At 39.7% G+C, this 141,354-nt stretch overlaps 2 protein-coding genes across 3 annotated transcripts; one reads left to right on the top strand and one right to left on the bottom strand.

Annotated features, from left to right (window-relative positions):
• The first annotated feature begins 30,265 nt into the window (after positions 1-30,265).
• crtac1b (cartilage acidic protein 1b) lies at positions 30,266-65,100 on the top strand. The gene is made up of 15 exons (XM_079635705.1): positions 30,266-30,373; positions 35,655-35,854; positions 36,747-36,943; positions 37,035-37,171; positions 46,583-46,739; positions 48,201-48,335; positions 48,445-48,590; positions 52,166-52,302; positions 54,286-54,368; positions 55,636-55,736; positions 56,979-57,147; positions 60,255-60,400; positions 60,748-60,790; positions 61,645-61,788; positions 63,672-65,100. Exons 1-15 carry the CDS (start codon positions 30,329-30,331, stop codon positions 63,782-63,784), a joined length of 1,953 nt encoding a protein of 650 aa, XP_079491831.1. The 5' UTR covers positions 30,266-30,328; the 3' UTR covers positions 63,785-65,100.
• Positions 57,524-131,818, bottom strand: golga7bb (golgin A7 family, member Bb). 2 transcript variants are annotated; one of them, XM_079635706.1, is made up of 6 exons: positions 131,695-131,818; positions 110,883-111,008; positions 103,378-103,530; positions 97,375-97,476; positions 83,116-83,219; positions 57,524-57,631 (listed from the first exon to the last, which is right to left on the bottom strand). In XM_079635706.1, the coding sequence occupies exons 1-5, from the start codon at positions 131,704-131,706 to the stop codon at positions 83,136-83,138; spliced, it is 477 nt and encodes a 158-aa protein (XP_079491832.1). In that variant the 5' UTR covers positions 131,707-131,818; the 3' UTR covers positions 57,524-57,631; positions 83,116-83,135. The 2 variants fall into 2 exon arrangements, with proteins under 2 accessions (XP_079491832.1, XP_079491833.1); XM_079635707.1 differs by lacking the exons at positions 57,524-57,631; positions 83,116-83,219 and adding an exon at positions 86,660-88,235.
• Between the last annotated feature and the right edge of the window lie 9,536 nt (positions 131,819-141,354).

Below are 141,354 nucleotides of genomic sequence, written 5' to 3'. Positions count from 1 at the left end.
GGCTAGTGTCGAGTAGCCTAATAATGCGCATTAAATATGCCCCTCTATCTGAGCTGCACCAATCACATCGGGTTATCTTATATAGGCGGGCCAGAGGCGAGATTCCGGTAGTCATTAGTAAACATTGCAAGATGGCTATGAATGAACATAAATTGTTTGAAACGGCTTTGGGCACTACAAAGAAAGATTTAGACTTGCCTTTTTCTCTAAAAGAGGAACAGAAGACGGTGCTCGAATCGTTCCTTTGCAAGAAGGAAGTTTTTGCTGTTTTGCCGACCGGATACGGCAAAGGTACCAGTTAGCTCCGCTCAAGTTCGAACCCGAAGACAGACACGAGAGGCGGGGAACAGAGTAGACGGGATAAATTTGAAGTTGCAAAATAAAGAACGCCGTGGATCAGGAGGTGAGGTGAATTAACAGACTGCAATAGCCTGACCTTAAGTTGGACCCAACTTTTCAAATGTAATCAACATTTTCCTAAGTAGCCTACTAGATGTGTTGGGCTATTTAACATGACATTTTAATTATATTATGCTGAAATGAACAAAATTACTTGATAAAAGATGCGTTCATTTTGCAGAACGAGATTCAAAGATCTGAGTCAGTAAAATCCGAACTTCCCACTACTCTGCATGGGGCTTAGTGATATGTCACCCTGTGTATTGTTGTGATTGGTCGTAGTGTTAGCCAATTGCGTGCAGTGAGATTTTCAAATGCATGCTTGGTGCCGCTGTGGTGAAGTGTTGAGTCCCCCCCTAAGGACCCAAGCAATCCGATTGGTTCAAAGCACGTTTAATGGGTAATCAGACAAAATCACATTAACAAATCAGACAAAATCACATTATTAAAGAAGTCTTTTGAGCTACGTTATAATGAGTCATTAATGTCTTTTAACTTATATGTTTCATATAATAGTATATAACCGAAGCTATATATTGTGAATTTAAACATTTCTCGGTCTTAGTGTCTTAGTGACGAATTATATCTCATGTTTAGCCACTAGACTAGAGTCAGAACCAGCGGCAAACGTCAGGAGGACTAGCCGAGGTAAGGCTGTTCCATGCGGGTTAGATGAGCGCGAGCGCCCGGTGATCGCCTGGATCTCACAACTCCGAAAACATCAGATCAAAATTTTAAATAGGTGCTATCTTTATAAATAAACCACAGATTTGAGCTTGGATTTTTACTTGGGGTCCTTAGGGGGGACCCAATAACTGGGGGGACTCAACACTTCACCACACCGCCCCTCCATAGATCTATGCCGCCCCTCGAGCTGGCTGATTTTCATTAATCGACACCAGACCATAAATCTTTCAGATTTAGGTCTGGATTTCCAGGCTAATATGGCACAAGTATAGGTGACACATTATATTTGATCAACAGATGTGTGACACTTTTATGAGAGCGCATGGCAGTTCTACAGTCATTTGTGTATGACTTTGTTATGTTCACTGGGAATGGGAAGAAACTGTTGTATTGAAGAGGAAAGCAATAAAACCAGCGCAGCTGAAGTCAAGAATATGTTACGAGCTGTTATACATTCAGTTTCAGACTAGTTTATGAAGCCTAAGTTATTTTGTTAAATCTGAACTCAATCATCATGAAAGTGTGTCAGGAAAAGCTAAGAAATGGCTACAAATTAAATACAACCTTTTATCTGCCACTATTTCTGAAAATAGCAACATTTCAACTTGAGAAATAATCAGAGATGGCAATAATTTTTCCCATTTCATTTGATCAAATTATGACATAACCACTCACTACCCTTGAAACCATGCATCAGTCTTCAGACCCCATCATATTCATGAAAACATATTTAAAAAAATCTGCTAATATTAATGCAGTATAAAGATGATGTTGTTGAAAAGTGTAATGTTCTGCCAAAAATTGTCTTATTTATTAATTTGTACTTAATAGGTTTGACATATAACACATAATTATATATATTTGTGAATTATATTTACTTCCTATTTATTACAAATAAATGTTGGCTTTTTATGATTTTCCTCTGCAAACATACTCAGCTGACATTATTTAGCCATATTATGTAGCTTTTGTGTTATGTGTGTGTGTGTGTGTTTGAGTAAATTTGTCTGGTTCCTCACAGTTTTGCTCTGAAATTTACTGCCGAACATATGCATTGCTATGGGAGTATTGCCTGACAATTACAGTTATATATACAGCAGAAAATGAGAGCTGTTAAAAGCACTGATTATAGGGTGGGATCGGGACAGAGCCGTTTTTCTGCCCATGCCACAGAGACGAGCCAGGAGGCTTCCTCTGAGAGCTCCACTGACCCACACGGCACAGAGGGATTATGGGATAGTACGTGCAAGGACTGAATCTTTCAGTGAACACTTCTATTCAGTGAACTATTTCTCCTAGTGTAAAGAACATTTTAATAATCCACAGAAACTTCTTCCACTATAAAGAACCTTTTGTGGAACGGAAAGGTTCTGTGGACGATTGTAACGGTCACCAGCTGGAGTGCCCTTGAGAGCCACCAGAGGGCACTCCACATCAGACTATTATCACTCCCATAACTCACTGCCCAGACTCATCATCACTGATTGCATTCACCTGTGTCTCATTACCCTTTTAGTCTCAGCCTATTTATACCATGTTCACTCATTGCAAAGTTTTGTATGTTGTTGCACTGTATTTATTTCCCCTGGTTTCGTGGCTCTTGGTTTTCTTGCCTGTTCAATGGATTACTCTTTTGCCTCTGAACCCTGTCTGTTTGTTTGTGTGTTATGAACTGCTCCGAGACACGAAGGTTGAGATCCAAATGCAGCTTTAATTAAGAAGCAATCCAGACATGTAATCCAATATACGGGCAATAGGTAGTGGTGGGCAGATCGAGGCTTCGTAAAGCAATGAAACAGTTGAACCAGAGCCCGTCTACGGAGAGCCTGTTCACTCCCTATTAAGTCCTATTGTACCGAATTTTGGTTGTAGTTCCACCAGAGTTCCACTGGGGGCGATCGCCCCCGAGTGCAAAATGAATGGGAGTCTATGGGGCTAGACGGCTAAATTTGTCTCTTTCAGCCGATTGCCGTTGAGAAATCTCAGATTTGATTGTAGGTTTGGCAAGTTCAACATGGGTTATCGAAAGTTGAATGAACGAGTACTTATGTCCTTTCGATTTCTTAAAGGTTGAGTTGTTGTTGCCCATAACACGCTAGCATTCTGCTAATGAACGCTGATTGGTCAGTGAAGGACTGGTTACGACCAGAGATACTGCTTGATGGCATCATGGCATCCGAAGCGGGAACAGAATGTATTCTAGCAGAAACTCTTCTAGCACGTGTATTTCCCTGTGTCAGCTGTGCTGGCGATGCCTCGAGAGAAAAGAAAGTGCAGAGCGCGAAAGCACCACAGTGACTGAAGGATTGCCGTAAAGCAGTATCTCTGGTCGTACGATGTGTATGACGTCATTGACATTTTGAAAGACTTTTTAAAGCAAATAAGTGACTCTAAAAAATCTAACACCCAGCAATGTGCAATTTCTTTGCATCTCCTTTCGAATACAACATTCAAATTACTAGACAAAAAATTATATCTTGAGAAAAGTGGATTTTGAGGGGTATAGCTCCATAGACCTCCATTCATTCTGCACTCGTCCTGTGAGCGCCCTCATATGGAACCAGAGTGGAACTGCAACCAGTCAGAAGCCGGAAGTGTAGCGAGGGTGAACCTTCTCCCCTTATTAGACATTCTCTGGTTGAACCAAATGTGCCATATTGTTTCGAGGCTTCAAATCTCAACGGTGACACCTAGTGGTCACTTGCAGGTGTTGATCTGAAACAACCTTGACGAGCCATTAAATTTTTATTTATTTTTGTATTTTTGTATTTTTCTAATATGTGAAGCTTGTAACCTATAGGCTCATCACTGTGCATAATGTTATTTTGGGCCTGCAAAATGAATATTAATAAAAGAAATCAAGCCACAATTTTGGCTTCACTTTTTTAGAGATTTTTATTCAAAAATATTAATTTCTCTGCTGTGGAAGGACTTAGCTTACTTCTTTTTTTTTTTACAGATAATTCCTTTGAAAAAATCCTCTCACAAGGGACACTTGTTGCTGGCATGCAAATACTTTTTTTAGCTAGGACATACAAATGAGGAAATATTAGGCTACTGCTCTCTCTTTCCAGTAAGTTAGTGGATCATGAGTTCTGGGCATCTATCTATCCAAATCTATCTATCTATGTATCTATATATATGAATCTATCTAGATATGTATCTATAATCTATCTATGTATTTATATATGTAGGATATCTATAATCTATCTATATATGTATCTATCTATTAATCTAGCTGTCTATATTTATATCTATCTATTAATGTGTCACTATATGTAGGCTATACTCTGTCTGTCTCTAGCCTATCAGTCAATGTGTTGAGTAAATTTAAATGTAAGCCTATAGCTTATAGCTAACTAATCAAATCGCACTCACTATATCACCAAAAATCCGCTATCTCAAAATCAAACTCCTCTCACAAAAAACAATATGCGTTGATTTCACTTTTATACAGATGTGCGATTGTGTGGTCTGTTCCCGACCGTGTCAATCAAACGCTGATTCGGCGGATCACACCTGATGAAAGACTTGTGAAACACTTCGAGGCTTCGTTTGGCCATAGTCACGTGACATGGGTGTTTTGAATCACGCTTCGGACCAGTGTTTCGAAACATCTGCGCTTCGGGATCTCGCAAAGCTTCGGAACGACTGTTTCGCGTCAGCCATCCCCAGCAATAGGTCAAAACACAGGTAGGCAGTCCAAACAAACAAATACATAAATTAACCAGGCAGGGGTCAGAGGCAAAAGAGTAATCCACGGAACAGGCAAGAAATCCAGAAACCAGGGAAAACGCACGGAAATGCAGTGCAACATCATACATGGTATAAATAGGCTGAGACGAACAGGGTAATGAGACACAGGTGAATGCAATCAGTGATGATGAGTTCGGGCAGTGAGTTATGGGAAATGTAGTTTGTGAGGGAGTGATAATCATAGATATGCATAATAAAGGATAGATGTCTTACGCCGGAGTCTCTAACGTCATCACCCGGTGACCATCTTGTCACAGGCAAGCTTTCTGGCAAGGTGAGTGATCTGCACGGACACAAATACTCTTATCTCACTGAAATCTTGACGGATTTACAAACGGTTTGGTTTCTTACAAACGCTATTAACGTGGCTATAATTCTGGATGCTTGAACATGTTGAAATGTATAATATAATAAGTATGCAGTGTCATGACTACATCTCTGACGTTTATAACAAACCAACCCGTTTGAAAATCTGTAGAAAATTGAGCAAGTTATGGTTATTTAAAAAGTACATGCACCATTAAAACGCATGTTACGAGTGAGTGAGCTGACTGACAAGATGGCCGCCAGGTGCGGACGTCGACCTCCATTGGCCAGCAGCGCGGACGAGACATCTAGCCTTTATTATGTATTTCTATGGTGATAATAGTCTGTGGAGTGTCCTCTGGTGGCTCTCAAGGGCACTCCAGCTGGTGACCGTTACAACAATAATGGTTCTTAATGGGACCAACAATGCCAATAAAGAACCTTTATTTTTAAGAGTAGGGAAATATGCATATGGATGTAGCCAATGATATCTTGCTGGTGTCTTTGAGCCAATCACATGAGCTGTATATTGCCATATGACTAATAATCACTGGAAGAAAATGGCGACCTGTGACAATGCATGATTGTAGTTGGCTAGTGGTTAAATGAAGCATTCCTCTCAATATCACAAAATGATTAATTGCTTGAAGCTTTTCAACACAAAATGAATAGCACCTAAAGTCCCATTACAGCCGCTGGTTCTGCAACCGATTCATTTTATAAATAATGGTCATTGTCGAAATGAGTAATTATTTTGAACCAGATAGTGAAGCAGTCATGTCGTTTTCAAGGCTTGGATCAACAAAGCTTCGAACGTCATAGATCACGTGCTTTTGGCAAAACGAATCAAGCTCCGATACAGTACTTTAATGGTTTTTTTTTGACAAGCTGCAGAGTTTGTCTTAATTTATCTTAAAGTATTATTTTTTTTCACAATACATTTTTCAAAAGACCTCTTCTTTAAAACCTTTTTATTTGGAAATAAAATAACAGATTAAGTGCACTAGCCACTGCTATGGTTCTATTAAGACCAGTGGTTCGGACCCAGGAGGTCGAGCCCCATAGGGTGCCTCAACACACTTCCGAGGGAGTCTCAAGATTACTTAAAGTAGTTTCAAAATAAGCAACTCAAGACATTGCTTAATATTTGGTTATTTTTAGATGCAGTTAAACCAACAATTATTCAGACACCTTCAACATCTCTCACATTAGCACAGTTTATTCGCCATAGCTTAGAAAATGATAATAAAATATGACAAAAACTTAGAGTTATCAAATCAGTTGATATATCACTGGTTTTGGCCACCCTTCTATTAGACTGTCTCATAAATGACTTAAATCTAGTAACAGCTGACAGCTATTCAACCTTAGTACACAATTGGATAATACCAATTTACAGTAGGTCAACCAATTACCGGTACCAAGCAATGCTTAATTTTGTTCAGTCTGTGGTGTAAAAAGGTCGCATTAGCAATTAAAGAAAAAATACTTAAGCAAAACGGTCAGGTCAGTGTCTGAATAATTTTTGGTCCCAGATTTGTTTTATCAATTTTGCTGGTAGCAAAATTGATAAAGAATTTGTGGGTCACAGTTTACTTTTTCTATTTTTCTATCCTCACTTACATAAATGAACTATAGTGTCCTGCACCACTAGTAAAAACATATCAAAAAATATATCATGGTGTCTGAATAATTTTTGGTTTTCTTTCTAGTTAATCCAAGCAAAATATGTGTGGTGTGGATTGGGATCCACTGATTTAGAACATTCTAGTGTAGATAATGATCATTATCCCTCTGAGCAAGACATTTAAGTTCTAGTTCCTTTCTTTAAGTGTGCTTTTACCATGGTTTAAGTCATTGCTACAGTACTTGGTTTGCATACTGAGAATCAATACTTCTTCAAATGTGATTGCTGGTGATCTGACAGTGAGGCATAAATTAAAACTACGATTATTATAAATATGTCTCCACCTAGTGGTCAATTATTCAAAATTCAAGCACCTAAGGTTAGCAGAGATGCGTTGTGCTGGATGCACATGCCATGCATAAACCCTTATTAAACTACTAGATTTTTATGTTATGAAGAAATGTGGCTCCACAATTCTAGGGTATTTTAGTGGTTGTCAAAACAAACCTATGCAGTTGATAATGTGTTCAGAGGGATTTTCAGTGCATTGCAGTTAGGATGTTCTGCTTTGTTGCTAAATGGGTGTTCTTCAATTTTCTGATGTGACTAAATGTTCACTAAAACGACAGATTTCACCACTATCACACATTTTGGGACATTATAAAAAATAAATAAAAAAAAACACTTGCGCAGAAATACCCAAATAGCCTAAGTGTAAAGAGAATAGTGGGTGGTATTTCCTTTAGTCATGGTCTGTCACCTCCAAAGCATCACTACAGCAATATGAAGTGACATATTCTCTCTCGCAGGCTTCCGAAAGTCCTGTCTCATAACCCTACTTCATCTCCGAAACCTCACTCAGTGAAAGCTAATGGAAGCGGCAGCAGTGGAGAGATTTCCCCTTTAACCATCTCTCAAGTGTGAAACTGTTCCCTCTAGGGTCCTGTAGGAACACGTTTTGTATAGGCTGGGCTTAAACTTTGGAAACGTCACACTCTGTCTCCCTCCACTGGCCTGCATAATTGAAAGTGCCTATGCATGAAGATATAGCCAAGATGGCATATCGATGGCAAATTATTTCAAGGGCAGATTTCTTAGAAAGGGGCTTTTCAACTTAACACTTGATGTTAAAGGTGAAGTATATATTTTTTGATGCTAGAATACTTTTTCCTATTTCAGTTTAATGTAAAAGACAACTTTAAAGAAGCAATTCATAAAGATCGTGACCAGCCCAGTGAAGATATGTGCCTAAGTTTGAGCAGAGAGCGTTTTGAGAATCCTGTTTGAAAAAAAAAAAAAAAAAAAATATGTATACACTCCCCGTGGGTTTATTAGGTACACTTATAAAACTGCTTGATAACGCAAATTTCTAATCAGCCAATCACATGGCAGCAACTCACAACCGTATCAAAAGGTATGTAGACATGGTCAAGACTATGCTGAAGTTCAAACTGATCACCAGAATGGGGTAGAAATATGATTTATGTGACTTTGAACATGGCATGGTGCCAGAGGAACTGTTCTGATTATTTCAGAAACTGCTGATCTACCTGGATATTTACGCACAACCATCTCTAGGTGGTATCTTTACAGAGAATGGTCCGTAAAAGAGAAAAAAAGTCCAGTGAGCTGCAGTTCTGCATGTGGGAAAATGCCCTGTTGAATCCAGAGATCAGAGGAGAATGGCTAGACTGGTTCGAGCTGATAGAAAGGCAACAGTAACTAATAACCCCTTGTTACAACCGGAGTCTGCAGAAAAGCAGACATGTGGAACCTTGAAGCAGATGGACCACAGCAGCAGAAGAACACACTAGGTGCTACTCCTGTCAGCTAAGAACAGGAAACTGAGGCAACAATTCTCACAGGCTCACTGTTGCCTGGTCAGATGAGTCTCGATTTCTTCTGTGACATTCACGCCGACTTTTTGAGACTTTAGCTTATTCACCGTATTCCCCAGAGTTAGATAAGTCCATACACACCCTTTTCATCTCCGTGCGTGCTGTAACTCTGTCTGACGCACCCATTGCTAGCATAGCTTAGCACAAAGACTGTAGGTAAACGGCTCCAGCTAGCATACTGCTCCCAATAAGTGACAAAATGACGCCAACATTTTGCCATTTACATGTGGTGATTTGTATAGTCACAGCGTGTACAAATAACAAGGTCACATAAGACAGCCATCTTCTAACCATATACATACTGGGAACTATATTCTCAGAAGGCGAAGCACTGCTACTTGGGCGGACTGATTAGCGAAACGCTCCTCACCACGGGGCTTCTCAGGTGCTGCGAGCAAATAACTCCGCAGAAGTAGCAGTGCTTCGCCTTCTGAGAATATAGTTCCCAGTATGTATTAGGTTAGAAGATGGCTGCGTCTCATGTGACCTTGTTATTTGTACACGCTGTGACTATACAAATCACAACATGTAAATAGCAAAATGTTGACGTTATTTTGTCACTTATTGGGAGCATTATGCTAGCTGGAGCCGTTTACCTCCAGTCTTTGTGCTAAGCTAGGCTAGCGGTGTGTGCGTCAGACAGAATTACGGCACGCACGGAGATGAAAAGAGTATGGACTTATTCACCGTATCCCCCAGAGATAGATAAGCTAAAGTCCCAAAAATTCGGCGTGTTCCTTTAAACAACATAAAAGCCTGGATCCATCCTACCTTGCATCAATGGTTCAGGCTGCTGGTGGTGTAATGTATATTATTTTGTTGGCACACTTTGGGCCTCTTAGTACCAATTGAGCATCGTTTAAACGCCACAGCCTACCTGAGTATTGTTGCTGACAATGTCCATCCCTTTAAGACCACAGTGAACTCATCTTCTGATGGCTACAACCAGCAGGATAACATGCCATTTCACAAAGCTCAAATCATCTCAAACTGGTTTCTTGAGCATGACAAAGAGTTCACTATACTCAAATTGCCTCAACAGTCACCAGATCTCAATCCAATAGAGGACCATTGTGATGTGCTGGATGTAAAGCCGACAAATCTGCAGCAACTGCATAATGCTATCATGTCAATATGGACCAACACCTCTGAAGAATGTTTCCAGCACCTTGTTAAATCTATGCCATGAAAATCAAACGTAATCATTTTAAAGTAAACAAACAGGGATGCCAACGGAAGCCAGGAAATGAATCCAGGAAGTTTCTACAGTTTACACATTCATCAGACATCTCAAGTTTATGATTTACTGTTATTGCCTAGTAATCTCCAGCTGTACATTTATGATTGAGAATTATGGAGCTGTCACTTAAACCATGAGAGGGCGGGGTCCTCTTTGCCCCTCCCCTGCTTTTTGTGAGATCCAGTTGTGTTCTGCCCTGCTGCCAAACTGACCTCTCCCACACTAAAATAAAACTCATCACCACACAGCTTTAAAACCCTCCATCCTTGCCAAATGACTTATATCAATATTTTATTGGCGGGATCCTGTCACTGCCCCCACCTGCCTCAGATTACTCCTGCTGTTTCCTCTTCCTTTCAATTAACTTTGCAATGTGCCCACCAGCCCAAACATATTACAATTACATTAACTACACTGGGTACAAACATTATTATAACTCACTATACCAAAGGTCATTCAGGCCTGATAAAGTTTAGGCCTTTATTATTATAGTTTCAGTCACAAAATGGCCTGTCCACAGACCATGCATAATCTTGTTCACTGATTGTATGGTGCATGTATGCATATTACAGAAATATCAAGAGGAACTAATCACTGGGTTTACCAAAGTTTTCCAGTGGTATTTAATTCTTTACAATATTTTGTGCATGAAAATTACCCATGCAAGAATATAATATATATATTTTTTTCTTATACAGCTCTACAAATATGAACATTTCCAATTAAAGGTGCAGTAAGCAATGTGTCTTAAAGGTTTCTTTAAGGCAGTAAGCAATGTGTCTTAAAGGTTTCTTTAAGGCAGTGGTTTTCAAAGTGTGGTAAACATTATAGCCTAATAATTAGTTTAAATGAATAAATGTAAAAAAGTTAAAATGTTATTATTCTGAAAAGAAGGCACACTGTAGGTCTTGATGCCCAATTTTGATTTGTTACCTTTATCCAATTTTTTGACCGTCCGTTTACACGTTCTTTTAACGAGGAACAGTGGGTCTGAAATTTTTAGGATGAGCAAGCCAACCTTTGATATTTTGTGTCAACGTTTGTCCAAATTCCTCTCCTACGACGACACAACGTTGCGTTGGGCCATCCATCCGGCCATGCAGATGCGCGTCGGGGTTTCTCTCATCATTAAACCGTGGAGACGTTGCCTAATGCATCAGAAAATCCGATCTGCCTGTTTACATGACAGTCGCATAGGCACATATCTGATTTATATCTGATTTATTTCCACAAATGAATGAGGCCTGAAACCGATCTCAAAATATCCGAATACATGCGTTTTTTTCCTGTTTACACGGTCAAAGAACACATCCGATCTGTGTCACATAGGCAAATTTATGGCTGATGGAGTGGAATCCATCAAGATCAGGGAAATGTGTAATTAAAGTGAGGTTATGAGAGATGGACTCAAGTTTATTTTCCAGTGATATTCCTCTGATCTTTTCTCTTTTGTAATGTCTCTCAGATCTCTCTTTCTACAGTCTTTCTTCAAATCTCCCTCTTGATCACACTCTCTCCTCCCTCATCATGAGTGGACACGCCCCCTACTGCTGATTGGCTACAAGTATGTTGTGGTGCTCGGCGTTCCACTTTCAACAGTGTTTCTGAGGGGCTCTTTACACAACATTGTTTTCAACAAAAAACTTAAACCTTTTTATGTGTTTCGGCCATTCGTTTACATGACAACAGCATTTTGGATGGTTGAAAACGCAAGCTTTTCAAAACAGGTTTCAAAGTGCAAAGTTTTTGAAAACGGTCTCCGTGTAAACAAAAGCGTGAATCTGTGAAGACGATGACGTCATGCACATGCATGTGATATGTTCAGTCTATGGTGTTTTATCGACATCTAATGGCCTGGCAGCAGAACTGTTTTTGATCGTCTTCGCAGATCCGTGTGAATGGGGATCGTTATGACAATAGTGTCGTCTGTACACGGAAAAATCAAAGGAATAACTATATCGTTGTCGTGTAAACGTGCCCTTAGAAATCGATTAAAGGGTAACTAAACGGTGGCTACTGCAGTTTAATTTTCCTATTGGATCATGTGGTACTGCGTGACGTAAGCAGGTACCAGCTCACCACGCCCTTGCCTACATAGAGACGGGTCTCAGGTGCACCCCCAACTTTTCCAGCATTTTTCAAATATTGCCAGTGGGTGGAGTCAAGGGTATATACAGTCTATATATAGTTCTAAAAATAGCTCAGGCAGTCATTGTTTTATGGACACTGTGTAAAAGGAACCTGTTCTTGAAACCTAAATGTTTTAAGATGGGGATGATGCCATGTCTTCTATCCTGCAAGGATAAGTGTGCCCTCCTGACCAAGATAAAGTACCGTAGCCCTGCGTCTCAATTCATCTTAAGCACTGATAAGCTTAACTGTATGCAAACACTGAGCACAGTGACACATGGCTTCCTTGCAGCCAGTATTTTCTGCATACCAACTAAACAGGGAGCAGAAACCCTCTGCAGGCTACTGTGAGCAGAGAGTGGAAAACAGATACAGCAGGTTACTCTTCGGAAGGCTGCCCTTCAGTTTATGAGCTAGAATTTTACAAGCAAGCCGAAGATGACCTCTGACACGTTTCGGGTACGAATTAGTCATCTCTGCATATTAACTTGGAATAGAAGAAATTCCGTTTGCGAAGAGATAGGCTACAGGTCAGCCAATTCCTTTTGTTAAACTTAAATTAATGTATTTTTATCATTGAAAAAAACAACAACATTACCTGTAATTACCTGACTAATTTATGAAATTATATCTGTAGTTTTAAATTGGAGATGCTTTGAGTGCATGGCACAATAGCTTGCACTGTGTCAGGATATACTCTGAGCAAGAGGGTAGTTATACCAAACAAACTTTATTGGATCACACAGTGGGTGCAGGAAACAAACAGGTGATGATATTGGTTGTGACAGTTGATGGATGGTTGAATGATGTAAAGGAAAGTCTTTGTCTCACAGATGTGATGGTTGGCAATCCAGTGGAGCACACACCTCAGCATAATGGTGGATTTGGTTGGTAACGCTGTGGAGAACAACAACCTAGGGAGAAAGTACAGTGGAGATCATACACAGACAATCTGGAGATCACAGAAATAGGTCCATATTCCTCGTTTAAGGCCAGATGCTGAGGGAACTGAGGTGGTGATTTGCAGAGAAGATGGGGATCAGGCGAGGGGAGGTCAGCAACATGACGGATGATGGGAAATGTAGTGTGCTAAGGTGACTGAAGTTCGTGACACACTGATTCCCTCATTTTAACTTCAGGAATAATCATATTAAAGATTTTAACAAGCAGTCAACTGATTAATTTAAACTGCGGCAAATCCCCACACTCTAATGTGTTCTTAAACAAACAGATATCACGCACGAAAAAAAAAAAGAAAAGGCAAATTTATGGCTGATGGAGTGGAATCCATCAAGATCAGGGAAATGTGTAATTAAAGTGAGGTTATGAGAGATGGACTCGAGTTCCCCTCCCTCGCTCCCCTTCCTTCCTCCTGTCTTATTAATCTCCACTGACGGTCTGTTGTTCTGATTATGGATGTCATACAGCAATAAAGCGAGTCGAGATCAATAATCCTGAAATTAAAAAATGAAAGTGAATTTCCCCAGCAGGCCACACTGCTGCTGTTACGGTGCATGAATATTCACGTAGAGCAAAGCGAAGCAAAAAACACACGCAAAGCTGATAATTCCCTGCTGGCAGGTGGCAGGAATCTAGAGGCATCATTAATGATAGCATGCATACTTGTAAACATAGTGGAACATAATTATCAGATCCATAACAATGTTCTGTCTGGTAATATTTACATGTATGCTTAGTTTTTTCGATGTTGCTGATGTTTTGCACCTTTATTCTATTCTATTCTACTTGCATTTATCAAATATTGTAATATGTATATTGTCACTATTCTATTTAAAACTCTTTTTTATTACCTTATTTATGTATTTATTGCTCATAATCTAAAAAAAGTACTAAAGAAGTTTAAAGGACAGATTAGCCAAAGTAAAATCAATGCAATGTTTGATTCTCGTCAATATTATTAGGATTAGGAATGGGAATAGAATTAGGAATAGAATATTATTAACAATTAGGAAACTAATGTATTAATTGCATGTCCTCTCACAAGAAACTTGTGCTGATATAAAAAGGTCAGCAAAGGTCTCTGTAGACACTCTTGCTTTTCTACTCATCTTCTGTGAAAGACAGAGATTACAATGATTCATCATTGTCATGGATTCCCTCCTCCAGAATACACATCTCGTGGTATCCGCACGGATATCTAACCTGCTACCGCACCGCACTCCCCTTTCCCCGGAGATGGACATCATCCCCCCGTTTCCTCTCCGAGACCTCTGCAAATCGATGGAAAATTAATTTGCAGGCATCAGTAGAGAGATGACATGCTAGAAAGTTCTTTACCTCACGCTGACAGCCCGCTTTGTCTAAACACAACAAGTTATGTTTGGTTTAGCAGAGGGCGGGTCCATCGGTACGAGTGCCCGTCAGTAATTGCACTGATTTATCGGTTCTGTCCCGCCCACCTGTTCATGTCCTGCACGTGAAGCGAGTCTTCCAACACGTGCTATGTAAACAGATTTTACGCTCATACTTCCATTTTTAATTCATTACATATTGTGCTAACTCGTGTTTCATTTCTACACCACCGAAGTGCAACAATAAAAATTTAAAGCTGGCATGAAACGAAAGTTAGAATAGCTTTTTTCCATAGCGTGACGTGGCCTATACAGTAAAGTAATCACACTTCATCACAGACTGGCGTTACTGTAAGATTTCACTGTAACAGTAGTCAAATAGCTGGAACATTAAGCATTTATATAAAAACTAATCACTTGAGATTAAATGTTATAATGCTCTATAATTATTGTTATTATTATTACAAGTAATTTGTTTAATTAATTTATTTTTATTTAAATGGGTGAACTATTTATTTTAGTTCACCAAGTGTACTCACCCTCCTAATTGTATATGATTTTCTTATTTCAGACGAACACAATCGGAGATATATAAAAAAATGTCCTGGCTCTTCCAATGTTTATAATGGCAGTGAATGGAGGACGAGATTTTGAATCCCAAAAACGTGCATCAAAATCAAAATATCATCCTCCATTCACTGCCATTATAAAGCTCGGAAGAGTCAGGACATTTTTTAATATAACTCTGATTGTATTTTTCTGAAAGAAAAAAGTCATATACACATAGGATGGCTTGAGGGTGAGTATATAATGGGGAAATTTTCATTTTTGGGTGAACTATCCCTTCAAGGCCAAAGTATACTTCGAGTTTTACTATGCGAGGGTCCGAGTACAGTGCATGTGACACAAATTACGTCACAAGAATAGTAGGCGCACCGCACGATTCTTGTAATCCTGCGTACTTTGTATGCGTAGGTCGCACATGCACATTGAATTTGTTTTGCACTAATTGACCGCTCGGAAAGACCCGCCCCCCTTAGTTACTGTCGCTATGTCCGACAAGCTACGCCGCTCTCACGCCACACCATGTTCTCACGCAGTGAAAATCACATCGCGAAGCAGAGAGGAGACTGAAAACACGCTGACAGACAGGACAGGTTACTTTTCGGTTACTTTTAATATTAAACATATTAAACAAAGTCTCACCTTTCAAATGTGGTAATTTTTTAAAAAGAAATTTAAACAATAAATACCATTTTGTGGCTCTTTATTGTGTCTGAAAGATCGCTGTAGAGCATCAGTTAAAGCTGCTTGTGAACCGATCATCTCTTCCTTCTAGTTTATTTATAGTATCAAATAAACATGAATGAACATCAGAAGGAATGTTGTTTTAACCGCGAAAAGGCGTCAGTACTCCGTTTCTCAAGTTCAAATCCTCCCATGTTAATCTACTAACTCTCTTGACTGCTTTGTCGGACAAAATGGCGGATGGCGAAGTATGATTGGTCAGATCACCTGTCAATCAAGCTCCCTGCGAAGGGTCAATTGCATTGCACTAAGGTGGCAACACTGTTCCGGGCTGTTGTTTTACAGTAGAAAACAAAACAATAAGACAACAAAAAATACCGGAGATGATCCCTGCATTGACAATCACTTGTGTTGAATGTTCATGAAATAGCTGCAACTTTAGTATCAAAGAATACAAAGGCATTTTTACCGATCATAACTTCTAGAGAGAACTTTGTCATGGATTCCCTTTGTCATGGAACTTTGCAGAGCATGTGTCGACCGCCTTACACTCTCAAATGGAGTATACTTTGAAAGGCTACGTGTTCGCTTTGAAAATTATTCATACCCTAGCCTACACGTAAAAAAAAGTATACTACGGCCTTTACTGAGCAATATTGCGAACCGTTCCTTTTTTCGCAAAGAAATGCCACATGACTGGGTTGTATTTAACGGCCTGGCTTTGCGGTGGCATTACACGTGGTGATAAAAACCATTTAGTTTGTCTACTGTACATATCCGAGTGAAACGCCTTCTCGAACGAGAAATAATGTAGGGCGGGCCTTGATTTTGTCCATCTGGAATTGATTAGATGGTTGTGGTTTGCTATTGGTCGATCTAATGTGAGTGACAGGTTGTCCCGCGCGCCCTCACGCCAGTAAACACGTCATCAGAGAAGACATGTCATTACAAAGTGAGGGAAAGTTATGAAAGTTAACGGCACACAAATTTAAAATAAATAAATAATGATGTGCACGGATAAAACATTTATGATAAATACTGGAAAAAAAAAAACAAGAATTGTGACAAAGAATTTTGATTTCATGGTGAATTTAACAACCCTTCTTCCACTGGTCAGCAGCAAACAGACAGTTTATTATTATTCTTACTATTCTTATTTTATTTATTAAACATATTTGGTATTATCACATATTAAAAATGTATTGTGTTGGGCTTTGCTCAGGATGCTCAAACCAACAGATCCACAGTGTTAATCTTTTTGGGACAATTAACCTATGAATAGCTTACTTATAGTCTCTGCATATTAAGCTGTGATTGTATTAATATAGAACAAAAATGACACATCACCTTTAGGGCATTTCACACGGGGTGTATCTGTGAGGCTGATGTGCTGAGACATCTGGAACATTTCTATTCGTCACCAGCTTGCCTGTGCCATGACTGTGGGAATCACTCTTTGATTTCTCTTATTGATTTGACAGATCCTCAGGCCACAAAGCACCGGCATGGAGAGCAGAGGCAGAGTGATGGCCTGGTGTGTTTTATTTGCTCAACAAGCAGGATTTCAGGCAATGCAACAAACACTGAGAAAAATAATTAGGAAAGTTAAGAAGCTTGTAGGCCAATGGCAGAAAACTTTCTTCATCCATTTATCAAGCGCATGATGGTATAACACTACAGTGATAGATACAGTGTTCAATGGAGCAGGTATCTCCCCTGAAATAAAGCATTTGTCAAATATATTTTTCAGATTTAGAGATAACTAACAGAACACACAAGAGGTTGCTGTTTTATAGCTTCAGAGGCTGTCATGCACTCGGTTTTGCATTGTTCAAATCCTGAACTTTTTTTCTTCAAATAATTCAAGAAAAATTCCAACTGAACTAGACATTGAGCAATCATAAAGCATTTCCATTGATCTATAAAAAAAAAACAAAAAAAAAAACATTGATGCGGTTTTATTTTGGGGGTTTTAAGCATTTTAAACTGATCTGTAGGAAAATGTGAAAAAAACACAAAAACTCAAAATTTCAAGTTTAATTCTGTTTAATTACTTGCCATTTATTTATAATTTATTTTGGAATTGACTAGCGATTTATGAGAGAAAATGATTTATTGGATATGTATCAAGATAAAAATAGACTTCAATTCAAATAAAACTGAAACATTTGTTGGGAAACATTAACCCTCCGTTTCACAGACAAGGCTTATAGTCTTTTTTTTTTTTTTTGCGTGCATATGCTACGCACTGAAAACCCTTGGGTAGGATTAGGGATGGGGAGTGCATGTGCGTATTGCAGGCCATAAAGTGCGTATCATGCACGCGGAAACGGTGTATCATATGCACGCAAAAACAATTTTTTGGCATATAAATGGCACGATAAATAATAACATTCGTTGTATAGATACGCACTTTCATGAGATCGGGCTGCCTAGACCAGGGGTTTTCAAAGTCTAAGACAGTGGGCCTACCTTTTGACACAACTTACCCAATGGCAGTCCTGAGATCTCTCTCGCACACAATCACTGAAGCATATGCGCAGGCCGCAATGATGGCACTTTTCGTCCTCCTCCACCTCAAAATCATGGGGATGTTTGGCAAACTTTGCATATCGCAAAGCTAGCATCAAGCATATTTTGCGTTCGTCCATCTGTGCAAGATAATTTAACCCTTTAAGCATGTGCAATGTTCCAGATATATGGCAAGTGGAATTGGATACAATTGAAAGAATGTGTAAACGGATAAAGGTAACAAATCAGAATTTGTTAAAAATACCTTCAGTGTAAACGAGGCCTTATTTTCAGAATAATAACAATGTAACTTTTTAAATGTATTAATTTAAACTAATTATTATAGGCTGTTTTGAGCTGTTTTAACAGAAAGCTTTAATAATCTTAAAATATCTCACTGCAGTTTTGTTGTTTCAAGATGCACATCAGTAATGTTTTTTTCTAAGGCACGTTTGTAAAAGCTTCTTAAATGTCTTAATTTGAACTAAGGACTAATCCTGGCTTAATCTAAGCCCTGTCTGTGGAACCAGGCCTAAGAGTAGAGAATATCCAAGACATGATTTGGTTTTGAAAGAATTTGTTAAAGGGGTCATCGGATGCAAAATTCACTTTTATATGGTGTTTGCATATAAAGGTGTCTTTGCAATGTGTGGACACAACCATACAATGAAAAAATCCATTCACTCCTTTCTTTTAATCCTCAAAAAGTCTAAACACTCTCAATAATCAGGCCATTTGGATTTTCTGAGCACTATGATGTCATAATGCTCATGCTCCACCCACCACCACTGACGGACTGTCCCGTATTAGCATATTTCTCCAGCCATTCGACACCCCCCATGGAAGAGAGGGGCGGGGTGAGCAGTTGCTCATTATCATTTAAAGAGACATGCACCGAAACAGGTCACTGTGAACAAAGCTGTTTTCGAGGAGGTAAGAAGGGTGTTGTTTTACATAACCATTGAGGAATTTTAACCAAAGTATATTACAAACTTTACATGAACACCCTAAAGAATCATACCAACTTGTTGAAAATGGGCACCCGATGACCCCTTTAAAGGTGGGGTATGTGATTTGCAAAACGGCAGGTAGATTTTGAAAATACACAACTCAAATGGTCCTACCTTCTTTCCTTTGACTCCACCCATTCAAAGAACATGGACCAATCAATGGTACGACCGATTGATTGACACACTTACTGTCCAATGATTCTAGGTGGTCTTGGAAATGATTGGCTGGTGTTTTTTGAGTCCTGCCTGCTCCACAGATGATTAAATTGCTTAATTTTTATTTCAGTGCTTCTAACTCAGTGGCTGTAAGTGGGTTAGGAATAGGATTTTAAGTGATTTTGAAAAAATGGCCAAAAAAGAGAATTACATACCCCACCTTTAAGAATTTTACATACTCATATTAAGACTGACTTTTGATCGCAGGCTTTAGCATTTTGGCAAATCTTAAATTTGAGACATACTGTAGTTGAGATTTTGAGTCTTTTCATTTTCTTCTTTTATTTATGAAAAATACTCCTCAGTGTTTGCTACTTTGAGCCAAAGTCACCTCTCTGAGGTTTCGATGCAGTGCTGTCATATATTAAAATAATGTGCAGGGGGTGTTGTTCCATTGTAGCTCCATCCCTCTGCTGGATACCACGAGAGAGCTCATTCAAAACTGTATATTCCCCTTATTTCCTGAGATCAGCTATAAAGAACAAACACTATTAAGCTCCCGATCAATATAGGGGACATCACCTCTGTTATCACACAGGAAAGTAGATTTATGCTCCATGCCATCGGAAAATAAATCACATATTCATACTTTAAATTAAAACAGTGAATGATGGTGTTTAGATAGAGAGAGTGGAAAGAAATGGCAGATTAAATATTAGTGCAAGAGACAGGAATGAGTATTAAAAACAAGTCTAATTTTGAGTTTTGTGTTCTTTGGCAATTAAAGGGCATTCCTCATTTCATAGGAGGGTCCACTTTAGAGAGCTTTACTTGCTGAAATACTATAAAACAAGAATCTAATCAGTGCTTTTACATTAAGTAGACTGAAGGGCAAACAAGGTGAGCAAAATATGTAAAGGGATTGTTCGCCATAAAATGAAAATTCTGACGTTATGTACACACCACAGTGTCGTTGTAAACCTGTATGACTTTCTGTCCTCCTTGTTGTCAGGGATCAATCAAGCTTGTTCCCATCCACCACTCAGCGTTCACTCTCACCTGAGTACTGATCACAAGCACCTGTTCCAAATCAGCACATTCATTATCCAACACTATAAAACCCATCTCACAACAGCACTCCAGCGTCAAGCCTCGAATAGGAAAGACCACTTACCTGCCTGTCTCCTTGTTGTTACAGACTGTTCCAAGTTCACGAAGAGAAGTATATCTGAAGATTGTTAACCTCTGTGTCTCTGTTAAAACTCTTCCAGATTCGCTAAAGGATTCTCTGTGTGATCTCCTGACTGCCGTGTATTCCAATGTGATCCGGTGCTCATCCGATCTGCCCATTTCTATGAAGGAGACTTTGAATTAATCACATTTGTCCACTGCGTGACAACTTATTGTGTCGCTGACATTCTCACCTGCTCACCTCCAACGCACCGAGTGATCGTCATCAACTTTGCCACTGTTTCACCTGAATACTCCACTTGCACCTTTTGTAAATAAACACTGTGTTTGGATTCACTTACCTGGTCTCCGAGTGTGTATCCTGACAGAAGGCTTGACCAATACCGTCATGGATCCAACACAACCAGAAACCGCTCCAACGCTGGACACAACGAGCCACTCCAGCGCTTCCGCATCATCCACTCCTTCGCTGATGTACGTTGCTAACCCAGCCTCTAGACCAGCGCCCTTCTCTGGCAGGGCGGAGGATTGCAATGGGTTTCTGCTGCAATGTTCGCTGGCTCTGGAACAACAAATACACCAATATCCCACAGAAAGATCCAAAATATCTTTTATCATTCAACAATTATCCGGGCCAGCTCTAAGATGGGCAGAAACCATCTGGTTCCAGGAAACTCCAGTTACGGCATCTTTACAGAATTTTATAACACATTTTAAAGAAGTGTTCGGCCGACCAGTAGGAGATTCCTCCGTCAGCGATCAGCTCCTGCAACTTCGACAGGGTAAAGATTCTATGTCTGAGTATTCATTGAAATTCAGAACCCTTGCTTCAGCTAGTGGGTGGAACGAGAAAGCACTTATCTCAGTGTATCGAAAGGGACTTAATCCCAAACTCCGCCTTCAGCTGGCCATTTATGATGACAACATGGGGTTAGAAAAATTCATGCAACACTCTCTACGGGTAGATCAACGATCCCAAAATTGTTACCATGACTTTCCGAACCAAGTTTTCACCCCCCATCTGAATTTCCCGGAACAAGTGGAAACACGCGGGGTGGAAAGAATGCAAGTAGAAACCAGCAGATTATCCCAAGCGGAGAGAAGACGTCGCTACGAACTCAAGCTATGTTTATATTGTGGAAATCCAGGCCATATTCTACGATCATGTCCGTCTCGTCCTCCGCGCTTAATGGTGAGTTCACTGTTAAAGAGCCACTCCGTGTCTTCCCCTCTCACGATCTCAGTGACATTAATGTCTCCCAGTTTTAACGTCTCAGTCTCTGCCATTATTGATTCTGGATCTGCAGGAGACTTCATCTCGGGTGAATTATCTTCCAGACTCAAGCTCAAGAGGATCAACACTCCGAAACCATACTCCATCCACGCCGTAACTGGAGAGATCATCAATAAGGGGTATGTTAATTACCAGATCAATCCTGTTACATTGTGTGTCGAGGAAAACCACAGAGAATGTTTTTATCCTTTTATTCTTGAGAATTGTCAGACAGACATTATTCTGGGTCGTCCGTGGCTGATTCGGCATCAACCTGAGATCGACTGGGAAACGGGTAAAATCATCCGCTGGGGCAATAAGTGCTTCTTCACATGCTTCCGTGACGATCCTCAAATCGTAGACGAATTCTCTAAACCAGTCCAGGTGAATTCTACCTCCATTGAAAGTCCCAATGAGAAACTCTCAGTGACCACACCTCCCTGTTATTCTTCCTTTGCCGACGTATTTAGCCCTGTGGAGGCCTCCAAACTACCTCCACATAGACCCTGGGACTGTGCCATTGAGTTAATGCCGGGTGAATCTGTTCCCAAAGGCCGAATATACTCTTTATCCATTCCAGAGCAAGAGGCCATGCAGAAATATGTCCAAGAGGCCCTACAACAGGGGTACATTCGACCTTCTACCTCTCCTGCAGCTGCCAGTTTCTTTTTTGTCCCTAAGAAAGATGGAGGGTTAAGGCCCTGTATAGATTACCGAGCCTTAAATAAGATCACGGTTAAGTTCAGCTATCCACTCCCGCTTGTACCCTCCGCTCTAGAACAGCTCAGAGAGGCTACCATGTTCACCAAACTGGACTTGAGAAGTGCCTACAACCTGATCAGAATTCGAGAAGGTGATGAGTGGAAAACAGCGTTCATAACACCAGCAGGGCACTACGAATATCTTGTTATGCCTTATGGGTTGGTAAATGCTCCCTCTGTCTTCCAGAGTTTCATGGATGAGGTACTTCGAGACTTCTTGAATCATTTCGTATTAGTCTATATCGACGACATACTCATCTTTTCCAAGAGCCCCTCCGAACATCAACACCACGTCTCCCTGGTTCTCCAACGACTTCGGGAATTCTCACTGTTCCTCAAGGCGGAGAAGTGCACTTTTCATCAAGAGTCTGTCGACTTCCTGGGATATCATCTGAGCAAGAGAGGTGTGGAAATGAATGATAGTAAGATCAATGCAATCACCACATGGCCCGTTCCCAAATCCGTGAAGGAGTTACAGAGGTTTCTTGGCTTTGCGAACTTCTATCGTCGATTCATTGATAAGTATAGTATGATGACAGCTCCATTGACCTCTCTCCTAAAAGGAAAACCTAAGGTCCTCAGTTGGACTCCAGAGGCCCAAGAATCATTCCAAGCCTTGAAGACAGCCTTTACAACTGCCCCGTTGCTTTGTCATCCAAGCCCCGATAGAAGATTCATTCTAGAAGTCGATGCGTCCACTACAGGAGTCGGAGCCATTCTCTCACAACATCAAGAAACCTCAACCAAACCCATGCCTTGTGCTTTCTTTTCGAAGAAATTGTCCTCTGCAGAGAGCAATTACGACATTGGAAATCGAGAACTTTTAGCAGTCAAACTTGCACTTGAAGAGTGGAGACATTGGTTGGAGGGGGCCAGACACCCATTCGTAGTGTTAACAGACCATAAGAACTTGCAGTATCTGAAGGAAGCAAAGAGACTAAATCCCCGTCAGGCCAGATGGGCCTTGTTTTTTACCCGCTTCCATTTTACGATTTCTTATCGTCCCGGGTCAAAGAACACTAGAGCGGATGCTCTGTCACGTCTCCATTCCCCAGAAGAAATCACTGACAAACCTGAAACCATTCTTCCTACCAAGATATTCGTCAATCCCATCCAATGGAACCTAGACGACCAGCTCCAGGAAGCATCACAACACCAACCTATTCCGCCTGAATGTCCTCCAGGGAAGACGTATGTTCCCGAAGCCTTCCGCACGGCTCTAATCTCCTCTGCTCATTCCTCAGTAGGGACTGGCCATCCAGGGACTACCAAGACATGCGCAGCGATTCAGCAGAAGTATTGGTGGCCAAATATGCACCAAAAGGTTAAAGAGTTCATCCAAGGTTGCCAACTCTGCGCCATGACCAAGGTTCCTCGACATTTACCCTCAGGAAAACTGCTACCACTACCCATTCCACAACGCCCCTGGTCACACCTTGGAGTAGACTTCGTCACCGATCTACCACCCTCTGAAGGGAATACGTGTATCCTCGTTACCATCGATAGATTCTCTAAAGCCTGCAAACTAATTCCCCTCAAAGGCCTCCCCACAGCCTTTCACACTGCAGAATTACTCTTCGAACACGTATTCCGAAACTTTGGGATCCCGGAGGACATCGTGTCTGACAGAGGACCACAGTTCATCTCTAGGGTCTGGAGAGCTTTCTTCGCACTCCTGAATGTAACCGTGAGTCTGACATCCGGTTACCATCCACAGACAAATGGACAGACGGAACGCAAGATCCAAGAAGTCAGTCGTTTCTTACGTACATTCTGCCACAGCAACCAAAGCACATGGAGCAAATATCTGGTCTGGGCAGAATATGCCCAAAATTCGCTCCGTCAGGTATCCACTAACCTCACACCATTCCAATGCATTCTAGGCTTCCAACCCCCATTATTTCCATGGTCAGGAGAACCTTCTGAAGTACCTGCAGTAAATCAATGGTTTCAGCAAAGTGAGGAGGTTTGGAACCAAGCCCACCAACACCTTCAACAAGCCAGGAATCGACAAAGACGGTTCGCAGACATCCACAGACAACAGAATCCAGACTACCAGCCTGGTCAACTGGTATGGCTCTCAACACGAGATATTCGCCTGCGTCAACCCTGTAGAAAACTGAGCCAAAGATATATCGGGCCGTTTCCGATACAAGAACAAATCAATCCAGTCACCTACAAGCTCCAACTCCCTGCCCAGTACCGGATACACCCCACATTTCATGTATCTCTCTTGAAATCATACCACGCACCTGTGCCTGTTCCCTCCACAGATTCGGTCTCTGACGACAACCCCTCACTACCGTCCATCGAAGCTGACCCCATCTATGCCGTCAAGGAGATATTGGACTCCCGACGTCGGGGTGGTCGCCTCGAATACCTAGTGGATTGGGAGGATTACGGACCAGAGGAAAGGTGTTGGGTACTTCGTAATGATATTCTGGATCCCAATCTACTGACTGAGTTTCACAGGCAACACCCTCAAAGACCGGCTCCTCGACCCCGAGGCAGACCCCCACGACATCGGGGTCCTAGGTCCGTTGGCACGGACCCTGGAGGGGAGGGTAATGTCAGGGATCAATCAAGCTTGTTCCCATCCACCACTCAGCGTTCACTCTCACCTGAGTACTGATCACAAGCACCTGTTCCAAATCAGCACATTCATTATCCAACACTATAAAACCCATCTCACAACAGCACTCCAGCGTCAAGCCTCGAATAGGAAAGACCACTTACCTGCCTGTCTCCTTGTTGTTACAGACTGTTCCAAGTTCACGAAGAGAAGTATATCTGAAGATTGTTAACCTCTGTGTCTCTGTTAAAACTCTTCCAGATTCGCTAAAGGATTCTCTGTGTGATCTCCTGACTGCCGTGTATTCCAATGTGATCCGGTGCTCATCCGATCTGCCCATTTCTATGAAGGAGACTTTGAATTAATCACATTTGTCCACTGCGTGACAACTTATTGTGTCGCTGACATTCTCACCTGCTCACCTCCAACGCACCGAGTGATCGTCATCAACTTTGCCACTGTTTCACCTGAATACTCCACTTGCACCTTTTGTAAATAAACACTGTGTTTGGATTCACTTACCTGGTCTCCGAGTGTGTATCCTGACACTTGTAACATTGAGTAAGGTAATTTTTTTTAAAGAATATCCTGGTAGGTATGGCCAGAATAGTGACAAAAATAACCATAAAAGTATTAATATTTCATGCCTTGAAATTCAGTCTGAAATTGAAGCTGCTATTCAGTAAAGATCATCATCTCCATTGAACTGTTAACCAACGCAACCTTTTCATTGAGTCACTGAGTTTAACTCAAACGAATCATTCAGACTATTTTATGATCTGGATCAACTGATTCATTGAAAAAAATTGTCTCAATAGAATGATTCGTCCACAAACCATGATGAACACACTATTGTCATGAGAGGTGTTTAGAAAATTATTTTGTGACAGAAGAAAGACAGACATATAGGTTTGCAACAACATATTAACAAAATTTTTATTTTAATTTAAGGTGAATTGTTCCTTTAAAGCTACACTGTGTAAGGTTTTCTCCCATCTAGTGGTGAAATTGTATATGACAACCAACTGAATATTACTTTCTAGCCCCTCGCATTCCGATGGCGTTTTAACTCCTACGGTGGCCATATTATTCCAAGATTAACATGGCTTCCAGTTCGACTTCGTCCATGAGTGTTCCTTCAAGTGATGAGGTTACTTTAGAAAACTATTTCAAATTGCATTTAGCTTCTTTGGCGACTCTCTTACATCTCCTCGAGAATAGGCGTGATCCTCCATCTTCAACAGGCTTTCAAATCTGCCGGCAGTCGTGCTGTAAAAGCGCGAAAGGCGAAACTTGAATTACCAGGTATGTCCCTCTTTGGCTAATGTATTTTCAAGATGGAGGCGCAACATGGCTGCCACCATTCGAGCGACTCACTCATATGACTTCTGAATGGCAGATTCTACGCTTACAAGAATACTTGATTAGTTGGTGGAAGTAATTACACATGAATGAGCACATATAATTTTGAAAGAACAAAGTGTTTTTTGCTAAGAATCAACTTAAAAAATGACAGTGTATCTTTAAATGAGTAGTTTGTTCAATTTGTATGCAATAGCTTGTGGTAAACGACATACACAAATCAAATACTTGAGTAAAATAGAGATACCCTATTAAAATAATACTCCAATAAAAGTATTAAGTCCTCCTTTTCAATGTTACTTGAGTAAATGTGTAAAAGTACTTTATTGTATGATAAAGTATACGATATTGTGCTTTGGAATGAAGTGAAGTAAAAGTAAAGGTAAAAGTTTCCCAAAATACAAATCCTCAGATAAAGTGCAGATACTTGAAAAATATTCTACTTCGTATACTGTCCACCACTGCTTGTGGACAACACAATGCACTTCAATCACTAAAATCAACTTCTGAAAATCAATCGCATCTCATTCAAACAAAACAAATGCATTCATTGCTTTTTAGCACATAGTTTAGTTGGAGCTTACAGTGCACTAACTAGCTTAAAAGGCTTTGTCACATTTCCTGGTTTGGACACAGCGGGACTCATTTTTCCAGTGATTCTTCTGTATAGATCCGGCCTGTAAGTGTCATGCATTATGAGAGCCAATGGCGATTGTGCGTTTGGGGAGAGCAGGAGACACACGATGGCATCCATCAGCTGTTTGGTACACTGAAAGCCCATGAGAATCTGCCAAGGACATTGTATTGTGCTGTCAGAAGAAGGTGATGCATGGATTTGGTAAAGGTTAAACCGAATACTAGATCCAAGCTGGTGCTTTTCTCGTTTCAAATCTCAAATTCATGCTAATCTACAGAGAACAAATCATGATGGAGCAGATAAACCCTGCCGCAGAAAATCAGAGCAGCAGTAAAGGACACTTTACACCACAAACTAACCCTGATCTTGCTTATCAAAAGCAAGGTCAAATGGGGCACATGGGGGAAAGGGTTGTGGCAATGCATGCTACATCCAATCGCTGTGATCTAACTTTGAATTTCATTGGCGATGGGATCACATCAGGTGTCTTCAGAAAGGTAATTGGCTTCGTTCAAGGATGGCTGAGCCATTGTGGATCGTTTCTAGTAGGGGTTGAGAAGTTCTTCTATGAGACAGAATGGGTCTCGACATGTATGCAGTGCCTGTAGTGACAGATGATGTTGTGCAGGTCAAAGTGTACACTGAAGTGTTGAGCCAACAAATGAACAATGAAATGCAAAGAAAGAAAGTACATCTGGGAGCCGTAATGGAAGTTTAATGAGTTGAAAAGCCTTGCTTTGTTCAGGGAACAAGATACTTAACCTGATAATGTTTTACTGTTCCCAGTCTTCTCTGTTGTAAGTGATGCTCTGTTTATGTACGAAAATATATTATCATCCACATATAATGTTAGCAGATTTGTGACAAAAACAAAATCTACATATTTAATTTAGTATTAAATCCAATCCATTCTCTCTCTGACCCTTAGTGTTAAACACCTGTTAAAACTTATATGTCCCCTTATGAAAAACTGGGATTTTTACTTAAACCATTTGTGTTGAGATTACGGAAATACTGTTATTGACATTCGCTGAAAGTGGTTCCTAATGTTTTGCATGGGGCTGTTTGGGGGTCTGTGTCTGAAAACACATTTTAAATAAGTAATTATTTCACGACCACAAAAAAGTTAGTTTAGTATGAATGTGTTTAGTATGTAGTATGCATGTAACATTCGCCATGTTGTCATTATCATGTGACCTGCCAGCGTCAGTTGCGTCGCATCACTGCCATTCACAAATCCTTTCCTGTGGTCTCATGGGATACAGTAGTAAAGTGTCCATTGTATGCACACTTCAGATTCTCACCGGAAGTAGTAGGTCATTTTAAGTAGTAGAGTACAGTTAATTTGTGTTTTTTCCCGCCTTCCATAAAGTAGGGATTAGGGAAGTATACAATTTCGGAATCAGCCTATAGGGGCTGTTTATACACGACACCGTTTTCAATTGAAAACGTAATTTTTTTTAATGTGTTTTGGCTGTTCGTTTACGACAACAGCATTTTGGGTTCCTTGAAAACGCAAACTTTTGAAAACGGGTTTCAAAGTGCAAGTTTTTTTTAATATTCTCCTGTGAACAACACAAACTTGAATCTCTGGAGATGATGACATCATGCACATGCGTATTACGTGTTAAGTCTATAGAGTTTCATCGCCATCTAATGGCCTGGCAGCAGAATACAAGGTTTTTAGTTGTTTTCGCGGATCCGTGTGAATGGGGAAAGTTTTGACAATGGTGTCGTCTGTACATGGACAACTCTGTAACCCGTTTTAAGCATAGTTGTCGCGTATACATACCCTAAATGTTGAAATTAGAGAATATTTAGTGTGATTTTGAGCTAAATTAAATATTATTTTGTTTTTGTGCAAGATGACATAGTGTTTAACTTGTTATTTTATATTATGATTGAAAACATTTTCTGCTACTTTGGAGTTTTGTAGGTTACCATTTTTGGTGAAGAGTGAAGTGTGTATACTGAAGGTAAGTCATTGCTTGGTTAATTATTTGGGTTTTTTTAATGCAAAAATGTATTAATTTACAAATGCCACTGGAATTATATTTCCTTTTTCTTGCACTTTCTACCAGTAGAACAGCTGCATTTTTATAGCATGCTAACAACACGTGCTTGCTAGCATAACATTTGGCACACAAACTGATAAAATTGGAGTGAAATGATTGTGGGCCTTGTATAAAACAAACTTCAAGTTTCAGATCAGATCAATATTTCATGTCTGTGTATTATTTATTTGTTAAATAGCTGTATAATAAGAGGGACAATGTACAGTCAGCTAGTGCTTATCGCAGAATAGCGCCCCTTCAGGGTATAACAAGTACTGTCCACTCTGCTTTACATTTAAGTTTATTTAGCGATAATGGCTGTACTATAATGACAGACTTTATCCAGTACATATCTGTTTGTCTGAATATGAGATGATTGGGAATCACTGACATGTGGGCAGTCATAACTTAATATTTCAGAGCGAGAGGTATTTCAGCTCTGTCAAGAATTAGCTTTTTTGGACTAAGGACTGAGATCTGTAAAGTGCAGTATGCTTTCATTGTAAAATTATTTTATTGCAACATTTGATTTTGATTTAACCCCACTTAAAGATGTATTTTAGCCATAATTGTGAGATTGAACGTTTGAATGTGAGCTTGAGTTTTGCTGTCTTGCTGTATAAGGTTATGATGGAGATTTTTTTTTGAAGCAGTAAAAAAAAAAAAAAAAAAAAAAAGATTTAGAAGGTGGACTTCTGCCAACATCCTAAAGACAGCAGATGAGCCGTTACTTTTCTATGAATGGCATGGATCCATAAAATGTTCTCATAAAATGGTTAAATGATCATAAGTCTGGCAATGAGCACTTTAATTAAAAAAAATGGCTTTTTCACAATTAAATAATATGCAAGAAAGCACACAATGTAAGATCGCTTATTTCTCAAAGTAACATATTATTTAAATGCAATTGTTATTCCAATTTAAATATATTAAACATATTCAAAATCGTGTCAAATTCCTCTTCTGTGTGTCAGACCCGTGCTTTTGAATTATTAAGTAGGAAGCCTCAGGTAAGCGTCATTCCGCACGCATAGCTCCACCCTCCAAAGCAATGATTGGCTGCCTCTTTTAAATATTCACCGCAGGGGCTTGTAATTGGATAGATTCTTACACAGCTGATTTCATAAAGCAAATTCTTGGGAAGTTGTGTAAAATCACTAAGACACATACTCAAGGTCCACAGGGAATCTCTTAATCTATGAGGAGGGAAGTAGTTTATGAGCGGCGCTGGACTTTCATTCATGTAAGTACCGGTGCTTTCATATCTGCCGCAGCGTCTTTGAAGTTAGAAGCGGCTCCTTTGATCTGATCTTTCACTGCGCATCTAATTAAATGTTCTCAGCCGATCAGATGAGATGTGATAACTGTATGGATAAAGGTTCGGGAGATCGCAAGAGAATGGTCAGTTTCTGGTCGATTTGCTTTTTCATTTTGCCTTATTTACTACTATTTTCACTTGTTCTGCACATCAGACTTTTTTAACAAAGATGAAACAACATCAAAATAATGTTTGTTTATATCACCACTATTTTTGCTTTGCTTTGCATGTGTACTTTGATAATAATAATTCTTAGTTTATTTTCAGATGTTTTTTTTTTTTTTTTTTTTTTTTTTTACAAAACCACATCATGAAACTTTATTCAATTCAGCAGTTAAGGGCATCTCCATCTCAATCATTTAGACCCAGATTTTTTTTCTTTCTTTTTATCATCAGGGATGAGAAGCTGTCTATTTTCTCTAAGTTTACTTTAAAGCAGTGTCTTGTCGTAAGATGAAAGATGCTTGAGGGGCTGACTGTGCTGGTGTTTGTCGCAGTCCGATCAGAGTCCAGAAATGCATGAATACACACTCAAGATGAGAGTAAAATAGGCTAGAATGTACGAGGTGAAGGTCACAGGCAAAAAATGCAAAGAAAGAGAGTTTATGGTTCCACATTGATAGGTCACAGGCAAAAAAAAAAGAGAAAAAAAATGCAAAGAGAGTTTATGGTTCCACATTTTGAATTTATATTATCATTTTAATAATACAGATACATTACAAACTTGGATTCAATAGTTGTATGAAACATATTGGGGGAGATTTTCATAAAGATCACAATGCATACCATCTAACGTCTCAGTTGTAACCGCTGTAACTGTATTGTGCGATAGCTGCAGTGAGATGGAGCTGATCGCATCATTTCTATAGTCAAACTGCCTCTTCGAGATGCAGAGCTGGTGCAAGGGCAGATTCACCTCTTCTTGTGTTTCCTCTGCCTGTCTTTCTCTGGATTTATGACCCCGTAGATATGAAGACTTTTTTTTTTAGTTTGGAACACATCCAGCTCTCACCTCATCCGAGAAGCTTTTACATCATCATATTACGATGAGAGATGACAGTACATAAGGTACTCTCAGAGCACTGGTGTTCCACTGCCCTTATCCAGCCATTCGCAATGTTAAACACTAAATAAATTACAATAAAATGACATGTTTATTCTGCCTTTACTGTTTCTGCCCTGACTGTTTTGCACTGAGTTATTAATATGAAAGGGGTAAATAATGCTATAATATAGGACAGGAAAGAAGAACAAAGTGACAACCTCTGCTGAGTCCTTTAATCAGTCTGACTATGTACATTCTGTCATCAACACTCAAATTATCACTGTGCTCAAACCTTTGGTCCAGTAATATGACTAATATACAATACTTATTTGGGTGCTTTGATTACACTTTCATCTCAAACAGAGGAGCGTATATTAAGACAATCTTAATCGAAATTAATTACATGGCTTTGATGTTAGAGTTCAATGGGTTGATTAGAGGAGTTGGGGCATGCATGTTTTTTGAAATCGTTACTGCAAACACACACTCATCTCTCCTCTTTGTGTATCTCACCAGCTTGAGCATGTCATCTCTCTTTTCTTGCCATATACTGCACAAATGCCGATGTCTGAATCCAGATTTTGACTTCATATCTGAGAAGTACATACAAATATAGGGCCAAATGTAGTGTTTCCATATTGATTTTTCTCAGGTGTTTTACCAGTATTTCGAAATATTATTAGTGTTGTGTTTTAGGGTAAAAGGAAAAATCTGTAAATTGCAGCACATTACCGGTACCTTTATGTTGTTCTATTGATATTTTTCTTACAGCGTATAATTAACATTATTGTCATTGTTTACTCGCCTTTATTTCAACCTGTATGACTGACTTGCAATACGTGCGTGGAGCACCGAAGGAGATCTTTGGTAGAGTGTTCGATCTGTTCTCTTATTGGATGAAGACCCGGAGTGTCAAGCTCCAAAAAAGACTAAAAGCCCCATTTTCCATTTTTCAAATCTTCTGAAACCGGAAGTGTTTTAGTGCTTCTGTGTGATAGCTTTGTGTGAAGTTGCTATTCACTGAAAATCTCACCTTGAAAATGTTGCTTGTTCACCACTTTCATCGTTTCGATAAAACCAGCTTGGATATTCTGTAAAAAAACTACTTCTGTGTTCCACTGGGGCAAAAAAAAAAAAAAAAAAGGAATATTATTACAAGTTATTACAGAATTTTCACTTTTGGACAGACTTGTCCTAAGCAGGGGTGCCGTGCACATACTGTAACTTTTTTGGTCTGGTTCTCAAGGGAGCACCTGGAGATGCTGTTTGGTACTCACACTTTACGCGGCACACTTATCGTACGACACTGTCGTCGTTTTCTTTTCTCTCGAACATGAGATGATGAGGATGTTTTTTTTATTATTATTAATATTAAAGGGATAGTTCACCCCAAATTTTAATTACTCCATGATGATTTACTCACCCTCAAGCCATCCTATGGTGTATATGACATTCTTCTTTCAGACAAATACAGTCGGAGTTATATAAAAAAAAAAAGTCCTGGCTCTTCCCAGCTTTATAATGGCAGTGAATGGCCGTTTATGTTTCGAAGTCCATCAAAGTGCTAGCCTGGCTCCGCCCTCCTACGTACTTCAGCTCAATTTTCCTTCAGTACTAGGTCTGGGATTGTGGTATATTCTTGGGTTTTCTATGATCAATTTTTTGCAGGTCCAATCAGCGAACAGAGGGAGTGGCTGAGAACGATGACGTTGAGTTTGTGCGCTTTTTGAGTCGTCATACGTCACGACCAAACATTAGCGATTGGTTATGGCAGATCCAGAGTGACTCTGGGCAGATCCAATAGTTTTAAACTTCAACAGAGTACCCGCCTTCAAGGAAGTTAACGCTTGTCAATGGAGAGAGGCCAGACTCTGTGTACAAATGAAATGTACGAGAGTCCAACCAGGCTTTCAAAGTACATCCATACATGCTAAAAGTGCTCCACGCGGCCCTGGGGGGTTAATAAAGGCCTTATGAAGCGAAGCGATGTGTTCATGTAAGAAAAATATCCATATTTAAAACTTTATTGACTAAAATAACTAGCCTCCGGCAGACGGCCGTACGCATCGATTAACGGCGAAAGAGTAACCTTTGACATGGCGCAATGACGAACGCAGAAGCGCAGAGGATAGAGCAAAACAAAACGCCAGTCACGAATTAGAAGTCTAAAACGAGAATGTTTAAAGAGAAATGTGGGAGGAGCTTGAGTTTGTTGCCCAGCCCTGTTTGTTTGAACCGCGAGAGGCGTCAAAGCTTACGCTACTCCTACATCCTACGTCATAAGTCATACATCGTCAAATGTTACTCTTTTGGCGTAAGTCGACTTGCATAGGCCGTCTGCTGAAGGCTAGTTATTTTAGTCTATAAAGTTTTAAATATGGATATTTTTCTTACACGGACGCATCGCTTTTATTAACCCCCCAGGGTCGCGTGGACCACTTTTATCATAAATGGATGCACTTTTATGGACTTAAAAGCAGAAATGGCCATTCACTGCCATTATAAAGATTGGAAGAGCCAGGACATTTTTAAATATAACTCTGATTGTATTCGTCTGAAAGAATAATGTCATATACAGTTAGGATGGCTTGAGGGTGAGTAAATCATGGGGTAATTTGAATTTTTGGGTGAACTATCCCTTTAATGACACAGACAACAGCAGGCATATTAGGCTACTGTCACTTTAAGATCAAATGCACGGATCGAATATACTGACACACATCCGGTTTCTTTCTCAACTGTTCACTTATGTTCACTTATGACATAAACAAGCAAATACTTTCCGAGACAGGTATTTTGACATAATTTTACCTTTTTCTGCTGCTCATCATTTATTTTTACCAGGCATGCGCACCAGTTATGTGCACCCCTGGCTGTAAGACCTTGATGTCGATGGCTTTGTTTGCATTCACTTATGTTCACACCTGGAATTTGCTATGTATTCAATGGTGAACAATTGAGCAGTTTTGGGAACAACATAAATGTTCAAGCCAGTTTTACATTGTCTTAAAAGATTAAAATACATAAATATATAATAATTTCTATTTTGTATTTTTACATTAACTACAGTATGTAATTAATGTTCTATTTATTAAAACCAAGTAAAACATCTCATTGAGTTAGTGTTTTTAAGCACTTTTTTTTTACTTAAGGCAGTACAATATAAACAATATATTTTTATTTGTGAGCTGATGTTCAGTTGTTCTTTTTAATAATCAACTTATTTTTGTATCATCAAAGCTCGGGAAACACTGGTCACAGACACGGAGATTAACCCCTTAATTTCTCTCTAAAAAAAAACTAGTCCTGATGTTTTCAGGCCATTTCACATTTGATTTTTACGTGGCATAAAGCGCAAATGGTGAGTTGTTTACTTACTTTTTAATTAGTCTTCCCAATGGCATGATTTTATTTATTCAGACTGAAAACAAGAGGCTGTTTTCAGCCAATCATAACCTCTCACTTGACTTTCCCCCATTCATTCTCAACTACCCCCCTCCAAACCCCCTCCAAAAAGTTAATGGGCTCATGGGAGGCAAGAGAGCCTCTGACTCCCACTATAACTTTATCTGCTGGCATTGCTGTTGGACAGTGTTACTTTAGAAAAACAAATTATTTTACAACTTTTAATGTCACATTTTGTATTGTTTGCGTTGTTTTCTTTTTTTTATATTTATAATTGTCTCATCCCATTTTTTGAGGAGGCACTGCCTCCCTTGCTTCTTTGAAAGGAAACGCCTCTGAACATAGATGGACAGAAAGATCACGTCCTTCTCTGTCACATATGGATTTTGCCGTCCTAAATGTCTGTCTCATGTGCAGTGAAATTGCTTCTACTCTCAGATCTTAATTTGGTCCATTCTGACCTGTCACATGTCTGCAGTTTCTGTATTTATGTCTCTGTCCGGTGAGTGTAATGCCGGGAAGGTAATTGCCTCTTAACACTGTAGAAAGCAATTCAGTCTCCCAAAACTCAATGAAAGTGGAATATCTCGACTGTGTGGCTCAGTTCAGGATGTTTTACAGTTCCTCTCTCTTGAGTGAGTCATAACCTCAATGAAAGAGTTTTTCACAGATCAACAGGTAAGTATGATGGTGATCTTGTCATAGTTTCATTCTAGAGAGTGATTTGTTCTTTATAAAACTTGATGATTTTCACAGATGACAATGTCGGTGTGGATATTACTACTCACTGTGGGTGTGTCGGGACTGTCCTGGGGTCAGCGGACTGAACCCATGTTTGCCTCAGTAACTCAGAGTGTTTTCCCCCCGGATTATGAGAATAACCCCACGCAGCTCAACTACGGCGTGGCTGTCACTGACGTGGATGGCGACGGAGATCTGGAGATGTTTGTCTCAGGGTGAGTGTTCCGGTTCCTGTCGTAATTGGATTCCCGATCACATGGGAACGTGAAGCGTTTATGACATTACGTTTCTTTAGAGAAAATACTTAATCGGTGTCTAGAAGTTATATGGTCCTTTTGTGCCGAGTGAACTTACATTTTTGGAATATTGACACAGAACAGATACTGGCCAAGAACATTACCTCAGTTTGGGGCTTGAAAGTAATATTTTCTAGGAGAAAAACAGAAATGTCAAAGCAATTCATTGGGATTATTTGTAAACCATTTGTGAAATGGTTTGGATCTCAGCGGATTTGTGTTGATGAAAATAGAAGTAATTGGAGAGTTCAATGTTTTGTTTGAATTGTGCTCAAGACTAAAACGAAGTGCAACTGACAGAATTTTATCTCTAGGGAAACTAGAATTTGTTTTTCCTTCTAATAAATGACAGCCAAGGTTGAATTGTGGGATTGCAGGTCAGTGAAATGCACCAACAAGGATGTGCCTTGTTGGAAACAGGAGACTAAATAAATGGAATATGGTTTTATAGTAATCCTTCAAGGCATGTTTTTCTTTGAGTTGAGTTTTCAGAGAATATATCTCGAATTAAGTTTACTTTTCCTATGCCAATGTCATTTGTCCTTGTTTTAAACATAAATCTAACAACAATCAGGCTTGAAGCAAAGAAGAAATAAAGCCAATGGGATATGTAACATGTTTTTTTTTAGTAAATCTTACTATATGCAATATTCCATTTTAATTTTAAATATTTACATAATACACTATTTATATAGGATTGAATATGTAAACACACACATATAAGACATAACTGATTGAGAATTGTTGGGTTCTTTGTTAGTCGGTTTGAAATATTTAACTTGTATGTATGCTCTACTTTTTTTCCCTTTAGCTACAATGGCCCGAATCTGGTGTTAAAGTACGACAAGTTTAAGAAGAGGCTTTTAAACATTGCAGTTGACAACCGCAGTTCTCCATATTATGCTCTCAGAGATCGACACGGCAATGCCATCGGAGTGACAGCATGTGACATAGATGGTGATGGCAGGGAGGAGATTTACGTCCTCAACACTAATAATGCCTTCTCAGGTATGAAACGGTTTCATGAACGACACACTGGAGATAATGGTAAAGTAAATGGATGTTAGCTTCATGTAATTGTTCTTGTCATTTCATGCAGGTAGAGCAACGTACACTGACAAGCTCTTTAAGTTTCGCAACGGGCGGTTTGAGGATCTCCTCAACGATGACATAAATGAACACAGAGATGTTGCCAATCGCGTGGCTGGCCGGTCAGTCGCATGTGTGGACAGAAAGGTAACACCTATACTAAAGTTTGCGTTAAATTAAAGCTTTTGCCACTTCACCCTGAGTGAAAATATTTTCCTCAAGTAAAACCAGCCAGGTGGAAAAAGGAATAATTTGAACGTTTTCCAACAAAATCTCGTAGTAGATCATCTAAGATCAAGATTTCCATCGTTTTCAGGGATTTTTAAATTGATTTCTAATGGAAGAGTAATGGGACATTTGATAGTGTCATTGTAATCTGGTTTATGTGGGACATCAAGTGGTGGCAAAAAAAACACATTGTGGTCTGCACAGACCATGTGTATCTGTGTTACATATGAACCAGAATCTGCAGTCAAAAAATAGTATTATTTTTTTAATGAGGGATGTCAAGGAACCTTCCCATCTTTTCAATTTGGCTATGATTTCAAGTGACAGATGAATTAATAATACAAAGGTGGATTTCTCCTCTCTTTTAAAAGTTGATAAGCGGATTTATTTTTCTTTTCTATTAATTTCTATTGCTTGTCTATTAATACATGGTCAGACATTTTTGTTTGAGAACTATTGCTGCAGTGAATTTAAACATTTCTGCTTATGCTCAGCTCTAAAACATGTCATATACTAGAAATTGCTCGTCCTGAGTGCAGTATATATAAAATGCTTTTTAGAAATGCTCATCCAGTAATCACGAATGACTGAAAATCATGGAAATTCCATGTATGGGAAGAAAATGTGAATTGCAGCCAGAGGTACTGTATGTATTGATCATCAACACAAATGCAGAAGAGCATGTTGAATCTGAGGGAAAGTGAGTTCTTGAGTGTCTGTTTACATCTCATTACTGATCGTTTCACCCTCACAGACTCAAAATCTTCTACGGCCATCATTTACTGTCCGCCATCAGCGCTGAGTCCTGCCCCCCTCAGCCAACCGATGCTCATTTCCAGCGATCTGCGATATTTGTCTCTGACATTAAATCATGTGCTGTGATAATTAGAAAACTCAAGGCCTCATTTGTTTCTTTTTGTAAGGAGACGTATTAGGTGGGAAGTGCAGCCTTAATTTGTCTCTCTGCACGCATGTTATCAGAGCTCCCACCGTCTGACCGCGCTTCACTGGTACCTAATCCCAGACGGCATGATGAATGGACAAACATGTCAATGATTTGTATTTAGTCCAAAACACAATAAGCTGAACAGCATATTTTCGCAATTACTTCTGGACGCCATGCTGTTGTGTGGAGCAGTCAGCAGTGAACGATGCTCAGTAATCCTGGGGAAGAGCTGCGAGGGATTGAAATGGATTTTTTTCATCCGCAGTCATTTGACTGGGCTGATAATAGTGAGACGATGCTGCTTAAAAGTATTTCGCCAATGATTTTATGATTTACATGATTTAGGATCAGGCTTATAATAGGTTTGGAAAGAAAAAATAAAAACAAAATGTGTTTGCTCTTCATGGAACTGATTTGGTCGGGGACAAAATCGCCCTGTCATTGGATGCTATTCAGTCGATCCCCATAGTGACTTTGCAAAGTTGAAATTAACTGCTGATGCAGATGGTTGAGTTTGCCTAATTTATTCCCAACTACATTCATACAAGGTCACAGAGGTGTCAAATGTACTCTAAAAAATTATTCAGGAGACCTGTTACCACAACTTAACTTAAATAAATGCATGGTTGCAAGTAAAAAATAAATAAAAATCTAATTTATTGTTTTAAGTTGCAAATATTTTTTTGTTGAGTTCTGTTGACATGTTGATAATTGCATTAACTTAATATCATCTGTAATTTAAACTCAAATTTCTCCATACATTAATTGGCTATTTAAAAACATTTAGTTATAGTAACTTAATTAAATTATCTGATAACTTTGGAAATTAGGCAGTGGATTTCTATTTGCAGCATGCCTTGCATAGGACTGGATTAGGAGAATAAATTTTGAAATGAACTGTTCCATTATTTGTTTTTAGTGACAGGAAAGACCTGTTAGTGTTTAATACTGTTATGTCTGACATTTAAAAAAAGTTTCTGTAATCTTGAGGTTTTTGTGGTTACCATTAAAGAGAGAAGGTAACACTACATTGACTCTATAAGTAATGACTGCGCTAATATGTGACAAGTAATATCTTTCTTGATCATTAAATATACGCGTTAAATAAGTTATGAAAGCTGTTGATTGGAACTGGAATAGATGAGATTAATTGGTTCCACGGTTACAAGTATTAGGAGCGACTTAATTTTTTGAGTAATCAACTAAAATGTGTGTTTATGCTACAAATGATTAAGTTCCTCTAACTCATTATTTGAGTGTGACAGGCATTAAGATGCAGAAATGCTGTTTATTTTATTTTTTTGAAAACATTTTTTAAAATGTTTTTGAAAGAAGTCTCCTATACAACAAGGCTGCCTTTATTTAATTAAGAGTACAGTAAAATACAATAAAATTAATATTGTGAAATATCAGTACAATTAAATATTTGTTTTATTTCAATACAATTTAAAAATGTAACTTATTCATGTGATGGCAAAACTGAATTTTCAGCATCATTACTCCAGTCTTCAGTGTCACATGATCCTTCAGAAATCATTCTAATATGCAAATTTGGTCCTACCAGACTATATAGCTGTAACATAACTGCTCCGAGACTCAAGGGTTGAGGATCCAAACACAGTTTAATGGGTTAATCCACAGACATACACAAAGGCCAGGCAAAGGCCGAAACACAGATGAGCAGTCCAAACAAAGACAATGTCCAGGGCTAAAGCAAAACAAAGTATATCCAGGGAAAAGAAATAACAAAGATCCGGGGAACAAGGCTTAGAAATGCAGTACTTACAGACTAACAAGACCTAGTAAAAAGCGACTGAATTAACCTTATAGGCAGAAACTAACAAGCAACAGCTGAATACAATCAGGCTAATGGGTTATCTATAGGCTACGTTTACACGTGGATGGCTATTTTCATAAACGGTATTTCACCCCTCTCCGTTTTCAAAAATAACATCGTGCACACCTGTCAGTTTTTAGAAAAGTGTTCGTTTACACAAACCCATGTATATGCCGTCTAGAGCATGCCAAACCTGTAGGTGGCAGTGTCACGAGAAGCTCAAGCCCACGTTAGCCAATCAGAATCCCGAAAAAAGTCACATACTGTGACGTCGGCTGCCTAAAACTCAGTTTTTCTCAGTTCACATGCAAACGTGCAAACGAAGTTTTCCAAAATCTCCACTCTGGCCGGAGTTTTTAGAAAGAATCGTTTTCACAGGCGAATTTTCCGTTTGCGTGTAAACGGAGGGAACAAACGAAGGGAAATGTCTCCGTTTTTCAAAATAACCATGTACGTGTAAACATGACCCTAGTCTTTGCTCAGTGATAATAGTCTGAGGTGGAGTACCCTCTGATGGTAATAAAGGGGCACTCTCACTGGTGATCGTGACAATACCCTACTTTTCCAAATGACAGTTAAGCAGTGTCTCAAAGCATACTGTTTACCCCTCTGAATACATCATTGAAGTACATTGAAGTTTGACTTTTTCTATAAATGCAAATAACAGCATATGTCACTACAGTTGTAGAATAACCCCTGTGTTTATTCCCTTCGGCTTCAGAGACATTAATATTCAAATGCAATGTGTAGTTTTTCTCTGCTTGAAACTGAAGCAGTCATTTGTCACTTCAAAGTGGACTGGAAGACACATGGGCCTGTTTCTGTGGAGATGGATTGTTCCTCTCATTCGCCTATCTGCATTGGTTAGTGATTACCTGCATTATCTGCTTATTGAGGTTGTCTCCCTCAATAGCACATAAAAAAGGCAAACATTTACAGTTGAGACTGCAACAAAACAGTTTCAAATTGGTTTAATATGGCTCAGATGTGTTAAAACAGAGGTGCCCCATAAATACACACATGCATAAATGCAGGTATATATTTATGCACAAACTAGGCTATTAAATATTGACTAAAACTCAATATTGGTAAACACAATGTGGTGTGGTAACTTTTCCTAAATAATAATTTTCAGTTCATGGAGTGGAAAATCAATAGTACAAAAATGAGTTGGAACTCAAATATTAATTAAAAATATTAATATTAATTTCAAATTCTCTGCTGGCCCTTGTTACTGGCATAGTTTCTCAATTTTTAATTGATAAACAGAGCAAGAACACCAAACCAAAGCAAAAACAAGGAAATCATGACATTACAACCTAAAACTGCTTATACATACTGGGCAGCATGCGTTTTAACTCCATTATGCTTTAATCTGTATTTTCTGACCTGAAGTGGCGGTTATGTAAAAACCAGAGAGCGTTTGACATTTTCATTGTTGTGCCTCATTAGGATTCTGGTCACGAGCTGCTGATATTCATACACTTATGTATATATTTCTTTATTTCACCATTTCCATGCTGTTGGATCGTAGGTGTCTTTATTGAAACTGTGTGCGTAAGTTCATTTGCTTGGCTACTTCACTGACTTCATGTCCACAGGGAATCTTTCTGATAATGGGGTGTGAAATTAATATCCAAGGGGAGGCAGTTGAAATATGTGTGTGGTGTGTGAGTATGTGTGCGTGTGTATGCTATATGAATGAGTGCTCCAACTTGTTTCTTATATGTTCTGTGAAGATCATTGTCTTGTAAACTCTTTTGCTTATCAACCTTGTCCCAGACCCAGACAGACGGACTTTCGTGATATAAATGTATTTACATTTACGGACTACATTTACATTTAGACTTACATTGCATTTCAAGGTACACATTTTACATTCTTATCAGTTCTTGCTTTACCTTGGAATCGAACCCATGGCCTAACACTCTACTGTTTGAGCCACACACACACACGCACACACGCACGCACGCACGCACGCACGCACGCACGCACGCACGCACACACACACACACACACACACACACACAATATTAATCAATACATGAACATACGTCATTTCAGTATTTACAGTAAAAAATGTTATACAGTATATCATCATTGAATTAATTATATTTAATTTATATTTATTTAATTAAAAGTCACTTTCACCACAGTGCAGAAGGAATCACTATTGAATACAACATTTTAAAAGTGGTGGAAATGGTACTGTTGTCGAAATGTTTATGACATTCAGAGAAAAAAAAATTATACTGTGATGCTTGTATATTCACTGTTGGACATGGCATTAATAAATTATATATTGAGTGTGAAAAGGGTTGGTTAAAGTTAATATCGAGTTTATTAAAGGGTTAGTTCACCTGAAAATGAAAAACGCGTAAGACTTTAGTTCATCCTCGAAACACAAATGAAGAAATTTTAATTAAATCTGAGAGATTTCTGTCCCTTCATTGACATTCTACGCAACTACCACTTTTTGGCTTCAAAAAGTTCATAAAGAGATTGTAAAACTAATCCGTATGAATCGAGTGGTTGACAATTAATGAAATAATTTTTTTCATTTTTGGGTGAACTAATCCATTAACTATTTCCCCGCCATCGTTTATTTTAAAAAGATGCCAGCCACCGACATTTTCACAAAAATGTCATGGCCCCCAGAATATTTTGTTGTAAGAATATCTGAACATGCAATATGGCAATAGAAAGAACAGACACACTTTTAAACAGCAAAAAAAAAAGTTATTCTAGCTTTATGCATTCTTTTTTATCAACACTTGAATGTGAAGTTTCATAAAAAATTAAAAAATTAAAACGAAAAACAAGAATTCAGCTTGATTTTTCGTTTTTCGTTCTGAGGTAGAAAAATTAATAAACAGCTTAAATATTCGATTTCTACACATGGGTGGGAATGAAACGCACCTTTCCTCTGATTTGTCAGCCGAAGATCAAAGAGTTCCGCCATCAGTTCTTCCTCAGTTCAGCTCACTAGAATAAGAGTCCTCCGCTGCTGCAGTTTCCTAATGCATTTATTGCCACTACATTTAATCTTTTTCTCATCAAACAACCAGACTAACAAATGGCTCGACACAACCCGTACCGAGGAAGAGCTTAGACAAGGCTTTCTTCTGTATAAATATACTGTAAATTCACCTACGCTTTGCATCAGCTGGGTATGGCAGGGTAAATGTCCCTGGGTATGGCAGGGTAAATTCGTTTTTTTGTAAAAAAAAAAAAAAAAAAGGAACTGTTTTAAATAAAAAAAACACTGAACGAATGATACACGTATTCAACGTGTCACAGTAGTTTCCTCTTTATGGGTTTGACATTTCATTCAGTAACATTAGGCAGTTTTGATTTATAAGCTGTTTAATGTTGATGATCACGTTATTTTATGCATATGATTCCACATTATATCTCTCGTTTCTGCTTCTTCGCATGTGTTTTAATCAGGAGATTCAGTACTCTTTCAGAAGATACATAATAGCAACCCCTACCATAAAACAATGAAAACACGGAAATGTCCATCAATGGTGGGGAAAGAGTCCACAGAGCCAGAAGTCACCCCAGAAACATTTATATATTGTGTCAGCATCAAGTAGAATTGTGAGAAATTTCCAAAAAGTTTTATGTATTGTATTTCTCATGAAATCGTCTCGGGTTACAACTGTAACTGCCGTTTCACACCGCAAGCGTGAGCAACTACATCGTCACTGCAGCTGCGGACGCGCGCGCGCGAGTATTCACACTGGAAGCGTTTGTACAGCGTCACAACAGCGGCTCCCAGGCTACATATAAGCAAGCATTTCTTTACAAAGACTTTTGTTAAATTGGTTTTTAGAAGTTGGTCATAAACTTGATAGACTTAAAGTTTGTTTAAGCCCAAACTGAATAATTAAAAACGAGTTTAATGGGTACATTTTCTATAAATATTTTTGAGTCTTCATTTTCTTTTCTGACATACTGCAGTTCTTGTTAAAACACACTAGACATGCAAATTCTGTGCGTTTTGGGCACTTTTTGTGTGAAATCATATTTATTTTGTCCATCAAAAGTGTGCTTTCACGTTAATTGAACGTGAGCAGCGCAGCAAAAATAGACTCGGCGCCAAAACCCCCGCTTCACTGCTGCTCACTGGGTATGGCAGGGCAGCTTGACGCTTATGTGCTGCTCCTGCTCGCGGTGTGAACGCACATTGATTAACATGCACGCCGAAAACAATATGCGCTGCTCACGTGCCGCTCACGCTTGCGGTGTGAAACGGCCGTAACCCTTGTTCCCTGAGAAGGGAATGAGACACTGCGTCGATACGACACTTTGGGGAAGCAAGTCACTCCTAGACAGGGGAAGGCGTGGCGAAGGGACGCAGTGTCTCGTTCCCTTCTCAGGGAACAAGGGTTACAGTCTTAACCCGAGACGTTCCCTTTCGAGGGAACTCGAACTGCGTCGGTATGACACTTTGAGGAACGAGTACCCGCTATGCCTATAGAATCTGATAAAAGTATGAGGGGTGGCCCATCCTGATGGTTCGCAAACTTCTTGGATCGGGCCCCTGAAAGGAGGCCTCTAGAGGACACAATGCCTCTGGTTGAATGAGCCCTCATGGCCAAAGGTGAATGCAAGCTGCGCAACTGATACGGATACGGGAAGCCCTTTCTTGGGTGACCCGAAGTACACCAGCGACTTCCGCCATGAAGAAGACATTGGCCACGTCTGTACCATGGCATCCAAACCCCAGTGGGTTTGGATGGTTGAGAGAAAACCACAGTGGACAGTGGGATGTCCCTAAAGATTCGAACAAATCCACTTCCACTGGGTCGAACCTCTTGCATATTGACTTCACCACCTCGGTGTGAAGTCTCCATTCCCTGGGTCTCAGCCCCTGCCTCGCCAGGATGTCTGCTCTCTGATTCTGGTCCCCTGGGACTTGCATTACTCTGAGAGATAACAGTTTCCCCTGGGACCACAGTAGGATCTGATGTGCCAATCTGGATAGAGGGCGCAATCTCAGACCCCCCTGATGAATCAAGTAGTAGACCACCGACACATTGTCTGACCGTATCAATACGTGTTTAGATTCAAGATGAATCTCAATCCTTTTTAAGTTTGATTTGGGTGCTCTTCGGTCCAAAGTAGAACATCTTAAGAGGCAGTGTAGAGAAAAGAAATCTCTGATAGCCGAGGCACTCCTTAATTAAAATGTCTTTATTGTACAAATGACATGTCCTAAATGGACAAATTTAAAATGCCCACGTATAGCGGCATGGGGCCTTCTTCAGGGCACACGTATCAATACGTGGTTACCCCTAAGGTCTGGGAGGAAGCTCCTTAGAGCCCTGAAAACAGCCAGCATTTCCAGGCAATTTATATGCCAAGAATGGTGCCGGTCCTGCCACATACCTCTCAAAAAGCTGCCGTCCATGACTGCGCCCCAGCCAGTGAAAGATGCATCTGTCAAAACGGTTTTCCGGCGACATGTCGCCACCCACACTGAGCCTTGGGACAGGAACCAAGGTTTCTACCATATGGACAGGGAACGAAGGCATCTCCACGTAACCCTGATCATACGAAACGGATTTAGAAAGTAGGACCTCTTTCCTGAAGCCTTAATGATGGTCCTTCAGATCTGTCTTCTCAGGAGGCTGTGGCAGCGCCTACAGCTCTCTGAGGGGGACCTCTAGAAGCAATAGTCTCCTTCTGTTCTGGATGGTAGGCTGAATTAAAATATCTATTGTAACTTCTCAAAGTCAGATAATATTCCATCAGTTTAATTGCTCAGAATTAAATGCAGCCATAAACACTGGATAAGTGAAACACAGTCTGAATGGTAGGCTGAATTAAAATATCTAACTTCTCAAAGTCAGAAAATATCTCAAAGTCAGATAATATTCCATCATTTTAATTCCTTAAAATTAAGTGAAGCCATAATCATCAGACAATACTGTTTTAATATTTATTTATACAGTCTCGTAATCTACACGCTGCCTAGGCAAACGTGAGATTTAAGCCGCTACAATATATTTGGCTTTCATCCCTTGAGAAAAAAGTCAACAGGCTCGAGGCTGAAACACCCGAAAAACGCACGGCTGTGCGCGTCAAGACATTTCTCAATGAACAGAGCCAGCCTCGGCAAATGCAAGATCTGAGCCACTAGATTCTGTATTGCAATGCAGACCTTAAATCTACACACTGCCTCAGCAAATGTGAGATCCCAGCCACAGAATCTTTATTTGAAGTTCTTACGGGACAAACAACACCAAATAGGACAGACAGTTTGACACAGAGCGCTTGCTAAAGAGCAAAAAGCTAACTCTGTTGTGTGCCGGTGTCCCTTTGTAGCTTCCGTGTATGCCTTGCCTTCACATGTTATGTCATGACGTAACGGCAATCAGGATTGGAATAGATTCATTAATGCTTCCGACGCGCAATGCTGGGTGCATTCACCAAAGTGTTGTATCAACGAAGTTCGAGTTCCCTCGAAAGGGAACTATTATTAGTTATCACTGTACACTTAATGCTTTTGTCTTCCTCTTCTTTTTTTTTTTTTTAGGGAACAGGTCGTTATTCCATCTACATTGCCAATTATGCCAGTGGGACTGTAGGTCCTCATGCTCTGATTGAAATGGATGAAAGTTCAAGTGACCTGTCCAAGGGAATCATTGCTCTGTCAAACGTGGCCGAGCAGGCCGGAGTCAACAAGTTCACAGGTGCATGTCCGCTTATTTATGAATGCGTGAGCGGAGTGTGTAAGTGTATGATGATGTCAGATAGTGAATATATTACCCAGGACTCTTTAAAGGCCATGAGCTGTAGGATCCAGGTTTTTTGCCTTGTGGCTGATTTACAGTAGACCTCAGTTCTCATATCAGCTTTGAATCACTGAGTTATAGACAGTGTTTATCAGCTAAAGCAGCCAGTAATAGAGAGAACAGGGCCCTGGAAGGCAGCGCTGAATAAAGAGATGGAAGTTTTGGCCCACTCAGCTGTTTACTGCACTGAAAGTCATGTGAAGCCACAAGGACAAGTGAGCCGTATTTCAGCTCTGACTTACTCAATGAAGCAACCATTCCATTAATCTCTATGGGGAGAGCAGGGCTTCGGACGACTGTTCAGAGCTGTTTCGGGGGAGGCACTCTTGTATGAGCAAGAGTAAAATGTCACTGTAGCAACACAATGAAGATATTCTCACCTCAGCATGGAGGATTCCGTCAAAACTTCGGCAAGCTTCAGATATTATCACATGTTTGAATGACAAAACATGGAATGGCTTAAACTAAAATATGTTAATTGTTTGACAAAACATTAAATGTTTTATTTAATTTATATTATAAATGCATTTTATTTACATATTTAACATATTTAATATGTTAATACATTTCCTTTTTTACACATTTTATTCCAAGGCCTATTCACATATTGTCACATGTTTAACAGGTTAAGACAAAAAAAAAAAAGACAAAAGTAAGGGTTTTAACTGTAGTATGTTTTTAAATTATGCATAATATTTTATTTTTTTACATATTTTACACTATTCACATATCACCTTTAAATTACACAAAACATGGTATGGTTTCAACCGCAATATGTTTTATTTAATTTCTATTATAAAAGTAGTTTTTATTTCATTTTATTTCTAACCATCTACAACAATGTCACAAGTACTTAATCAGTACCTACTGTTACATTAATTTAATCAGAGATCTTGCACACAAAAAAACAAAAACAAATTAATAAAATAACTCCCAAATTTCTGCTCCAATGTTATTCAAAAGATTTGAGAGTAAGCCATTAAACCTGTTAATATTATGCTCATATTTAGTATAAAGAAAAGCTTGGTAGAGCTGGGCTTATAGACATCTCGGCATGATTTTTTTTAAAGCTGTTTTGAAACATTGTGCAAGGTGAAATGTGCTATACAAATAAAATTGACATTCTGCTGTAATTCAACTAGAGGTCATAGCTGTAGAATAGTGATCGCAGGGCAAGATGTGTTGAAGGAAAGCTTTTTAAATGCACATGTTCACACTCCTTGTAATGTGATTATGGGCAGCCAGAGTCTGTGTCAGCAAAAGCAGCAGTGAGCAGGGGCTGGGGAAATGAGCTGGAAAGCCACTAACGATTTCTGCTGTGCTTTTGGTGATGATGGCCGTCTCTGCTTTGTGTTATAGGGGGACGGGGGGTCGTGGTCGGTCCGATCCTCAGTCAGACCCTACCTGATATATTCTGTGACAATGAGTACAGTCCTAACTTCCTGTTTCGCAACAACGGAGACGGTACCTTTACAGAAGTTGCGGCACAAGCGGGTAAGCAAGAGCTGTCACTTTTCTTTTTCTTGATTTTGTTTTGAATGGTGAATTTGTTAACCTTTTACAGCAAATGTGAAATGAAATATTCGCTTTTTTGTTGTCGCAGGAGTGGATGACCCAATGCAGCATGGCCGTGGAGTGGCGTTAGCCGATTTTAATCGAGATGGGAAGACAGACATCGTCTATGGAAACTGGAATGGGCCTCATCGTCTGTTTCTACAGCTCAGCAACAATCGCAAGCAAAGATTTAAGGTGCAGATTTGAAAATCTCTATTTTCTTATGCTTTTAGCTGTAATGGGGGACACTAAAAGTTTATTACAGTGCTTGTGAGGCCTGAGACGTTAATGTTGTTCTTTAGCTGCTCTGCAAGCACTGGTATTTCCTTCAGGAAATGCAAATCTAGTTTTGTTTTTATTAGATGTGAATATATACTGAATGGTAGGCTTCATCTTTGTAATTCAGAAAAAAACATGATCCCTGCATTTTAAGCTGCATAATTAAATCCTTGTGACAGAACACAGAGGATAAAATAATAACATCTGCGGTCTGAATAGAGTATTCAATTATTCTCTAATCATTGTTCTATTGTTTGCGCAGCAACCTGGCCTTCATTTCAGCTGGTAAAGCACAGTGATTGTAATTAGTCACAGTAAGATCGAAGACCCTCTTTTTTTCCTGAGACTCACACAGGAAGTTTTATAATCTGCTGAGAGCTTGACTGAATCAAGTCTGAATGTTGTGATAAATGTCTTTTAATTTATTCATTTTTTGAATACAATACTGTTCAAAAGTTTGGAGTCAATATTATTTTTGAAAGAAATGAATACACAGAAAGGATGCATTAAATTGATTAAAATGGCGGTGTACGCTCACGTCGCATGTCCCAACTCACCCGCCATCTCCTCCTCTGGAGTCAGCAGCACCTCAGGTCACTCCACAACATTTACATTCCGGGCGACGAATTTACATCCACATGTGGCTTCTGGACTGGACACGAGCCAGCAGTGGTAGACAATAACACTCAAGCCAGAGCTCTCTCTATAAGACAAGCTTATGCTTTGAAGTGGAGTCTGTTCTCTGAGTGGTGCTATTCCCGTCAGGAAGACCCCGGAGATGCCCGATCGGTTCTGTGCTTTCCTTCCTGGAAGAAGGGTTGGCACGGAGGTTGTCCCCTCCAACTTGATGGTGTATGTTGCCGCCATTGCAGCACATCACGTTGCAGTTGATGGTAAGTCTCTAGGGAAGTACTACCTGGTCGTCAGGTTCCTGAGAGGCATCAGGAGGTTAAATCATTCCAGGCCGTGCCTTATCCCCTCCTTGGTTCTCTCTGTGGTCCTTTCTGGTCTGCAGAGAGTTCCCTGTGAGCCAGTTGAGTCAGTGGAGCTTAAGATATTGTCTCTAAAGACAGTTCTCCTGACCGCGCTCACTTCCATGAAGAGGGTGGGGGACCTGCAGGCATTTTCAGTCAGCGAATTCTGCCTTGAGTTCGGGTCAGCTTCTTCTCACACCTTCCTGAGACCGTGGCCCAGATACGTGCCCAAATTTCCCCTTCCGGGACCAGGTGGTGAACTTGCAAACGCTGCCCCCTGGAAGAGGCAGACCGAGCCCTGGAATTGCTGTGTCCCGTTTACGTGGAACACATGCAGAGCTTCAGAAGCTCTTAGCAGCTCTTTGTCTGGTCAGCTGTGGAGGTCAGCAGAAGGGAAAGGCTGTGGCCAAGCATAGGTTGGCCCACTGGAAAGTGGATACCATCGCCTTGGCGTACCAATCCCAAGGCAAGCCGTGGCCTCTCATAGTCAGGGCTCACTCCACTCGGAGTGTTGCCTTCTCCTGGGCGTTAGAGCTGCGGGCTTGGCGACACCTAATAACTTTGCGAGATTCTACAATCTCAATATGGAGCCGTTTTCTTCCCGTCTGTTGGGTACACACAGCTAATGTGTGGGAACACTGGCTTAGTGTTTCGCTTGCAGCCACATTCCCCTCTATGGGTCGGGATAGGAGCGCATTCTTGGTAAGTTCCTCACTTGCTGAATCCTGAATTGAGTTCCTCCGAGCATCCTTCGGCAGTCAGATGCGGAGGAGTCGTCCGACGCCAGGCCCAGTACTCGAGTACCTGTACTGGGCTAGATGCCCCATGTGTTGTGATCCCCCCTGGGTAATCCCATATGTGTATTCTTCCACGGCACGGTTTCCCTGACGGTAAATCTGTCTTTCTCTGTGCAGATTTTGCTCTGCCCTGCTTCTGTGTCTGACTGTAGTAGGGCTGACATTTTTTTATTGTGAACCGAAGCTATCTTCCTGTGAAATAACAATGTAAAGGAACAGCAGCTACGACCGTCTCCATGTTAAGCCCTGTCCCTTCCATCCCGTTGGCATGGAGGACTATCATTCTGGGCTTACGTGGGGCGCTGGGTAGGTTACGATTCAACGGGAGCTTGGCATGTCAATTCCACTCTCCAATTACTTTGGCCTTTTTTTCTAAAACTCAGAGGTAATTGGGGCTTCCCATTTGTCAGTCGACATAACGTCTCTGTTCCCTCCCTCAGGGAATGAGGGGTATATCAGTAACCAAGACGTTTTTTATAACTTTTATTCGTTTTAGACCTTTTATTAATCAAAGTCTGCTAATCGTGAACTAATGGTTTAATTAGGCTATGTAAGCAAGCTTTTCCTTAAAAAAATAACACAAAAAGGAATGAACATAAAATTGTATCTATTTTATCTAATTGTATCTAAGTCATTGAGCTGTGTTTTACCAGAGTGTGTCAGACAATTGTGTTTGACTGGACTGTTGTGTGTGTAAGTCTTTCTTGGCTTTAGTTTGATCCCAGTGTTAGCGCCAGTGATTGGCTTCTTTAGCACAGAGATAAATGTCAGCAGGAAGCTGTTTTATGGGGGTCAATTGTTGGGTTAATGTCTCATGGGAGAGCTTACAGAAGGATTTGTGCATCAGCGTAGGGTATTGTGACCTTTGCCATGTATAATTGCATTGTGATTAAGATGCTTTGTTATTCCATGTTGTAATTAAACCTTGGCTGAACAAGGCCACCAGCTAGTGTAAGTGCATGTTTTAGTTATAATAAGGGTGAACAAATCTATCTATCTATCTATCTATCTATCTATCTATCTATCTATCTATCTATCTATCTATCTATCTATCTATCTATCTATCTATCTATCTATCTATCTATCTATCTATCTATCTATCTATCTATCTATCTATCTATCTATCTATCTATCTATCTATCTATCTATCTTCATCCTATCTCTCTATGAAAAAAAAACCTGTCTGTCCATCCACCCGCCCATCTATCCATCCATGGGATGATCAGTATTGTCTCATGCTCAACTGTACCTCCTCTTCTGGGTCATGTCCAGAGATGGCCATCACCTCTCCTTCAACCAGACAGCAGAAGGTCACTTCATGGGCTTTCACCTGCAGGTTTTATGAGCCCTATAATTAAAATTGGGGTTAATACTTGAGAGAGTGCCGGCATGCTCAATAACTCTTCCATGACTCGTTGCTGCACTATTGAAGCGCGACGATAGCAGTTACTTTTTTTCTGCTCCCACTCCCTGAAGTTTTTAGACTTTGATTTACCTGCAGCTTAGATCTTTATGTCATCATAGATATCATACATCTGACTCTCCAAATATTAAAGCTGACATTCTCCTGTCAGAGAAGGGAGAAAAAACACATTCTTGTCCCAGTTTAATCTGCAGAGACAGATACTGTACATTACTGTATAAGTGAGCCATTATTTGGTGGATTGATCCCAGTAAAGAAAATAAACAGTGTGCTTTCAACTTTTGATCTCTCTAATAGGACATTGCCACACAGAAGTTTTCCATGCCATCTCCTGTTCGCACTGTCATCGTAGCTGACTTTGATAATGACAATGAACTGGAGGTTTTTTTCAACAACATTGCCTACAGAGGACCATCAGCCAACAGACTGTTTAGGTATGTACAAAAATACTATACTGGCATGCATAGGCTAGATCTTAGAGGACATAAAACATAAGAAAATGTTTAGCAAGATATACGTAAAGATTGTTTCTATGCAGTGTAAGTGAATGGTGATTAAAGCTGCAGTCCGTCGTTTTTCCTCTTTGTCGCCATCTCTGTTCGAAATCTGCAATTGCAGTTATTCGCGGAATTATTAACTGTGCGTGGGTAGTAAATCGGCATGAAACAGCGCGGATGAACACAATGTATTGAGGAGAACCTCTCGCTGCCGCGTCGCTGTGGATACTGTACTGTCATCAGCAATCTCAGAGTATACTTTTTGAAAGTGTCAACATTAGAATTTTCATCGAAAAATGTCATCTGAACAAGTAAGTAACATTCACTTTTGTTCTGACCAAATTCGGGGGGTGGGGGGAAGCATTGCAGTAGCTATATCATGCTGATTAAATCTAACGATTGCTTATATCACGTCAAAACGTGAAAAATATATTTTTTCTGAAGTCCGAAGTCTTTGGGTTTTACAACTGGTGAATCTCCAGTTGTCACTGGTGATTGTCGCTTTAAACTTTCGGGATCCGCCATACCAAGTGCTAAGCTAAATCTCCACCATCATCCACACACGCTATAATAGCCGACTAGCCGAGACTCCTTCTCTATGTGTACAGAAGTGACGTAATGACGCAAAGACATGCTCGAAATTCCCGCGGAAATCCACCAGTACCACTAGAATTAAAATCATTATTACAAGCTTACCGTTTTGAATTGAGGTAAGGCAAGCAGATCGTTTTGAACACTGTCTGGTTACGTTTTTTTTCAAAAATGTATTTTTTGATATTTTTAAACCCAAAAAAGTGCCGGACTGCAGCTTTAAGTACAAGCTCCAAAATTTTTAATAAAGTGCCTTAAAAATACATAGTCCATATGACTCTTGTGCTATATTTAAAGTCTTCATAAGTCTTTCAATAGCTTTGTCTGAGGGACAGATGGAAAGTTTTGGTCGTTATTCACTAAAAACATCCCTCCTTTATAGTTCTGAAATCGAATAAGGAATTTAAAAATATATTTTTTGTTGTTTTTGGAACGTTATATCTCATGTTATTTTAATTATAAATGATTATAGTATTTATTAATATTTTGAATTGGCATTTAATGTTATATTTTCATTTGTTGAACTTTTTGAGATTGTTTTGTACTTAAAAAAAATAGTTCTTGTATATATCTAATATTTTATTTAGCTTTAATTTATTATTTGTATTTCAGTTCTAGTTTTATTAATTTTACTACTTATTACATTTTAACTTATTTATTTCATTTTAATTAGTTGTCAGGGCAAATTTGGTAATTTCTCTTAATTTATATTCCATTTTATTTCACCTTTAAAAGACATTTATCACATTTTGTTTTAGTTAACAGTAACAATACTGTTGGTCAAAAAAAGATAAAATCTTCTTATTCTTCTTTTATTTCTTTTTTTTTGTTCATAAAAAAATATCAGTAAGATTTAATTTAGAAAAAAAAAAAAAAGTTTTACAATTTTTCATGTAGCCTATCTATACAATACATACATGACCTCACAAAACAGTTTTTTCATTATGTAACAGAATTATTTCTTTAACATTTACATTGTAAGGTAGGAAATAATTATGGAAACATTGTTTCAAATTTGTTCCTAATCCCAAACTCAAACAATCTGAACCTTAGTTCTCAGAAAGCAAAGACTTAAGCTTTTTGTATAAAGAACCCTCTCCGTTAGCATTATTAGTCATCAAAATACAAAGTAGGAACTACCAGCCCCAGAAATGTTTTAACTGAATCAATATTGCCGGGGTTTCATGAGCCTGTAAATGAATATCTCCTTTGAGACATGTTGTATAACATGCAGCTGACAAGGTACATTTGTCTTTGACTGTTCCATTGTGTGGAGCTCTCTCAAGCCAAAAGGCAAAGTGAGTAAGTAATTAATCTCTACCATGGCAGAGTTTCTCGGAGAGAACACGGAGATCCACAGATCGAGGAGCTGAACATCGGGGAGGCCGCCGAACCAGAGGGACGGGGAACCGGTATGAAGGGTTTGGCTCTTTCATTCCATCAAAATTTAAGATTGTTTCTTTTGTAAATCCATTCCATGAGTTTTACAAATCGTAAATTGTAGATTTTCCCCTTAAAATAACTTAGTAATTTACCCAAAGCTTGTTTAAAAATACTCGCTTCTTAATAAAAAATTGAGGAGCATGTTCTGTCAAAAAAATATTAAAAAGACAATGTTAATGTATTCATATTCATATTTCTTGTGTAAACTCTAATCCATCCTGATGCATTTTGGACAGTATCAAAGGACCACCTACTCGCTTGTCAATCATCCACTGTGCCCCCTCCCCCCAGTTCAATTCTCTGAAAGTCACCAGTGTGCAGCTTCTTATTTTTATCATCCATTTGGACATTGTGAGTAAAGAAACAGTTTATCATGCTGAGGTTTATTAATATTCAGTTGAGGTAGTTTGAGCTTAATTGGTTAGTCCATCGACAAGAAAAAAAAAAAGAAAAAAAAGAAGAGGTTTGAATACCCATTTGTTAAGAGTGGTGAAAAGTTTCACTACCATTCACAATTTATTCAGCAATGCTTTAAATTTAATAAAAGTGACAATCAAGACATTTATAATGTCACAAACGTTTTCTATCTCAAATAAATGCTGTTCTATTCATAAATGAATTCTAAAAACAAATGTATCACAGTTTCCACACAAATATTAAGCAGTACAACTGTTTTCAATATTGCAAATAAGAAGAAATATTCCTTGAGCAAAAAATCAGCATATTTGAATGATTTCTGAAGAATCGTGTGACACTGAAGACGGGAGTAATGATGCTGAAAATTCAGCTTTGTCATCACAGGAATCTTTTTAACAGTTAACAGTTAATATTTCGCTATATTAGTGTTTTACTGCATTATAATCAAATGAATGCCGAGCCCAAGCTTTTGAACGGGAGTGTATATTAATTAGGCACACTCAGTTGAGGTAATGAAGAGATGATGAGTTTTACGTGTGTTAGATGAACAAAATACCTAAATTGTGCAGTTATGGAATGGTTCAGTGTCTCTTCAAACCTTAATCTGGTTTCTCCTCTCTCTACCACTAGATGGCATTATACATCCAGGCTTCTATGTGACTGTTACATGAGTTGCACCCTGGTCATTTACTGACAATTGCAGTCACCACTCACAGCTGAATCATCATTATTAGAAATCCACAGTACTAATAGTGAGAAGTTGGAACAACATGTGTTCCAGCTGTGTCTGTGTCTGAGCAGAATGATCTGTAATTTCAGGAGCAGCTGTGACTGATTTTGATGGAGATGGACAGCTGGATCTTCTGGTGACACACGGGGAAAGTGCGGCTCAACCCATTTCATTGTATCGAGTCACTCAGGTGAGAACATGGCTGAATCCGAAATTGCCCCCATACCCTCATTCACTCATTCACTATACCCTACGTTAGTCTACTAATACAGTTCACTTGAAGGAGCGAATGAAAACGAGTAAGTGAATTCGGACAGCTGTTGAGCATATATCGGTTGTACACTCATTATTGGGGTGCAATGTGGGATAGAATGAGTGCACTCGATCACATTCACTATGGTTTCGGACACCACTACAAATGGCTGCCCCCTCAAATATTGAGGTGGCAGCCATTTGTAGTGGTGTCCGAAACCATACGGGGGGCTATACTTCTTATTCAGAAAATCAGTGAAATCATTTACACTTGGTTTTATCAACTTTGTCGCCAACTACTTGTCTGGCCTTAAAACATTTTACACAGAATTGTATCACTTCGGGGTAGATACACGACATCGAAATTATCCAGACAACACTTTATCTGTAGAGTGGTAAAGATATCCTTCACAGGGGAGAGACTAGTTGGCACTTCAGCACTGCGTTGTCATCGGGTCCTGGCGAAGGTCCTTCGTCAGATCTGGATACGGGATAAAAGTACATCAGGATTTATGGAAGGTGTTCCCAGTTCCGACGGACCTAATCTATGCAGCCTAACATTGAATTATAGAAGTCTATAATGTGTTATGTGAATGCTAGGTCAAAGAGATGTGTCTTTAATCTAGCTTTGAACTGACTGAGTGTGTCTGCTTCCCAGACAATGGTTGGAAGACTGTTTCAAAGTTAACTCCAAGTCCTCCAGAGTCGCGGCCAAAGCCGATTCGAAAGACCGAAAGACCGCTGTTCGCCAGCAGCAGCAGCCATTCTTTTTTTCAAGTAGCAGAGAATTCACGCGGAATCGTCACAACTCTGCCGTCATTATGTTAAGCCCGCCCGCCAACTCTATACGCGATGTGATTGGCCTGACTAGAGTTTGTTTTTTCCAGCTCGCAAGCCAACGGAGAGTTGCTAGACTACACTGGCTGCAAAATAAATTTTGTTGCCGCTAGGGTGCGTCTAGATTTCTAGGCCAGCAATACTCCATAAAACGAGAATTGTCAATTTTGATTTCATAGTGACTTTAAGAGATCTAATGTGTACTTTTTTCCCCAGGTCTATTTGGTCCAAATAGGCATGCATTTTTGAAAGTGTTTTGCATTTTTGGTTCATTTTAACATCTGAAAGTTTTAACATTGTTGTTCTGACACTGAGTTTATAACTTGTTGATTTCTCATGGCAGGGCTCAACTAATAAATGGCTCCGTGTGATTCCACGCACACAGTTTGGGGCTTTTGCTCGTGGGGCAAAGGTGATCGTCTACACCAAGAGAAACGGCCCTCACACACGCATTATAGACGGAGGATCAGGGTACTTGTGCGAGATGGAGCCAGTGGCTCACTTTGGACTAGGTATGTATTTCTTTTCCACTCTCTTTCCCTAAAAAGTCTGCCTAAACAATCTTTGCGGGAAAATTAAATCAAGAAAGAAACAGCTATGAAAATGACCAGACCTGTAATATATCTATTTCATAAGTACATCCACCGTCTCGGAAATGTTCAGGGTCGCCGAGCAGCGGGAAAACAAAAATTCGCTCTGCTGACTCATTACAGAGAAACAATTATGATGTAACTCCAGGTCATGTTCAGTGGGGGGCTTCGGGTCTCAGTAACATTATCCTCCGCGTGGAGGCCGGCTCCTTAAATATCCTCATAGACTGGAGGCCCGGAGAGAAGCCTGCAGGTGCAGCAGCCAGTGGCAGCGGACCGGGACCTTTTCCCAACGGCTCGGCCGTGTTACAGATGCTTCGAGGCACATGGCTTCATCTGGGAGCTCTCGGATGGATTTGTGGCAGGAATAGGCTGCCAGCTGGAAGCTCGAATTGTTCTGAATGTGCTGTGAAAAACAAAACGATAGCCATCAGTGGTCACAGGATCACCCTGAGGGCTCGCAAATATGTGTGTACGTGTTCAGGCCTCTCATCAATGTTTCTATCGGTAAGAGTGTTTGTAAATTGATGTAAAATATCTACACTATAAAGTAAATCCATAATACAGTTTATGGTATCAGATTAATCCGTTTTCTGCCTTAGAGTATTTTTCTTTATTTCTTGCAATGGTGACTTTGTCTCAAATTAGGACTTTATATCTTACAATTGCATCTTAATTTATCACGATTGTGACTGTATGTCACATTTGAGACTTTATATCTCACAATGGGATTCTGGTTCATAATGAAGTTCCCATTTATGTTTTGGATTAGTCAAACTTTACAGTGTGGTGTCACAAATACCGTACAGGTCTAAGAAATCCTAAAATTTTAAATGTAGGCTATATTCATTCATTAAATACCATGGTACTTTTTGTTAGCGAACCTTTACAATAAGCTTTCATTAGTTACCTACATTAGTTAACATGAAATACCAAGTTCTGTCATGAAACTATAGATGGCGCAGGCAGATGGGTATTTAATGCAACCTGATGATATTTACATTGTTTACTACATGACACAAGCTAGTTATTGTCACATCTGCAGCCAATGAGCTTTTTGCTCAACATTTAAATAGCTAGTTAGAGTTTGCTAAAGCAGTTTACAGCATGCTTCAGAATCCCTCTGAAACCCTCCACCTTCCCCAGCTCCACATCTGCTACAAGTAACTGTATATATGCTATTTGTGCGGCAGCAGCATGTCTTACATGCCACACCAGCGTATCAGTGTTTGTATTGGCAATATTAACAATATTTCTACAGCATTTATTTTAGTTAATGTTAATCCCAGCATTTACTAATAAGTTTTTAAGATCAAAAGTTGCATCTGTTAACTTTAGTTAATACAATGTGAACTAACATGAACATGAGCCTTTTTATTAAAAGGTGCAGTAAGTGATTTTTGAAAAACACTGTTGAAAGTGGGTCGGACCGAGCACCACAACAAACTTGTAGCCAATCAACAGTAGGGGGCATGTCCACTCATGATGGGGGAGGAGAGAGAGTGAGCTAGAGGGAAATTTGAAGAAAGACTTTAGAAAGAGAGATGGCTGAGAGACATTACAAAAGAGAAAAGGTCTGAGGAAGTTCATAGCCAAAAGGAGGGATATGATAAGGCAAGAGATTTAGGACCCATGTTTATTAGAAAAGTTTTCCAGTGCTGGAGAGACCTAAGTGGGAAGGCCTAAAAACGGCCTAGGTTTGTGCTGTTTCTACTCCATACGTAACATTTGTTTTGAGTGTCATGTCTGAAGCTTGCGTGGTGCGGGCGAGTATCAACGATCTCTTGCTTGTATACTCCTTGTCATTCATTCGTCATCTTTGCTTTATTTTTTACAAAGCATCTTGCTTCACATCTGTTATAATAATAAAAAAAGACACTCTTGCATTGAGTGTCCGTGCATTTTGGGGGCGGAGCAATGAAGGGAGAAGTGTGTTTGTTTGGGTTGTTCAATAACAATCTTGAGAAATTTGCTTACTGCAACTTTAACATTAACAAAGATGATACATGCTGTAAGAATGTCGCTCATTGTTAGTTCATGTTAGTTAATGCATTAAATAATGTTAATAAATGAGATCTTATTGCAGTGTTACCCCTTTATTAAATAAAAACCCAACAGATGCCCAATGTGTCTTCCCAACTTAACTGTTTCTTTCAGTAAGCGCTGGTGAAATGTCATGCTTTTTGTCTTGAAGAGACACCTGTGCCAGTCCGGGCCATGCCAGGAGCCCAGTGGATCTGTTTACCTAAGAAATGTCACTTTAATTAAGAACTGGGAAGGCGGTCAGCTTCTCTCCTGCTTGACTAAAGGCTATAATGGAAGGAAAGTCTAGAGCCCACCCTGTCCCTCCTCATCTCTACTCCTTTGAACTTCTGCCTTCCTCCTCCACCCCATTCATTTCTAATGGATGATCTCTCCATTCATGATCACTATGACAGTCTCCTCTAACTGCCATGTTAATTGCTGTCCTGCTGTCTGTGAGAAAGTGTCTTCGACAATCAGATTGAAGTCAGTTAATGGATGCTGCTGTAAACCTTCTTAAATGAAGTGCTTTCCAACCACCGTGCCATTTATATGGCTCCTTATTTCATCCACTGAACAACAGACAGATTTCATCGGTCTGGCATATGAGAGCCTCATTGCTGCAATGCCTCAGTGTCTGCTATGCCAGAAACTCTCTGGCCTGTGAACCCCACACACCGGCAGTCATGAGAAACCGGTTTTGCCGACATCAAATGAGACGTATTCAGGCCTCGCTGCTCACGATGCTGCCCGCAGCTGAGACTGAACACATTCTTGTGCATTTGTTTAAGAGTCTACATGGTATGTGCCAAACCAGAGCCTATTCCAACCTGGCTTTTGCCGAGAAACTTCTTGGGAGGGCCCTTTCTCCAGAATGGTATTTTTCCATGGAGAGCTGTACATTAAGAAAAGAAATCATTCATTATGTCTCCTAAGCCTGAGGGGAAGTTATAAAGGCAGACTGTTCATAAAGTATTAAAAGGATTGCTTCTTTGCCGCCCTGACAGGGAAAGATGTGGCCACCAGTGTGGAAGTCTTCTGGCCAGATGGACGTTCTGTGGCTAGGCCTCTGGAGCCCAGTGATATGAACAAAGTGATGGAGATCTATTACCCCGAGAATGAGGAGGAGCCGACCCCAGCGCTGGAGATCGAGGTACATACCTGCCATCCTCAAGTCAAGTCACCTCTATTTATATAGTGCTTTATACAATACAGATCATTTCAAAGCAGCGTTACAGTGATAAACAAGAAAATAATTCAATGATGTAAACATAATTCAATTTGCTGTAAAGCAGCTCTAAAAGACAATACAAAACGATCATTATTCAGTTGAAATCAGTTCAGTGTTGATTCGGTTCGGTTCTATAACTGTGTAAAGTTCATCAATATGGAATGAGTTCGATTCAGCTTTAAAGCAGCTCTGGAGAAAACAATGATGTGTTATTTCTTTCTTTGAGAAGTGTAATTTTTGTATTCAATAAATGCTCTTTATTTTCACAGTGTGGACCAGGATTTGAGGTCAACGAAAACGGCCGTTGCACTGGTAAGTATTTGAGCTCTGTGACTTTTAACTGGATTCCAACAGGGTGACAAAATTAAAGATTTTAAAGACAAAACAAGAGTAGTGTCAATTACAAAATATATAAAACAGCATGTTAGAATGGTTTATAAAGCATCATGTGACACTGGATAAATGGCTGCTGATGAATATTCAGATTTGCCAACAAAGGAATACATGACATTTTAAAATATATTCAAACAGATAAAAGTTATTTTAAATTGTAATGATATTTCACAATATTACTGTATTTCTGTGTTTTTAATCAAATAAATGCAGCCTTGGTGAGCATAAGATACTTATTTCAAGAATATTCGAAGCAAAATTGTAGAATGATTTGATTAAACTTTTGACTTTTGATTGAAGTTAGGAATGATTTAGGTTTTTTTATGTTTTTGAAAATGTTTTTCTTTTTCAAAAATAAAGGCAAAAAAGCGCTAAAATAAAGTAAACTTAGCAAAGTTGTTGTGAAATTGTGAGTCAGTTCTCCTATGTAATTCACAATTGAATCCCTGTTTGTATAATGTGGTGCAGAGTTGTCCAACTCAGTCACTTGACTTATGAAGTTCAATTTCAGTTAGGATGTTGTCTTAATGGGAAGCTACAGCTATGTAGACAACAGACTGCAAGACAGCTCAGCAGGTTCTGGCACAGAAGCTATGTCAGCCATCATGAGTTTGATAGTAGAAGCTAAACTTGTAGAAGTGACTCCAATACTTATAACTCTACTGACAGATATAATGATAACTTAAAGCAACCACTTTCACAAGTAAATGTGGCTGTCACCATAGCATAATGTATCAGACCTCATATTTATTCCACTCCTCTTCACTCCCTAGACCGAGACGAGTGCACACAGTTTCCGTCTGTCTGTCCTTCTGAGCGCCCTGTCTGCACGAACACATACGGGAGCTTCAAGTGCCGTGCAAACAAGAGGTGTAACCAGGGATACGAGCCTAATGATGAAGGGACAGCATGTGTAGGTGAGTTGAGACTAAAGTCAGGTGATCAGGGTGGGTTGATGCAATAAGAAGTTCTGGAGAAAATCTGTTTTCTCACTTCACATAGGTAGACTTTCACTTCGGGATTGGGGGTGTAGTGGAGAAAATACTAATTTACTAACAGCTTGGGCCAGCGGAAACCCTCTTTTGGCGTCAAAAAAAAACTACTGTCAGGATTTACGTAAAACACGCAGAGAAAAATTTGCGCTGAAAAGACGTGGACACAGTTATTTTTGAGGCTGACCGTATTGCATTTATGGGAGGAGAGTATTTAAATGAATCACGCAAGGCGATTTACTAAGGTTTGCACTAGTCAATTTACTGGTATTTGCGCCATTATTTACTACCCGAAATAAGCATGTCTTTAACTAGATGCTAATTTGTGCTGCTCTTGGTAGATTGCGTTGGTCATTCTGGAAATGATCCGGCTGCGTCTGTGTTCTTTACTGTCAGTAGATCACGTGCAGAACTCTCCACTCCCAACTGCACTTTTTTGGCATTGCGCTCACCCTAATTTGCGGTGTTTAGTAAATCTGGCCCTAAAACTAATAATTTAAAGTGTGTTATCTACAGTGTCAGAACATATCTCAAAATTCTCAGATTTGTAAAGATACCAGAGTCTGCAAGTCAGTGATTTCAATATAAACTTGACAAGACCAAATGATGCAAATTAATTATCTATTTCTATATTCTTGCTTTACATCAACTATATCATTCTAGTCCTCCCAATTCATTTTACATTTAAAGGTTGGTGTTGTTTTAGTTTATTTTAAACAATTTTCACTCAGAAATTGCAAGTAAATTTCACAAATATTTACAAAGAAACGGCAAGTAACAATGCATTACAATGAAGTATAGACTTTCCTAAGTACAAGTACTTGAAATATGTCATGGTTTAATTTCAGTTTTGAAATGTTTAATTTAAAGTTTTGATTGTTGCTCTGGTTGGTTGTGTTTATTTTGTTTGTTACTTAGTTTGCTTGCCATGACCATTAGATCTCAATAATGTCTCAAAACTGTGCTCAGATTTGCAAAGATATCAAAATCTGCATTATTAAAGACCAAATGAGGCAAATTAATTGTATAACTATATATTCTTACTTTACATCAACTATTGTCTAATATTTTCCTATTGTCATTGCAATTAATTTTAAGTTGAAAATAGTAAATACACCTAAAAAAGGTACATGATGTATTTGAAACAGTTTTCACTTAGAAAGTGCTAGTACATTCTATAAACAATTGATCCTTCGCAGGGAGCTTGATTGACAGGTGATCTGACCAATCATACTTCGCCATCCGCCATTTTGTCCGACAAAGCAGTCAGGAGAGTTAGTAGATTAACATAGGAGGATTTGAACTTGAAAAACGGAGTGTACTGACGCCTTTCCGCGGTTAAAACAACATTCCTTCTTATGTTCATTCATGTTTATTTGATGCTATAAATTAACTACAGTAGAGGAAGAGATGACCGGTTCACGAGCAGCTTTAACTGATGCTCTACAGCGATCTGTCAGGCACATTAAAGAGCCACAAAACGATATTTATTGTTTCAATTTCTTAACAAAAATGACCAAATTTGAAAGGTGAGACTTTGTTTATGTTTAATATCAAAAGTAACCGAAAAGACACCTGGTCTGTCCTGTCTGTCAGCGTGTTGTCAGTCTTCTCTCTGCTCCACGATGTGTTTTTCACTGCGTGAGAACATGGTGTGACGTGAGAGCGGCGTAGCTTGTCGGACATAGCGACAGTAACTAAGGGGGGCCAAGTAGTATTTTCTTGTAAAATGTACTTCAAATTTTTTTATTTGTGTGTCATTTATACAATTATTTGTGTAATTCTATACTCTCCCCTCTTCTCTGCAGCTCAGGTGGCTTATTTCGGAGGAAACAGGTCCTCAGCCTCCAAACTCTTCGAGTCTCGTCTTTGGCCTCTACTAACTCTCTTCGCTATCTTTACTGCTTGCTTTGGGGCATAAAGGGCAGTGCCTCCCCTCTCCTGACATCTCTGCCACCCTGCTTGGTCTCTGATTCTCTGCTTTCCTTTCGTTTTCGCACTGAGGTGTTTGGACGTCAGCTGTAAACTGAACTCTTCATGGATCTGTCGCTCCTGCAATGTTGTCACTAACAGACCTGTATAAATAATGCTTCGCTTTCCAGTCGGGAACCACAAAATATCCCTGTTTTTAGGACAGAACAAACATTCTGACTCCATCTAGATTGAGGGAAACTCAATGACCTTCATGTCCGTCAACTATGATGTGGGATAAGATTGTAATTGTAGTGATCTTTATAAAAGGCCATGTCCCAGCGTGTTACAGGCACATAAACAGGCGATGATGATTTCTAGCGCGTAAAGTCTCATATGGGCAGCAGCGTGTTTGCAGGTTTTTCAGGAGAGCATATGCCCGGCCATCTGTTTCACGCAAGGTTACATTCCTTGTTCTCTGAATAATACATTCACATGAGATTTGTACCTTACACTTTTGACCCTCACCAGAACTCACGACTGCCCTCGGGATTGGTGCATGTTTTTGGCATGGATGAGTGTCGCAAAACTCTGTTTCATAAAGCAAAATGTTGTTCAGATTTACACACATGGGATTTCACAGCAATCTAGCTGCAGAAACATAGACCCAGATCTTGTCATGAACTTTTATTATTTTTAATTTAAGCATACTGTTATAGAAGTTGTCAGGTTCAAGTTCATTCTTAAAAATAAAGGTTCCAAAAGTTTTTTTTTTTTTTTTTTGCAATGCCACAAAATATTTTTTTTTAGTGAACCTTTCAGTGAACTGTTCTTAAAAGAATAATTTTATTTTCTAAGAATGAAGAACATTTTAAAGGGCACCTATTATGACATTTAAAATGTTCCTAATGTTGTTTTGGGAGTCCCCAACAACAGTTTTACATGCATGCAATGACAAAAAACACTTTTGTTGTCGTATAATATGCATTTATTTTTACCTGATTTGCTCACCGACTCCCAAATGATTAGTTTAACGACTCACTTTTCCAAACCCCTCCTCTGCGCGACGCTAATCTGCGTTGATTGGTCAGATGACCCAGCAGTGTTTACAGAGATAATACTTATTTTTAACACGGAGTACAATGATGCTTTTATTAATTAAATCGTGTTATAATAATGATTATAGTCCACTGCTTTGTAGTTTGTAGTAAAAAACTAAAAATAAGATAAAGAATTTAATGTTACGTTAGCGAGCATAGCCCAGAGTTCATATTGTAAAAGCACAATCAGTCTTTGTTTGCATTAGCCCGATGCATAAACGTTTACAAAAAAAAAAAAATAATACAGTTACGTTACTACGAGGTATTCTATTCTTTAAGACAACTCCGAAAACAACGACAAACACTTCACATATCTCAATACAATTGCCATTGAAGACCTAGAAGCTAAACGGTGCTTACACAACAAACAAAATAATAATTAACATGCTACATAAAACATAAAAGCAACAATTATTAATAACACTTACAGGTTGTGATACGGAGGAGGAAGCTGATGCAAATACACTTGGAACTGAACCTTCCTACAATATCAGCCGGCTCGCGAATCCAAGTTTGATTGCATTTAAAAAAAACAATCGTCTTCAAAATGGCGCGAACAAAGCACAAGGCTCGGACTATACTTCTGTGGTATAGTTATATATGAATTGTAGCCACTTAGTCTTCAAATGCTCCTCCTTGGGCAGATGAAAAAAGTTTGCTTTTGAGTCGCACTTCAGAACACAGCGTCTCATCTGTTTTCAAGTTTTCCCTGCTGGCCTTGGAGCGCAATAAGTGGGCGTATCGTATTCAAATAACTTGACAAGTTGACGTCATCTAGTCAGAGAAAAAGCTTCGGTCTTCTAACGATTCATAAAAATGACTCCGAGTCGACTCTTACTTTTGAAAGACAATAACTTTATATACGGTGCACTTTCATATTTCAAACTTTGCAGGATATTTTTGTTCACTTAGATCTATGTTACACACTACATGAAAGGTAAATTTCAAAATTCCATAATAGGTGCCCTTTAATAATATAAATAACCTTTTTCTACTTTAAAGAACGTTTTGTGGAATGGAAAGATTCCATGGATTTGAAAGGTTCTTCATTGAAACTTCGATGCCAATAAAGAACCTTTATTTTTAAGACTAGAGTATGTCAAGGTTTCATTTGAGTCTTCGTTGTGGTTTTATTTGATTATATATATATTTTTTTTTCATTGTTTTATTTATTTATTTATGGCCATTACGTTATAATATTTGAAAGCTCTGTAAAGAGATCTTTTCTACTAAAGTAAAACATATATCCATAGCCAATGTCCAAAATATATAAAATGTAAAAACACCTGGAACTTACAAGTCAAATAGTAGTTTTCTGTGGGAAATAGGTGGACATTTAATAGTTCACTCAAGCATGAAAATTGTCAAGGTGCGTTCACACCTGACGCGAATAGCGCGTCAGGCGTGTGTGATTTCAATGTTAAAGGCTGATTTATACTTCTGCGTCGGACCTACGCCTCCCGGAGCCACTACGCTGTAGGCAACGCGTTGGTTTTCGTTTATACTTCTGCGTCGTTGTCCGCGTTGACGCGCAATTACACATGCAGAGAGAGAGAGTGTGAAACCCGAGGGAGGGGTTGTAGCAGACCAATCACAACGCTGCCGCGTTACGCGCGAATGATTTTATAGTGCTTTTTGTGCATTCACGCGTTTGACACGAATTTGCGTCTGCCACCCGAGTGAAAAAATCTGCGTCAATTCGCGCCGCGTTAACCAATCAGGAGCCTGCTTGCTTCACGTGGCATAAAGTGACATAGGATTATGATCGCTCCGATGCAGGACAGCAGGTCATCAAACTGGGCGCGGGACAGGCGGAAGTACCACTGAAAGCGGCCGTCATCCAGGTGCAGCTCCTGGAGCAAATGGTGAAAAACTCGACAAACTGGGTTCGCCTCCGAAGGGTCTGGTGGACCCAAATACGGCGACGATGATCCCTACGCCACCGTTCTGCTTTCCAGAGCAAATACAGAGCGGTGACTCTCTCGATACATTATCTATCAACATCACACATCTTGTAAAAAGATGGCCGCCAAAGGGTTTTGAAACTTTCGCGCGCGTCAATTCCGCTTCAAATTTATGTTTTTACGCGCGTAAATTTCGCTCTTGACGCGCGAATGGACACAAACTTGTCAAGCATATAACTAGACGCGGCAGGCGCGAAATTTGACGCGCTATTCGCGTCCGGTGTGAACGCACAGTAGTTATCTTCATTTTGTTTCAAACCTTTATGCTGTTATTTTTTTCTACATGATAATGAATCTTCACACCTCATTTGCTAGAAAAAAGGATCCCAAAACCCATAAAATTGTCTGCTTATAGTCCATACAATCTTCCTAGGCCATGTGATTTTATTTTATTTGTTTTATTTAAAGAACAGATCAAAGTTTAGGTCATTATTCAATGAAAATGTGCCTGTCTCACACAGAGCTTGTAAGTGGCTTAAGAAGTCTGCAAAGATAGCACACAAGTCATATGGACCACCTTTACAGTGTTTTGTTTTGAGTAAATGTGACATAATTTTATTTTTAGATTAACTAATGCTTTAGATCATTATTTACTTGTAATGGTTTTATTACCATTTCTTACCCCCCCTATTCTAAACCAGTAGGCTCAGTAGTAAATTCACCACTATGTACTACATTTATTATAAATTGATTTAATTTTGCCTTTCAGCCCTAGTTATTGGGAATATTACCGTTTGCTATGCAGAAGATTCACCAAAGGTTAATGAACCGTGTGTGGTTCAATGAAAAGGCATTTTAAAATGAGGAGCGAGCCCCATTTGCATAGTCGTTAGCTTTGGATGTGAATGTTGTTATTTTCCTACAGAATGTCCTTTCCTGAAATGAGTCTGCTTAGACAGGATTTCAGTTCATCCCTGTTGTTACAGAGTTTAGAATCCACATTCGTTGCATTTTTTTAAACATTGTGTGCTGTCATAAAAAGCCGCCTCAGAAACATTTGATGTGAATCCACTGTGTTCTGGAGCTGTTAAATAACTTCTGAACTGACTCATAATGTGTGCATTGGCTAAAGACCCTTCAGTCTCTGGGGAAGAATAGATTCTATTTATTTTATTACACTGTTCTAATGTTCCGTGTCGAGTCTCACGCGGAACGTCAGATCTCACATGAGCTGACAGATGCCACCTATGATTATTGTTGAAATGATAATGATAGTTACAGAGCAGATTAAATCAAGCTCACCTCAGTGTCATGGCTACAAGGAAAGGCACAGTGTAGAATAAGTCTAGAAATGCATGTTAAAGGGATATGTGAAACTGATCAGTTTTCATATTTTCTGCCATAGCAATTTCTGTTGAAAATACCAGCATGAATTTCTATGCTAGTCCAGACTGGTAAAAAAAAAGACTGGTTAAGCCCGGTGGGCAGAACAGCATGCAAAACACACATGTTTTCAACAGGGTTGGCAAAGTACTGAATGATCGATCAGATTATATGAAGAGCTCGATCTGATGGTGATGTCATCTCTACTTTTATGTGAAAATGGTTTATTTGGAAATAGCTACACAAGTCTATTACGTTCAAAGAAAAGATGGCAATGTTGACTTAAAAACAGGTTCGATCCAGTGAATCCAATGAATAGTTGCTCCTTTCTTTTGCAGAATTCACTATCATTTGGGATCCATGTGTAAAATAAAGTCAAGATCTTTTTCTGTCTTGGTGTTTGTCTTGTTTTTTTCTCACAGCAATGAGCAATGTTCAACATTCTAGTCTGTTTCCACCTTAAAGTGAAAATAAAATACAAAGCTAGATTTCTCGGTAACAATTCATCTCAGTAACTTGCATTAAGAATGAGAAATAATGTTATTACATTAAAAAACTTTTCTAACTTTTTAGTTAGAAAGTTTAAAATGACTTACTAGTTAAAAATTAAAAATTTGATATAGTCAAATTGATTAATCGTGATGAATCGCATCTAACATAAGTGTGTTTATTTAATATATGTGTGAAGATATATGTGTGTGTTTTTATGTGTAATATAGGCTACACATTATATAAACCACATACTTTTATAGTGTTATATAAACTATACACTTTTATGTTGAATGAGATAAATCGATTTGACATCACTAATAGTAAGGTTTTTTCTTTCAAACAAACAATCATCTTTTGAACTTTCTATTTGTAAAAGAATCCTGATTTGTTTTTTTGTTTTTTTACCACATTTCCAACTGCTGCAACTGCTTTCAACATTGATGATAATAAGAAATGTTTCTTGAGAACCAACTTATTAGAATGATTTCTGAAGGATCATATGACTGATGAATTATTTCTGAAAATTCAGCTTTATATCACAGGGATAAAATACATTTATAATTTTTTTTTATATTATTTTAACTGGGACATTTTTTTACTGTATTTTTACTGAAATAAATGCAGCCATGGTGAGCATAAAATACTTCTTAAAAATACTTATTTTAATAAGGCAGCGGCTATTTATCATTTAGCATATTTTCTTAGCAATAGATCCTAATTATACTAAGTGAAAATAGCAGTATTTTCTTAGTGATATGCTGTGTACTCTAAGTGCAAATAGCAATATATGCTATTCACACTATTTAAAAATAGAAATATTGTTTCTTTGCAATAAGGAATCGTAGTTAGATACTATCTGCACCTCAGTGTATTAGTACATTATAAAACAGTATACATAACATATTGAGTGTTAAATTATCATATTTATTAAATATATGTCGCCTTTTTTGGACAATAAAGACCTACCTACACCTATCCTAGGCTATTATTAAATAACCTTAGGGTGCTTTCACATCTGTATTCGGTTCATTTGGTCCGGACCAGGGGCCTCATGTATCAACACAGCGTACGCACAAAAACGTTGCGTACGCCAGCTTTCACGCTCACGGTCGGATGTACTAACAGTGAAATTAACGCGAGAATGTGCGTTCCTCCACGGCAATTTCATGTCTGGCGTACGTACATTTCTCATTGTTTTTGTCCGTTGGCGACTCTTACAGGCAATGAAGTGAAGTGGCAAACATTACACAACGAATTGTTCTACAAGTCAGTGATGCGCGGGGTTGATCCAAAATGAGCGGGTGCCTGCGGTCACCCGCGGTTACGAGTCATCCAAAAATATTTTTAATGATATTCGGGTCGCGGTCGGTCGGGTCGTTTGAAATAAAGATGCCAATTAAACCTTTGTAATTTATACAGTACTAGACACAGTTGTCTATGAAATACAGGTCTACACTTTATTGGCTGAATAACTGGTGCGAAGATGACGCACGAGCTCAGTCTGCAGGCAGAGATGAAAGTGGGAAATCCTTATTTACCTTTTGAATGTTGAGCGTTATTAACTTTTGAATAAAAGCTGACGCGGGACAAAATGCCCGATTTCCCAACACGTTGAACTGAGCAATGCCATTGTTCCATTTGAATAGGCTACTTTTAAACGCATATAGCTCATGTCAGTTTTATGTATTTTCTGAGAGGGGGCGGGGGGGATTTTTGTTGGGAAATTCGGGGGAGAGACGCACACTTCGGTTAGACTGGATGAACACATGCAGCATCCTAATTGTTAAGGAAATGAAACAAATGAATAAATGAATAAATCAAGCCTTTATTAAATAACACTAGGCTATATCATACAGCATTCAGAAAAATTTGCACCCCTAGTTCCTCCGTCTATGGCACAATGACGCTACGATGAGCATTTACTAGCTACTTTAAAAAAGGAAGCGGGTCGGGTACAATATTTTCTTTCTTTTTTTTGCGGTCCGAGTTGCGGGCGGGTTTTCTGGCCATTTACAGTGCGACTTTCAGATCCCACCGCATTGACGGCATCAGCCAAACTCTCCCACTCATATTTTTTCCTTTTGTTATTAATTCCGGAGGACAAAGTTCCAAATAAAATATTTTTTCTCGTTTCTACCTCCGATAGCACCTCCAATTCACTTTCTGTAAAGTTTCGTTTCTTGCCGCTTGCTTTTAGCCATTTTCTTGCTGCTTTCTTTTGCCAAAGTGGACTCATTACCATATTTAAATTTATTGAATTAAGGGAGGAGACTGGATGGGGCGTTGTGCTCGTGCATGTGCACTCAATTTTACGTTAATTGGGATGTACAAAGAGAATATGCGTGGGATCCTTCGTACGCAGAGATTCATACATCTGTTTTTTTTTGTGCGTATGCAGATTTACAGCTTTGTCCGTACGCAATGTTTTAGTATGAATTCAACGCAAGTCTTTGTACATGAGGCCCCAGGGGCGAAAAATAATACTTTGTAGCAGTTTTGGTTCCTTTTCACACCACACTGATCTGGTCCGAATCAGTTGATGAGTTGATGAAACCAACCAAAAGGCAGCCACGTGACAACATCCACATCACTCGTCGGCCAGATGTGTCTTGAACGTATTTCCATAACTGCACTTCGATTGGTCAGAATTAACGTGCTGGGAAAATCCAACAGAACTCTTGGAAGTAAACAAAGAGGAGGAAAATCTGTCATACAACGCATAGCTTTTTACTATTGTTAAAAGTCCGTGCCCTGACATAGACTACGTTACCCATAATGCATGTGTTCGTTTGTAGTTTGATCGATCGCGGTTGCGCTAGGCGCTTTCACTTTGGGGTGATCCAGTGACATGAGAACATCATTAACAGTGCAGAAAATTGCCATCCTTTATTAATCCTGCGCTAATATTGTGTGTATGAGTGCTGTGTGCGTCCTTAAGATGTAAGTATGTTTCTTTTGTATAATTGATGCGTTTATTGCAGAGTTATTAGCTCTGTGGCGAAGTTGTCATACTCGTGTTATTCCCTAGTACTGTTATACTGCTGCGGCCCACTACAGCGCTCTACATGCACTTCTAAAGTAGCCATCTACTGTATATCCTTTAGTTATTGCCTTGGAAATAACTGTAAATATTATATTTCATTTATAGTTCGCCTGTTTCTGGCACTTTTTCACTATTTGGAGATGTATGGCATTTATGCAAGTTCATTTATAGCATTAGAGCTCCACCTAGTGGATTTTGGTTGTACTGCGGGTGATTTCTTTATGCATCTGTATGTAACTATAGCATACATGTTTATTAATATACATTTTATTGTATTTTATGTTTCAGATAACCACACACACACACACACCCACAAACACACCTATTTGTTACCTTTAAACCATCATCATCTCCATGTACCTGACTCTTCATTAATAAATTCTCAAAACTGCAACATGGGATTCGCCTATTCCTTCTGACCGAGGAAGACTCAGTTGATGAGCAATTCATAATCAGCCGCAGACGCACACGGTCTCTTACAACTATGGAGAGACGACTGCGTGGGCTGATTGTATCCCAGGTCATAGTTTATTATATAGTTCTACACCACTTTAGGCAAACAACATTTGAGAATGAAGCGAGAATGCGGCTTGAAAATAATGTTTTAATGCACAAACGCAAGTCAATACAGGAGGAGACATATATTAATGTTGCTAAACAGTGACATAATGCAGCTGCTTAGTCCGAAACTACGGCAGCTGGCTTAGTCCGAAAATGTGGAGTTCTTTGGCAGTTGGGTCTGGTCGAGGTCAGATCACGTTCTCACCAGAAATGAACCGCTCCAGAGTTCGTTTGAAAGCGGACCGAGACCACCTCTCCGAGGAGGTCTCGGTACTCTTGTTTGGTCCGCTTTTGGTGCGCACCCGAGTGCGATTGCTGCATTCACACCTGCTGCCTAAACGAACCGCACCAAGGGGGACAACGAACTCTAGTGCGATTCAACCAAACTAAATGAGGCAGTTGTGAAAGCACCCTTAGTGTAAATGACACTCCGAACTTTTAAATGTTGGTATGAATCCTAATGATGAAGTGCCTTCAGGGATGCCTGGTTGAAGCTTTATTTGAAATGATTCTCACAAAACCATCCATTTTAAACAAAACAAATACATTCATGAACCGAGTGGTTTGTATGTTATTTTAGTGGCTCATCATCTCCAAAGCAAACACTAACTTTAGCAGGTGTATGGAGGGGTCACATTGAAGAGAGCAGGTCTGTGTCTCAGACAGCGCTGGGTACGTTGGGTTACCCGATGCTCTTACAGCTTTCTTTCTTTCTTGTAGGGGCTCGCTGAAAACTGGAGCGAGATCAGATCTCGGAAGAGGAAAGCAAACAGTCGTAGTCTGTCGAGATCGCTGTGTGTTTGTTGTCTCTGAATGCAACATTAGATCCCAAAGGCTGGGTCTGGGTTTAAAAGGGTCAAGGGTATGATGGGCAGCACAAAGGTAGTAGACACATCAACATGTTTTTTTGAGGAATGACCTTTACCATGAATACATCTATCTTTTTTCACACTGGGAGACCTGGTTTTGAGCCAGTAGTGAAAATTATGATTTAGTGAAAGTGAGTTATCTTAAACAGAATGGGTATATGGCTCTTTAATTCCAGTGAAAACAAGCTGTTAGGGAGTACTGATTCTATATATTCATATGTTTAAAATCACATATGTGTGCTGTTTGGGTGTCCACTTTTGGCCATACTATATTTGATGGGTTTAGTGAAAGCAAGGATAGAGTCATATTCAAATTCAAATCTATTATTAATCTCCTGCCCAGCTCTTCAGTTCTCTCTTGCTTCAATACTGTGCTGCTCTGATAAACTATTGATGGGGTTGAAAAAGAGTGGAGAACTTATATGTTGAGGGAATGGGATTCAAATTGGTACTGGTAGTTGGTATTCTAGATGTAGGAATTCTGTTGCTCAGTTTGGGAGGTCTGGACATCACTGACTGCCATTGTTTGCTGCCATTGGCATTCCTCACAGAGCAAATAGGCCAAACCAAAATGTCTCCTTCTCATAAATGAAGCACTTGAGGACACTTGGCTATGATGGATTAAAGAATTAAAACGTCTGGACTTTTTCTTCTACTCTTTGATCTAGGTTTATTTGTTTGGGCATTTATGAAACACATCGGCTTGAATAAGTTCTGAACACGGATAGTTTTGGTCAGCTTTCAAGTAATTATCTTGCTTGATGGTTTTGGATATTAACAATTCATTTTTTATTTATTTTTAAATTTTTTGGCCGATATTTATATTATTATACCATTTTACACTTGTTAAGATTTTGTGCAATAACCCTGAAAGGTTATTTTAGTCACTGAACAAAGCAACATCTTCCTTAGGTCACCTAACAACATGCTGTACTTTAAATTAGACTCTAATTAGATTCTAATACGGAGCTCCTAAAGGGACATGGTGATGGAAAAAAATGGGAGATGGGAGGAAAATATATATTTCAATGCTTGTTATTTGTCATGCAAAAGTTTTGCGTTCCCGCGAGAAACTTTGCGTTCATTCACAAAACGTTTGCGTTCCCTCGAGAAACTTTGCATTTGGTCGCTTTAAAGTTGCCAGCCTCCACCAGCGTTATTGATCATTTTCACAAAAAAATTCATGGCCGCCAGAATATTTTGTTGTATGAATATCTGAACATGCAATATATCAAAATAAAGAACAGAGCCTCTGATAAAAAAAATAACCTTTTATTCTAGCTTCATGCACTCTTTATTTATACATTTTTTTTTAATGTGGGTAAGTTTCATAAAAAAGCTAAAATTTTATATAAAAGCTGAGAAAATTGTGTTTTCTACAACATGCATTGGCAATGCTTTCATCGCTTGTTTTGATCGGGAGATTCTCTGCTCTTTCAGAAGATACGTAATAGCGCCCCCTACCATATAACAGTTTAAACGCGGAAAGCTGGAAAATTCCATCAATGGCGGGAAGCGTTATGTCATCAATGACAGAAAAATTCGGTCAATGGCGGGGAAATGATTAACAGTTTTGTGAGCGAATGCGAGTTTCCTGGGGGGAACGCAAACATTACCAGCAAAGTTTCTCAGGGAAGGCAAAATATATGCTAGAGAATGCAAAAGCAATAAAACATTGACATATTTTTCCTCCCATTTCATTTTTTTTTTTTTCTTCACCATTCACCATGTCCCTTTAGGAGCTCTATAGACCATCACTAAATATATCTGACAACAAAGCTTATTCCAACAGCACATATTTAGATTCAGTGGACGCTAGATATTACATCCTACAACACACAGAACATTCAGTGCTAGTCTTTGAGGTTGAACACCATTAGCCAAAGCTAACAAGGTCGGCTCTTGAAAAGAGCTCAAAATGCAGTCAAACAATAATATTTGCAGACACTATATCCAGCCAGAAATGAGAGAGAAATGTCATGAAGAGTGTATTGTGTTCATCCTGTCTTATGAAAGCTCTGCAGCCTGAGTGTTTAAATAATACATTAAATGTGCCATGAAGATTGAAAGGATCATGTTCTCAATTAAACTGCCATGTAACAATCAGAAGCGTGAAGAATTGGAGTTTTCCCTCTGTTAGGATCTCATTCACACTGTGTACTGAGTGCAATCGGATCGCAATTGGCCAATTAAAAGCCATGTGAAAATGACATATTGAGGTGAGTTCACTGGATTTGAAGATGGCGTAAATGCAAATGTGTGTGGGGTTGTTCAGCAAATAATCATTGTCATTTGTTTTTAAATGTAATGTATACATATACAATTAATATTTATATAAAAATAGAAATATATAAAACATAAAAGCTATTTTAAAATTTATAATAATATTTATAAATAATATATTATTTTTAATACAAATATTTCAGAAGATTTGAAGAACCAAAATCATGGAAATGTCAATTGTTCAGTATTGTAACACTATGTATTTTTAAAGAGATATTTCACCCAAAAATGAAAATATTGTCATTTATTCATCCTCAATGAGTTTGATCTTAATGTATTCCGTCATAAAGGTTTTGTTTATTCAAGCAAACATTTGATTTCAGATCATTTATACTGAAAAACAATGAAAAAGAAAAATCGCTGTGTACTCCATTGGCTCATCTATCTGTGTTCTTGTCAGAAACTGGAATATTTTTAAAAGAACATTTCCCGGTAGTTTCAAAATGATTGTCACTTTATTTAAAGCAATCTTACAAGACTGTATAACAACATCTGATCTACGATGACGTCTGCCTCTCAGACAACAATAACTCTTTCAGCCTCTGCCTGCTTTAGTCCTTCTATTTCATTCCTCTTTTTGTTTTCGGAGTCCGGAACGCAAAGCTGGCCTGTGTTCTAACGCTGGAGTGATTTAAATTTTCCCCTTGGTTGACAAAGAGGATGACGTTTGCTCTTTAAATGTGAAATCAACTGTATTTCAATAACACTCTCTCATCTGCTGACCCTGACCTGCGTGTTTACTGCTGTGAGGAATATAAGTAAATACAAGGAAAACCTCACACTGGCCTTGAATTCATTATACTGTAACTGCTTAGTTTGTTGTCTTTTATCATTGTCCAAAACAATATAACTCTATAGGGTTTTGAGTAACCTTTCTTTAAATGACCATGCTTGTATGAACGTCTGTGAACGTAAAGGTGAAGTGTGTAATTTGTGCACTACTTGTATCAAAAATTATTATTTTTATTAGTTGCCCGAACACTTCCTCATCACACACTCCTCATCAAAACAAAACGTTCCCCCCACTCCATAGAATTTGCAGTGAACTAACTTTACTGTTTTTTTTTTTTTAAAGGTGCAGGAAGCAATTTCTGAGAAACACTGTTGAAAGTGGATTAGGCCGAGCACCACAACACACTTGTAGCCAATCAGCAGTAGGGGGCGTGTCCACTCATGATGGTGGAGAAGAGAGTTAGCAAGAGGGAAATTGGAAGAAAGACTGTAGAAAGAGAGATGGCTGAGAGACATTACAAAAGAGAAAAGATCAGAGGAATATCACGGGAAAAAGAAGAGCTATGATCAGGGAAGTGCTTTATTGCCGTGTTAATGTTTTACAGAACCAATATATGCTATTGTTGTAATGTTTCGCATAGTTTAATGTGAATATGGTTACTATGAGCTTAATTGCACTAGTTTGATCAAAGTATTGCATTTACATGAGGTAAAGTTTAAGCGCAATATTGCCAAATTCCCATTATAATCCCACTCATTGTTTGTTTTGGAGCTGGTGTGCTGCTGGCGACTAACAACAAACTCTTGCTTGATACTCTTGTGTACCGTCTGTTCATCTTTTGTTCTTTCTTGTCATTTGTTCGCCATCTTTGCTTTATTTTTCACAAATCAATATTTTGCTTGGCTTTAGCAATGATAAAGACAAGAGACATCCACATCCGTTGCTTGTTCGTGCATTTTGGGGGTAGAGCAACAAAAAGGGAGGGGGTGTGTTTGTTTGGGTTACTTCCAAATGACCATGTTTCTCAGAAATCGCTTACTGCACCTTTAAATGTTTAAATTGTGTTCTGGATCTGTAACTGTTTCACCATGAAAGCTGTTAGAATTAATCTTACAATTATTCTCAGAGAAACCAACCCAGACAGCAACAGTGTCGGCCCAGATCCGGCTCACATCTGGTACGTGTGGGTTCCATGTGTACCAGATGTGGCCCGGTTAGCATACCACTTATTAATAATTTATTATCATATAGTCATGTTTTTTAAATGACTAGTTCATCATTAACTAATCATATACAGTAAATTACTTAAAACTGAATCCACAAAACTTTCATAAAATGTTAACATATCACTTATTAATAATTGATGGTCATACAGTCATGTTTTGTAAATGATTAACTCATTAACTAATAACTTATAAGTGACTTATTACTGAATGTTAATATAAAGTGTTACCCCATTTGCAAATCACAAGGCTTTCGTATCAGCAGGTGAATCTGTTCTTCTGCACTAATATCCTGGAGGAAGACCAGACCCAATGCAAATGCCCTATAAAACTGAAGAACCAAAAGCAGCCTTGGGTTGCCAAAGTCATAACTCTAATCCTCCATCTCTGGCGTAGACCACTCGTCTGTCACATCAAGGGCAATACCATTTCCTCTCAAATAAGAATATATGACTTCTTCTCAAGCCAGTAATGCTGCTTAATGTCTTATGGGAGAGAATGGCTTCTGGAGAGTGTGTGAGCTGGACCTTGAATTAGCCTGTTGAGATTTACCAAAATGATGAACCCATGTTTGTTAACCTAGCTCACATGCCCAGAAAACAGTCTGTTTTTATTTTAGCACTGTCTGTGTATGTGCAGGGGAAAAAACTCATCTGATCTCCGTTTCCAGAGAAACAACAAAACATTTTATTTCTGTTGGCATTCTGTATAGAAGCAGACAACAATACCTCTTTGCAGAAACTTGCTCACATCCAGACATTTTGGGGATAAATATATATTTTATATATAAATGGTATAAAACTCTCTCTTGATACATTGAGTTCAACATAACAGTAATAAACAAACAGCAGAAGAAATACCTGCTACATTGTTATATATATGTGTATATATATATATATATATATATATATATATATATATTCTCCATTTCAAGGTATATTAGTACAGATAATAAAACACATTTGTCTCCGTTAGCAATGAACCAGAGATTTTATAATATTCCCAACAGAGGTATTAAAGGTAATGGAAAGTTATGCTTCAACGTTAGGAAGACATGAACATGTTAGCTTTTTGTTGTTGTTGTTAAATAATTCTCCAGTGTTTTCTCTATACAATTGGTTCAAAACAATATAATATACAATACAAAACTAGTATTTACATTTTGCCATATCAAAGTACTTTTTAATACAGATGTGATGTTTCTTTTCCCCCCCCTATAACAGATGTGTAGACGATTTTCCATCTTACCTATGCTGACATACCCAACATTTGTTGATATAAATGAGAAGTGAGTATTGTGGAAAACTCATGGCATGACGCTAGACACTTTATATGAATTATATACGACCTGTCCAAAATAGCAGGCTTGTCCATATAAACACAAGTTAATATATGTCTTTTTAATGTAACTTAAATTTTTATGTCATGTTTTACTGATTTGTATGGATCAGCCCAGGGCCCTTTCAGACTAAATATTGTAAATATTGAAGGGCCCCTCACACTCCATCATTAGAGTCAAAATCAGTCGGTCAAACCATGCCAAGAAATATTTCAGATTTTCAGTCAGCTTTGTCAAAACGTAAAGGCCGTGGGGGAGAGAGGTTTGGCAGATTTACTTGTAAAATCTTTCCTGAGCAACTTGTCAAAAACATGCCTTTCCAGCCCAATCACAATGAAAATACATTTTCTTAACTAATGTACCAGGATGTTATTGTGCACGATTCATTGCTTCTTGCAATTTCAAATAAAATCGTAAAACAAAAATGCCTATTTTTCACAATCTAATCAATTCTCAAAGGTCCCACTGTAAACTGGTCTCAAAAATATGTCATATGGCAGAAAAACAAAAGGGCTGTGAACAGGTTCACGATGACTTCATAAACATCAAGAACAGATTCATCAAAAGAAAACTACAGACATTCACTCACTAATGACTTGAAGTCCACATGTAGACAAAGACTCTCATGCATTAATAGTGCAAGTCATGTACAATTTACAGAAGTGCTCGGTCCTGATGGGTCAGCGCCAGGGTTGGTATCTCCACAGCAGTGAAACATGAATGCAGCAAGCACAGGAGATCTATGAACGCCACGATACTGATCAGATGAGTGGCTGTCAGAAATGAACTGAGGAGAAACCCTAGAGAAACTCAAAGGTGGGTTACAGTAACTGTGGCCAGGTGGGGAGATGTTTATTAAAAAGGGGAAACAAATGTCATAAAATAATGAACAGGCCAAATGTGGAATCAAATTTACCTTGACATTTTGAGATAAAATAACTCAAAACTTCCTGCAGTCCAAAAAGAGCATTACTGAATGCTGCAAGATAAGTAAAATCAAATTCAACAGCTCTAACATGTTTTATGTACATTACAAATACATTAAACAGTTATGCCACTTTGCATGTGGTATTTCAGTGCAAAAAACACCTTTTGATTCCCTATCAATAATAACTTAAATTATTATGTAAATTGGTCTTATTATTTACAGGTCATGTGCCTTACAGATACAACTCTATTTTCCTGGCACAATTAATACTGGATCATTGCTGACCACTTTTTTTACTTCAACAAACTCATAAACTGAAGGGAAGTCAATCAGATTAGGTTATTTCTTACAAGAGAATAATGAGCATGCATTCTTGCATGAATTATGTCTGAGAGTCTAGCAAAATATGCTTAACATGAAACCAACAAGAGCAATGAAAAATCTCACAGCTCATTCTGAACAGCTGGTGAGTCAATCTCCTCTGAACCAGATCAGTCCAAATAAACTTTATCTAAGTCGCATTTACATGTTGGACCTCATCCTGTCTACACTGGCTCCCTCGGCTCCCTGCACAAGCACAAACCAGAGGTAGATTTTATCATACAAAAAAAATAATTACGAAAAAAATAATAAAGAAACATGCTGCCAGAAGGGCTGACATTTGTTATTATCCTCCATGAGCAGAGGGGAGCATTGCCCGGTTTGGGCATATTGTCCACGACACCAAACACTGAACCTCTGAGGTGCAGGTATGTGGTGGAACTAACAGAAGGAACATGAGCCTGGAGCGCTGCAAAGGGTCAAGACTGCCAGTGAACTGAGCCACTGCTGAATTTGGCCCCTGCGGAACATCAGGGGGATGAATAGAGAGAGCTCAGTCACTGTCCAAACTAAATAAGCACCAAAGCCCTGCTGGAAAATCCAGCTTAAGCTGGTTGCTATGTTTTGGAACCATCTTAGGCTATGTCTACAATAATCCGGATACATTTTCATTTCAAAACGCTCACAGTCCGCACTAGCATTTTCAAAATGTTGTCGTCCACACTGAAATGCCTGAAAAAAAGCTAAAATCATCCTGTGTAAAATGTAATAAAATCTCACTGAGATGATACCCCAGACAGCAACATAGTGTCGGCCCAGATCCGGCCCACATCTGGGGCCTCATTTATAAAACGGTGCGTAGGATCCTTACTAAAAGTGTACGTGCGCCCGAAAGCCAAAAATGGCGTAGCCAGAACCTGCGCAGAATTCACTTTGTAAATCCCAGTCAGCGAAAGATTGTGCGCACATGCGACTCCTCCCCGAAATAACCATATATGGAGCTTACAACGCCTAGTTTTACTATGCATATCCTCATCTGCATATCATTTGCATTCATCCACGTGATAACATGTTTAACGGTACACGACACTAGAAAAATATTAAATACGGATGTGCCATCAAATTACATTAATACAAATCATTTAGTATCATCATATCATTGCCTTGTTTTTGAATAAATAAATAAAATAGTGTAAAATACATTTCAGAGAAAGTTTTTCTCAATCTTTTCCACTGGCCAAATAGTATTTGTAATTGATTTATATTTTTAATGGAGACAGATAGACCTTGTTGTGCATTATTTGCACAAAACTATTTTCTCTGACAATCTGCTATCTGCAACTATCTTAAAACATTAACATTAGTTTACCGTATTTTCCGGACTATAAGTCACATCAGTCAAAAAATGCGTCATGAAGAAGAAAAAAACATATATAAGTCGCACTGGACTATAAGTCGCATTTATTTAGAAATTTATTTCACAAAATCCAAGACCAAGAACAGTTTCATCTAGAAAGGCAAGTTATTCAACTACACAATAGCACACAAAACAACAGGCTGAATAGGTGTCCGGTATGTTAAAGGGGTGGTTCAGGTGCGCAAATTTTCCCGTCAAGTTTGTTTTTATAAATCACAACTTATGCGTCGGAAGTAGCATACGCCTCTTTCAGGTCCTGTTTTGTGCGTACGCAGCGGTTATAAATGAGGCCCCTGGTAAGTGTGGATTTCACGTGTACCAGATGTGTGCCGGATCTGGGCCGACACTATGTTGCTATCCGGGACTGAGAGACCAGACATCATAAAGTTCTTACGCTAATCTTCTTGCATGATTATTTTATTTGCAAAACACACTTACTGCACCCACACACCGGACGCGAATAGCGCGTCAGGCGCGAGTGATTTCAATGTTAAGTCAATGCAAAGACGCGTTACACGCGTAACGCGTCTTTGCATTGACTTAACATTGAAATGACTCGCGCCTGACACGCTATTCGCGTCCGGTGTGAACGCACCATTACTGGTGCGTTCAGGTCGCATTTAATCGCCATTCCACATATTGACTAAAACGCAACTGCCCTCATGGTTTGCCATAGGACTGCAATTGTGAGTAATTTTTTGTTGTTTTTGCAGGAATGTAATATGAAGATTGTACAAAGTAGCATTTATCTTTAGCAACACTGTGAAAGTGAATAGCACAAAGCAGGCACATACCGGTATAAACATAGATATCTATAAGTACAGTATAATATGCGTCACATAACTAAACATGCGCTATCCTTTTCAAATACCTAAGATTTTACAGTTTACACGATAAAGTGAAAACTGCATTTTTACATTTCGTCCCCTTGGAATTATAATGTTCTATCTGACATTTTTGTCAAAATTGAGTTATTCACATATTCTTATTCTGTGACAACTTATTTACATTATGTGATGTTGTTTTTTAAGTTGTGTACATTTTGGAACTTTTTATTTAGAAACTAAAAAAAGGTTCTTTCTACACGGTCGAATGGAATGCAAAAACTTTAAAGCTTAATATCTCAAAACCAGTCAGAATGCAGATAGAACCTTATAATTCCAAGGGGACGATTTATCCACTTGGCAGATTGTCTTCAGAAAGCTCTGTTTAAGCAGGACAAAAACGCTGTCTCAGTGTGGACGAAAAGACCACACAAAGAAGAAAAAAAAATGCATTTTTAAATGTACCCAGATTAGTGTAGACGTAGCCTACAGCTATCAGTTGGTCATGCCAGTATAGGTTTTTGGAACATGGTAAACCATCTAATTGCCATCTTAGACTACCTATAAATCAGCTATCATGTTGTTTCAAAAACCATCTTAACCTGATTTTCCAGAGCTAAGGCACAGTGAGAAATCTGTAGAAAGCACTCCAACCATTGCTAGCCCTCTTTATTTAATTATCGTCTGATCAACTTAAATCTGTCACTTAATGGAAATGCAAAGGAGGTTGAATTAAATGAGACGGGGAAGGGGAGTTGTGTTTGTGAGTTAAAGCTCCTGGCTTTGCGCTTGTTGTTTGGAAGAAGCGAGTGAGTGAGCAGTACCTGTACTTCCTCTCTCTCACTCAGTATTTAAAATCTGGTGCTCTCATGTTTCAACATGCGGATCTTGGGGAGCGTACAGACCCCCCTGTACCCATACCCCTGGTGCTGCTCCTCCAGTCATTGAGCCATGCTATTGGTCGGAGAACTTCCACTAGAGCTGGAGCTGGTGGAGCCACTGTCCTCGAAGATGGAGATTTCGATCTGAACGGCCACAGTCAAGGGTTGAAATTTGCAATGTTGAAACATAACAGTGCTGGTATGAGAAGTCTAAATACAGTATTAAAAATATGGGAGTGGAGCGAGGCCGGTGGAGCGAATGTTAAGGATAAAAGGAGGAATGAAGACAATGGAAGACGAGATAGTAGCAGGCCTAGGACCTAATGTTGTTTTATCATGTTTACATGCGACAGTCGACCGTGAGTGGCTGCCGCTTACTTTCGTCTACTTTATGTTTATTTTGCCATTAAAGTTACACTTATCTTTTGCCAGTTCCTGCCTCCTTCTTCCCATATCTATGAAATTTATTGCAATCAGTATTCTTGTTTTTGTGGTCATATTTTAATTTGTGGACATTTGAGTGAATATATCAAAGCTTTCTAACCTTTAAAAAAATAGCCAATAGCAGGTGGTGTCATGTTTACATTTATGGATTTGTCAGATGATTTAATCCAAAGAGACTTACATTGCATTCAAATACATTTCATTACTTCATGTGATTGAACCCATTAAATAGTGTTCCTTAAACCCTACTGTTTCATACAAGATAACAAAAAGCAAACAAACAGTACATTAGAGTTGCATCAGCAATGCAGACACATCCACACATAAGGTCCAGAACAACACACCAGATCTACAGTAAGTAACATAGTCCTTTAAGCAACTATATAGGCTACTAAACATCACGTTTAGGTCTAGTGGTATGAGTGTGTGTGTGTGTGTGTGTGTTGAGCAGTGTTATTAGGAGATCTTGGTGTCCATGGAAATGCAGTGAGAGGGGAAGCATTCCATGTCATCATTCATTCCATGTCATCACTAAGAATGTATGTACCCACCCCAAATCTTTTGGCAACTGAACTCAGTAAACTTTTATTGTCCCTTAGGAAAATGCAAAGGGTTCCATATCCTCACTTTACCCTCCTCCTGAAAAACAAGGACAGCAAGTTAGCATCAGTGTACTTTTTCATTTTGTATTGCAGCCATGTAAGCCTTCAACGAACAGTCATATCCATTAGACTACACATAGACAGTTTTGTGCGCATTTGCCTGCTATAGAGTAGCGGAACAGGATAAGCACCAGTTGCAGCAAGTGGAGTGGCACGGTACACCTGTGAGAAGTCGGTTACCACAGATTTCATATTTTGCTAGATGGCCATTTGGACAGTGTGTTTGAACACATGGTTGAACCTCTCTACAACACCATATATACCATAGCTGTCGGGTAGTATAGAGAGATGAACGATGGTGACGAATATTCCTTCGTTCCAGACAAGCAACGAAAGCAGCAGATTTAAACTGAACACCATTACCAGTGACTGACTATACTCAATGGATTTCCATGGCGACTGAAGACTGATGACAGAAACTAAACCACAGAATCAGTAGCAACAGTGCGAGCAAAGGAGACCTCAGGCCATTTGCTGTAATAGTCCATTAAGGTTATAGAAAACCTGCAGTCAGATGGAGCAGTGTCAAATGGTCATTGAGCTGAAACACGTAGCATGAACAGACAGCATCATGAACCTGAGCATCCATCCCTGGCCACCAACAGAGAACACAAAGGTATTGTTTGGCTCTCACCTCTCCCCAATGTCCCTTGTGTGCTATGGAGACAACCACAGACCAAAGAGAAGCAGGTGCAATCAGCCGTGAGCCCCGAAAGATGAAGCTGTCCTTAACAGACCAGTTCCAGACGCAGTTTATAACACAACGACAACTCAACGGCCAATCCCTTTGGTGATGGAGGCCAACCACTAGTAATCTGTGTACAAAGTTTGGTTAGAGCAGGACAAGAAGCACATGCTGCATCAACATCAGCAGCAGACAGAGAACCACAGGCGGCAGATAGAAAAGCAACAAATTCCTCATCATCAGCAGGAGCTGGAGCAACAGCACCATCCGCAGGAAAAGCAGGAAAGGGCAAACGTGATAGATAATCAGCAGGGGGATTTTGAATCGCCTGGACATGTGATTCATCAAAAAGAAGACCCTCTGCTGATACAGTATGACCAAAGAACAGCAGGTTGGTTTGCCGGAAGCGACACACAGCTTCTAGTCGTGGTGAGACCGCTTAAAGTGATTTGTCATGCATGTCATGCCCTTGGAATGATAATGTTGTCCAGTATGACAGTCAGGAGATGGTCATCATCTTCTGAAATGCCGCAGGCGCTGAAGCCAATCCATAAGGAGCACAACAAAAAAAAGAACAGTCCGTTGTGAGTAATAAAGGCTGTGAGGTTACGACTGTCCTCATGCAGCAGCACTTGGTAGTAATCATTAGCCAGGTCGATGGTAGAGAAAACAGTAGAAACCTTTAAAGCAGAGAGTAGTTCATCCATGTACAGTATGACAATGGAAAATAGTCCATAATCAATGCTTTATTTGGCTCTCTGAGATCAACAAGAATTGTTCTGTGACGCACATGCAGAGGTGTGAATACCTTCTATCACCCCAGCTGTTTGCAAGCGATTTAATTCCCCTGACACAGCACTACGAACAGAGAGTGGCAGACGGCAAAGTTTTTGGGGCACAGGTGTGACGGTTTCATCCAGCTTTACGCATTGTATAATGTTTTTAGTACATTCAAACTCAGTTGACTCAGCAACAGTGCACTGAAAGAAGGGCATTAGGAGGGAGGACTTGATTGTTTTCAATCCTCTCATGCAGTTCAGACATTAGATAATTCCCCACTTTGTACACAATGCAGAACAAAGCAATAACTGAGTGGTCATGTAGGGAAACCTTTGCTGATAAACATCCAAATGTGTGCTCTTGAATACGTCACAATCATTTAACTGATCAACAACACAAATCATTTCTGGTACTGGTGCCGAACTCAAATTGAAACAACTGTAAAACTTTTTGTGAGGCACCTGACAGCATTTATGGAAGGTGTGGCGTTTAACTACTATGTTGACTTTTGGCACAAAGTAGGCTTTCTGTACGTCGTTACCTGTATTACGCAATGAGTAGAAAATCCATTGTCCCTCTGTACTGAGGCAGTGAAGCAGTACTGCTCTCCGTCTTTTGTCTGGCCAGTACTGGATCAGTAACACACAGATAATTTTTAAAAATCCACAACCATGATCTGAATAGCATCGCGGGCTCACAGGGTCTCAGCCTCAGACGTTACACGCACGGAGCGTTGGCTGAACGTCTGATGCATATGGCACACAAAATGGAAAACTCTTCAGAAGTTTCGAAGTTGTCATTTGATTGTTTGAATTCTACAGGATTTCCGGGAGACATGTGCTCCATGTGTCTTTAACGGTCTGCCTGGAAACAAAGCCGTCGTGACGGCGAATTGCAGAGCACATGGATTTACAACTGTGACAATGAGCGATTATCAGGGTCAACTAAACACTGGATTTTCAAAAATATGTGACGTTTGCAGCTCCATTGCAGTAAACATTCACAACATTCTTGAATGAATCATTTATTAGATGCACGCAATCAGTCAAAGGGACATTGTCACGCCCCTAAACATAACGCGGAACAAAACAAATTGAGTATTCTGTACAGAGGTCAAGGGAAGGGAAGGAGGCCTTCACAGGGGAAAGTCTAGTTGACACTTCAGGACTGCGTTGTCGTCGTGTCCAGGCGCAGATCCTTCATCAGATCCGGATACGGCCTGGATCCGGCGGACTGCGGTAAACCTCGGGATAAACAGAGAGACTAATATTAGCGTAGACGCCATCCTTCTTATGATGTACCAAGTACATCAGGGTTTATGGGAAGTGTTCCCGGTTCCGGCTGATCTAAACTATCCAGCCTAACATTGAGTTATAGAAGTCTATAATGTGTTATGTTTATGCTAGGCCAAAGAGATGTTTTTTTTTATCTAGATTTGAACTGACAGAGTGTGTCTGCTTCCCGGACAATGTTAGGAAGATTGTTCCAAAGTTTTGGTACTAAATAGGAAAAGGATCTACCACTAGCAGTCGATTTTGATATTCTAGGTATTATCAACTGGCCGGAATTTTGAGATCGCAATAGACGTGAAGGACTATAATGTGATAAGAGCTTGCTCAAGTACTGGGGAGCTAAACCATTTAGTGCTTTGTAAGTAATCACCAATATTTTACCATTTATACGACATTTAATAGGGAGCCAATGCAGAGTTGACAGAACCGGGCTAATATGCTCTAGCTGCTGCATTTTGGACCAGGTGTAGTTTGTTTATTAAGCATGCAGGGCAACCACCCATAATAGCATTACAATAATCTAGCCTTGATGTCATGCACGCATGAACTAATTGTTCTGCATTTTTCATTGAGAGCATATGACGTAATTTAGATATATTTTTAAGATGAAAAAAATGCAGTTTTACAGGTACTAGACACGTGACTTTCAAATGAAAGTTTGGTATCAAAGAGCACATACAGGTTCCTAATCGACAACAAGGACTTGACAGAGCAGCCATCAAGTGTTAGACAGTAATCTAGGTTATTACGGGAAGAAGTTTTTTGTCCAATAATTAGAATCTCTGTTTTTTTTTCAGAATTATGTAGTAGGAAATTGCTAGTCATCCAGTTTTGTTATAGCAGCTATGCATTCCGTTAATTTTGTGAATTGGTAAGTTTCGTCAGGGTGTGAAGAAATATAGAGCTGAGTATCATCAGCATAACAGTGAAAACTAATGCCATGCTTTCTAATGATATCTCCTAAGGGTAGCATGTACAGAGTGAACAGCAACGGCCCTAGTACTGAGCCTTTTGGTACACCTTACTGAACTTTTGATCGATAAGACATCTCTTAATTTACTGCTACAAACTGATAACGTTCAGGGCCCGGTTCCCTGATAACGCGCACTCTTAGCGCGCTAAGAAGACTCGAAAGATATATCTTACCAAAGTAGTTTATGTTCCTAAGTGTGTTCCCCGAAGTTTCCCTTAGGAAGCTTCTTAACACGCTGCCTCTTACGTTCGAAGTTACAAAGGCGCTGTCCCAAGTGAAGGTGCTGAATTAGTTGGCATCGATTGCTCAGGAATCGATTTTCCACTTCACGCGAAGGTGCATTACGGCGTTAAGAAAGACAACACGTTCTATGCAAATGAAACATTCCTCAAATTATTCCAGTAACATTTATTTTAACATAGTTTAAGTTATCAGTAAAATATAGACTATTAATTAAATTATCAAATTGTCAGTAATATGTTCACACGATATGTTGTGACGAACCGGGTATCCCTCGCTAATCATCCACCCTCCTTATCCCGTTGTGCCACTTGTGCGGCTTCTTGACATGGGTTTAACAACTTCTAAAAATTATGTAATACACTTTTATATTAATGGTTAGGTACTTTACAATCAGAATTGTTTGGCAAGCAGCTGCAGATACTTCTGTTTAATGCAGTATTGATTGCCATTGGTTAATGTTTTCAATAAAAAGCAATCTATCTACAATGAACAGAGAGAGAGAGTTAGATACGGAATATGGTGGGGAAGCAACATAAAAAAAGGGCACCAAGCTTCACCACCAAGGGCGCCGTCTTTGATTCAATAAAAGGACACGTTGGATCGCTGCCATGGTCGCTTACTGGACACCACCATGCTTACCCATTTATAGATCTTAGCCATTTAGAGCCAAATTGTTTTCCAAATTTGAATTATAAAAAGTGATTGCCAATTTAAACGCTTTAATGACATTACGAAATAGCCTAGGCTAATTACCACCATATTAGTTCTGATACCAAATAAAGTCAACTTCATAAATAGGCCTGTATCCATTGCGAAAATATTTTATTATTAGTCTTAAAATGTCCATAACATAAAATCATTGTTTAGCCACAACATTGTCAACATACCATAGTTTGACTTGTACTGCGCTGCGCTGATTTCTAAAGACTGCTGCACAGTGGCGGCGACTAGCGTCTTGAGCTCAAACAACGCTAAGAGAGATCTTACGAATGGTCCAGACCAACCTTACGAAAGTGTGACTTACAGAAGATATACTTAGCGTACGAATGTATTGAGAATCGTGCCATAACGTTAAGAGAGAGGTTAAGGAATAGGTTAAGATCTACATAAGCGATAAGAACGTTTTGGGGAACCGGGCCCAGATAAGTATGATTTACACCATGCTAGTGCAATTCCACTAATGCCAACATCATTTTCGAGTCTATTCAAAAGAATGTTGTGGTCGACGGTATCAAATGCAGCACTAAGATCCAGTAACACTAATAGAGAGATACAACCACAATCGGATGATAAGAGCAAATCATTTGTGACTCTAATGAGAGCTGTCACAGTACTATGGTTCGGTCTAAATCCTGATTGAAAATCCTCGCAGATATTTCTTGCTAAAAAGAAACAGTTGTGAAGATACTGCCTTTTCTAGTATCTTTGACAGTAAAGGTAGAAAGAAAACTCGATGAAGTGCTATTGGAAGTGCTACTGTCATAGCTTCTTGGTACATAACGGCTACTGTAGTTGCAACACCTGTAGCTCAAACAGTAGAGCGTTGACATTTGCAACGCCAAGGTCATGGGTTCGATTCCCAGGGAAAGCAAGTTTTGAAAAGAATGTAAAATGTGTACCTTGAAAATGCAATGTAAGTCGCTTTGGATAAAAGAGTCTGCCAAATGCATAAATGTAAATGTGCAACACACATTCAAAAAAAGCTATGCGCTAGAGAGCACTATTCGTTTGAATGCAAAATACAATTTCACCGCTAGATTGGATAAATTCTTACACAGTGTACCTTTAAGGAATAGCTACACAAGACTAGGACAAAGCAGGAAAAAACTTGTGAAAGGCACGTTAGCAACAGCCATCTTCATGACCAAAGATACCAAAAAACTAAAAAAGAGCCTAATCCTTTTCACCAATTTGGGGTGTATGGCAGGAGTTAGTAAGCAGCAATAAAGCAAATGAAATAGGAGTAGCAAACTCACACACACTTATGTCATTACACAACGCTTTTCAAAATAGTAGTCAACAGAATTCATGACAATTTTATTATTATATTAAATAAAACATATGCCCATGAATTCAAGATCGATACTCATTAATTTCCCAGAAGAGAATTAAAATAAGTGCACAACTGTTCAAAGGTGTAAGGTCAATTTTATTTTTAAAGAAATTAATAACTTAAAATAAAAGAAGATAGATTCAGGGTTTCCACAAAAATATTATGCAGCACAACTGTTTCCAATATTGATAATACAAATAAATAGTTCTTGAGCAGCAAATCAGCATATTAGAATGATTTCTGAAGGATCATGTGACACTGAAAACTTGAGTAATGGTGCTGAAAATTCAGCTTTGCCATCACAAGAATAAATTACATTTTAAAATAATATAGAAAACACTTATTTTTTACAGTGCAATGATATTTCAGAATATTACTGTTTTTACAGGTATTTTTTTTCTGATTAGAAAATAAAAGCATCCTTGGTGAGCATAAGACACTTCTTCTATAAACATTTAAACAATCTTACCGACTCTTTACAAACTTTTTAACGGTAGTGTAATTCTGATTAACGTTTATTTTACAAAGTACATATAACCTCAAAGCTGACAGACATGCACTAAATTCCACAAGACTCCAATCTGGATCCTAAAATGGATTCAGATGAGAGTTGCACAGCTGTTAAATGCATTCCCTCTCCACAAGAAAGTTAGACCTAATCAGATGTTGAGAATATGCAATATTTTGCAAACTCGGTAGCATAGCAATAATGGAATTTAACCCATCAACTGTTTCATTTCATTTAACTTGAAAATGTCTTTCCTGTGAGCTAAACCAAAGCCCTGCGATGAGTTACTGGTGGTCAGTGTGGTAGGAACTGAATGGCAGCTATTGTTTGCCCATTGCTCCTAAGGTGACAGCTGGTTGGAATCTGCAGGGCTGTGAGCTGACAAAGGCCTGCCAAAGCCAGACGGGCCTGCAGTCAGCGGGAAGGAGAAGAACCAGTATTGCCAAACTAGCTTGATGGTCCACTGGATAGATTTCCCAAAAGGAATCACCCAAAATTATGGGATCCAAGAATAATATGTTCCTGGATGATCTTTTGAGGGTGCATTTACTGTCATACCTCAACAATACTGACATATATTAGACCTAGAGAGAGAGGAAACACACCCAGATCTCTCTACAGCAGGGTTCCCTAAAGTGTGGGCGCTGGTTGCTTGAAAGACACTGAAATTTCATTACATGATAATTCTTTTTAAACATATTCTGGAAAAAAGAAAAAAAGTTTAAGCCAAAATAATAATCAAAAAAGGGAATGGGTTGCCAAGGCAACTAGTAGGCTATTGGGGAACATGCTGTGTGTTAAGCCTGATATCTGCAAACTGACAAGTATTCAGCCATGCATCAAAAGACTTGACAGGAGCAATGCAGAAACATCACATTAGGTTAGTTGCTTAGAAACAATTAGTCTAGTTCCCACTGACCCAACAAACAGCAACATTTCAAACACTCCCATGATACCAGTTGGATGTATAATGTTGAGAAACATTTTCAAGCTGCTTCAACAAACACAGGCTTTACACACTGATCTAGTGTAATTTGGCGTTTGTCGAAGAACTATGTTTTCATCCAAAGTTGCAAATTTTACTTATGTGCAAAATTGGAATATCACATAAAACATTCGCTAATAAAGCATTTTCCATCCCATGTGTTCAAGGGAAAAAACGTGTCTGTAATAAAAATGGACTGAAAAGCTACTGTGGCTCTTTTTGTCCTACATCACAAATACAGACGAAACGCAATAAACGCTGTCATGTTATCTTGTGTTCGGATGCTTGGTGTTTGTGAACGCAATCATGTCAGACACTTTTGGGACATTTTTTATGGCTCCGGCATTTCAGAATGATCCAACCAACATTTGAGATGCTGTGCAATGCGATTGGTTCGCTGATTAGTCCAGTAATCCAATCACATCCACTGTTGAGGCAAAGTCACATGAGTTTTTTTTGTTGCGCATTGAGGGATTTATTTGGTAAATGTGTTTCCAATGTGGTTTATGCGCATGTTTTCTTATCAGATTAAAAAATATTCCGCCTCAATGGAGCGCATACGTTTTTAATGCGCATTTTTAGAATTTATGCATATCTTTACATTTCCACAATCCATACAGTTTTTTTTTTCATGTGATATAACAAAATGCACATAATATACTGTAACTAGTGCAGAGGTGGGTAGTAACGAAGTACATTTACTTCGTTACATTTACTTGAGTATTTTTTGGGAAAAATTGTACTTTTAAGAGTAGATTTAAATGTGGGTACTTTTTACTTTTACTCGAGTACATTTCTAATAAAAAAACGGTACTTTTACTTCGTTACGTTGAGCGATGTTCCTCTCGTTACTTTATTTTAATGCAATACGTGTTGTTAAATGCGTAGTTTATTCCAAGCGCGCTGTATCTTTTTTCTGGGCATGAGCGATGCTCAATTCACAAATGAGTCACTCTTTTGAGTCGATTCTGTTCAAAGACTTCATCAAACAAGTGGGCAGATCTGTCTAAATCGGTTCGCGAATCAGTTTGTATGATCTGTTCAGTTTCCTGCACGCACTGAAACACGTTTGTGTTCAGATGTTCAGTAGCCTACCGGTCAGCGCGAGCACATGTGAAGAGTTTTAACTCTTTCTTCTCTGTGTCAATGTTTCCCTTTACATGCCTTTAAATGCAAAACTCTGCAGATACACTATATTTCGACATTGTCTAATAATCCAACTGTAGTTGTATAAGTTACTATTATACAAACCAAAGGACAGGCAATGATTTTCGGGCTACAGATGGCAGAAATAATGCTTGTCTCTTCTGTTTTTGTGGCAAAGATAGCCTATCTAATTATGATAATAGTCATTTAAATAAAAAATATCTAAATAATATCATGTTTTATATATATATATATCATAGTATATATAGGCCTATGATCCGAAGTAACTAACTATAGCTACTTGAGTAGTTTTCTCATTGGATACTTTTCTCATTGGATACTAATTATGATAATAATAGTCATTTAAATAAAAAATATCTAAATAATATCATGTTTTATATATATATCATATATATCGGCCTATGATCCGAAGTAACTAGTAACTAACTACTTGAGTAGTTTTCTCATTGGATACTTTTTTACTCTTACTCAAGTAACTATTAAGATTGTTACTTTTACTTTTACTTTGAGTAAATATTTCTAGAAGTACTTGTACTTTTACTTGAGTACAGTTTTTGGATACTCTACCCACCTCTGAACTAGTGTCACACAAATAATTATAATATGTTGATTTGCTGCTCAAGAAACATTTAATATTATTATCAATGTTGAAACGTCTCGGGTTACGACTGTAATCTATGTTCCCTGAGAACAGGGAACAAGACACTGCATCGAATGACGCTAGGGGAACGCCTCAGGCGTGACAGGTGTCTGAAATCACTATCAAATCACGGCAATCATATTGACCGGCGACAGCCCGTCAATCATTAACGTGAATGATTAAAGTGCGACCTGCAAGTATATAAGGGCGACTTGCAAACATGACAAATCACCTTATCGTCTGAAGGGACTGTTTGGTAGGTAGGCCCCGAGGCATGGCAAAGAGACGCAGTGTAACCTGAGACGTTACCTTTCGAAAGGGAACTTGCACTGCGTCGAATGACGCTAGGGGAACGATATACCCACGCCGCCATGCTAAGGGGAGTGCATACCAGGTGGCAGTGACAACTGTCAGAACTAGCAAATTCAAATGAAACGCTAGAACCACTCACCCTCAGGTCACACTGGGCTGTCAGTGACAGCATTCCCTACGGTCATTGCCCAAGCTATAAGCCTCGCAGGAAAACCTCCATAAACATGGTTAAATGAAAGGCCTACCTGGGCCTGCTCAGGGCCTGGAACCACAGCTTCCAATTAGAAGGGGTCCCTTCTAGGGAAAGAGGCTAGGGAACCCAAAGGAATCCCAGCCAATCACTATTCAGGGAAACGTACTCACCCCGAAATGCCACCTGGACGGCCTGACCTGGCATCAGTTACATAGACACTTAGTCTGGCCACTTCCTGTCTGTCCGAAGACAAAACCTCTGGACACTTGCCTTTAGGTAAGGTATCCAACCTGAGGGACTGCGAAGCTGGCAATGAACCACTCGGCCCGGATCTCAGAGATGGGATATCCCGAAGACTCAGCATAGTGCTTTCCAACCCTTGCCAGCGAGGGGAGTTTCCCTACTCAATCCACGGATCTACCCACGGATCTTTGTGTTTCAAAACACTGAGGAGGCCTGTGAAGGCCTAAGGGCTGATCTAACTGGGAGGCATCACGAGAGGTCTATGACTGTCTGACCAGACTCAGGAGTCTGCATGCTCATAGTGACCCTCGGTAAAGGGGAGCACATGGTCCGCCTGGTAGGCAAACCAGGCTGTAGGCAGGAAAAGAGGTTCCGGGAGGGAACCAGTAGCAGAGAATGAACACTTAAGTCGAGCCAGGGGCAAGCTCGCCTTCAGCAGCTGCCTGTTAAGGCCGGCTGAACTGATAGCAAGAGGCCACTAGCTTCCTGAACCCAGCACTGCTAGGAAACCACTCACAGGGAGGCCTGGTGAGGCCTACTACCTGATAACCACAGTATGTGGGGAACTCCCCTTCAGGGAGGCCTGGTCAGGCCTGCCCAGACACAAGATAGTTTGCAAACATCGCGTCAATGGGCGGCATCGACACGCACCCATGCTCTCCGATCCCTTCAACATCAGCGAAACTAGCCCGCTGATGTTGGTGGAAACGGGCAGAGTATGAGTTCTTCCATGCCCTCTCGACTCAGTTTGAATGTCAGGGAGAAATGGAACGCTCACCTGAGCTGGTGGTCTATGGCCAGGGAAGAAACCGATCGTCAAGTCTGCCGCGAGCGGTCTCTCCTCTAGCGCGTTGCCATGGCAGCTGCAGCCTGCCGGCGGCATGCTCCATAACATCCACCAGCTCTACATACAAGGGGCAGGGTGGCTGAGGGGGTTCAGGATCTACTTGGTTATCAAACTCCTCAGCCATCTCCTGCTCGTCCTGAAGAGCACTAGCTGCAGGAGCAGTAGGCGAAAAGTCTTCCTCATCGACCTGCAGCACGCCCTCGTCAGTCGTCGGATCATCCGAGAGGTTCACAGCCCTCTCAAGGTGATTGACGAGCTCCATCTGAGAGTCCCATGATGCAAGTCACCGCTCTGCCTCGGCACGAGTGGGACCTGAACCACGAGGTCCAGATGCTGAACCCTCTTTCACTCGAGAAGAGGGCCAGACGAGAGTGGAGCATTTTCAAAGAAAGACGCTCACAGTTTGCACAGAGGGCCCCCTCGAGAACCTCCCGTGCGTGCTCTTCTCACAGGCAGAAAACGCACAGTTCGTGTGTGTCACCCGGCGTCAAAAACCTTGGGCACGGGTCGGCACACTTTTGAAAGCAATCGGCCTTCGCTGTACTTTTCATTTTCTTTCTCACCGTATTTTCTTTGAAGTAGCATTCAAACAGACAGTCCCTGAAGACGATAAGATGGTTTGTCATGTTTGCAACGCCCCCTTATATACTTGCAGGTCGCATGTTAATCATTCACGTTAATGATTCGCGGGCTGTCGCCGGTCAATATGATTGCCGTGATTTGATAGTGACTTCAGACACCTGTCACGCCTGAGGCGTTCCCCTAGCGTCATTCGACTCAGTGTGAGTTCCCTTTCGAAAGGGAACTCAATTTTCAACTCAAAAATTAAAGCTAGGGTAGGTAATGTTGGAGAGCTAGCCAGATTTGAAAGTGGCACCTCTTCTAAGCTCCGCCCCCTCCTGTCAGTGCTCCGTCCAAAGCTACGCCCCCCCACAAACATGAACGCACATCCACATTTGGAGTCAGCTGCATGTACCTACCAGTGATGGTTGATGGTTGATGGTTCGGTGCAACTGGTTGATCCAGTTGCACCGAATGGCAGTGACTGGTCAGAGTTTTTACTGTCCTACAGCTTTGTTCAGATTTGTCAGCTTTGTCAGCTCAAATCAGCTCAGATTTGTTTCATTCCTTTTTCTGAACACATAATGTATTGACTACTATCAGAATGGAAGGACCATTTCACCCAGTATAAAAAAAAATGTTTCTGAACAGGATTACCTACCCTAGCTTTAAACAAAAAAAAGTCTATGTTTTTTGTGGAAACTTTTTTTTTATTAGGATATTTTGATTTTTCTTGCCCAAATTTTAGAAATGGTAGTGCAACTAATTTATTTTAGAAGAAGGGCTTAAAATTCCCACAGCCTAAATTTTGTACTTAATTATTTTGAGTTATTAAATTAGAAGTTAAAATAATGTAGATATTTGAGATATTATTACAACTACATACATCTCAAGTAATATTTAATTAGGACAAATTTCATTAATGACACCATTTGGGTTAAATGTGCACTGGAAGCAATCAGTTTGTTGTGATGCAACAAAACTAGATTGTTCCCTTTTTGATAATATTATTTTCCTTTTTGTTTATATTGATTTGAAATGTTATCCCAATAAATCCCACTGACGGATGTTCAGTTTGGCTTGAAATGTGAATGACTTCAAACTCCAGCTGTCAAACACTTAAAGTTGTTTGTCTTGACAAACTTTCCTTATTCTTTAATCACACAGACAAAGTGTTTCCAATCAGGTCTGGCCTCAGGCAGCTTTTTGGTCTCACACAGTTTCCTAGCTACAACCATGGTACTGGAAAATGGAAAGAATCGCCTACAAAATACGGAAGATTTTCTTCTCTGCTTTAAATCAACATATTAAAGTGTCACCTCTGCTAAACGTCTGAAGGTGAAGTTATATTCTTTGTGTAGTATGTAACTCTTATGAAAGTGTGACTTCCCACTTTGGAACAAATAGAAGGCACACAATCACAACAGTGTTGACTGACATCATGCTGTGCCAAAGCAAATATAAATCGTCTTACTGGTTTTTTTTTTTTTTTTTTTTTTTGGGAATATCAGAAGTGAAAGGAAAACATGATCATGAGAAAGTAACTTGGCTTGAAGTGACAGCTAAAATAACAAAGTATTTTCAGCAAACAAACAGAATAAGTCATCAAAGTTCACAACTAGATCATGCTCAGCTGTTTGTGGCAGTGTCAACACTTCAAAAAAGTATAACGTAAGGCTGAAAACCATCCCGGACTGTTTACAAAGGATACCACTCTCATACCTCTCTCGATGGGGTCTGTGAGGAGCAAACCTCTGGGTGCATATACCTTCTCATTTTGCTCCTGAATATACATGCTGATCTTTTTCAGTATCTGTGGGAGTCAGAGAAACGACAGGAGTTAGGAGGACAAACAGAGGAAAATAAATGTTATCATAATTCCCTTACTAATCGAATTCCCTTACTACTAATAGGCCAGTTCACATCAAGGCCGATAACTATTGATAACAATATAGTTTTATAAATCATTCTAAATAAAATAAATATTACCCATATTTACTTAATTCAATTTTCTTGTCTGTTTGTGCATGATTGAAACAAGTTTCCTTGCTGGCTGACATCATTAATCCCTCTTCACTTTTCATTCGCTCCCCTCCAATCAGCTGGCTCCATTTTGGCAAGCAACACCCAAATTCCACAATCCGTTCAATTACGACAGATACAAAGTTACTCCCTAAATGTATTTTCTAATGGAATAGCCTTTTTAAATACATTTAAATATTTGTATAACTAGAATGAGTAATTTTTTTTTTAAATAATAATAATAATAAGTATTATTATAATTACTTTATAATGCCAAATAGGTCATATAATGGCATTGTACAAAGCCTTGATTTAGTTTTTGAGGTCTCCAAGAATGTTTTCTTGGATGTTTTGAACATTTTCAAGAATGTTCAAAACACATTATTTTTCACATATTTTACATTATTGCAGGACCTCTCTTCCCAGTCTGTTAGTACCGCTCAGGGGTGTGTTTCCCAAAAGCATTGTTAGAGAATAACTCCTTTTGGAGTGATTTTGTGCTTTGTCAAATTGCAGAACCCTTTCATGCTCGAACAGCAACATTATACAATAAAGAATGTTCAAAATGAAAAATAGAAGCATAAAATGTCAAATAATAAAAATAAATATAATTAGTTAATGGGTCATTCCGTTGCAAATCAACCAGAGGTCCCCAGCTCAAATTTTTGATTTTGGTTCATCATTTTTTCTGTAGAAAGACAAACATGAATAGTGATTAAAGCCAAAAAATTACAAGTCATGGATGTATATTTACGGAGTAATCCACTGTTTTGTAGAGGGGGGTCAAAATGACAGTTTTCACATTTGGAGCCAAATTACAGGGGGGGGTAAAAAATACTTTAGAAAGACAGCAGCATCCACATTTTATTTTTGCTCAGAGATTGGTAAGTCTATTAATAAAATCTGTTGACTTTAGCCATATGTGTTGCATTATATGCCAACGGTGACAGTTAAAAAATGTGAGAAAGCACTTCTTCTGTTTTTTTGCTTTTTTTGCCTCAAGTTTGCATGCCTGGCCTGCTCAAGAAGTATTAAAGGTATCTCAACATCCTTCTAGATTCTGGTTCTTAACAATCTTTCCTTTTACAGTTTAAAGGCCCTCGATGGTTCAATACCAGATATATGGAGTTCTTAATGTGGCTTAATGTACACATTTTCCATGGTCGAAAACCAAATTTAGGTCACTTTGCACACAGCTGATACTTTTTTCATTTAAAAAGGAATATCTGAAGCACAAATAATGTTGAAACTAGAAATGTATCTCTTTTTTTGCTGTTAGGTCAATTGCATAGAACACCTGTCTGAGTGCCATAAATAGTATTTGTCCAACGTTTGAATGCCTGCATGTCTTTTTTCGAAAAAAAAAAAAAAAACACCTTTGGCTAAGCCCCACCCGCCTTAGATACTCTTGCTACCTCCGACAACTTCATCTGGGCTCTGGTTTGGTATCAACATGGCTTATGCTGTGACGGGTCTTCCGGAATTTTATCAAACTTTTATAAAGCAGCAAATACAGTGTCCGATAGAAGTAGGCAAAAGGGGCTGCAATATGCGTTCGAAGGCTATATTCAATACATACAGGTGAAACGCAAGCAACAAGAAGGCATCCAAATAGAGGCAAAAGCATAACGGTCACAGTCAAAAAAATGAACCACCGCATATCCTAATGGAGACGGAGGCTGGGACTAACAATAAAGAACAACACTGTTCATGCAAAGCTGGGTGGTCTCTTCACTTCTATAATCGTTATTACAAAGCAAACGGACTACGCGAGTATAAAGTTGTATTTATTAGCAGCGTGTGCTAGCGTATCAACAATTTGGGTAGAGAACCGAAATCATAACATAAAACTGTCTAACTAGTATAACTTCACAGTAAGGTGAAAAGCAAAAATAGAGCACACAAAAGTGTGCTTGTTGATCCTTGAGGGGTTTCGCTGACTGTGAGGACGTCCACACAGTTTAATCCAAAAACGACACTTGTCAGTATATTACTTCGGTTTTGGGAAGGGAAAAAAAACGGACACCCCCCTCCAACCTCTCTGGGAAACGCGTATCTGTGTTACAATTGCCCCAGGCACAACGTTTAACCATATTTTTGATAAAACTACGACAGTAATAGCCTGCCGAGACCAAAAATATGAGACGCCTGCGTTAAAGTCAATCGAGCGCTGTGAAAAAGTGTCGGACCTCTGTGGGAGCTCGTTCTTGGCTGCGCTGTGATTGGTCAATCTACATTCTAGGGCATGGCTTAGCCAAAGGCGAATTGAGCGCATAAATGTTGTATGCACATTTTTTGAATTTATGTTCATCTTGGCATTTCCTTACAGCGTTTTTTTTATGCGATATCCCAAAATGGGCATACAAATAGGTGGATGAAAACATAGCTAGTGTCACAAAATCCTTTAGAATAAAATCCTTCAGAATTGTCATATAATATGCAATATTCATTATAATATGCTGATTTGGTGCCCAAGAAACATTTCTTATTATTGTCAATGTTAAAAGCAGTTGTGCTGCTTAATAATAATGCTATAATTATATTATTAGATGATATACTATATTACATTTATAAAAACATCAAAGGCATCTAACAGTAGCTTATTTACTCAAGTTTATTTGTTTGACTTTTCAAGTGAGCGTTGCAAAGGCTGCCTGTGTTTCTCTACCCCAGTGGGGTGAAACTGTGCATCACTTTGCTTCGCTTTGCTTTCCACTCTACAGAACCGTCCGTGAAAAGGGACGAGATGTTTGCAATAAGGAAAGAAAACAGATCTGTTCAGTGAAGTTCAGTGGCCATGAACAAACTTCAAGATGAGCAATGACTCACAGGAGTAAATCCAACACATGCTGCTAATATGCTACTTGGCGCAACAAAAGGTGAAATACGTTTTTCCAGAACAAAGTGTACAAGCACGCATTTATCCCAAAAATGACATTCATTTATCATGATAAAAATTCCATGTAAATATGGACGGAGGTCCAAAAGCATGAGACCACCAGTGGAAATGATTTTTCATTACAACTTATATCAGCATAATAAATTGAGTGGAAAGTTAAAGTGAAAAATGAACATGAATGTCTCAGTGTCTGGTTGTCACGGGTATGGTGCGGATGAAGACAGGCAGAGGCACAAAGCTCCAATTCAAACTTTTACTAATAATACATTTACACAAAAACGGGTACAGGCAGCTGGGTAACACATCCAATACAACGTAACATAAACAAACATTGACCGACCACTGAAAGGTGAAAGACAGGAACTTAAATACACAGAGGATGACGAGGGTACAACAGGTGATGATGATGATGATTAACAATGACTAATTAACTAAACAGGTGACGAAAATGAACTAATGAAAATGACGACAGAGATGAGGAAAAAACACTGAATGAGAAAAACAACCTAAAAGTCCATGGACACAACAGAAAACACATTAACAATGTGACACTGGTACTGTTGCCCTTTAGCTTTAATGGCAGCAGCACTCAAGCTGCAGGAGCTTGCATTTACATGTACCAAACACTTTTTTTTGCATTTGCTTATTTTATTAGTGACTTAGAAATATTACAGACTGCTTTTATTATTTTTCATTTTAACTTGAAAAACTATTACAAGTAAACAAGTAAACATTTTTAAAACCTCCTATTTATTTACAGATTTAAAAGGGTGGTATAATGCCCTTTTCACAAGATGTAAAATAAATCTCTTATGTCCCCAGAGTGTGTATGTGAAGTTTTAGCTCAAAATACCATACAGTTTTTTTTTTTTATATAGCATGTTAAAGTTGTCACTTTTGTATGAGCAAAAACGCAACGTTTTGTGTCTGTCCCTTTAAATGCAAATGAGCTGCTGCTCCCGGCAAAGAGAGCGGAGCTTACGTCACACAGACGTGCACTGAGCATTTTTAAAACCTTTAGCCTTTTATATTCAAACCGGAGACAGAAAGATGGAGATACTCAAGAAGAAGTGACATCATGTAGACAACATTTCTGAATGGTTGGTGAATTTATGTAGCTTATGTGTATTTATCTTCTAGTCATTGATTAGCATATTCTGTCTTAATCATTTATAAATCACGTTCCAGGGGGCAGGGTTTATGTAAATTTTAGGGTTTGTGACATCACCAACCCTAGAGGAATGTTGTGTAGTCCCTATCAGCCGTTTGTTGTAGTCCTTAAAAAGCAATTTCTTTAAAAGAAAGAATCTCCATTTGCTTTGAACTTTGAGCGTCGTAACTTTGCAGATTTTGTTTATGCTCAAACAGCAACATTACACACTAAACTAGAAAAGAGAAATCATAATCAACCACCCCTTTAAATTGAATTTCAAATTGTCAGTACACACACACACACACGTGTGTGTGTGTGTGTGTGTGTGTGCATATATAATGAAAACACTTTGCTGTAATATTTTTGTTGAAACTATGATAGATTTTTTCTTGATTATTTGATGAAACATTTTGTATCTTTACTGTCACTTTTGATTAATTTAATGCATCCTTAATAAATAAAAGTATTAATTTATCTTTTTTTTATCTTAAAATCACAGGAATAAATTACATTTGAAAAACATTCAAATAGAAATAATTTATTTTAAATTTAACTTTAATTTTCACAACAATAGTGTTTTGTTGAGCATGATACTACTTTCAAAAACACAATAAAAAAGTAATTATTAAACATTTGACCGGTAGTGTATATGCACACACATTATTAAACTTTATTATTGTTTTTTTTATTAAGTTGACTTTACAGTAAAACTGTGAAATTTCCAACTAGTTTACCACAGGTGGAAAACTGCTGCTTCTGTGCAGAATGAAAGGTCATTCTGTGATTTACCGTCTCGAGCCTAGACGTGTGACAGAGCAGCACGCTCTAAATCTTAGTCTCCGCTGCCCTGACTTGTGTGTGCAATCACTCGTCTTTGATGAGGAAGATGCTATCATGCTAGCCCGGGGCATGAGGGAACTCATCCGTGTCCACTCATGTGTGGCCTCCTGTCAGCTGGAGCAACAAACACAACTGCTCATCATGGCTGGGTGCAGTTTATCAGAGTTCGCCATTAAGGTGGGCATTTTTATAGGCTGGAGTTTACAAATAACTCTCTGAAAAGGCCTGATGTGACCTCAGAGTTGCATAATGCGGGTTAGGCATGAACGACGTCACTTTTCAAACATGTTAAAGCATGAAGATGAATATAGTATGAGAGAGAGATAGATAGCAGAGACTTTACATCCGCTCTATCTCAGTGCAGGTGATGCACACCTGTGTGGAGAAATTAGCTGCCCTTTGGAAGTACGCAGCACTGAATGTCATGTTATGATTCGGTCAGGTTTGCCCATTGGTGGACAGGTGCTCGCCACAATGGAACTATTGTCTAAGTAGGGCATAACCACGCATATCAAACCTTATCTCGACTTCGTTTGACTGCTATTCAAAGAAAGTGATTTCCATCTGCCACATGCGAACGTGTGTGGTCAGATTTAAATGGGCCGGCACATCAAAAATGTTCAAACTTTCTAATGTTTTGTTTCTTTGTGAATCCTTGGGTGACCAGGCCTGAATGCTCTTCTTTGATCTTCAAAGGCGTCCATGGGTTGCAGTTGTTTCTCAATCTTACATCTCAGAATTGGCATCTTGATGAATGTTGAGTGTATTGCAAAAGAAACAGGAGAAGACTATCTCGATACCTTTTCATAGCGTGTCTCCATGCACAGGAAGATGATGTAGGCCGTAGCACAAGCCAGGCAGCCTTCCAGGTAGGACTGACCGCCAATCTTTTCAGCCTCTGCATAGTAGCAGTTGAGCGTCTTCATCGTTACTTCAAACAGGCTCCTCTCGATCTGTGCACAACAGTCAGTTCAAACCAATGTTTTCATGGACGAAAAACTATTATTAAGACAAAAATTATTCCCAGGGAACAGATTAACTGATAAAATGCATTAAATGAAAAAAAATTTTTTTTTGTAAAAATAAAAATAATATGCATTACTGTCCCTAAGTTTGGAGTCGGCAAGAAGCCTCATGTTCACCAAGGCTACATTTAGGCTGCTACATTTACATTGTTAAACATTATTACAATTAAAAATTTTATTTTTTCTATTTTATTGTAAAATGTAATTTATTCATATGATGGAAAAGCTGAATATTCAGCGTTATTACTACAGTCTTTAGTCACATGATCCATCAGAAATCATTCGAATATGCCGATTTGGTCCTCAAAAAACATTTTTTGTTATTGTTGTCAATGTTAAAAACAGTTGTTTTGCTTAATATTTTTTTTGTGGAAAATATGTTTCTCTTACGTAGAGTTCTCTCGTACTGCGTCGAAAGAACGCTACGGGAAAGATATTTCTTTGTCGAGATTGAAGCCAAAAATTAATCCTTAATTTTGTAATATTGTAAAACGCTTTTCTGAAGCATACAACCTAGGCGGAGCAATACAGCTCACCCATTGGCTGCTCTGCCAGAAAAGCACAGCCTATGCGAGGCCAGGACGCTGACCAATGAGGACGCTTCGCGCCCTTCTGCGTCACCTCCCGCCCAAACAGGCGTGGCCTAGGCCTATAAATACGAGCATAGCTGTCTAACACGCCGATTTTCTTAAATTCAACGAAGCTGCACGCATCGCTGGATTGATTCGAGCCACCACAGCCGTCTGGATACAAGCACCTCAACAGGACGAGCCCTTACCTGAAGCCGCTGGTCTTCGCCGCCTTCAGCCGCCGTTCCCTGCTGCGCTTCTCCGGCGTGGATATATCCTTTCAGTTTTGTGTGTGTTTTTGTGTGTGTGTTCGCCTACCGCGTCACACGCTTTTTCCTCACAAAAGAGCACGAGCGTCTTTATAAAGATGTCTCGCTTTTCCTGCGGCTCCTGCCGAGCCGCGCTCATCGACGGGGACCACCACGAGTTATGTGTTTCCTGCTTGGGCGAGGAACATGCAGCTATCGCTCTCGGTGATGGCGGCTGCCATCACTGCGACATGATGCCAATCGCGACTCTGCGGACTCGCCTTGCATCTTTCGCCGAAGCTGCTCAACCGCCCCCTGTAGCGGCGCGCCGTAAAAAGCGCCGTGCTCAGCGGGTCCCGGAACCTCCCTCCACGAGGAGCTCGCCGCCGCCGCCGCTAGCTCCTCTCAACGTCTCGCTCGAGTCGCTCACCGACGGACAACAGCCGCAGCACGCCGCTTTGTCCGTTATGGATGACGACCAGCAAGCTGTATCAGAGGGAGATGATGATTGCTGTTCGCTTCTCGCTTCGGAGAGCGAGGGTTGGGCGAGCTCTGTGGACCTCCCCTCCCCCGCTGTTCGAGAGCGCAGAGGAGGGAAGATCAGCATCGAGGCGGAACTGATGCGTCTGCTCACACAGGCCGTGTCGAGCCTCGGCCTCGATTGGTCGACGCCCGAACAACCTGCACTCAACCGGCTGGATGGACGCTTCCTCTCTGGAGACCGCGCTGCGCCCCCCTCCAGACACGCACCGTTTCTTCCTGAGCTTCACGAAGAGGTAGCGAAATCATGGAAGGCGCCATTTTCAGCCAGAGTACGTACTTCTGCCTCGCCAGCATTCTCCGTAGTGGACGGTGCCCGAGACAGAGGCTACCATGCTCTCCCTCCGGTCGAGGAGGCGGTAGCGACTCACCTTTGCCCACCCTCTGCGGGACGGCGGGCTAAGGGAGTCCTACCATCCAAAGCTTGCCGCACGTCTTCAGCTCTGAACGGTCGCGTGTATTCCGCCGCCGGACAAGCTGCATCGGCGCTGCACACCATGGCGGTGCTTCAAATCCACCAGGCCAACCTCCTCTGCAAGCTAGACGAGGAAGGCCCGGGCGCGATCAGTGTTCCGGACTTGCGTAGCGCCACAGACCTAGCTCTTCGCGCTACAAAGTCCGCCGCACACGCCATCGGCAGGATTATGGCCACAGCTACTGTTTCTGAGAGACATTTATGGCTGACTCTCTCTGAAATGGCGGAATCCGAGCGCTCTGCGTTTCTCGACGCCCCCATTTCACCGGCTGGCCTCTTCGGATCCTCCGTGAAGGACTTCGCGGACCGATTCGCCGAGGTACAGAAAACTTCGCAGGCCATGAGACATTTCCTGCCAAAGCGCTCCAGTTCCGCAACAGGCCGCCCTAAACAGCCGCCTGCCCGAACTCAGCAGCGCCCCGCGCCCGCCGCGCCGGCCCAGCAGCAACAGGCCCGAGAGAGACCACGGTCTCGCTCCGCCGGACGCCGCCCGCCACCGCGTGGTCCTCGGCCCAAGATCTCAATCAAGCCCGAGGCCTCGGCGCCATCCTAGCCCTGCTAGGAAAAAGACGGTGTTCGGGTCCCGCTGCGGCCGGACTTCCACCAAAGATTCCCGCTTGTACAGCCCTAAGTTCCGTGTTTGTACCAGTGTACTCAGCAGCCAACAAACCGGCCGTAAAGCCCGTTTGCCTGCACACAAACGCCGTTTTCACGGCGACCCAGATAAATCTAAAAAAGAGTTTAATTTCTGGTGTTCCGGCCAAGGCCGATGGTGTAATGTGTGTAACTGCAATGCCCACCCAGTGCCCATTCATTCACACAAGCACAGCCCCGTTCAACACAGGGTTTGCACACATAAAATCGGCTCACACCGATTGTGCTTTACGTGTAGTGAGCGTGCCCACTGTCCAGTGCCCACAACCACTACACACTGCACGTTCCGCGGTTTCTGTAAAAACGAAACTAACGAACGGTCAGTCAGTACACAAACACAGTGTCCCCGGTGTTATAAATGTGCCCGCCACCAAGCGCCCACGTTTATTCACAAACATAACGAGCCCCGTAGGGCTCGCCCCGCGTGCTCTCTCTCAACTCAGAGAGTCGAGCGCGCGCGGGACGCATACTGTGTTAAACATGTCCCCCGCCTCAGACGCCACGGCGTCCATGTCACAGCACATGGTTGCTCTCGTGTCGCCGCCATTTCGCGACCAGAGCCCAGATTACATTCAACCCCTAGTCACACGTGCAGATGCATGGGAAGGACTACCCGGGGTTTCAGAATGGGTGCTAGAGACTATAAAAAGAGGCTATTCGCTACAGTTTTATCGACGCCCTCCCCGTTTCACGGGAAAAGTCGAAACCACGGTAAAAACAGAAGTAGCACATCTACTTCGAGCCGAAATAGCGAAGCTATTGAGCAAAGGGGCCATAGAGCCTTTATCTCAAGCTCAGAGCGAAGGGGGCCTGTACAGCAGATATTTCCTGGTACCGAAGAAAGACGGGGGTCTCAGACCCATTTTAGATCTAAGGCGTCTGAACAAAACGCTTGCAAAGCGGAAGTTCAGAATGCTCACGACCAGAGGTATCCTCGCGCAAATTCGCCGAGAAGACTGGTTTATGGCAATAGATCTGAAAGACGCGTATTTTCACATACAAATTGCGTCACGTCACAGGCGATTTTTGAGATTCGCCTTCGAGGGCCGGGCATATCAGTACACAGTCCTGCCATTCGGCCTATCCCTAGCACCTCGTACATTTACAGTGTGCATGGACGCGGCGCTGGCACCCCTGAGACTCCGGGGCGTTCGAATTCTGAACTATTTGGACGATTGGCTAATTCTGGCTCAATCGCCGTCAGAACTCGCTCACCACAAGACACTAATACTCGATCACCTCGAGTGCTTAGGTCTGAGGGTCAATTGGGAGAAAAGTTCACTGTTTCCCAGTCAAAGGATCTCCTTTTTAGGACTGGATCTGAACTCACTGTCTATGACAGCACAGCTGTCATCACAGCGCAGGCGAAATACCCTGCAAATGGCGAAATCCTTCCTCAGCGGCCACATAGTGCCACTCAGGAGATTTCAGAAAATGCTGGGCCTCATGGCCTCAGCCTCAACAGTGCTGCAGTTGGGCCTGCTGCGCATGCGCCCACTACAGTTCTGGTTGAGAGCGCGCGTACCGCGCCGAGCATGGCTACACGGTCGCTATCGCCTCAAGGTCACTCAGGAATGCATTTCAGCCCTGACACCATGGAGAGCGTCAGACTGGTACCGGTCAGGTGTAAGCCTGGGGACTTCCTCGAGCCTGAAGGTGGTGTCCACGGACGCGTCCACCTCAGGCTGGGGAGCACTGCTCGACGGCAGTCCGCTCTTTGGCCAGTGGTCAGAGCGAGCCGAACTACCGCACATAAACTGCCTGGAAATGATGGCAGTGGACTTTGCGCTGAGGCGCTTCTGTCCCCGGATAAAAGGACACCACGTCCTGGTCCGCTCGGACAACATGTCGGTAGTAGCCTACATAAACCGCCAGGGTGGCGTGAGATCCCGGAACCTATTCAGGTTAGCGGAACGCATACTGGTGTGGGCCCAGCACAACCTGCGCTCGTTAAGAGCAATGCACGTGCCAGGCCACTTGAACGTAGGCCCGGACAGACTCTCACGGAACAACGTTCCCACTGGAGAGTGGTCCCTACACACACAGACAGTGCGTCTGCTGTGGAAAACGTTCGGCAGAGCGGAAATAGACCTGTTTGCAAACCAGGAAAACGCTCATTGCCCAGAATTCTTTTCGAAGAGCACGAACGCGCTGGCCAGAGTCTGGCCCCGCCGCCCGCTCTATGCTTTTCCTCCTGTCTCACTCCTGCCTCAAGTGCTGGAGCGTATCAGGGAGAGCGGATGCTCAGTACTGCTAGTTGCTCCATTCTGGACGAATCAGACCTGGTTCCCAGCTTTGATGCGACTGAAAAGTACTGCCCCGTGGCCGATACCAGTGAGGAGAGACCTCCTCTCACAGGCCAAGGGCTCGATTTTGCATCCTCACCCCGAGCTTTGGTCCCTACACGTATGGGCCATAAACGGGTACCCGCTAACCTCCCAAGAGGAGTGTTAGACACGATCGAACAAGCTAGGGCTCCGTCTACTAGACGGCTCTACGCTTCCAAATGGTCGGTGTTCTCTGGATGGTGTTCAGATCAAGGTCTGTCACCACTTCAGTGTGGAGAACCGGAGATTCTCTCCTTCTTGCAAGAGCTATTGGATAAGGGAAGAACCCCATCCACGCTCAAAGTCTATGTGGCTGCCATATCAGCGTTCGTTAATCCAACGCTTGGCCGTTCACTAGGCAGGAACGACCTGGTGGTCCGCTTCCTGAGAGGCGCCAGGAGGTTAAACCCTCCAAGGCCTCCTTCAGTCCCCGTGTGGGACCTTTCTACAGTGTTGAACGCTATGAAAGGGGCCCCTTTCGAGCCTATTCACTCAGTTGACATGAAACACCTGTCTCTCAAGACCGTGTTTCTTTTGGCTCTCGCTTCAGTGAAGCGTGTGGGAGACTTGCAAGCGCTCTCAGTGAGAGCTTCTTGTATGGAGTTCGGGCCAAACGACTCTATAGTCGTGTTGAAACCGAAGCATGGGTACGTGCCTAAGTCCCTCAACACACCGTTCAGGGCTCAGGTCATCTCCCTGTCGGCCCTGCCGGCCTCAGAGGACGGAAATAGCTCCCTTTGCCCGGTCAGGGCATTAAGAGCTTACGTGTCCCGCTCCGCTGTTTTTCGACAGACGGAGCAGCTCTTCGTTTCGTTCAGCGGGCGCTCCAAGGGACGAGCCGCAACGAGACAGAGTCTGTCTCGATGGGTAGTGGACGCCATTGCGCTAGCCTACGCATCTAGAGGCTTGGAATGCCCTTTGGGCATCAGAGCACATTCCACGAGAGGCATGGCCTCCTCATGGGCTTGGTATAGCGGAATCTCGTTACAAGATATCTGTATGGCGGCAGGCTGGGCCTCCCCGTCTACATTTATTAGGTTCTATAACCTAGAGGTTCCTGCGTTGCAGGCTAAACTGCTCTCGGTCTAGAAGACTATGTATAAGTGTTCCTGCCCCGCACTGCGGCCCAGGTCACTTCAATGGTAATATGTACAAGTGCTCCTGCCCCGCGCTGCGGCCCAGGTCACTTCAATGTCTAATATGTATAAGTGCTCCTGCCCCGCGCTGCGGCCCAGGTCACTTCAATGTTTTAAGCATCACTCACTGACAATGTGTCCCATGAGCATGCTATTACCCCTCATATATATCTATATTTACATATATATGCTATTATGCCTTGAGAGGCACTACTATAAGGGATGATGCTATTTTAGCCGCTCTCCTTATACTTCTTGGGGTAGGCGCTTGTATACCAGGGCGCGCGCGCCCTTAGGTGTCTGTGTCGATCCAAGAACACGCACGGCGGTTTGCATAGGGTTCCCGTAGCGTTCTTTCGACGCAGTACGAGAGAACTCTACGTAAGAGAACGTACTCGGTTACTAACGTAACCTCGGTTCTCTCTAGGAGAGGGAACGAGTACTGCGTCTCATGCCGTGCGTGTCCACGCTGCGTCGCTTCATTGACGAAAATCGGCGTGTTAGACAGCTATGCTCGTATTTATAGGCCTAGGCCACGCCTGTTTGGGCGGGAGGTGACGCAGAAGGGCGCGAAGCGTCCTCATTGGTCAGCGTCCTGGCCTCGCATAGGCTGTGCTTTTCTGGCAGAGCAGCCAATGGGTGAGCTGTATTGCTCCGCCTAGGTTGTATGCTTCAGAAAAGCGTTTTACAATATTACAAAATTAAGGATTAATTTTTGGCTTCAATCTCGACAAAGAAATATCTTTCCCGTAGCGTTCTTTCGACGCAGTACTCGTTCCCTCTCCTAGAGAGAACCGAGTTTACGTTAGTAACCGAGTACGTTTTTTTTTTTTTTACATTCTAAAAAGTAAAGGAAAACATTTCAGAATGATTTGAAATAGAAAATGTTGTAACCATTAAAGTCTTTACTTTCACTTTTAATCAATTGAATGCATCCTTGCTGAATAAAAAGGTATACAAAAAATCTTATTGACCCCAAAATTTTGAATGGTAGTATAAAATTGGGCAAGTTGCTGAAGTGCTTTTAATGTGTAAACACGGATCGACATGCGTCAATACAGTATATCCATCTCTATGACGTCAGAAAAGTTCAGAAGGAGACATTGTCAGTAAACAGGGGAAGGCATTTTGAGTATGATAAATTACAATAGGTTTACATTGACCTTTTCATTTCAAAAGATCAAGGACAGTTTGATTTGTCATTGTATGATCCCTTTAAGATCGATGCAATCAAAAGTTTTAGGAAAAAAAGCAATGCCTCATGGGAATTGCGCCTACATACAGGGCAGTAACACATCAGATGTCGCCCCAAACCCTCATTTGAAACTTACCCTGCTGTCCAGCTCTGCGGGAAACTTGGTCTGGAATTTGCAGATGGTGCTGTCACTGTAGTCTCTCTGAACGAAGACCTTGGTGGCCAGAGACGCACTGTGACGCAGCTCCTGGAGGTTGTGGAACTACAAAGAGACACAGAATCGACAGTGGTCTCAAAGGCAGCGCTCTTAAGCACGCGTCTGAAACTTAAAATGACAAATGGTGCAGTCACACTATGCCATTGCTATAACTAAAGCCTTGTGTGTATCGTTTTATACATTTTCCATGTACATTTTTACTTTCACAGTTAAATCATTGTACATGTGGATAAGAATGTCAGATTCGACACTTAAAATTGAGAGGGTTCGGACAGTATGACATTGTGTCAATTAATTTAATGATTTATGGTTTCTATGTCTTCCAAGACACACAGAAATTCTACAGTATAAAATGATAGAGCCTGGACCTACATCAATAGTCTCAGCCTATCAAAATGAAAAACGGAGAGGGGCCTCTGGAGCAATAATATTTTAAAATATAAAGGAACATATATGCATGTTTATAAAATTGGGGCCAGAAAGAAGACAGAGCATCAATCAAAAGAAGCCAAAGAAACACTCAATGAGTTGTTTTAGGACTTTATGTGTAAAAACCATCTTCACCAGCACTGGAAACATCATAAATTTAGAGAGCCAAGAGAGAGAATAAAACCTGATGGATCCTCTTTCTCCTGATTCTCTAATTGACAATACAGTCAGACAGACATATTCCAGAACTATCAGTCTATCCACAGTGGCTGGAGACAAATGTGTTTCAGAAATTTCATTTTCAAATAATAACTATGAATTAAGAATATACTTTCTTCAGGCTTTACTGCAGTTCATGAAGCTTTCTGTCAGACACTGCAAGCAATGTATCAGTTTCTTTCTTTCTTTCTTTCTTTCTTTCTTTCTTTCTTTCTTTCTTTCTTTCTTTCTTTCTTTCTTTCAACCTTATAAACAAATCCATATTTTAACAGATCAAGATGTAAGACAAGGCTCACAGCTTTATTTTCAGCAAAACTTAATTGGCCTCACAGTTGCGGTCTCATTAGTGTAATTGCTGAAAGCTTTGATGCCAAAAATAAGTCTATTGTTAATGCTCTATTGCTAACATGGGAAAGTTAACCTACTCTGTATAGGGCCAGTGGTGAAACATACAGAAAGAATTATAAAGGTTAAACAGTACTTTACAGGTGATGACTTCATAGGCAAAATACATACAGTATTCGTGTGCATTCAGAGAAAATATGTAGAAATTAAATGATGGAAAAATCACTTCATATTAAAAAAATCATATTACAATCTTTTTAATATCTCCATTGTTTCACCTAGAAAGCAATGAGATTAAATTGAAAAAAAAAGACTTTTGTTTAATAATCATCAGTATATCTCAATCAGGGGGCTGTGAGCCACTAGGGGGCTTAAAATTATCTGTCTGTCATTGTAAATCAAGCAAAACAGCTCTTACAAAGATGAATCTATATTTAAATTATACAGAATACTATTTTTATTTTACATTTTGTCCAAATGATTACACTTTGGTCCAACACTACAGTTAGAAATGACTTTATTTGTAACTTTTGTTATAATGTATTTATATGCTTGAAATGCATGCATTTGTTCTTATTTTTTACTGACTTTTCACTTGCCTTTAGTAAAGTTTGAACTTTATTATTTAGACCAGTAATTTTTGTTAATGAGTTAGTAGTTGAGTTAATGAGTATAAATGTAGGTAAAATGTATGCCTACATCCTAATTATGTCTAGCTCTAAAATATTTTATCAGGTACAGTATAACATTTCTCAAAATAATTAGAGTAAAACCTTCTCCTGTAATCAGTAAATACTGCAAAAGCCATGTAAATTAATTGGTCATGGAGCTCTGGAATTACGATATTTAATAATTTCAATTTTAATTATATAATTAGCGTATTTAATGATTTTATTACAGCACAACTTAAAGGGACAGTTCACCCATTTACTCATTTACTCACCCTCAAGTTGTTCTAAACCTGTATGCATTTATTTCTTCTGTTAAACACAAAATAAGATATTTTGAAGAATGTGGGAAATCAAATAGTTGATGGTCCCCATTGACTTCCATATTATGGAAAAAAAGTAATTATTGGTATTTGTGACGTTAGATTCCCCGTCTGCTTTAAGTTCTCCAGTCCATTCACAAGCATATTGCAGAACCATGCATCCATTTATATTTTTACACGGCTCCCTATAGATTCTGATTCTTCAATTGTGCCATCTACAGCTCAAGTGGGTATCTTGAGGTAATAAAGTATGTCAAATTAATATGTCCTGTTCAGTTATTTACATGTGTGGCAAGTGGCTGCATAAAAAGCGGGACAATTTCACAATCAGGCCTTGTATCACCCCAAAGATTTATAAAAACTATTTTTTTTTGCATAATTTGCTGACTATCCCTTAGCCTTGCCTCGCCCCCTTTTTATACCTCCGGTCCCCACATATTGAGAACCACTGTTATACACGATGAGGGGTAAAAAGGTGTCCAATAATGTTTTAGAGAAACACCTGAGACAAAGCTGATATTTAAATGAGGTACAACTAAAGGAGCAACCTCTTAGCAATATTTCATGCATATAGCAATAAATGGAACTAGGCCTACATGTTGTCATTTTGACTTCACAACGCCTAGCAATGGAAAATACACAAAGGAAGTCAGAATTAGCAACCAAAGCTTCACAAGGATGAATGTTAATGATAATTAGTCTTCATTGTTGCCACGACACACAAAGCCTTTTAGTTCATGCCAAATGAGACGAGCCTAATTATCCCTGCACTCCTCCACGGAGGCATCGCTCAGAGAGAATCAGGTTGAAGACGCTCATAATAGCTGTTCTGCTGTCTGAAATCCCACAGCAGCTGTTAGCATAACCACAAGCAAGAGGCTTATCTGGCCACATGAGTGTCCACAGTTGGATTTCTCCCAGAAGACATGATCAATTATTCACACTTGGGAGGTCATCTAAACTGTCATCTAAAAGTTATAAGCAGAGAAGTTTCATAGTAAGACTTTTCACTGCTAAGTCTTGAAAGATTTGCAGCTTATTCTGGTCAAGATCGGAAGTTCTGTCTGACCAACATGAAAAGTGACCAATCACAGTTGGGTTGGTTATATGTGCCATTTAGGTTTATCTTATAAGGACAGAAATGTACATCCAAAAACATCAATTCTGTCATCATTTACTTACCCTCATGTCATTGTAGAAAAATAATGTTTTAGAAGAAACTAAAAAGAAGATATTTTGAAGAATGTTGGTAACCAGATAGTTGATAACACCCATTGACTATAGTAAGAATATCTATAGAAAATCTATAGTATACGTATACTAGGCCAGCTCGCGCCACACCCTCTGCCCCCTGGTTAGCTGATGCTCTCCACGAACATCGTTCTAAACTCAGGGGTGAAGAGAGGAAGTGGCACAAATCGAAAGATCCTACTGACCTTGGTCTTTATCAATCCCTCCTCTCTTCCTTCTCGGTTAATATCTCTACTGCTAAAATGAGCGGCCAATTTACCAATCCACAAACTGACAAACACATTTTACCAGCTAAAACACACATTCTACCCTCCTTTTCTCTGCTTTCAGAGGCAGAAGTCTCCAAACCCTTCCTTTCCAATCGCCCTACTACCTATCTGCTTGATCCTATTCCCACTATCCTACTTCAAGCCAATTCTTCCTCAGTTGTACCCACACTCACGCACATCATAAACACCTCTCTTCACACTGGTACCTTTCCCACAGCATTTAAGCAGGGTAACCCCACTGCTTAAGAAACCCACTCTAAATCCAGCACATCTGGAAAATTACAGACCGGTATCCCTTCTTCTGTTAGTCGCAAAGACAATTGAACAAGTTGTTTTCAACCAGATCTCTTCCTATCTTACTCAGAAAAGATCTACCAGGAAGACTCATACGTTGACACCGCTTATTGCCTTCTCATCTATCCAATCATATCCTAATAGCCAGCATAAAAGGGTGGTACTTACACTTGTCTGAGTTCGCAGATGTTGTCGCTTCAACCACCTCCATCCTCCCCAACCACCACCAAGTCGGGACCTTACTCCATCCCCCCCAACGCCACCACGTCGGGTGCTTCGTCTTCAGGCAGGATATGCAGATTCCGTACCCTCGGAATGCGAGCTACGGACGGGGCCTACGCCAAATAACTTGATTGCTTGCTGAGCTCTAAAATAAATGTTCATTTTTACAGTATTAATTCTCCCGAGTCTTTCTGGTAGAACAACCTCTTGGACAACAATCAGTCTGGTTTCAAAAGCGGACACTCAACTGAGACTGCTCTGCTCTCAGTAATTGAAGCTCTGAGACTGGCAAGACCAGCGTCCAAATCCTCAGTTCTCATCCTGCTGGATCTGTCTGCTGCCTTTGACACAGTTACCCACTAGATCCTCCTGTCAATCCTAAAGATGAAGGGATCTCGGGAACCACACTCCAATGGTTCAAATCTTACCTCACAGATAAGTCCTTCCGGGTGTCGTGGAGGGGTGAGGTGTCAAAGTCACAACATCTAGCTACTGGAGTGCCTCAGCGCTCAGTGATTGGACCACTTCTCTTCTCCATCTACATGACATCACTAGGATCTGTGATTCAGAAACATGGCTTTTCCTATCACTGCTACGCTGATGACACACAACTCTACCTCTCATTCCAGCCTGATGATCTGACGGTAGCTGCTTGCATCTCAGCTTGTCTGACAGACATCTCTGGCTGGATGAAGGACCACCACCTTCAACTAAACCTTGCGAAAACAGAGCTACTTGTGGTCCTGGCCAACCCAACCCTTCATCACAACTTCACCATTCAGCTAGGCTCGTCATCCATAACTCCATCAAGGTCAGCCAGGAACCTTAGAGTTGTAATTGATGATCAATTGAACTTCACGGACCACATTGCTAGAACTGCCCGGTCCTGCAGATTTGCCTTGTACAACATTAGGAGGATCAGTCCCTTCCTATCGGAGCATGCTACACAACTCCTTGTCCAAGTGCTTGTTCTATCCAGACTGGACTATTGTAATGCTCTTCTGGCTGGTCTTCCAGCTTGCTCGGTCAAACCTCTGCAACTTATCCAAAATGCGACAGCTAGAGTGGTCTTTAACGAGCCGAAGAGAGCACACGTCACTCCTCTCCTCAAAAAAATTGCACTGGCTGCCAGTTGCAGCTCGCATTAAATTCAAGTCACTGACGTTTGCCTACAGAACAACCACTGACTCTGCTCTCTTTTACCTACACTCATTACTTCAGACTTATGTGCCATTCAGAAACATGCGTTCTGCAAGCGAACGTCGTCTTGTGGTGCCATGTCAAAGAGACACAAAATATCTTTCTCGGACCTTTACCATGACTGTTCCCTGCTGGTGGAATGACCTACCCAACTCAAGTCCATAGCAATTTTCAAGAAATGGCTGAAGACGCATTTTTTTTTGCAGCAATGGATCAAGTAATAACAACACATTCTCTTCTATTCTATTTATAAAAACATATATTAAAAAAACTTTACGTGTTCTGCGTTAGATTAAACTGAGAAGGGACATAGCACTTAGATTTTGTTGTCCTACTGTTGTTTAACTGCTTCTATTGTTCTCATTTGTAAGTCGCTTTGAATACATGTAAATGTAAGAAAGACAAAAACTCAAAAAGTCAACTGTCTGGTTACCAACACCCTTCAAAATATCTTATTTTGTGTTCAACAGAAGAAAGAAACTCATACAGGTTTCGAACAACATAAGGTTGAGTGAGCAAACTATGACAGAATTTTCACTTTTGGGTGAACTGTCCCTTTAAAGGGATAGTTCACCCAAAAATTCTAATCGACATTTACTCACCCTCAAGTTATTCCAAACCTGTAATACTTTCGTTCATCTTCTGTACACACATGAAGATATTGTGAATAAAATCTGAGCCAGTTATGTCCCTCCATTGACAGCTAAGCAACTACCACTTTGACACTTTGAGAGATCGACCAACTAATTCTTATGAAGTGAACGGTTTAGACCAAATTTTCTGAAGAGACACGCCCACTTTATATGATAAACAGATTGAACTTAGGCTTATATTCACATATAATAAGAAGCTCAACCATACTTGCTTGAAGCGCGAGAACAAAGTAAATAGACAACTAAGCAAAATAACATGTAATTTACTAGAGGTTCTGACCAAATGTTAATTGATGAGTCTAATTAAAAACTATTTAAATAATTTGAATTACTTTTTTCGGTTTGAATGAATGATTCGAAAGCCCCTTTCAGACATGCAGTCTTTACTGGTAAATTACCGTTAAGATAACGTGTGGACAGCATATTTGTGTATTTAACGGTAAAGTCATTCTGGTAAATTTACGGTAAACTTTTACTGTGTGAAAGAGGGCTAATGACTCATAAAGACTTCACTTGTTTTATTACTGGATGAATCAGCATTTTTTAACAAATCTATTGAAAGTATGATTCAATGACAAATAATTTTTTAACAGTCATTTGTCACCACACACTGGTGTAACGATGTAATTAATACAATCTTTATTAGGTGATTTACTCTATTTTGATCGCTGCCGTAGACATCAGGGTTCATATATCTGAACTATAAACTTTTATTCCAGTGCTTCTGCAATAATTTGGATTATTGTAACATAAATAATGATACTGTGTGGTTGAAAAGACTGTTTGTGGAGCTGTTTCATTCCAAGTTTTAATAGACATACATACGAATTGTTGTCATTTATGATTGCGTGGGTGTTTTACAATTAGTCGTGCAGCTTTATTCTGTATAGGGCCTACAACACCACGAATTTTAGCAGCCAATCCGATTGGAAGTGTCGATTTCTGCCAGATATTGCTATTTTTGTGCCCAATTGGCATCAGACAGTCAGTAAACGAACTGTAGGTGGTTAGTGGGCTTAAGCTGAGGCGAGGAAGAGAAGCCATCCAGTTTCTGTAAGTCCTGAACTGTCAAAGTTAGCACTGCAGTAATTGGTGAATAAGTCTGAAAGGTGAGCAAGGGTACAGTGACTTTCCTGAAGTGAGACCATTAGCATCATCGGCCATCACAACCCTCCGCAGAGAGATGGTCACGGCCAATTAAAATTCATCAGTTCAGGAAAAGGATGAATGTTAATGAAACGGCCTGTCTTGCAGAAACATCTGAGGGGTCAAAGGTTGATTCTAGATGCTGCCAACACGGAGACGTATTTCATAAGTAGCTGAGCAGATCTGCAGAGGCATATTAGGAAGAAAGATGTGTACCTTCAAGACTTCATGGGCTCTCGGGGCATTTCCTCTTCCTTCCTTTGTGAATGGGGAAGATGATTTTAAACAGATGTGACAGAGGCAGAACATTTCCAGCACTCGGGTTTCTTCCCACAGAAAAAGAGAAATGCTGATGTGCTCTCAAACCCTTGAGAGACACCATAGAGGATAAAATATAGGCTTGCTTCAGTTTAATAGTGGTTTATAGGCCTACATGTCATACGTAAAGGACTCCAATCAACTGAGAGACAAAAAAATAAAACATATTTTCTGCCCTGCAGGGCTGGGTGTTTAGTAATATTGTGTCTCATTGCCGAGAGAAAAGAGCAAGTCAGTTTATATGGGCTCAGTTTTAAGCAGCACATAAAAGGCACTGAAACCATTTAAATGCAATGTAATATACTGTATATCAATCATGTCATGTTAGTACTCACTGATGCACAGGCCAGCTGCCCAACATTCCTGAACTCTTCACCGCTAGTGTACTGTAATACTCTATGTAGCCATTTAAGACCATTATGTAGATCCACATAGACAAGACACTTGTCAAAATGTGATTGTGTACATAAAACAGAAATAAAGGAAAACAAATATGGTCTAAGGTGTTAGAGTGGTGAACTTCATGATATTTCAAAACAAATGAAAAACAAAAGAAATTATGCTTTTTTATTTTTATTGTTATTATTTATTAAATTCTAGCATTTATGGCAAACACACCAAAAAACTAAACTATTTTTATTGGTGGTGAAAATGTACTAGTTGTATATAGGTTGTTGGCAGTTATGGCTAATTAAATGTCGTTGCAGAAAAACAACGAATTTACTGTTCAATAGTTTGTGTTCAGTACGAGTCAGGATATTAGGATGATTTCTGAAGGATCATGTGACAATGAAGATTGGAGTAATGATGCTAAAAATTCAGCTTTGCTGTCACAGGAATAAATTATATTTTATAATATATTAAAATAGAAAACAGATATCATTAATCGTAGTAATATTTCACAGTATTACTGTTTTTCCCCCCCAAACAAATGCAGCCTTTGTGAGAATAAGGGACCGTCTTCAAAAACATAAAAACAAATATTACAATTAAAAAATGAAACTTAACAATATATCAAATGTATAACTAGCAAATATTGTAAATGTTTTAATGTAAATTCTAAATACCAAAAAAAAAAAAAAAAATTAAAGGGATAGTTCACCCAAAAATGAAAATTCCTTCATCATTGAGTAAATTATTAAGATGATCCAAATCTGTATGAATTCTTTCGTCTGATGAACACAAAAATATTTTGAAGTGTGTCGGTAACCAAACAGTTGATGAGCACCATTGACTTCCATAGTATGGAGAAAAAAATAATAATATGTAAGTCAGTGTGGTCCAGAAACTGTTTGGTTACCAGCATTCTTCAAAATATCTTCTTTTGTGTTCAACAGAAGAAAAAAAAAATCATACAGGGTTGGAACAACAACGTTCCAAACAACTTTGGAATAACTTTTTTTTGTACTTTATGCACAAACAGATCAATAAACATTTGCTGTCTTTCGCACAGATGCCTTTATAATCAAATACTCTGATCTTAAGCACATTCTGTTATCCATGTTAATTAAATACCAGGAGATTATAAACTGACTTTCCCGTCCACCAAGAGATTTGCTTTTTAATCGAATGCGGCTGCCTTTTGAAGCTTGTTTATAAGTGAATGATTGTCATACTAAACAGATTTTCACATAAAATCAGCTGAACAGCTAAGGCAAGAAATAAACTCACATTGCTTTGAATGTATTTAGCGTTAGGTACAGAATATTATTTGGACACTTAAAAATATCTTAATCTCATCGCAGTAGAAAACAAAATAGCAAACCAAATGGCATACATTTTCAAGAAAGACAGCACAAGAACAAACAAAAACATATATATTAAATATTATAAAGCTATCTACATACTGTTCAAAATGAAGTATCTGACTGCTAAAAGTCTATAATCTTAAATAGAGTCAATTTGTGTCAAGTATTCTTATTGTAATCACCATTATGAAATGTTATTATTGCATAATTGCACAGGTTACATTCAGATTGTCAACTTTTAACTGACCTCACATTTGCTAAACATCTGCCACCTACCAGAGACTGAACAGAAGGAGAACATTAAAACGATTCATAAGATTCATTGAGAGTAAACAGTGCATGGATGCCATGCCTTTAAAAAATAAGCTCTTGGAAGGGCAGTGTGTTGTTCTCTAAACGCTACCAGAGATGCTGAGTGCACATGGCCTCAGGGTCACATGAAACAAATTACAGGTTGCTTTAGCTGTGACACTTTAAAAGGGCTGTTACACAGTAGAACTGCTCTCTGTCGTGCTAGTTCAGTTCTTCGCTTGTCCACCCTCTCTCGCTCCTTTTTTCTAGATGCAAATATATTTTAATCAAGCGTTCAGTTAGTCTTATAACTGTAAAACTGTTTCAGAACAGCATCATTTTCCTGGTTAGGTTAATTCAGATTAATATGAGCAATATGACTGCTTTACTGAACATTGTTTTACTATCTTGTACTGTCATCTATTCACTTCTAATTAACTCAAGATATTCTGGAGATCACAGTTAACAAGTAACACAAGTAAAAACAGTTCATTGAGTTGTGTATAATTAATTGGGATTGGCACAGGGTGCAAGTGTGTAACCGGAGAGGACTGTGTTTCTATCTGTGTGGATTTACTTTGCTAAATCGGACAAAGCTTAATTTCATTGCTCTAAATAATATTATAAAATGAATAAATAAAATAATAATAGTAAATGTCTTTCACTCTTTCTAAATTATATACAAGGGTGTAACGGTACACTCAAGTCGCGGTTCGATACAAGTACAGTACATTTACATGCCCCCTCTCAAAACTCAGCGTATAGGCTTTTAGCAAGTTCTTGGTTGCCATCTGTTTTTGGTTGGTGCATAGATCGTCATTCTGTGCTTTTTCTTGTTGTGGCGATTAACAAACAGCATTGCATTACAGCGTGTGCCCCCTTCTGAATTGGAGAGTGGATCACCAGTGACTAACTTAAAGCAGAGATATGCAGTTTCGGCAATTTCTTCACTGTATTCACGCTTTTTGCTTCCTGGTTTCTCTATAGAGCTCACCCTACAGCTTTGGAATAGATATTTGACAACACTGTCGTAAAAACTCGTTGGCGACTCTCAGATACCAGAGGCTAGTAGATCATCGACATCAAAGCAGATTGGGCATTCTTTAAAACGTCTTCTTCATTTGGGTTCGAACAGCGTGAGGGAGCGCAATAATGACAGAATTTTAGCAGATTGTTTTGCCATAAAGCAATTCGTTACATCGCGAGACCTGATATCATGCAATACTTCCTGACGCTGAGACCGGCGGCCCACCGGCCCACAGTTGCAAGGGTGGTTTTTCCACTCACAGGCACCAGGGGGAAGCCAGACGGCCACCATTCAGCCCGTCATATAACCATTCCAATGACCCCAAAGCTGTTCAATTAAGGTAAATTAAGCTAACAAAATCTGCATAGTTCTGCTTTAATAGGGTTAAGACTAACCTATAGTAAATATAATTAATATATTATACATAGTTAGCTCACTGGATTATAGATCCATGGGGACAAACAAACAACAACTCAAATGCAAACAACAAATGTTTTGATTCTAAAAATGCAATAAATAAATGTAGTTAACAAGTTAACTGAAGTTCGGGAGTAAGGCCACGCCTCAACTAATCAGCTCGTTCCCTGTCTGTATATTTACACTGAACCCACCTTCACCGCACCGTTTGTCTCAGTTTCTCAACATGGATCCCGAGCTGCAGACCAACCCCTCTGACTCCGAATACGATTTATTTGGAATCGCTCCTCCGTCACAGAGAAGGTCTTCACAACAATCCCTAGGCAGCCAAAATTCACACCGGCTGCGTTCTGCCGTGGAAATCCCTCAGCCCCGCGGGCATTCACATCATAGTTCATCATCGAAGATTTCTCCAACCCCGACTCGACTTCAGGATCACTCTCCTCCGCAAACGAGAACTACCATCAACGATCGCCACAGGCATGAAAGTTGGCTCGATCGCTCTCCTTGTCAACCGCGTCATCATTCATCAAACCGCAGCCATTCTCAGCACACTTACGCTACGTCTCCCAGACCAGAGACTAACATTAATAATTGGACCGTGGCTCGTCTTCAGCGAGCTCTTAAGGATAAAGGCATCCACTTAAGCTGATCTGACAATAAATCAAGATTATTTCAGCTTTACACAGCATACACTAACACTTCAACTTTAAATTTCGAGCCTCCAACAGCATTCACACGCGATCCTCTCATCGTCACTCACAACGTCACCACACTGCCTCCACAATGGCCTCAGCCAGCAGTATCTGCGCCACCTAGCGGAGACCAAGTACTACTACCTTCAACATCCGCCCCTTCTACCTCAGACTTATCCCATTTCATGACATCTTTCTTTGCATACTTACGCTCACAAACAGCTCTAAATCCTCACGGATATTCATCCCTTCATCCCATCATCCATTCCTCTACCCTTCCTTCTGGCGTTAACAGCCACACGGCTCCTGTTATTTCTGATTCTTCCCAACAAACGAACCCCCATGCAGCAAACCCAGGACTTCTACCTCTCAGCGGACCTTTTCAACCCCCTCCTATTCCTTCCTTTTACCCAACTAATCTATCCCTCCCTCCCTCTCCCCTACCCTACCCCTCCCTTTCCCAACACCCTCACATCCTGCCAATAAATGCTAGCCCATATACCCTGGCCACAGCTGCACCGCCTCCTCGTCCAGCTTCACCAATTCACCGGCCCTCCCCAGTCTCTTCAACCTTACGTCTTCAGATTTGATCAGGTAACTACACCGATCTAGCCCAGCTCCTCCAACCATCCCTCATAAATATCAGCCAGCCCAGAGAGCTGCAAACCAGTCAAGGCCTAATGCAGTTCATCCATCCATTAAACTCTTGTTCAAAAGACCTTATTCCCACCGAATTTGCTTTAGCTTTCTTAATCTACTGTACAGAGATATCATTTGCTCCATCTATCCCGATCGAAGAAATGAGCTAGACGATTACCTATCAATCATTTTAGACATGGACGTGCGTTTTAGACGAACAGGCTTCTACAACTACCACATTATTTTCGCCACAGGTCGGTTACAGCAGTTCAATCAGGGGACATACTGGGGCACTCTTGATGCAGAACTCTACTGTCGGATCTTCGCAGCACGCACTTCAATGTCCTGTGAACTATGCGGGGCACCATCACATCCAGCCTCAGCATGCACCTTCACACCCTCTCAATCTCAATCCTCCTCCTCACGCTAAACATCTGTATTCAATAAATTATCCACAGCAGCCCCACCTCCTCCTCTAATTCCAAAACCCCTCAACATACACCACACAGCCAATGTTCCACTTCCCAAAGGCATTGACAAAAGAGGACGACCGATCCTCTACCAAGGAGGCAGAATGGTATGCAAAAACTTCAACCATTTCGGCTGCTCTCTTTCCAACTGCAGATTCCTACACACCTGCTCCTTCTGTGGAGGCGCTGACTCAAGAGCCTCTTGCCCCCACAACCCAACTGCTCTACCCGACTGACTATTAAAGTATCTCGGGCACCAGTCAAGGTAAAAGCATTAGCCACTGCCTTACTAGACCACCCCGATAGACAGTTTGTAGATTTCCTTTTCAATGCATTAAAAAACGGCTTCCTTCCAGGCATAGAGATAATCCCAGACACTTCTCATCTCTCCCATAACCTCCAGTCCGCTCTCTAAAGAAGTCCACGAAGGATTCATGATAGGCCCATTTAAAGAACCTCCATTTTCTCCCTTTCGCATCAGTCCCATCGGAATCGCCACCAGGAAATACTCCAGGAAAAATAGATTAATCATCGACCTGTCCTCCTCCCATGGCACACACATTCCCAGCATCAATAGCATCATTCCAGCCCCATACTTCTCCATGAAATAAGTTTCCATCGACCAAGCCATCACTCTCATCCGCAAGGCAGGCCATGGAGCATGGCTCTCAAAAGCAGACATCACCAGTGTTTTCAAACTCATGCCCATTCACCCAGAATTCTGCCGTTTCTTCTGAATATTCTGGAAAGGAGCTTATTATTTTTCAGTGTGCCTCAGTTTCGGCAGAAGCAGCCCCAAAATCTTTGACTCCCTCTTGGAGGCTTTATGTTGGATTCTCATCAATAACCACAGGCTTCCTCATCATCACACCTACATCCGCACCTCCACACTCAGGACTTTCTACTCTCATCAAAATGTTTTCCGAACTAGGCATACCCCTTTCAAAAGAAAAGACATTAGGGTATGCACCTCCATCGAGTTTTTAGGCATCACCCTAGACTCCATCTCCTTCCAAGCATCTCTACCTCCCGAGAAAATACAACGCATTTGATTGCACCTATCGAACTATCTTCTAGTAGAAAGGTGCACAAAGCAACAGCTGCTATCCCTCCTTGGCCACCTTAACTACGCCATCAGAATAATTCCCCAGGGAAAATATTTCCTTTCCAACCTATTATCAAAAGCAGCAACAATCCCCTCTCTACACGACAAAGTCACCTTGGATGAAGCCTGTGTAGCAACAATGACTCTCTAATACACTTCATTCGTTGTGTGACCAGATGAGAGCGTTGTCTCTTTCTCCATTACAACACACACACACACACACACACACAAAGAGACATGTAACGTGACACCCACACATTCCGTTGCATTAGAAGCACACACACATACCAAGACACCACATGGCCTCAGACAAAGGAAAGGACTTTCACCATAAAGTCACCCTTAAAATGTACCAAATATAGCCATTTGTTTGTTAAGATGTGTTTATAAACCATAGGAAAGCATATAAATGTCCCGGTGTAACCTTAATCAAACTTTAAATGTCTATACTAATGCATAATAATCAAACTTTGTATTCTCATAATCTAACTGATGTGTTTGATGTCTCTGTAATTCTCTAAACCTAACGGAGTCGAATTCTGATAGCAGAATGCAGTAATGTACATTGTTTTACACATGTTATATTTCTGGAGCCGAAAAGTTAAGCCACACACTGTTGCATTTCAAGCCAGAAGGATTTCCCAGCAAACAAAGGAGAACTCTCCCGCTTGTGAATCTCGGCACATGATTGGTCCTTCCCGAAAAACGGGGCGGAGAAAGTATTCCCCTCAAAAGCTGGAACAAAGCTCCTCCTTGCTCTCTTGCTCTGCGCTTCCTGCCTTCATCACTGCTCATCATGTGACGTCTCCGATCTAAACTCCCTCACGGAGTTCCCTGCTTTTATTTTCTTTATAAAGTTTCTTTTGTGCCATTTTCAAATTCTCCTTTGGTCGTTTCCACCTACGAGTCGAACGAACGAAGCCTGAATTCCTTCAGCAACTTCACTTGCAACCAGCCTTCAAAGCTCCCGCGAAAACGTGCTCTGGCAACGAGCACGCGCCCTGCTTTCGAAGCTTCACGGAGAACGCGCCTCAGCACGAGAACACTCACACAACGATCCTTTTGCAAGTATCAAACTCTAACGAGTTTTAATGTTTTAAGGTTCGATGCATTGATGTCTCTCCAGGTTTCTGTGATTTTTGCTACATGAGATCATTACGTGATCTCTCTCTCTCTCTCTCTCTCTCTCTCATCCTCTCTTTATCTCTCTCTCTCGGTCCCGCAATCAAATCGAGCGCGCTCCGGCCCTCGATCTCAATCTCTCTCTCTCTCTCTCCCGCACTCAAAACGAGCGCGCGCCCCTCCTCCGAACTTTATCTCTCTCAATCTCTCTCTCATCTGTTATTCGTTGTCCTGTATTGTTTACTGTAAAAAAAAATGTACATAGACATATAAAACGTGTATCTTGTGTAATAGCCTATATTCTGTAGTTTTGCATTTATTAAAACAATATATTCAAGACTGTGTCTGTGAAAAATGCTCGTAAAAGAACAAAAGTCAATGAGACAGATCAGAGCTACCGCGCTCCCTGTTTACTACATTAAGTAGTTTTAATTTTATAAACACCAGAAATATTGATGTTCACGGCCAGAAGGTTAGTGTTTCTTGGAGTTTATAAGAAAGGATAACTTTATTGAGAAATTAATCACTTAATCTGACGATTGGTCGCTGGACGAACAACGATTTGATAATTACATTAATTTCCCTTAAAGATTATCTCATAATCGAAGTTAAGTAAGATTATTGATATATGAATGAGGAATTATAATTCGTTGTGATTGATTATTCATGTATTCATATAATCCACTTTCACTTTCGACGATTTAATGTAACTGTAATATTAATCATATTCATGATTAGTTATTAAGATTCCCTATGGATCATTTGAGCTAATTCATCCGGACCCAGAGTCCGAAGCATAAGGCATATAGATTACACCTGCAAAATGGAAAAGCGGCTCTGGCAGCAATTTCTGTCTTCGTGGAACGGTATATCCTTCTTTTATAACAACTACATCACACAGCCAGAAGACATTCAGTTGTACACAGATGCAGCGCCTTCCACCGGATTCGGCGGCTACTACAGCGGCCACTGGTTCGCTACAGCGGCCACCAGAGTTCAGCTGTCTAATTCAGATGAGGGAAGGTCTGGCTGCTGAATTAGACAGCTGAACGTCTAATTCAGCAGCCAGACCTTCCCTCATTCGTACTTTACAAAATGTATCCCGTCATCATAGCAGCCATCCTTTGGGGGCATAAATGGTCCAGACATTCCATACTCATCCACTCAGACACCTCGGCAGTAGTTGAAATCATAAATAAAGGCAGATCCCGTTCCCCGGCTATCATCCAATTAGTCCGCAGACTGACACTAATATCGGCGCAACGGCAGTTTATCATCCGAGCAGCACATGTTCCAGGATACCACAATAGCATAGCTAACTCATTGTCTCTTGGCTCCAGAGTCAGACATCCATCCCATGCCAGTCCCACCGTTTTCAGCCACCATCTTCAACTAAATCCACAGCTGGAAGACCTTTCATACGCTTCACGAGAAGCTATCCTCAACGGCCTCGCTCAGGGTACCCTCTCTGCTTACTTGACTGGTTGGAACTGCTTTAAGGCTTACCACTCCTTCTACCAACTTTCATTTCCTCTAATGAATGTTTGGTCCATCTCCAACTTTGTCACTAATGCCCATTCCTACCAAAATATCAGGGCATCCTCCATTCAGACTTACCTATCCGGAATCAACTTTATCAACAAACTCGCCACTGGCGACCAATGCCACTCTCACTCTCACGTATCTATGCTCATTAGAGGTCTACAAAAACAAGAACCAGTCCTCACCATTAAACGCTTGCCCTTAACTTCTGACCTCCTGAGCCAATGCACCCACACATTACGTTCCGGCTACTTGAGCCCTTTGATCGACCAAACATTAGAATGCATGTTCTTTCTCGCATTCTTCGGCTTCCTGAGATGCACGGAATTTGCCCCGTCGACATCAGCCTTCAATCAAGCCATTCATCCCAGCCTATCAGAATCGCTAATTCTGCGTAGTTGTGGTGTGGTCCTTGGTAGTGAAATAAATATTAGCTGTACGTTTTAGGGTTAACCTACATGTGTTTATAATTAGCAATACATACTATAAAAAACATATTGTTTCCCTATATAGCTAAGTAAGTGTGTGTGTGTGTGTGTGTGTATGTGTGCGTGTGTGTGCGTGTGTGTGTGTGTGTGTGTTTTGCTACCAGGCCAAACGCAACACATCAATGTTGGGAGTATTTTGTTGTGGCCCCTGGACAAGGGTAAAAACATTTTGGAGTCTCATCTAGACAGATAAATAGCAAGCAATCCTCTAAAGACTGTCTAATGCAGCAGCTCTGCATAAAAACAGAAACACATCACACATTTGTTGTCACAGTAGCCCCAGAACATAAAACAGCATCATTTATTTTAAGGATTAACTGAACTTGATTTGAGGTGCTTGTCAAAGAAGAAACTACAGATCCATCTAAAGACGCCTCAGAGTTCACTGAATGCTAAACTGACCAGTGAAGCGGAGGAAAGGCACTCGGAGCATTCTTGGAACATTCCAATGACTCATTACAATATGCTTAAATGAAAAAGAGCCTGATGTAGGACAACAAGACCACAAGATGCCCAGGGCAAGTGCATGACAACTCTTCTTGTGACAGCAAAAACTATTTTTTCCCCAGTGAATGTTGGCTAGGTGAGAGTCAACAATCAGTTTTAATAACCTAGTAAAGGTAAAATCTAGGTTGCTGTGGGAAAGAATTGTTTCCCTGAATACATTACAAACTGTGGAATCTCATTGTGTATTCTCACTGGAGGGAGTTGCTTACTTTTTTTGAATAAATCTGTAAACAAGATGGCTGAGTAAACAGGAAGTGCATGCAATCTAAACAGATGCCTAAATATAAACCATTTAGTATGCAGTGTTTGGATAGGAGTTGATTATGCATTAAGGATAAAGGATAAGGATAAAATTAAGGATAAAAACGGCATCTATACAGACATTATTCTTAAAGTGAGAAAATTCACCTGGATATGCCAATAAAAAGGAGAAAAGAGATGTGGATGCTTCTGCATATTAAAAAATAATTAATTTTAAATTTATGAATAAGTGATGCTGAGCCATGCAACATCATTATGCTAAACAGCTAAAGTATTGCAGATGGTTGTCAGGGCAATGCTGTGCGGGTGCTAACAGTGGTGGTCAGTGAGAGAATTTTTAAGGAGGAAGATATGTGAAACAGTATCGATTAAAATCAATAACATTTTGCAGCATTCTCTATTTTTAAAAAAGACTAATAATTCAATTTATTCAATCTTAACATTTTATTGATAATGAATAGTTTGTTATAATCCTCCAATCAGAAAATGGGGTCAATACAGTGGGCTAAATCAACTAAATAAATTGAGCACCACCAAGCAAAATGTACACATGAAAGAAGTTACTACTCAATCTAACATCTACTCACCAATGAATGAAGATCCTTAATTAATTTGGATTTCATCGATATTTTGCCTAAATTTGTTTCTTCCAGTTGTCCACACTCCACAGGCAAACTTGACGATGCATTAAATTGAACATGGAAGCTGATTGGCTTGAATGATTACCAATGATAGTTGCGTTCTCTATTCTGATTGGTCAGATGCTGTCAGTCTCATCAACTTTTTTTTTTTTTTTTACAGGTTGGCCTATTGACGCAGTTAGCGCTTATGAACAATGTAAACCTTATGTATTCAACATGATCATATTTCATTTACATTTTCATGCATCTGAGTCACAAATATCTGTTGGTAAACTGATTAAAGAAAATCGTTAACTTTTGATGTGTCCCAATTAGCGAAAAGTGCAATTCATATACCCAGATAATGCATTTTAAATATAGAACCTCGACAACGAAAGCGGCTCAACCAAAGCCATAGAGAGAAAGAGTTGCGACACTCCCATAGACCTCCGTTGTAAAAAATGGCGGCGCTTTTAACCGCCTACTTCCGGGATTTGAAGATCGGATTAGTTCCAAACACTGTCACTTGTGCGTTGAACCCAATTCACTTACATTGCTGTAAGTTGTTCCAGAGGTAACTTGCTGAAATATCGACCTCTTTTGAATTGTCAACTGTCTATACTGTTTCAGAGGCCCTTTGCGATGCTTATACTGGTCTTCATTTGTACATGCACAGCGTAATTATTTATATATTATCTTGGTTGTTTCAACCATTTTCTAGCATTGCCTGCTTGCTAGTTAGCTAGCGCGACTTCGCCAGCTGTGAAGGTAGCATCTAATTAGTTCGGTAATGAATCGCTACCACCTTTATAGCAACTTTTATTTAATTAAATTTTCGGGATATACTAACTTTTCGTTTGTTGTCTTGAGTCAAGCGGCTTGTGAGAACAATGCTGGGTTGTTATGGCCATCACCAGTCCTGTCTGTTTCATGGATAACCTGCCACTGGTTTTTGTTTTTCTTGTTCACACACACATTAACACAAGCACGCATTTTTGTTGTCTGTCATTGTTTAATAAAAAATATTTTATTTGAAAACCTTAATTTGTATCAGTGAAATTCGTTTTTAATCAGTTATAGTTTTGATAATATGTGTATGGCTTAATCTTAAAATTATATTCTTAGTCTTAACATGATCATGTTTCACGTTGTGGTCCTGGGGGTGGCCACTTTCATCAGAAGAAGGGAGCTAGCTTCTAAGCAAATTCTGAACGGACCGCCACGGCAGACCTCTTTGCGTGATCACGAAGGTCAGACGAATGATATGAAAAAGTTAAGTTAGAGCCGCTAAAGCCAGTGCTACTAGGCCCTACTACCCATGCGAACATAAACACTAAGCTTTTCCCTCCAAAAACATAGCCTTAAACTTAACTAAGTAATATACAGTATACCTCGTTGCCTCTCCAAATTCAAAACTGACATTAACAAAATGCAATAAAAGCTGAAAAAGTACTTGGGTGTGTGTTTTATTTTATATTTCCCGTTCAATAATGCAATCGCTGCTGTCTGTCCCATAGAAGAACATGACAGCCAGCGTATGTTTTGGAACTATTGGGGCTTACATGAACCACGTGACAGCCATAGCGGCGACATCAAAGAGTGTTCAACCAATCAGCATAGAGTCAATCGCCGCTTGCAGTGCTTTCACCATAGGCTACTTAAAGTAAAACACGTTGGGTTATTTTTAACCCAACATTATTAAGCAAGTAGCAACTTGTGCGCTTTTTAAGGTCTAGCAAAGAAAAATGCATTGGTTGTTGCATTAGGCTATGGTTTAAATGTAAGGTATAAAGTTTTAAAATAAACTTGTGATCACGGTTTCACTTGACTATTTATTTTATTCTATCCATTTTACATGGCTATTTACCAAATAAATATCACGAAATACTTATTTGAGTTACAATTATGTTATCAGCTAACTTGGAGAGACAGGAGCATATAAACGTGGGATTCCCCGATCAATATTCAGTTACACAGCGTTGCCACGGTTATTAATCGGGAAAAGGCTATAATATGAAAGGCGCAATTGACCAATCAGAACCAAGTATTACAGAGAGTCTCACAATAAATACTTTTATTTTATCATCTGTTGGGTTATTCAGTAGGCTATGTATATCTGTGTCTCTGTCCAGGGTGCTGAATAATACATCAGTCGGTCTGTGTCATTCACTCTTTCTTCTGTAGATCCTCTGCTTTTGACCACAAAATAATGATGCTTCACTTTTGGCTGATTTCAATGAAAAACTGTCATGTCGACGAAATCAGCCTTTAAATAAACAACGTCTCCATTTCTTAATTGCTTTCTTTGAACGTGTCTCATCTAAAGCGTTTACATGAAACGTCGTGATTCAACCCCACAGCAGGTGTCAAAATAACTTCACACAAACGATACGAATGAAACGGACCCGCTCATGTCTGTTCCTCTCGCATGCAGCTCAAAAGAACACGTTAATGATTCTTACCTCTGTCGCCATGATGCCTGAGACGGTGGTGGATGTGTGGTGGATCTGTCCCGGTGCTGAAATCCTCTCCACTCGTGGGACAGTAACGGACGGAGTCGGAGAGATGAACGCACTGGAGAGGGTGGAGTAGCGTCCTACTGATGGAGGAGGAGTGACTAGTACAGATGTGCTTCACTTCATGCCTGAAACAAGGTCTTCGTGACTCCGAGGACACAAACACCGGGGTACAAAAAAAAAATTTTTTTGTTTTTCTTGAGATGTTTTCAGTGATGTGAGAAAGTGACAAAATGGGCGTGAAACAGAAAATGTAACAATATAAGAATGACTGGTCCAACTTTATTAGGTGTATTTAACTGTAGGCCTATAGCCTATGTAAAAATAATAATAATAGGCTACCTGTTAGGTACAATGTAGGCTACTTATTGTGTTGATGTTCTATTGCAAATAGATATGAAATTGATATGGGTAAGGTATATGGTAAAGTATATGAGTCTGTCTGTTATGCTAAAAACAATGTTGTTAAATCAAATAAAAATGTTTTCAGGGATTGTAGGTAAGCCTCGTGCGAAGTTATATGATTTACAACAATTGTTAAAGGGTTAGTTCACACAAAATTGTAAATTATCCCATAATTTAATTCACCGGTGTATATAACTTTTTTCTTTCAGTCGAACAGAATCAAAGTTATATTTAAAAAATATCCGGGCTCTTCCCAGCTTTATAATGGGAGTGAATAGTAACTGAGATTTTGAAGGGCAAAAAAGTGCATCCATCCATCACAAAAGTAATCCATACGGCTCCCGGGGGTTAATAAATGCCTTCTGAAGCAGAGTGATGCATTTTTGTAAGAAAAATATCCTTATTTATAACTTTATAAACTAGAATCAATGGCTTCCGTATGAAAGTAGTTCCGGCATAACTCTGACCCGACGCATGACGTTTTGATGGACGCAGAAGCGCAGAGGATAGAGCAAAAGAAAACACTGGTCACGAAGTAGAAGTCTAAAGTGAGAATTTTTAAAGAGCAATGTCAGAGGAGCTTGAGTTTGTTGCCCAGCCCTATTTGTTTTTAACCGTGAGAGGCGTCTACTCTCACCTAAGCCCACGCTATACATCCTACGTCATGCGCCGGATCTCGACTCTCTCGTGAACGTGCGGACGGACGTTAGCGGAAGCTAGTGATTACAGTTTATAAAGTTATAATTATTGGATACTTTCCAAAAACACATCGCTCTGCTTCAGAAGTCCTTTATTAACCCCCTGGATTACTTTTATGATGGATGCACTTTTTTGGGGGGGGGCTTCAAAATCTAGTTAGGCTACTATTCATCCCATTATAAAGCTGGGAAGAGCCAGGATATTTAATATAACTCTTATTGTGTTTGGCGGAAAGAAGAAAGTCATATACACCTAAATGGCTTGAGGGTGAGTATATTATGGGATAATTTTCATATTTTGGGTGAACTATCCCTTTAAGTCTGGCTAATAATATCTGACTTTAATCATGTCCTGCATAATGAGTTTGTATTATTACCATACAACCGGAGGTATAAGGCATGGCTATATATATATATATATATATATATATATATATATATATATATATATATATATATATATATATATATATATAGGCCTATGAACATTTGAGAGCGAGTTGACTGAGTGTCTGCAACCGTAGTTAGACGGATGTATTGGAATATCTATATATGTAATAGACTTCAGCAGATGATTTTGCTAAGTTAATACAAGACAACAAGATGAAGCTGGCAATTAAACGTTACCATAGTAAAAGTTAAAACTTATAATATTGTAATATTGAGTTAATACATATACAAACACAAATCAACACATTATCAACTGTACAAAGTTATTGCATTTCTTCAGGAATTAAAATATTGTCAGTTTCACAACCAGAAGCTGCGCAATGAGGTGACATCATTGATTCTAGCTGTGAGTGACGGCACGCTGACCATTACAAGATGGTGGGTGCGCCTACATGTCTGGAGCGGTCAAATTATGAATCTACGTATACATATCTATGGTACAAGGTTCCAAAGTTCAACAGAGTGAGCTTGACACACTCGTTTGTGCATATCTTAGAGTTAAATAAGACACTTAATCACAACTCAAGATTATAAGAAGCAAAGGTGTTGTAAAGGTGTTGATTATTGTCAATCTGTCATGCTTAGTCTGACAATAAAGTATCATATCATATCATATAGCATATTATCATATCATATCTATATCATATATCATGAATTGAAAGTTTAATGACATTTAAGCATTTCATTTTACATTAAATAATGATCTGTTAATCATTATGTAACGTTTAATAAGCACATTATCTCATATTTCTATCTATGTGAATACATATTAATTTATGATCTGCTAAGCATTATATGTTTGTTAATGATTTATATTACATTAAATAATGATCTGATTACATTAAATAATGATCTGTTAATCATTATGTAACGTTTAATAAGCACATTATCTCATATTTCTATCTATGTGAATACATATTAACTTATGATCTGCTAAGCATTATATGTTTGTTAATGATTTATGAATGAAAGTTATTATAAAGTGCTACCCAAATAAACAAGCAAACAAATAAATACATGAATAAATAATACAACTTATTTATAAAATCAAAGGTGTAGTTCCCTTTAAAATGAAAATTACCCCATGATTTACTCACCTTCAAGCCATCCTAGGTGTATATGAATTTCTTCTTTCAGACGAATACAATCGGAGTTATATTAATAAACACCCTGACGCTTCTGAGCTTTATAATGGCAGTGAATTGCAACCATCAGCTGAAAAAAGTCCATCAATCCATCATAAACAAACTCAACACGGCTCCGGTGGGTGCACACAGGCCTTCTGAAGCAATGTCATGAGTTTACGTAAGGAAAATAGAATTTTTTAAAACTTTAGCTTCCGCCAAACAAACTCACGGATCCGACTTAAGTCTAAGTCGAGTAATGCGAGTAATGCGAGTAATGCGACGTACTACTGATATTTAGTCGCCATGAAGCCATGACGAACTTTGCTACTTCCGACGTCACAAATTGCGTAAGTTTTTAGGCGTAAGTAGAGTGCATATGGCCGTTTGGCCGGAAGCTAGAATTTTACTACGTAACGTGTTAAATAATAATATTCTTATACACAAACTCCTCGCTTTGCTTCAGAAGGCCTTTATTAACCCCCCGGAGCCGCGTGGAGTTCGTTTATGATTGATAAATGCACTTTTTTGAGCTTTAAACTGATGGTTGCAATTCACTGCCATTATAAAGCTTGGAAGCGTCAGGGTGTTTATTAATATAACTCTGATTGTATCCGTCTGAAATAAGAAAGTCATATACACCTAGGATGGCTTGAAGGTGAGTAAATCATGGGGTAATTTTCATTTTAAAGTGAACTACTCCTTTAAATGGTGAGAAATAGTGAAAAAATTCAAGTGAAATGTATTAAAACACTCACTTATTATATACTGTATTACAATGGAACCAGCCAGAATGAATTAGGCTATGCCAACCAAAGTAGGCACATTTCTAAGAGGCATATAAGAAAGAGCATTTGAATGTAACAAATTCCCATATGAAAAATGTACACATGTAGTATGTAAAAGTTAACATTAATACATTGACATTACTTAACACTGAATATTCAATTAAATGTTTTACATTGTAAATTTCTGCAACTACCTTCTGGGAGAAGATTACAATTTCCACAGTGCAGACTGAACAGGTTCAAGTATTCAAGTAAGATCTAAAATTTTTTTTATAAATAAGGTTCCAAGGGGTTATGCAATACAGGAGACAAGTTAAAGTATTCACAATATGTAATGCATGTAGAGGGCTTTACTGTATACATTGGGATCGGCTGATGTTGCTGTGTCTGATGTAAATCCAAGTTTTAAAAAAGAGAGGTATATTTCATTTTAATTTAATGAACATTTAACATTCCATTTGAAATAAAATCATGACAGATTTATGGCGTGCTGGCATTTCCCTGGCTCTGTTTGTTTCAAAAATATATTTATCTGGCAATCATTGCCGTGGCTCAGCCTGAGTCATACATGCATGAAACAGACTGCATAATTCACAGGGAAAGCAAAGACACTTTAAAATGTACTGAATGCGCTGCTGATGTTTGGACGCTCCTGGGCTTTGACCAGTAGCCTATGTGGACTGGAGAGCAGTAATGTTTTAACCATGAGCATGTTTAATAATAAACATTGCAAGGTGCAAGGCAGTGTATGTATGTTAAAGGGATAGTTCACCAAAAATGTACTAACATTTCCTCATGTTGTTTAAACCTGTGTGAATTTCTTTCTTCTGTTGAACACAAAATAATATATTTGGTAGATAATGTTGGTAACCAGAGAGTTGACGGCACCCATTGACTTAAATGTATTTATTTATTTTCCTGCTATGGAAGTCAATGGGTGCCGTCAACTCTCTGGTTACCAAAATTCTTTAAAATAACTTATTTTGTGTTCAATAGAAGAAAGAAACTCATGCAGATTTGGAACATGAGGGTGAGTAAGGGATGACAAAATGTTTATTTTTGGGTGAACTGTCCCTTTAAAGTTAAAGCGCTGAGTGAACAATTCTGGAGACAAATCTGCGCTGTGTAAGACTGCTGGTGTTGGAAAGCACACCTTACCTTAAGACCTTGACTTGAAAATAAGATATTCTTGAACAAAACACTCACACTCACTTCCGAACAGTCTGAGCATGTCATTTTTGAACTCGGAGATAGCTAATCTGTGAATCACATTGTACACAGAACAGTCCCATCAGCTCCTGTCTCTGACTGAAGACTGTAACTGCACGCTACATAATCGTAGCAAAAGAACTTTGCCTTGCATCCAAAGAGCAAACCAATTTGCATGACAGGGCCACGTGGGCTGACATAATCAAAAAAGCGTATTGCCTAGAGTGTGCACGTATCCGCACACACGTTCACCGATTCGGGCATGATCCGGGAAAAGACAGAGGAATACTACACTAATCACAGCTTATTTGATAAGACAGCAAAACGCCTTTGGGAATGTGAGATAATAAGGTCAAATTTGAACAAACATGCACAACGTGGGAAGCAAAGCTGCTTTATTTAATTTACCATTTTTTTTCTTCAACATCGAAGGAGATTATAAATGCAGCTATTTAAAGCATTTGCCATGTATAAAAGCCTTTTTTGAGTTAATTTTTTTTCCCCTGAATGGAAAAAGAATTGGAAAGCATGACGAACTAAGAGCATTCACTTATTCTTGATACTCGAAATCGTGTGAATGAAAATCCAGAGGAATGCCTACGAAGGGGAATCTTCCTCTTGTTTTTCATCTAGGCCAAAAATGTCTTGTGCAGATGCCACCATCCCTTGGCACAGAAACGTCTTGTCTCACAGGAGGGAAACGGGAAAGAAAAGAAGAGGGTTTGATCCACGATATAAATAAAACATTAAAGCGTCTTTGTTTATTGTGTCTTTTTTTAGAGGTGTTAAAAATAAAGCGTGTAATCTCACTGTGCCTCCTTACTAACATTGCAGAAAGGGAGCTATAAATAGAACTCCCTAAATAGATGCACACAGGCACCTTTCATAAGAGATTTCTATAGCAGCTAAACCATACTATGCAGTACATCTTCATGCCTTTATCCTACATTGGATAAAACATTAAAGGTACACTATAGCTTTTCCCCAAAATTGAAATAATGAGTCCTTACATCATCAGTCCTTCTTTCAAAACATGTTTTTGTCTCACCATGACTCACAATGGTATGCCTATTATTATATTTTTTACCTGTCGGGGTGGTTTTTGCGGGATATTGCGTTCATACTGTATGTCACTCTCCTGTGCGTGTCTCATCATATCTGTAAATAGAGAAAAGTTGCACAGCGAGTGAGAAAGGTTGACGGAGCGCACTAAATCACACATGGAGCACTCCGTATCTTAAACCTCTCAAAGCATAGAGCACACATAGGGCCCTATTTTAACTATCTGAAACGCAAGTATCAAACGCGAAATGCAAGTAACTTTGTGATCTCGCTCGCTGTTGCTATTATACCGGCGGGATAAATGACTCTTGCGCCTGAGGCAAATCTAAAATGGGTTGGTATGAAGTAGCTACATTACTCATAGGTGTGGTTTGGGCGTAACGTGCAATAAACCAATCAGAGCGTCCTCTCACATTCCCTTTAAGAGCAGGCGCGCTTGTTCCATGGCGGATTGCTATTATAACAACGGATTTGCCAGGCGCACACAACTTACATGATGGTAAAGGTGATTTCGCAGTCTTCCGGAAACTGTTTCCTGGTCCTTGATGGACAACCCATTTTGTCAGATGTCCTTATATACCCATGTGTCTTGCCACTATTGATCAAACAGGTTTGATCCGTCATTACTACAATTAGCCTGAATAATTTGGGTAAATGTGTAAGCTAGATTTATGCCTATTTTTTCACACCTTCATGGACACACCACAATGATTTCCCTCGTGTGGTAATATTTTTCCTTGTAATTATGTATGGTTTGCAACAATATGAACTGCTGCGTCTGTGTAGATGAGAGAAGCAAAGTGTATGCGCGTTGTGCACACGCTACATTATGGCCAAGCATGCACCCTTAAAATAGCATCTGAATAACGCGCCACTGACTTTAGACTAGGTTTTTCCTGGTCTGTGGTGGAATTGCTTTCTGATACTGTAAAATAGCATACAGGGAGCATTTGAGGCGGAACACGCCTCCTCTTTTCATTGACTTCACTCTTTTTGCTTGATGAATGAGTGAATGTTGATAGAAATATTCAAGAACTTGTTTTTAATTGCTAAAGTGATGAAATAATATCCATCCATCCATTTTTTCTTCTCAGAATGGAATGCATGAAATCTGATAAAACACGCTGATTTCTGAGAAAATATGGCAAAGGAGTTCACGTGCTCAGTGTCCGATTTTCTTATTCGATTAGTGACTTAGAAATACTGCAGAACACAAAATTTTTCTTTTTAATTTAATGGCATTACATTTCTTTAATAGCTTTTTTCTTTTTTTTCCTTCTAAATCCTAAATGCCTGTTTTTTCCAGGTTTAAATTTAAATATGAACCCCAGATTTTCAAAGTGATCTCAGACTTTTGGACCTCACTGTACATACTTTCTTGGAAGTGTCTTAAGGACAACGAGAACGTCACTGTTACTAAGGAAACAGAACAAAATCAGATTCCTTTTTTTATCATCTAACCACCTGGAATGATCTTTGGATCGCACTAAAATCTCTGTAGGATCCTCAGGCATATTCAGATGGAGAAACGTGTGAGAAAAACGTATTGCAACACTTCACAGACCGTGGAACTATTGACTTTGGTGCGTGAAGTGCATTCCTATGTTGTTTCCATTCTCTTGGCATATTGTTTATGAAATCTGGCATTTCTTTTGGTAATATTAGACTGGTGTTGATATGTACGGTCAGTGTTAGTGTCTTGTAGTCAGGGGCATTATCATGACAAAACTTAACTATTTGAAAGATAGTTTATTTCTTCCTACAAACTCATACTTCAATTATATATATATTTACTGTCACTGCTCTCATAGGCATAAATATGATAACGTGTGTTACATGTAGAATTTTAGCCAAATATGTAGGCCTATTTTAGACGAATAATATACATTATATATATATATATATATATATATGTATATATATATATATATATATATTAGGGCTGCAACAACTACTAATCAATAAAATCGATTATTATGAATAATCAACAAAACAAATTGACTATCAATTAGTCGCGTCTGCGGAAACGCCTGCCAGTCACGATCGCTAGAGTGGAAAATAAACAAAACGCATATGGAAAATACCACACATGGAGCGAGCTGCTGCGGGAAAGGTACATCCAAGTTGTCCGAAAAATGAGAATGCATTTTATTTAAGCTTATTTTTAAAATATATTTATAAGCGCTTTAAACAAATAGGGCCTTTAGCGTTTACAGCATTTTGCCCTGTCGTGCTATGGCAGATGCGCGAGCTGTTTACTACCTCAGACACGTGTTCTCCTCAGCAACTTGGTTATATATACTGTCTATGGGTTATACCTGTAAATGTTAGAAAGTCCCATACGCATTTATATTCAGCATTTTCTAACAAGAAGCGATCTTGTTAAACTTCAGTGTTCAGTGAACGAGCCCCGGTGGTCCAATGCGGGTCAAACAGGCGACTAAAAAGACACATTTTGTATATATTTTTGTTTTGTTACAAATTAAGTCGTAAGTTTAAAATTCTACATATAAGTTATTATATTTATGAGCGCAGTAACAGTAAATGCACAATTGTTGGTATAGCTCATTAATCTAACATAATTAAGCTAAATGTTAAGAGTGAATTGTGTTCCTCATACATTTTGTGCTTTTATTTTTATTTATTAACATTCCAATTTAGTCGTTTTAATTTCTGCTTTAAAATTAAGCATACAGATGATTTTAGGTTTAGAATGTAATGTTTGTATTTTAACATTTTTTTTTTGTTTTGTTTGCTTATGTAGGCCTAGGTCCTACCTACCTACAGCAGCATAGCCTACATAGATTGCTATATTTGTTTATTGTTCTTTATATGATTTGTTTGAAGGACGGCTTTTAGCAGGATGTGGAGTAACATTATTTAAAATAATGGATAAATATTTTTTTTTTGTTAAAAAGTTTTTTTAATGTATATTCATATTTAGTTTTTCCATCAGATTAATCAGAAAAATAATCGACAGATTAATCGATTATCAAAAATAATTGCTAGTAATTTGACCTACTGCATAGCTGTCCAGACTGGAAAAACAGAAAATTGTAGACCGCGTGAAAGTGTATGGCCAATCAAATGATGCTGTCCAGCACATTTACGGTTTGCTCAAGTTCAAAACCTAAAAATTGCCCCTTTACCATGCACATATGCCTTGTCAGATTTCTTAGGACTCATATGCTCCAATGCAAGGGGACATTTTTTTCTGATTTTTGCAAGTCTATGCAATTATTTATGTGTTTGTGTGTGTGCACATGATCTGTACAGTATGTCTGTGCTACAGGACTGGTCAGGCTCTTTGCCACATTAAATATCCTTCGCCTGTTGACTTAACAACAGGAGGAGACGACTGGAATGTGATCAGTGCTCCGTTCCAAGAACACAGGAAATGAGAATTCTGAAAATGCAGATATAAAATATTATTAACTTTGAATGGTTAGACAAGCAAATAAAAAATTATCAAAGTCAACACAAAGGTCAAGTGAACTTTATCACTTTCACCCAGATGTACTGGATGTGACAGAACTTGACAAGGCATGTGGTATTGCTTCATCAAAGTATTTTACAATACAATATACACATGATATCAAATGACTCTGGCTGTTAAAAGGTTTTAGAGAAATTTGATGATTAAATGTTTCTCCTATATTCCAATGACAACACTTTGGATTTTGTGAGCGGATATGTGATTAAAGACCTTGTTTGATAAATGGGATTTGATTACTCAAAGTCAAATCTGGCAGAATATAGAGCTGCTAAAGTTTAAGATGAAGAGAGACAAATGGAGTAGTAGAAAGATGAGATATTCGAATTGTTATGTCCTTCTTGTCATTAGCTGTGTGCCAAATGACGCTCTATACA

This window comes from Phoxinus phoxinus (assembly GCF_949152265.1).
Source record: "Phoxinus phoxinus genome assembly, chromosome: 14".
Classification (NCBI taxonomy): Eukaryota; Metazoa; Chordata; class Actinopteri; order Cypriniformes; family Leuciscidae; genus Phoxinus; species Phoxinus phoxinus.
Note: the sequence above shows the minus strand (reverse complement) of the source record. Positions and strands in the feature narration are given on the sequence as shown.

Coding starts and splice junctions, on each gene's coding strand:
- golga7bb (XM_079635706.1), bottom strand. Junction 97,477..103,377: donor TGGAGACACGCTATGAAAAG/GTATCGAGATAG, acceptor TGACTCCCACAG/ATACTGAAAAAGATCAGCAT. Junction 83,220..97,374: donor TCGAGAGAGGTATGAGAGTG/GTATCCTTTGTA, acceptor GTGGCCGTTCAG/ATCGAAATCTCCATCTTCGA.
- crtac1b (XM_079635705.1), top strand. CDS start 30,329: ATGAGGAGGGAAGTAGTTTATGAGCGGCGCTGGACTTTCATTCAT. Junction 30,374..35,654: donor GGCGCTGGACTTTCATTCAT/GTAAGTACCGGT, acceptor TGATTTTCACAG/ATGACAATGTCGGTGTGGAT. Junction 52,303..54,285: donor TCAGCCAACAGACTGTTTAG/GTATGTACAAAA, acceptor CTACCATGGCAG/AGTTTCTCGGAGAGAACACG.